Source organism: Strix aluco, chromosome 3, assembly GCF_031877795.1.
Source record: "Strix aluco isolate bStrAlu1 chromosome 3, bStrAlu1.hap1, whole genome shotgun sequence".
NCBI classification, from domain to species: domain Eukaryota; kingdom Metazoa; phylum Chordata; class Aves; order Strigiformes; family Strigidae; genus Strix; species Strix aluco.
Window position 1 is genome coordinate 68,414,158 of NC_133933.1, and position 144,179 is coordinate 68,558,336.

The following is a 144,179-nucleotide window of genomic DNA, read 5'->3' on the forward strand; positions in this document are numbered from 1 at the left end:
ATTCAAATGTTTTCTCAGTTTCTTTCTCTTCCTTTTCTTTTGCCCGCTCAATGCACTCTGTCAGAGCAGCAGATAGCCAAGGTGGTGACCTTTCTTCGGTACTGGTAACCGCCCTTTCCCCTTCCACAAGGGCAACAGTAACTGCATGTACCAGTGCCTCATGTGCTTGCTCAACTCTTAGGGTCTCCTCCAATTTTTCTGCTCTCTTCTTCTCTGAGGTTTGTTCTCTCATCGCCTCAGCATCTTTCGCTTGTTGGCCTTCCATTTTCTCCTGCTCTGCTGCTTCGTATTCAGATAAAGGAACAACAGCTGGAATATCCAAATCTTCTTCAGTTGTTTCTGCCATGTCTTCTCTTGCTTGTTTAAGATGACTTGGTGCTGGCTTTCCATCTGACTTTTTCTTCCTACGCCCAGGCATCAGTTTTCTAAATGGAACGAATGATCCATCTTTTCCAGGCTCACCATCCGACATTGAATGCTCAAGGCTAGATCCCACAACAGAGTCTTCCGTTCTCTCTTCCATTCTGGTTTTGGATCTCCTTCTTGGAGCGACTAACCTTTTAAATGGTGCCCGTGTTGAAATAGCTTCCCCTTCGGATGGGCTTCCAGCTTGTTCCGGGGAAGAATTCCCTTGTCCTTGATCGCTCTCCTGAGAACTAGTAAGAACTGCACCTGTTGCCATTTCTTTGTTCTGTCCAGACTCGTCCATTTTTTGGCTTTCTCGACCAAGCTTATGTTCAGTTTCTTCATCATCATCAGATGATGATGATGATTTCCTGGCTCTTTTCTTTGAAGAACCTCCACATAAAAAAGCTTCCCAGAACACAGAGGTGCCAACCTTTTTTTTGGGCTTTTCTGTGCTCTTCTCTGGTTTCTGGTCCATCCCATCTTCTTTTAATTCTCCCTGATATTCATCAATAGTATTTTCGGTTGCAGACACTGCAACACTCTTTGTCTTATCAATTTCTTCTTCTTTATCACTTGCAGAAGGTCTTCTGACACGCTTCTTGGGAGTCACCATCTTTTTAAATGATGCCCAGGGCGTAACACTTTCTCTTTTGCGCGCCACATCTGAAATAGCAGCGTCTTCATTTTCAGTGACCTGCATTCCGTCTACAGATTTCTCCAAAGAAGGAATTTCATTCATCTGCTCAGGAGAAGAAGCAGAACTCTCCCCTTTTTGTTCCTCTGGGCTATCTGGGGAAGCTGGTAAGCGCTGAATCGGCTCACCCTGTTCCCCTAACTTAGATTCTTCTCTTTTGCCTTTCCGCTTCTTTCCAGACAGTTTTTTTAATCCAGTACCCATAAAGAGTTTCTTTAAAGGGCTGCCTTGCAGTTTATTTTTTTCTTGAGAAGACAGCAGTTCAGCTTCATTCGTGATACCTTCTGGAGGCCTCTTTCCAGCTGCCTCTTCAGGCGTTATTTCTGTGGTTATTTCACCTGGTTTGATAGTATCAGTCATAACTCTGCTAGTTTTTCCCTGTAATCCTTCACCAGTGGGTTTGATAGACTGTTGGTCGTCCTCTGTGTCAACTGAGCATTCAGAAGTAGAAAAGGACTTCAATCCAGGAGCACCCAGAGTCAGTTTTGACTCATGTTCTTTGCTTTCTTTCTTCTCTGTGGTTGTGTCCAGAGCTTCTCCTTGTGTGATGTCTTCTGCTGTGGGTGATATTTTCAATTCTGCTTCCTCTGTTTTTTCATCAAATGTTTCTTTCTCTAGCGGAGCACGTTTATTTCCTTCTCTTCCTTCAGATTTTTTAAGCTGTTCACTAGAAATTGCAATTGCCAAAGATCCTGCTTCAGGTCTCTCTTCAGAGGATATTTCAGTTCTGTCATCTATTTCACACTTCTCTGTTGACTCCAGTTTGTCTCCCGCAGGTAGGACTTCTGAGGATGTTTTCAGTTCTCCATTCACAATATCAGAAACAACAGCTACCACTGAGCTTGTTTTTAGCTGCTCACTTTCTTTTTCTCCTTCTTCAGTTTTTTCTTCCTTTTTGCCAAGATCATCTGAGACTTCCACCAGTTTTCTTTCTTGATCATCTCCAGCTTTTTTCTCCATCGCACTTTCTTTAACAACTGCTGCTGTTACAGCCTCTTTTTGTTCCTGCTCATCATGCTTGATTAGCTCTTCCTTCCCACTTGCTTCAACTCCTATGTCTGCCACAATCCTTTCTGACGGCTGTTTTTCATCTTCACTTTGCTCCTTCTCATGCTCTTCGGTAGTTACTTCTGTCACGTTCCTCTCCTCATCTTGCTCCTCAAACTCAGATTTCTCCTCCTTTTCACTGGTTTCAGTCATTAACGTTGCCCCCTCTTTTTCTTGCCCATCTTCTTTAGTAGGAGACTGTAGTTCATCTTCTTTAGGCTTCCTAAACCTCTTCTTTTTTCCAAATCGAGTCCATCCCCGAGTAAAAAATTTTCTTAATGGCGATGCAGTATCAGTGGCTAAGGCAGCTGACTGAGAACAAATCTCATCTGCTTCTGGTGTTTTAGGAGATTCATCTTCTGTTTTTTCATTTTTCAGTGTGTCTTTGGTGTTGTCTTCTGCAGAGAGTGCATCCTCAGGCATCGCTGTTTCTTCTGAGCCGACTTCTTTTTGGTCACCAGCTCCTTCAGGGACTTGTGTTTGCTTTTTTACAGTAAGCAGTTGAACAGGCTGAAAATCAGCAGGTTCTGATTTTCGTGTCTTCTTCACTGTGAATCTGAACCCCCAAAATTTAAAAACCTTTTTAAAACCCAGATCGTAAGACTGTGGCTCAGATGCATGGTCTTCTGCGTCTTCTTCCAAAGATGGCAACTGCTCAACTGTATGAGCATCCTCTTTCTCAGCATCTACTACACCGTCCTTGGTGCTTGAGTCAGACGGACTTGCCTCCATAGTTTCCGTGTCTTCTTTCAAAGTTGCACTGGAATGTTCTGTTTGTCCAACTGTGTAAACAACAACAACAACAAAACCCAGTTAGTTTCCTTCTCAATTTAATGCTATAGGATACCATTATATAAATATATATAACTTTTTTAATGTGTTTTTCTTCATTTTTATCGAACCTTCCTAAACATGCTTGTTTAACTATCTGCGTGCCTCTTCTGTGCGCTACTATTAATTTTTTTTAACGACTACTTTTTGTTCTAAGGTTGCTAGAATTCCTCTTCTGCCTCAGGTCATTGTATGGGTCTTTCCGAAGTTTATTTGCAAATGCACCTCTCCAGCTTACAGCCTCTCATTCTCCTTCCTTCTTTTGCAGGTCTTTTTGTGGGGTTTTGTGTTTGTGGTTTTTTGTTGTTTGTTGGGTTTTGGTTTTTCACTTCAAGGCAAACGTATGTGAGAAAATAAAAAATATTTCTATGCTATCATTACTCAAAGAATGTACAGAAATTATGTATTGATTCCTGAAGCAAAGCTCCGTATACTTTCCGGGCGGAGAGAGACCTCCGAGAGAAAAAAAAAGAAACCAAACCGAAAAACTGTGCTGACCTAAAATGATGACAAGAAAAGAAAAGCTCATTTTACAGCTCCTAACGATGAGGCTCCTACGTTGGGGCATTCTTGAGAGCTCCTAACGATGCACAATGAAAACCAGATTAAAAATTTTCTTTAGCAAAACGACTGCATAAGGAGTAACATAGACACCACAGGCAAACTCACCACACAGGAGATGTAGCTCCACCTGCACGAACTAGACACACGATAGCTTAAAACACTCCCGCCTACCAATAAGGAGAGGTACTCCGTCCCTTCAAAGAAACGGTGATTTGTACTACAAGCTAGATGTAGTTCTTGCAAAGTGTCCTGTAGAAGCAGTTGTGTTGCGGTGAAAATCCAAGTTTCCACAAGGATTATTAAATGAGGAAAGCCTCAAACGATCAGACTGTGCAACCCTATACAGAGATTGCTTTTGCAAAGCAGTTTAACCTTTAATTACTAACAATAAAAGGAAATAAAAAAAATAGAGAACCCTTGAGGAAAAAGGCTCAGCATGTGATAAGCTCATTAAACATCGAGTTTAATGAAAACCCTATTGTAAACAGCGGTAGGATGTCTCGTCCCCTACTAACTGATTCAAATCACGTACAGTCCTCCCCAGGGTCAGCTCCAAACAGACCAGGGCTTCTACAGGCTCTGTGGTCAATAGGTGTTGTAAAGCTAAAGTACTTTGCATTAATAAACCTCCACTATTTGTTGAATTCATTCACTAGCTCTAGCAAAAAAAATAGGAGTGAGGAAATCCAACAGCATACAACAGCAAGCCGAGAGAAACTCTGGTGTCAATTAGTTATCATTAGGAACAAAAGTGGGGTCGGTTTATTTAAATTTCATAATGCCATTTTGTTTCCCATAGAACGATAGAAGTTTGTGCAAGATGTCTTTTCCTTTGAACTCTTTGCTCCTCCAAATACTACTACCTTTTCACAAAGCCCAATCAGTTTATGGTGCCAGCTCTCACACTTCAGTGGCTCACGCGCTACTTTCTTAAATGAGATGTACGGAGTTCAACGGACACAGCGTCGAGGTTTTGGTATCACAGGCTGGGACCCTGCCGCCACACGTGCAAGCAGACACCCCCCCCCCCCCGCCACGGCGTTAATCTCCTCTGGGTTTTGCTTCATTGAAATTAAAACAGCTCTAGAGCAAGAGCTTCGTTTCTCTCATGCAAACATTTTTACAACATATCACTGACGCTAACTTCTGCATTTCCTTCAATTTCAGCAAGCTTAGCTCTTAAGGTATTTTACTGCATTATTGCCCGATCAACGTAAAACAGCATCATCGCTGCGGTCACTGCCTTTCCTTTCCGTTCCTCAGCTGCAGACACTGTCAGATTCTGGGACGGCAGAAAACCCCCTGGTTAGCGTCTCCAGATTTAGCACAGCCTTGTGCTGCAAGGACCGCATCAAACGTCTGACTGAGGTGACAGGAAATTTTAAAATCTCCGCAAGCTTGCCTTGGAAAGGGTTCTCGCGGTGACAGAAATGTCGAAGCCGGTCCTTTTCCATGCTCCCGCACCGCCAGGAAATCCCGAGTCGGTCAAACAGCACTTCGGAGAGGCGGAGGCGCGCTCCGGCACCCACACCCCAGCGAGTCGCCCCGCGCTGAGGCACTGGGCCCCCGGTTGCCACACGCGGAAACCCCGGCAACGGGGAGACAAGAGAAACAATGCAAGGGGCTTCCCCGCCGCCGCCGCGCCCCTCGGCCCGGCCCCGCCCCTCGGCCCGGCCCCGCCCCGCCCCTCGGCCCGGCCCCGCCCCGCGCCGGCTGCTGACGCGCGTCTGGTCTCTTCCCGCCCCGCCGCGGCACCGGCACCGCGCGCAGCCAGAGCCGCGCTGCCCCGAAGGAGCCCGCTTGAAATTTTCACCTGGAGTATTCGTGTCGTTTCCCCCGAAGGGAGGAGAGGGCGGGCGGCTCGGCAGGAAGAAACAGCCCCTTTCGAAACGACAGACCGCCTCAGCTCCCGCTTCTGGGACGCTTTCTCGGTGCGGTTTGCCACAAAACATCCAGACCAAACCTCCAGAGGTGCGAGTTAAACGCCCCAAGGAGTTCACCCCTCCTGAACAACAAACACGTGAAACATTGCTGTTTCTCCACACTGAAACTCAGTGTGACGGAGGCTTCTCAGGACATCTGCCTTCCAGGACAGCAGCTGGCTTGGAAATGCCTTGCAATTTTTCACAATTCCCTCTTGTCCAGCTGCTTCGAGGAAAAGGCGTCTTGCTAGTTATTCTTTCTAGTCCGGTGCCTTTGTAGGAGGGATGGAGACATATCTGCAGGCCAGATGATGAGGACAGGGTCAAGCTGCCACAGGACTTTACACAGAGACCGTCCCCAGGAAGCAGCTCCCATGGCATATTGGACTTCTGCTGCCCTCGTTCCATCGGATCATCAGTCCTTGCACTAAGGACTGAGCTCTGTCGGTTTTTCAAGCTCTGGAAATGGGTGTAATTTTCAAGGAGGAATAGGAGACTTCTTAAAACTGTTCTTCCTATTTTGAAGAGTTGATATATTTTTTCAAGAGAACGTTGGAGCCAGACAGACACAGGCCTTTACTACACCCTTATCTTTCATTCTTACTTTTGTAAAGGTTAAATTTAGTGTCCAGCTAGAAGTGACATCAGCCCTAAATTGGATATTAGTATTGTGGTGGCTAAGCTTCCATCTTGTTGGCGGCGCCTTCAAATGTTCACAGAGCTAAGAGTCGCCCTCTTTTACCACATCTCATCCATCTCCCCAAAACCCAGGACTCCAAACCCTGTGCTGCCAATCCCACTGGCCGCCTGATCCACATTGCTCCTCATGCCAAACCACATCCTTTCTTGCAGGGCCATCAACCTCCTCAGGCCTGCTCCCCTCCCGTGTGGCGGTGTGAATGACAAATATCCAGCACTCAGCATCCAGACGGGACCATCTCAGGAATCCTCCGTGCTTCTGGCAAGCTGCCTGCCCATCCCCAGGCACTTGCCGTATCCGAGCTGTGCGGGTTCCTCAAGGAGCACAGCTGCCTCCCGCGTGCTCTGGATCTAAATGGGAAAGCCAGATCTGCTTCCCTAGCTTGAGCTAAGAGGCAGGATGCTTGAGCTATTGCCAATAAAAGAGCCTTACAAAAGAGAAGACAGCACACAAACCTCCCTGGCGTGCCAAGAGGTTTGGTCTCCGAGCTCTACTTTGACGCCTGTTTAGGGGCTTCACGTTAACCAGTAACAGGATAGCGTAAATGCATAAACCTTGCAAAAGGACTGGCAGAGGTTGTGTGCCTTGAGCACAAAGTCTGGTGGGAGATGCTGGTTTGATCTCTACTTCCAAATGCCGGGGTTGAACACTGAGATCAGTCACCTGCAGCAGGAGTCCCCTGACGCAGTATGAAAGCAAGAAGAGGGACAGGCACCCTGTCGCGTTTCAACATCCCTACATCTGCTGTGACCAGTGCAGGTAAGGATTTGCTGATACGGGATTTAGCATCTTAGCTGAGATAAGAAAGTAAACATGTAGCTTGACAAAATGAGTTCAGGCATGAATCTATGCAAGCCTTTTGAGATACAAATGCCGCTAAACATCCTTACCCGTAGCACGTAGACGGCTAGAAAAATTTAATGTCTGAAGTCCAAGGTCTGTGAACATAAATCACCAGCACCTCTGGATTTTCAGTGCCGTCAGGAGTATACCCCAGCAGCAATCTTGAGCGTCTTGCTCAAGAATTTGTGCGTGATCCGGTTCCTGCTGTTTGATAAAGCCACATCTGCCACTGGGCCAGAAGTCTCTCATGTGTTCCCATCAGTCAGCCCTTCTCTTCCCCCTCACACACAAGTCAAGCAGCATCTACAGCCACTCGTAGGTCAAATCGAGGCAGCTACGGAAGATGTGGGGGGTAAGGAAGACTGCGGAGAGAAGGGGGGGGGATTCAGGGATGAGTGAAGGGATTCAAGGAGATGGGACAGACAGGACACACATGAAGTGAGGGGACGACAATAACTGTGGTACAAATTGTAGTGGTCTGTCCATCCATTCGGTTGTGCATCTCCAGTCTAAGCGGTGTATTTGGGGCAGAGGCAAATGACCTTCGAATGGAACAAATGTGTGGATATAGCCAACGTTGAAGGCATTGGGTTTTTTTAATAGAAATAACAAAACTATCTTAACATCTAAGAATAAAGGGTAGTGAATAAAGCTCCCGGTTCTGTCGCAGGGTTGTCAGTTGTTCTCTAGGACTGGCATCTCTCCAAATGTCACGTGGATGCTTAGCACATCTGAAAGACAGACGACAGTAAAAAAGCTTTATTAGTGACAACTTATTCTCTCAAGAATATCTTATTTTCCCAGGCAGGTCTCAAAGACAGAGATAGAGGTCTCATGACTTAGTGAAGCAAGTGCAGTTAAATATCCTAGGGAGAAACTGTGCCTATCATTTCCGATTCAGATTTCACCGAAGTGCAAAGAGATTTGGTACATAAGGCACTCCAGGTTTACCACGGAAGGCAACGCTCACATCCTTTAGGATTTTAAAAAGAGCTTTGTTAGAGAGGAAGAGCGTTTGCAGATTAAATCCCACACATTAAACACGTGCCGTATGAGTGCGTATCTAGGAGAACTGGAAGCCACATTTTCTACCTCCCAGAAATATCCCCCGAAACTCCAGGCCGAGTCAAAGGCCATTAAAGTGAGGGTGGCTGTACAGAGAAGAAACAAGTTATGGGAAGAGTGTGAGGTGATGACACAGAGACTAGCGGGTCACCATGATTCTAGCTTGTGTTCAGTTTCTCAGGACACACAGCTCATTAAACAAAGGGCAGCCTAAAGCAAGGGACAGCTGACAGCACTTGAAACAAAGACTAAGCCAGGAAGGTGGTGGGGAGGTAGGGAAGAACATCAGCCACAATAATTTCCGCACATTTAAAACTGGCCATAGTGGTGTCATTTCATTTCTGCCCTTTGCAGAGGTACTTCAGCTACAATTGTATCTCTGCCTACAACCGAAGCTACCATCCACTATGTATGGTGCCATACGGCTCACATAGGCATCTCAGGGGTTCATATAATCCGTTAAGTCACACCGTGCTGTGCAGGAGCCCTAATGGCAATTGCTTCAGCAATGCACACCATCTCCTACTCCATTTCTGCAGGAACTGCATCCACCTCACTCTGCACACAAGCCTCAGTGGCTGCTGCTTCTGGACATCTGTGCGTGTGTCTCGCCAGGAATTAACTTCAGTTGCCACAGGCTGCACAAGGAAGGTCCTTGACAGTAGTATGGCCACAACCTGGTTTTGAATTAGGTATAAGATCTAACACGTGCTGGTTTTTAATTTGACAAATCAACCTTTGTGTTATGTGTAAGACTCACTGCAGTCTGTACTTCCGGAATACGTTCGTCGCTCGTCTCCTCTACTGTCAATTCTGTTACGGGCAGCTTCTCTGGTTCTGAAGGCTCCTCCTTTACAGATATCTCTTCCTTGGAAGTGACTGCTTTGACGCTGTGAAACTCTGTCGTGTGATGAAGATTCCTCTACTGTCCCCTCCACTTCAGGTATTTCTTCATGGTCTTCTACAGCTGCTTTTTCACATGCCTGCCACTGGCTTTCGTCTCTCAATACATCTACATTTTCACATCCTTCTGTGCTTTCTTTCACTGCAGCAGGTACTTCATTTCTCTCTGAACCTTCGGGTAGAACACCCTCTTCGACTCCGTTTTGGCCCTGAACGCTCCCTGCGCTTCCCTGGGGCTGGAGGCCATCCTCCTTGTGTTCTCCTTTTTCCAAGGACTGTCCAGGCAAAACAGTTTCCTGGCCTACAGTGTTCCCATCTTTAGCGTCAGCTTTCACTTCTGACTCAATGCCTCGTACTGTTGTAATTATAGCTGCTGACCCGGGTCTTTCACTAACCAGCTGTGCTACACCTGCTAACTTTACTCTTTCCACAACTTCATGAAGAACTTTTTGTGTCTGTTTGTCTAATTCTTTCAAATTTTGTTCAGCGGCCTCTACTTCTTGTACAGGCGTCACTTCCTCTGTAGTATCTGGGGTTTCTAACAACGGTGAAACAGCAGAAACCATCTCAGCTGTCTCCTCAGCAAGGGACACTTCCATTGTTTCTTCAGTGCAGGAAGCTTCTGCCGTCTCCTCCGGAGCTGTCACTGCTTCTGAGGTCAGCTCTAGCTCACTTGCTGTGGTGTCATCACTTACAGCCTTTCTCATCTCTGGCACTGTCTTAGCAGCTACCACTGCTTCTTCCACAGTAACATCTGATTCAAATGTTTTCTCAGTTTCTTTCTCTTCCTTTTCTTTTGCCCGCTCAATGCACTCTGTCAGAGCAGCAGATAGCCAAGGTGGTGACCTTTCTTCGGTACTGGTAACCACCCTTTCCCCTTCCACAAGGGCAACAGTAACTGCATGTACCAGTGCCTCATGTGCTTGCTCAACTCTTAGGGTCTCCTCCAATTTTTCTGCTCTCTCCTTCTCTGAGGTTTGTTCTGTCATCGCCTCAGCATCTTTCGCTTGTTGGCCTTCCATTTTCTCCTGCTCTGCTGCTTCGTATTCAGATAAAGGAACAACAGCTGGAATATCCAAATCTTCTTCAGTTGTTTCTGCCATGTCTTCTCTTGCTTGTTTAAGATGACTTGGTGCTGGCTTTCCATCTGACTTTTTCTTCCTACGCCCAGGCATCAGTTTTCTAAATGGAACGAATGATCCATCTTTTCCAGGCTCACCATCCGACATTGAATGCTCAAGGCTAGATCCCACAACAGAGTCTTCCGTTCTCTCTTCCATTCTGGTTTTGGATCTCCTTCTTGGAGCGACTAACCTTTTAAATGGTGCCCGTGTTGAAATAGCTTCCCCTTCGGATGGGCTTCCAGCTTGTTCCGGGGAAGAATTCCCTTGTCCTTGATCGCTCTCCTGAGAACTAGTAAGAACTGCACCTGTTGCCATTTCTTTGTTCTGTCCAGACTCGTCCATTTTTTGGCTTTCTCGACCAAGCTTATGTTCAGTTTCTTCATCATCAGATGATGATGATGATGATTTCCTGGCTCTTTTCTTTGAAGAACCTCCACATAAAAAAGCTTCCCAGAACACAGAGGTGCCAACCTTTTTTTTGGGCTTTTCTGTGCTCTTCTCTGGTTTCTGGTCCATCCCATCTTCTTTTAATTCTCCCTGATATTCATCAATAGTATTTTCGGTTGCAGACACTGCAACACTCTTTGTCTTATCAATTTCTTCTTCTTTATCACTTGCAGAAGGTCTTCTGACACGCTTCTTGGGAGTCACCATCTTTTTAAATGATGCCCAGGGCGTAACACTTTCTCTTTTGCGCGCCACATCTGAAATAGCAGCGTCTTCATTTTCAGTGACCTGCATTCCGTCTACAGATTTCTCCAAAGAAGGAATTTCATTCATCTGCTCAGGAGAAGAAGCAGAACTCTCCCCTTTTTGTTCCTCTGGGCTATCTGGGGAAGCTGGTAAGCGCTGAATCGGCTCACCCTGTTCCCCTAACTTAGATTCTTCTCTTTTGCCTTTCCGCTTCTTTCCAGACAGTTTTTTTAATCCAGTACCCATAAAGAGTTTCTTTAAAGGGCTGCCTTGCAGTTTATTTTTTTCTTGAGAAGACAGCAGTTCAGCTTCATTTGTGATACCTTCTGGAGGCCTCTTTCCAGCTGCCTCTTCAGGCGTTATTTCTGTGGTTATTTCACCTGGTTTGATAGTATCAGTCATAACTCTGCTAGTTTTTCCCTGTAATCCTTCACCAGTGGGTTTGATAGACTGTTGGTCGTCCTCTGTGTCAACTGAGCATTCAGAAGTAGAAAAGGACTTCAATCCAGGAGCACCCAGAGTCAGTTTTGACTCATGTTCTTTGCTTTCTTTCTTCTCTGTGGTTGTGTCCAGAGCTTCTCCTTGTGTGATGTCTTCTGCTGTGGGTGATATTTTCAATTCTGCTTCCTCTGTTTTTTCATCAAATGTTTCTTTCTCTAGCGGAGCACGTTTATTTCCTTCTCTTCCTTCAGATTTTTTAAGCTGTTCACTAGAAATTGCAATTGCCAAAGATCCTGCTTCAGGTCTCTCTTCAGAGGATATTTCAGTTCTGTCATCTATTTCACACTTCTCTGTTGACTCCAGTTTGTCTCCCGCAGGTAGGACTTCTGAGGATGTTTTCAATTCTCCATTCACAATATCAGAAACAACAGCTACCACTGAGCTTGTTTTTAGCTGCTCACTTTCTTTTTCTCCTTCTTCAGTTTTTTCTTCCTTTTTGCCAAGATCATCTGAGACTTCCACCAGTTTTCTTTCTTGATCATCTCCAGCTTTTTTCTCCATCGCACTTTCTTTAACAACTGCTGCTGTTACAGCCTCTTTTTGTTCCTGCTCATCATGCTTGATTAGCTCTTCCTTCCCACTTGCTTCAACTCCTATGTCTGCCACAATCCTTTCTGACGGCTGTTTTTCATCTTCACTTTGCTCCTTCTCATGCTCTTCGGTAGTTACTTCTGTCACGTTCCTCTCCTCATCTTGCTCCTCAAACTCAGATTTCTCCTCCTTTTCACTGGTTTCAGTCATTAACGTTGCCCCCTCTTTTTCTTGCCCATCTTCTTTAGTAGGAGACTGTAGTTCATCTTCTTTAGGCTTCCTAAACCTCTTCTTTTTTCCAAATCGAGTCCATCCCCGAGTAAAAAATTTTCTTAATGGCGATGCAGTATCAGTGGCTAAGGCAGCTGACTGAGAACAAATCTCATCTGCTTCTGGTGTTTTAGGAGATTCATCTTCTGTTTTTTCATTTTTCAGTGTGTCTTTGGTGTTGTCTTCTGCAGAGAGTGCATCCTCAGGCATCGCTGTTTCTTCTGAGCCGACTTCTTTTTGGTCACCAGCTCCTTCAGGGACTTGTGTTTGCTTTTTTACAGTAAGCAGTTGAACAGGCTGAAAATCAGCAGGTTCTGATTTTCGTGTCTTCTTCACTGTGAATCTGAACCCCCAAAATTTAAAAACCTTTTTAAAACCCAGATCGTAAGACTGTGGCTCAGATGCATGGTCTTCTGCGTCTTCTTCCAAAGATGGCAACTGCTCAACTGTATGAGCATCCTCTTTCTCAGCATCTACTACACCGTCCTTGGTGCTTGAGTCAGACGGACTTGCCTCCATAGTTTCCGTGTCTTCTTTCAAAGTTGCACTGGAATGTTCTGTTTGTCCAACTGTGTAAACAACAACAACAAAACCCAGTTAGTTTCCTTCTCAATTTAATGCTATAGGATACCATTATATAAATACATATAACTTTTTTAATGTGTTTTTCTTCATTTTTATCGAACCTTCCTAAACATGCTTGTTTAACTATCTGCGTGCCTCTTCTGTGCGCTACTATTAATTTTTTTTAACGACTACTTTTTGTTCTAAGATTGCTAGAATTCCTCTTCTGCCTCAGGTCATTGTATGGGTCTTTCCGAAGTTTATTTGCAAATGCACCTCTCCAGCTTACAGCCTCTCATTCTCCTTCCTTCTTTTGCAGGTCTTTTTGTGGGGTTTTGTGTTTGTGGTTTTTTGTTGTTTGTTGGTTTTTGTTTTTTTACTTCAAGGCAAACGTATGTGAGAAAATAAAAAATATTTCTATGCTATCATTACTCAAAGAATATACAGAAATTATGTAATGATTCCTGAAGCAAAGCTCCGTATACTTTCCGGGCGGAGAGAGACCTCCGAGAGAAAAAAAAAGAAACCAAACCGAAAAACTGTGCTGACCTAAAATGATGACAAGAAAAGAAAAGCTCATTTTACAGCTCCTAACGATGAGGCTCCTACGTTGGGGCATTCTTGAGAGCTCCTAACGATGCACAATGAAAACCAGATTAAAAATTTTCTTTAGCAAAACGACTGCATAAGGAGTAACATAGACACCACAGGCAAACTCACCACACAGGAGATGTAGCTCCACCTGCACGAACTAGACACACGATAGCTTAAAACACTCCCGCCTACCAATAAGGAGAGGTACTCCGTCCCTTCAAAGAAACGGTGATTTGTACTACAAGCTAGATGTAGTTCTTGCAAAGTGTCCTGTAGAAGCAGTTGTGTTGCGGTGAAAATCCAAGTTTCCACAAGGATTATTAAATGAGGAAAGCCTCAAACGATCAGACTGTGCAACCCTATACAGAGATTGCTTTTGCAAAGCAGTTTAACCTTTAATTACTAACAATAAAAGGAAATAAAAAAAATAGAGAACCCTTGAGGAAAAAGGCTCAGCATGTGATAAGCTCATTAAACATCGAGTTTAATGAAAACCCTATTGTAAACAGCGGTAGGATGTCTCGTCCCCTACTAACTGATTCAAATCACGTACAGTCCTCCCCAGGGTCAGCTCCAAACAGACCAGGGCTTCTACAGGCTCTGTGGTCAATAGGTGTTGTAAAGCTAAAGTACTTTGCATTAATAAACCTCCACTATTTGTTGAATTCATTCACTAGCTCTAGCAAAAAAAATAGGAGTGAGGAAATCCAACAGCATACAACAGCAAGCCGAGAGAAACTCTGGTGTCAATTAGTTATCATTAGGAACAAAAGTGGGGTCGGTTTATTTAAATTTCATAATGCCATTTTGTTTCCCATAGAACGATAGAAGTTTGTGCAAGATGTCTTTTCCTTTGAACTCTTTGCTCCTCCAAATACTACTACCTTTTCACAAAGCCCAATCAGTTTATGGTGCCAGCTCTCACACTTCAGTGGCTCACGCGCTACTTTCTTAAATGAGATGTACGGAGTTCAACGGACACAGCGTCGAGGTTTTGGTATCACAGGCTGGGACCCTGCCGCCACACGTGCAAGCAGACACCCCCCCCCCCGCCACGGCGTTAATCTCCTCTGGGTTTTGCTTCATTGAAATTAAAACAGCTCTAGAGCAAGAGCTTCGTTTCTCTCATGCAAACATTTTTACAACGTATCACTGACGCTAACTTCTGCATTTCCTTCAATTTCAGCAAGCTTAGCTCTTAAGGTATTTTACTGCATTATTGCCCGATCAACGTAAAACAGCATCATCGCTGCGGTCACTGCCTTTCCTTTCCGTTCCTCAGCTGCAGACACTGTCAGATTCTGGGACGGCAGAAAACCCCCTGGTTAGCGTCTCCAGATTTAGCACAGCCTTGTGCTGCAAGGACCGCATCAAACGTCTGACTGAGGTGACAGGAAATTTTAAAATCTCCGCAAGCTTGCCTTGGAAAGGGTTCTCGCGGTGACAGAAATGTCGAAGCCGGTCCTTTTCCATGCTCCCGCACCGCCAGGAAATCCCGAGTCGGTCAAACAGCACTTCGGAGAGGCGGAGGCGCGCTCCGGCACCCACACCCCAGCGAGTCGCCCCGCGCTGAGGCACTGGGCCCCCGGTTGCCACACGCGGAAACCCCGGCAACGGGGAGACAAGAGAAACAATGCAAGGGGCTTCCCCGCCGCCGCCGCGCCCCTCGGCCCGGCCCCGCCCCTCGGCCCGGCCCCGCCCCGCGCCGGCTGCTGACGCGCGTCTGGTCTCTTCCCGCCCCGCCGCGGCACCGGCACCGCGCGCAGCCAGAGCCGCGCTGCCCCGAAGGAGCCCGCTTGAAATTTTCACCTGGAGTATTCGTGTCGTTTCCCCCGAAGGGAGGAGAGGGCGGGCGGCTCGGCAGGAAGAAACAGCCCCTTTCGAAACGACAGACCGCCTCAGCTCCCGCTTCTGGGACGCTTTCTCGGTGCGGTTTGCCACAAAACATCCAGACCAAACCTCCAGAGGTGCGAGTTAAACGCCCCAAGGAGTTCACCCCTCCTGAACAACAAACACGTGAAACATTGCTGTTTCTCCACACTGAAACTCAGTGTGACGGAGGCTTCTCAGGACATCTGCCTTCCAGGACAGCAGCTGGCTTGGAAATGCCTTGCAATTTTTTACAATTCCCTCTTGTCCAGCTGCTTCGAGGAAAAGGCGTCTTGCTAGTTATTCTTTCTAGTCCGGTGCCTTTGTAGGAGGGATGGAGACATATCTGCAGGCCAGATGATGAGGACAGGGTCAAGCTGCCACAGGACTTTACACAGAGACCGTCCCCAGGAAGCAGCTCCCATGGCATATTGGACTTCTGCTGCCCTCGTTCCATCGGATCATCAGTCCTTGCACTAAGGATTGAGTGTCACGGTCCACTCGGTGGACTCGTGATGGTTTGTTTGCTATGATCTTGAAAGTGCAAAATTAAGGTGAGCAACACCAAAGGGGATAGCAGTAATCAAACAGTAAAACTTTATTTTGGTGCCCGTGATGTGGCACGCGATAGTTAGAGATGGGTGAAAGAAAGGAGAAAAGTAAAGTTAAGTTTATAGAGAGGAGGGAAAGAGTTTATAGCTACCACTGCTGATCTCACGACGTCCTAACGGTCCCCTGTCCAGGTGATGCTGCGTCGTCGATCGTCGTGGTCCTTGGTGGGGAAGCTTCCAATTTTCATTGCGAAGAAGTCATCTTGTATGCTTAGTAACACACCTTGTCCAGCTCTGCCTCAGGGGTCTCCGCCCTTCTCAGAATTCATTTATCATATCTCCGCCCTTTTTGAGCGAGGCCATCGCGCGTGCGCAGGGCGGAGTGTCCGAGGTGTGGTCAGTCTTGGAGGCGGTAACCTTCAACCAGGACGTGTGTTTTGGTAGTATAATGAAGCAAAGTTCATCTAAGTTTCATTATTTCTTCATTGATGTTATGGCAACAGTTGCGGTCCATCTTTTTTGACAGTGGCTATGCGATTATCTCTAACAGCTCCGGCTCGGCCCAGGTACTGAACAATAGCACAGCACTCCTTGTACTGCATGGCTCAGGCACCGAAGAACAGCCCTGCACTGCCTGCACCACACGGGTCAGTACTCAGGAGAACAGCACAGCACTGGCTGTGCCACACAGTTCTGCATTCAGGAGCCTTTGCACCACATTCCATTCCAGGGGTCGGCAGCTGCGCTCCAAACAGGCCGTTGTCGGGTACCTCACTGTCCATGTCCCCGATGACAATGTTGAGACAATGCTGATCTTCTGACTGACTCTTACAAGACTCCACAACAGATTGATTAGAAACAAATAACAGGAGGGGGATGCACAACAGCGTATCTGCAATGGAACTATTCAAGTATTTCCCAAGTTAAAAAATGGCAACTCTTTTATTGACAAAAGTAGTGATTCTTACTCAAGAAGCCAGTGGAAGCATGGAAAGAAATGAACCTTAATAAAGTACTGAAGTATAAAATATCCCAGTGAGATAAACAATGATTAAAAAGATAGGCTTGAAGGCTTTGAAAATAGAGTTATGAGAACCTACCAAAGGACAATGAACTAAAAACTTCAAAGTGACCTGCTAAAAAAATAAAATCTTTTAAAAGAAAGATACCAGATGAAACAAATCAACAATTATATTTTAAAGAGTAAATTGGTTTTATAAAAAAAGATTGTGGCAAGTAGTCTGCAATTAAAAAAATATTAATCATAGGACACAATAGGGAAATTCAGGAGAGCCAAGCTCTCATCATTTTTCTTTATTAAAGCACATTGTATAGCTAATAAACAAGACGAAAGGAAAACAATGTAATTAAAATATATGCAAAGATGCACTAACCATACAAGGGGAACAATGTTATTTTGAAAAGTTAAAAAGCAGTAATGCTGCACTTAGTTGCAGACAAATTCTAGCTTCAATATCCAGTGTTTCCAGAATACTTCTGAAAAACGAGACTTAATGATGTGCTGTTACACTGCCATCCTGTGGCAAGGCACCTGCAGCTTTCTGTGAACATAAATACAGTTTTCCTGACGATAACCTGCTTTCAAAAAGACAAGACACCATTCTTGTTCTGAAGACGTGAAAACATCAGTAGAGATTTACCTATACCTCAGGAGATGTTGCTGAAAATACACTAACCCTACTGAAATCGCAATCAAAATTTCGCTTCAGAGGGCTCATAACCTCATTGTCTGGAAAGACAATTTGATACTATAGCTTCTGAAACCTAGTTTTCTGGTATTTAAACAAAATGAGTTTATCTTATTCTTTTCCTCATGTTATAAAAATATAATGCTATTATAAATAGATAATCTAGTATGTTGAACATATTGGTACATAATTTGAGATATAAGGGAGTGTTGATGTGATCCTCCTATAAACATCAGCCTGTGTAAATTGAAAACTAAAATTACTCATTAGAAATTCAGGAATCTTACATTTCCTATTAACACCAGACCCTAGGATTGTGCTACTTTGTAGTTCTACCCTTGCTCCAAGTCTCTGCATTAATATGACAACCAAGGCTTGAGTTTCTTAAAACATTTCAAAATCCTATGCTAGAAACACCTTCAAACAGAAAAAAAGTAGATTTCTTTAGATGTTTTGCTGATTTTTAATACAAGAATTTTTTGCTCTTGGCCTACAAGTAAAAATTGTAGTAAACTGTGAAATAAGTCTTCTGCATTACAGAATTTTAGCTTTGGGAAAACTGTCACCCACAATCAGGTGATAAAACACAAGAAAAAAATTTCATGGCAATAATTGTTCCTCTACTCAGGAAAACACTTTAAGACAATAACTATGGCTCAACAAAGTTGATGAGGATAAAGGACATTCTTAAACACATGCAAAAGTTCTCTTCTGAGAAAGGACTGACTACATTACATGCTTATGTATCCCTCTGAACTAAAGGCACTACTGGGGTCACCATTAGCTGGGGTCCTTATTTCTCCATGCGGGAACAGAAACGACGCAACACCAATGTGATGATCAGGTCGTCCATCTTTATTATTTTTATTCCTTTTCTGGTTACATTTACATTCTACTAAGTTCCGTACACGCACTCATCTATCTTCTAATAGGCTACAGGTCATCTACACGCGCTGTTCACGCGCCTCTACAAGCATTTGCATTGGTTAATTGCAATTAGCACGTAAAGCCCAAAACTTGCCAAAACTCCCTTATCTCATACCCTGTTTTGCTCAGACTTGTGTGCTTTTGCTGACCACAGGTGTTTCTCACTTATCTGCTATCTTGTGTGTTTTTGCCAGCCTTATTTTGCTGGCCTTGTCTTCGTCCTTGCATTCTTCTGTCTGCACTAACTTTCCCCCAGCGCGGCCCAGACTCCTACAAGGCACTAACTTTAGAAATAGGGGATGAGTCAAGGACTGAACTAACATGGAAATCTTTTAATCTCAAAGAGTTGAAGCTCTCTGAGAAAAGGCCACAGAAATGTACACTGGCAAATAGGCATGTACAGACATTTATACTGCCAATATCTGCACTTGTAGGGAAAACCAGCTTTCCAAAATAGTTAGACCTTATGACTTGCTTGCAAAGCACTAGAAATTTGGAATGCAAGACCCAATGATCTCAGGATGCAGAGCATCTTGCACAGTTGGTGTCTAAGTTTATTAAAGAAGCTGCTGATTGACTTTAATTTTTGTGACATTTTTCTTATTGATGTCAGTAAAATCTTCTGAGTTGCCCCATAAATTGCTCAAGCTTCAATTTATGTCAATCAGAATGTTTGCTCAGAATACCCAATAACATAAACTGAACTATATTTGACTACGAAGAGAAAATAACCCACTCATCAGTTAAAGTATTATCTTCTGCCAAAATATCACTGCATCTTTAGAGCTGAGTTGCCCAACATCAAATGCTGTTTCTATTTTGTACACTCAAGTGACACCTTGAGGTTGTCCCCTGCATGTGATAGATTTTACCCTTTTGTTCAAAGTTAGGCTCTGAGAAGAACCTTGACCCATTCTACGTCATTCTGGAATTCCTGAGAGATTTTCAGAGTACTTCTGATATCTACAAACTTCCTACCTGTATGTTACAATGTTATCATTGTGCATGTCCCTTTCTACTTCCCACACATAGCAAATGCAAGGCCTTCTGTATACAAGCCCTTGCAACTGAAAAATCAGGTGAACACAATGAGCACATGCTTTTCAATCCACAGAAAATCCCTATACATCCATAATAACTGCTTTAGATTTTTCAGAAGTCTTGTTTTTCTACTTTCAGCAGAACAGGATTTGCACAGTTGTCTATGCTTTTGTGCAGGATGTGTTACGGTTGGAATATGCTTTCTTTTCTTTGGTCTGTTCCACAGGCTGTCAAAGTACAGACAAAACTCAAACTCATCCTATTATTGTGGGGGCTGTGAGAGTTCCCAGGCTGGATTTCTTAGATGCTGCTCCTGACTTCCACTGCCTTTGCAATAATGAGCGAAGTCTAAATATTTTTAAAAAAAATTTCTCTGCAAGGAAATGGAACAAAGGGTATTCATGACACTGACATTGGAATACATATTGCAGCATTTTTAGCTGCAGTGAAAGTGTGATTACTAACCTTAAGAACTGCTTAATATCAGCAGATCATGTTATGCACTATGCAAAGTAATAGGAAGAACTGTAAGACATAGGACCTCATAGGAAGAAACATGGGGGAAAATAATCTTCTTTAGATCAGCATGTCAAACGTTGGCTTACGGTAGCTGTGTATCTGGAATACTCTTAACTCCAGAATAGCGATTTTTAACTATCCCAAGCTGAAGGTACCAAATTTAACATAGACATATATGCTTGGTTTTATCAAAGAATCTATTCTTTATGACTAAGAGCTGCAGTGTTTCCTTCTGTCTATTCCCCCCAAAAATCCAACAAAACATGTCAGCTGAAGACATGAGATGGAATTCTCCTCCAACAAGGGAAACAGACCTGACCACTACTTGCTTGTAGAACTCGGACTGCAAAAATGCCTCTGGTCTTTCACAGGTGTAATGGCCACAGAACTCTTTAAGATGTTCTCGTGAAACAAGTATTCCTGGAAACTTGACACAAATTTGTACCAGTAATAGGAAAACTTGTTGATGTCTAGTGCCAGGTTTATTATAGAAGGCCTTGTAGCCTGTTACTGCTGCTGACAGGTCAAATCTTAGACAATATCAAATCTGATTTCTGTGTCAATGATCAAATATGACTGGTCTTGAATTAACCATAACTGAGCCTCCCACCTGCCGTATGCCACTTACTCTGCCAGGCTCAGCTTTCATCCAAGTTCTAGGGGACTTGCATGATCTTCCCTTTCAACAAATTTGAAAAGATCAATCTTTCTTCAGCCGTGCTGTCAGAAAAGCTCTCTAGCAGTAGTCCCAACATTTGTCCTTCTATGAATTACAACCCTACATACCGTGGGATTTTATATGGTGGGCACCAACCCACATCTCAGTCCTGTGAGCCACAGAAGATTCTCATTTAACCCCAATCCTAATCCTCACAGGAAGTATAATTTCAAAACTGACAGCACTCTTTAGAATTTACCATAAAAGACTCATCTCCTTTCATTTCAGACTGCCTCACTTTTCCACAAGCCTGTTGGTTTGCTGTATCCAGCAATATATTCTACAGTTCCTGTTGTCCCAACTATTAGAATAACTTTAATCATAACCTCAAAGCTTCACTACAGTGAACTCCATCTCTCATTTAATTAGCTAGGAGTCTGCCCCTGAAAGCCTTCTTCCTAAATTACCGGCATACAGGGTCCAGCAATACCGTTAGCTTTACAGTCCCTTCCATTTCAACCGCACACTAACCACAACATCAACAAAAACAAGTGACTCTCAGCTTCCAAAAATCCTACCTCAAATTCCCCTTTCTTCAATTGTTATCTGCACTAGCCTCAGAGGACACAGGACTACCTGTTCAGCCCTTACTCTCCAAAAGCCTAAATCTAATTCTAGGCTTTTCCCTCATCTGTAAGCAAGTGATTCTATTGTGTGGTAGATATACTACTATACACCATCAAACCCTGTCACTACAGGCCTCTCCCTAGCAGTGTGGCCATGGGAGGGTCCAGCAGTATAATTCACTTTTTTATTTCCTAATATGGCAATGACTCTCTTAGAGGACTAAACATGCTGAGCCATAAAAAAGTCCCCAGCAGAGAGAAATCTCAAATAACCAGGATGAAGACTTCACTGAGATGGCACTGCAGACTGTGCTAGAATATCTGTGCATGTGCACAATATGTAGGCTTGTGTTTACTGGGGAGGATAGTGCTTATGCAGCGTTATACAAGGTAACTGCAAAACTGTGCAAGGGAGCCCTCAGGTTACTGCGCAAACTGGTACATGGGAAGATCTTGGGAGTCTGTCTTCACCAGTCACTGTCCTATAACGGATTCTCAAGAAAATGTCTAGTTTTCAGGACGATTTGTCAGATCACGGCTGACAAGCTAAGTATGGACCTATTTGTTTCTTGACTGGAGTTGTTTGGATTGGTATTGGAATTTATAAAGGAAGGTACTGAAGAGGCAGCTTTTCTGCTGCAACCTAAACAACTTGTGGAGATAACATAAGGCCAGTCAAACAGAGGTAGCATATCACAATAATCATAAACCAGTATTCTCTTAGGGAACCATTTGTCATTTTCTCTACATTAAAAGTTGGGGCTAGAATTTGGATTAGAGTTACAGTGTACAAAAAAAACTATGGGCTTTTTTCCTGAACCCTGCTAGGCTACAGACAGAGAGTGTGCTATAACCAGGAATGGTGTCCCGGTTAATGATTAGATCAGAATCCATTATAGTTGTCCTACCTATACTGAACATTTGGACAAAGCATCAATCCTTTGCTGCAACTTGCCGGGACCACACCACTAAAATAAAGGTGGCCTTTGACTAGTATGTCTACCTCATGACTAGCACTGAGACCATTTTAAGTGTCTTGGTTACTGTAAAAGCTAGCACTAGAACTGTCATAATTATACAACTTAGTTAGGAAGGGACATCTGGATTTCTGATTATCTGGTCCAATCTCCTGTTCAGTACAAGGCCAATTTCAAAGTGAGATCAGGTTGTTCAAGGCCATGATTTAATTGAGTTTTGGGTACTACCAAGAACAGAGATACATTAAGGATAGAAAGCAACAAAAGAAATGCTGAAGAGCTGTATTTTTTTGTTTAATTGTGTTATGGTAAGGTAATCCAGGTTACCTGCCTTATGAAAAAAAAAAATACCCCTACCTACCAGTTGAGTGTGTGCAAGCATTTGAGAAAGCAGAGGACAGATTAAGTACCAGAAAGAGGCAATAGCATCTGTCACTAGAAATACTTGAGAAACAAGGTTTCAGAACGTATATTCTTCTGGCAGCCAGTGTAACTCAACAGAATTTGAGGGACTACGCTTGGGAACTGAGTGTCATGATCACAGTATCACAAGCATTAGCTCACCTCTACGTTTCACAAATAGCACACAGTCAACTGAAGACTAATTTTACCCAGCTTCACTTCTGAAAAGATATGGCCACATTCATCCAAAACCTGCATTAATTTCTTGAGCCTTCTAGTGTTTGAAGGAACTTTTACACAGAAGAGAACAAACAGTTCTTCCATAACAGTAATTATGTCATTCCTACAGGAAAGAAACCCCACTGCTTAAGTTAGCTACTAAATCAGACAGGAAATAAGTTTCTGCAGTATCTGCAGAGTTTCAGTATGTCCATTTGTGCTGCTATTTACAAAATGCAGATGTCCGCTCCAAACATTTTTATAGACACCATCCTGACTCCAATCGAGGCCACTACCTAGACTTTATTCTTCAGCAAGCAACTTTGTTAATCTGAACTTAAGACAGTTACAGTGTACTTTTGACAATTTTTTAAACATATGATAACATATCCCTGAAAGGCTCCCGTTTCTAAATCTTTTCACAGTATTTTAAATTCCAATTTCATGTTTTCAATAAGCATTTTGTAATCAGCTCATCACCAATGAGGAAAGCAACACTAAACAGACTTGGAACATAGGAGGAGGTACTGCTGAGCCAATTACTGAGATCTTTCTGCTTTGTAAAACACGTTGCCCTAGTCTTAACAGCGACATCTTTGCAAGGCACGCCGCTCTCAGGCCGGCAGGCCTCTCCTGTTTCCGAGGTGCAGCCCCAGGGGCAGCGAGAGAAGGCGAATGCAACGTGCCCCTTTCTGCACCTGCAGGACGGTTACCCCGAGGAGCTGCTTCCCGGGGCCCGTCCCCCGTCCAGCTCCGCCAGACACCGCCGGCCCACACCCTGTGGCGGGCCCAGCGGCGGGAAGCTCTGCCGCGCCCCCAAGCCTCCGCGAGGAGAGGGCAGCACCGTCGGGAAGCGGCGCCACCAGGCCGGCGGACGCGCGGCAGGAGCGCCCGCGCCGGCGGCCTGGGACGCCCGCAGCCGGCTGCCCTCCTCGCACCGCCTCAGCCCAGCCCCGCTCCCGCCGCCTCAGGGCGCCAAGGCCGAACGGAGCAGCGGCCCAGCCCGGCCCGGCCCCGCCAGCACAGAAAATGGGCGTGCGGAGAGCCAGGGCCGCGCCTCCGAGGGGCCCTCCGAGACTGCCCCTACTGCGCAGGCGCCCTCCCGCACGCCGTACCACGCACGCGCGTCACTGCCGCCGCGCCGCTCCGGCGGGAAAGCCGCCGCGGGTGCGCTGCCTAAACCGCCCCGGCGGGCAGCGCGAGCCTGGCGGCTTCTCCTTCCTGCCCTCCTCAACCCGCGCTCCTGCGCGCGTGCGCCGCGCGCGCTGTTTCCTTGGCAGCTGTGGTTGTTTTCGGCAAAACCAACTGCGCGGAGCTGCGGGGGGAGCGCGGGGCGCGGGAGGGCCCACTGGTGGGGGGAGCCGAGGCAGCAGCGGCAGCCGGGCGGCCGCGGCGCTGCCATCGAAGCGGACGGGGCCGACGTGAGTGATGCCCTCGCGCTGCGGCCAGGGGGAGGGAGCGGGACAGCCTCAGGCAGGGCCCGCGCCTCGGGCGGGGAGGCCGCGTACGGCCGGGGTCCCCCCGGGCACTCCCGCCGCCACTCGTCCCAAGTGCGCGGCTCCAGCGGCGGTAGGCTGGGGCACGCCTCCCCGCCGCTGTTCCCTCCCCCCGGCTCCCCTTCCCCCGCCCGGGGCGGGGGGCTCAGCTCGGGGCATCGCAGCCGTGACGGAGGGCCCGCGGCCGTTGGCGCGCGCGGCAGCGGCGGCGGCGCGCGCGGGCGGCGTTAGGCGGCCGGTGGCGGGAGGGAGGGGGGTGGCGGCGGCTGGCGGCCAGCCCTGCCCTGGGCCCGGGAAGGGCCGGGGTGGGCGGGCGGCCTCGGCGCGCTCCCGCAGATAGCGGGAATTGGGCCCCGCACCGCGCCTGGTTGCTCGGAGTGACCCGGGGGCTGGCGGTAGGGGCAAGCGGAACCGGCGGCCTGCAGAGGCCGGCGTGTCCCTCGTCTTCTGGTCTCGGGGCAGCGTGAGGCCGTCATCCCTTGATCAGCGTTCCCCCCCCCTCTGCCCGGTAGAAGCTTTGCGGTTTACCCAGGGGTGCGATTGCGTGGTCAGTTTGCACCCCGCGGCACCCGAAGACCCAGCGCTTCTCCGTGCCCGGCGCGCTAAGCCCCACAGCAGTAATGCCTCCCTCGCCCGGGGAGTGGGCGTCCGCACATTAACCGCGATTAATCCCATCGGTTAGTCCCGTTGTGGCATGCGCTGAGAACGCGCTTTTGTTGTTTACCGTTATTCCTCTGCGCAAAGCAAAATGCCGTTTTGGAAATTAAAATGCTTACGGTGGTCTCTTGATGAGAGCCCATTTTCATAATTATGATCAAAGATGAGCCAGAGACTTAAAATGTAAACAATAAAAGTCAGCTGTATTTCCTTATGTAGAACTGAGGTCCATAGTTTTGCCATCAGGGCAAACACTGTTTTTAACCTCCTGACCAACAGAAGGTGCTAGATGTGGGGGGGGAAAAAAGGCAGTTACCCTGAAGCTAAAGCTTTCTGATATGTTAGTATTAGAAAACTCAGGTAGCGCCAGCTTTTTTAAACATCCTTTTAAAGTAGTGTGAACACAAGGTTTTTACAAGCACATCTAAACTGACAGAAAGTTACCGCACTTTCAGTGGCGTTTGATATGCAAGTACGTAGTATTTACGTGGTAATAATAAAGCTGTCAGTTTTCTGGACTTAAATACTGAATTTTCATGAATAAAACCAGAATTTTTTTTGATGTCACATTAGTGAAGAGGAACAGATTCGACTCAGTGTTATTTTACTGTTCAATTCTGAGTGAAAGTTTTTTCAGATCTTGAAGTAGTGGTACCTACAGGTAGCTGAATTAGCAACCTACTAGTAAAAGCCAAGATTTCCCACTGTGATGACTGATCTCATCTAAAAGATGAGAAGTAGACAAGGCCTGATGTTCTACTTGTTTTCAGCCACTGAAAATTACATTCACTTTTTGTGATGAAAAATGAGCGATTTAGTTCATGAAAATCCTGAAGCATAAAATTATATTTTGTCAACTCATTTTCCTAAATAGTCCTAATTAGGTAGGAAATTTGTCACTTCCCATTATGTTGTACAGATTCTGTATGCTCTGTTCTATTATAGTATAGGTTTGATTTTTTTTTGAACTATTTGTGATTCATAAAAATATCTTTTGTGATTAGTGGGTTTTGTGACATGGTTTGCATAGAAAATTCCTATCCTGAGGATGCAGAATAATACAGCAACTCAGTGATATTGTAAAATGTTGTGAAAAGAGCAAGAATTTAATGTAGAATCACATTTATTAATACAGGTGAATATTAGAGAAGAGCAAATTAGATGATTTTCAGGAAAGTATATAATAATTTGTGGAAGCTTGGGCTTCACGATTTTGTTTTCCTGGTTATTTCTGATGGCTGGAATATGCCACTGCTCCGAGCACGTGTTTTTTTTGTTCCTGGATTGCCTTATATTAACTAATGCAGAAGAGATTAAATCTGATCAGGCAAAAATGCGTTTTACAAGATTTATCTTAATGATAACAGAGTTTATTCAGATTGGGGCACTGTGGTTGCTGAACTTTGATATACAATTAATTGTCTCCTATTTTAAGGTGAGATTATCCTGAGTAAACAGCCTTGTTCTTACCCATGTTGATTAATAATCTGTATTTAGACAGGTCTAATAGTTGCTTTAATGGACTGTGTCAAAGGTCCTGTAATTCTAAATTGGAGATGTGTGTAAAATAATAGCACTGTCTTTAGAGGACTTTTATCTCTTAATTTTACTGCCACAAGAGGATAGTCTGCTACTGAATAAGTAGAGGTAGATAGAAAATTATGCACTCACTGGTGAATTTGGCAAATTATATATTTTGCAAAGAGTGCTGGTAGACGTGAGGTGAGCCTAGCCTTTGGACAGGTGGTTGTTCCATTATAAGCAAAAGTATTTGCAAAATTAATTTGCCTACAGTTCTTTTTTGTGGTGTGATTTATTTAACCTTTGACCATAAAATTAGTTCCGTACTTGGAACAGGTATGCCCTTTACTTATCTTGCTGTTGTGTTCTATATTGTCTCTCATATTTTTTGTTTTAAATTTAAGAGCATGTCAGCATTTCATATGTTGTTTGTAATTAGTTTTTCTGCGGGGTGGTTGAAATCACTCAACTACTCTTAAAAAGTTTTCCGTGTTCCTGCATTCCTCAGTGAATGACTAAAGTGATAGAATCTGCTGTATTTTATAGCTATATTTAGTTTTCTACTCTTTCATATTGTAAGTATTTTCTAGTCAATTGTAAAACGACTACTTGAAAAGCAGCACTTAATAACTGCAGGACTTTTAAAATGGCCATTTGGTATAACAAAGTATAAATTGTAAAAGCAGATTTATTTTTCAGTAATATTTTCTGTTTTCACTTCTTATAAGAAGTGCTGTTTTTAACTGTTACTGTTTTAGTTGTGACAGTAAAGCTTTGATTTAGGAGTCAAAATGTGTTTTAGTTAGTGAAATATTGCTACTTTGTCAGTGACATGATGAAGCATATTACAGAACAAAACATTTTTTTTCTTCCTATGAAAACCCTTCTGGTCATCCTTGCTCCTTTCAAACATCCTTAGATTGTTGGATGCTTACTATAAATGCTTTGCTTAATACATGAAATAAGTTAATGACACCTGGCCACTGACTAGTCAGCACTTCTATAATCCCAGTCCAAACCTGACACTTTGCCTTGTTTTTCTTCATTTGGTTTGGTTTGGTTAGCCAGCAGACCAAACTACTGTAAGTAACAAATGTGAAATGATGTGAAAGTGCATAGCCTGTGGGGAACAGGAAAGAAGCAAATAGCACTGTGCAAGGGAGATAAGAGGGATCTGAGGGTATGGTAGTGCAGATACCTGGGGACGTAAATGTAGCATTGGCTCTTTCCTATAGTGGTAAAATGTGTGTGCCCAGCAGTGCTTTTTAGTGTTGAGGTCAAGTGGTATGTTTGGCCCACTTTAATGCTGTTAAACTCTTAGCCCCAAATCAGTGGCCACTTGCAAACTGCCTATTAATAATAATAATTATAATAATCCACACTAGCTCCTAAACCGTACCCAGGAATTGCTTGGGTGTGTGTTAGGTGGCTTGGACCAAAATGGTGCCAAGGATAATGCAACCATATAGCCTGGTAGTATTTTAAGCTATGTCTTAATTAGGATAGATGTAGTCTGGGTGTCCAGTGAATGTAAGTTAGTGGTATCTAACAGGAGGTGTTACCTAGGGAGAACTTGGAGCTGTTGCCTGTTGGGCCGTAGGGGAGATAGGTACAATAGTTCATTGCTTGGAATGCTAAGGGGAACATAACACATCCAGAGAAAGCCGGGTTTCATTAGTTCCAGTGTTTACAAAACAGCTTTTTGTATTAAAGTTTGTTGTAAAACATTCTGAATTTTCTTGATGAAAAGATAAAGCTGGGTAATGTTTTTATTTGCCCTCAAGCTTTGTTTGGATTGCATTTGTAGGCATTTCTCTGCAACCAGGAGGGCCTAACATTTTTCTTTAGAGAAATGAGTTTCATGTAATTGCTTGTCTGCTTTATGTAAAATACAAATGCTTTATGTAAACATAAATATTTAGAGATTTGTCATAAAGTTAAATTTGCTGGCAGATATTAATCTTTGCATTGAAAGCTATCGGCTGGCTACAATGGGACTTCCTTGATGATGCTGTCACAATAGGAACCCGACTAGAAAGGCTTCAATATAAATGGCTTCATGGGTCATTACTATTTAAATAAACTGTAGGGTTTTTTGGAAGACTGGAGGCCTACAGTACTGAAACATTTGGCTATTGCTCAGAAATATATAGCTAATTAAACTGCTGTAGTGTTGGTTTTTATTTCCTTTCAAAGAAACTGAGATTCGATGTCAGAGAACTCCTAATACGTTAGACAGTCTAGAAATAAATATTTCCCTAAAAGACGTGTACTCATCCTTGATGAGTACAACTAGCATGCATTCAGTTGTTAGCTTCAAGTCTATGGACCAGTTACGTTAATGAAAGTTGTTAATTACTTTAAACAGAATGGTGAATTCTGAGGAAGAAGCAGCTGGTGTGTTGAGCCACTTCTGAGGACTGAAAATGCCAGCAGGTAAGAATACTTTGTCTTTGATTTCCAATATGTATTTTATAGTTAGAACTAGATGCAGATGATAGGAGTTACTCTGTCTATAAATTTTTAATGCTGCATTGGCTCTGTTTTGAGTCCGTGTTTATAACTGATTTTCAAAGTGTTGAGTTTTGGTTTATTTTAAATTTAGGGATTTTTGTAAAAATTGTAATGACAATGGTAAATATCCATAGATGAGGATTCAACAGCCTTTTTCAGTGGTGTGCCAAATTACATTCTTAATTCTTTAGCTACAAATTAAGCATTACCTCAGGGGGGTACAGTAGAAAATCTACTGCTTTGAGGGTTGAAATGCTGCTCTTAGCAGTATCGTGATTCACAGAAAAGCAAGGACTCTCAGCTCCAGCTGGTTTTTGGATCTGTGCATGCTCCTGCCTCTTACAGATCTGTCTCAGTGTGATGCTCCTCTGGGTTCCAGACTCAGTAGGAACCCAGAGCTGGTGCTTCTCCTGGGGACAGTGTGTCACCTCTGTTATCAGTGTGCTACTGTTCATAAACAGCGAGGGCAATAATCTGTCCTCTACTTTGGCTAGCCCAAGTTTTGTGCTGATCCTGAAGTGTGTGCTCTTCAAAACTTGCTTTCTTCAGGAAACGGAGTAGATGGTGCTGATTTCAGCAACAAGTAATAGCGTGGTGTGTTTGTACAATGTTGCTGAGTTATCCTTGTGTGGTTTACATTGTCAGTGGAAATTCTTAACTAAGTGAATTTCTGTTAAACTTTCCCTGATAAAATAGTTCTTGTCTTTTGTGATATTAAAGCATGATTATGCGCTTTTTTAGCAATGTTGATTACTGAGCTAGTGAATCATACTCTGGATTTCTTTTTGTAGTTGAAAGTGAGGCAAAGGCAAAAGCCAAAGTCCGATTTGAAGAAATCTTCAGACGCCATGCTGGTCTAGCAGACACAAAGAAATCAAAGAAAAAGAAGTTTCAGGAGAGTATTGTGGTGAGTTTGAACACATGCAAGCTTTGGTTGCCTTCCTTAATGGAAAAAAGATCAGGAAAATGTATTGTAAAAAGGAGGTATAAGCATTTTTAAAAAGTAAAGTATATTTCTGCACATATCCTTTGTTTTTGATATGGCTTTTATTTGTTGTCTGTGTACCAGCAATGCATCCTTGTAATTTGGAGGTATATAATACTGGTAAAAAGGAAGTGGCACACGCAGGCATGCACTCATTGAAAGTCTGACAGTACTTTTTTCCCATTCACATTTTTCAGAAAAGCTTTAAGATTTGCAAATTCAGTATTGACTTTAGTGAGAGTGTGAGTGATGGGCTAGTGGAATTATGGCTGTAAAAATATTTAATTTAGAGTGTACTATATCTGTGTAATACAGGTCCATCTGTGTAATACATCTGTGAACTGAGAACTGATGAGAATTTATAATAATATGAGATAATCATTAACTTTATTCCATTTCCTAAAAATTACTGGTATAAGAATAAGAATTTACAAACAATATTAAACAACATGTGGAACTTATTTTTTTTCAATTTGATCTCAATAATCAGCATATTTCTGTGTGCGCTGAGCTTTGTGCCTGAGTGGTCCTGTGTTTACATGTCTACTTAGGCAGTACACACACATAAAGGTTTTTTTTAAAGATTTTGGATTTATCTTGTAATTTGCAGGTTAGCAATGATTCTATCACCCTGACTTTATGGCTCAACAACATTATTGTTTGTGGCATATATCTCATTAAAAGAAACTCAGAGATTCCTCTGAGTTATGGTTCATACTGTAGCTTTTCTTCCTGAACAGAAGAATAAATGTTTAACATGAGTCCTTTATATACCAATTATGGATTTACAATGTTTGGAATTTCAAAAGAAAGCAGTTTGCTTAAAAGGCAAATGTTCTGTTGTTTTATTTTCCTCCTGTTAGGTTTTCTATTTTCAGCCTTTTTTCTTACAATTCAATCTATACCAGGTGCTGGAAGTCAATGTTAATTCTTTAATACTCATTTAAGACAAAGGAGTGGTATTTTATGTAATATCAGAATGTTAAAAGTATTTATTCTATATGGACTATATTCAGAATAGTTATATTAAACTTAGTATTGTTATGCTGAAACATAATTTTGTTATGCTGAAACATAATTTTGTCTTTAGATTGACAATTTGAAATCGATATTTGTGTGGATTTTTTTTGTTTTGAATTCTTTGTAGTATATGGTACTTAGCCAGTAATCTATACAAAGAATCAATGTAATGTTTAAAATATATCACAGAAGAGTTAGAGGGTGGGTTTTTTTTCTTTTTTTGCTGGCATGTGTATAAATACAAGACCTTCCTTGGTAAGGTTCACTTTTTTTGACAAAACATGAGTTTTTAAATCTGTACTTTATAAGTATTTTTGAGCACATAATTTATGTTCATATGCAACTACATATTACTCATAAATATTTTAAGCTTACTTTTTCTTTAAAATTGGTTTCCATTCCAGAAGTCTCTGATGTAAGACACTAGTGTTTTGGAGTTACCTAGAAACAGTTAAAAACAGTTAACTGAATCAAGTGTTAGTGGTATATGGACAAATTAAGAAGTGTTTTTAGGATCAGCATGGAAGCCTAACTTTATGGTTTTGTTGAAGCCATAGATTTTTACCAGTCAGTTAACTGAAAAACAAAGAACTTGAGGAGAATGTGTATTGAAACCTAATACTGACCATTTTGAGTATTTCCTTAAAGTGTGGCAAAGTTGCAAGAGCTCAGGTTGGTATTTTCCGTGCTGGTTGCATTCAAGTAGAAATTTCTGTAAAAGGTTCAACAAATAACTAGTCATTTCTTTGTAAGAAATAAATATGTGTGGGAGGGGAAGAGGAGGTAGATAGAGAAGGTTGACTGGTTTTGTTCCAGTTTTCTTCCCTTTATATAATTCAACTCTATACAGTTTCACATATCTTGAAATAATGTGAAATTTATCAAGTGATGGTTGTCTTTGTGTCACGCACTTGCCATAAATGGTCTCCCAGGTTTGATCAGAAACAGATCATGATTGAGAGCATATTTCCACTGGAAATGTTCCAGTCTGCTTCTTTCATTTGTCTTTACTGAACCTAGCCATTCTTAGATTAGTAAAACCTTTCCCATCATAGTCCCCTGTTTCCTTGAAACCTAAGTTCTAGAGCTGCAGGAGGTTGCTGTGATTTTAAATGACAGAAGTGAGGCTGAGAAGGTTGCCTGCCTGTTTGCCTGCTCTGCTTTCTGTGCCCATTGCCTGGAGAGAAGGGAAGCAGCCTGACAGGAAGAGAAAAGGCTGATGTCAGTAGGGCAGGATGAGTTTGAAGTCACAGCTGGTAGGAATGAGGAGCTTATAATGGAGATGGAGATAGACTGTCAGCTGTGGGCAGTGAAAGGTCTGCTTTGTTGTTGAACAGCCCCAGGTGCAGTGGGTGTGAGGCCTGAAGGCATGGCTGAAAAGACAAACAATTGGGACGCAGTCAGAAAGTGAATTTGCTAGTATCCCTTCCAGGGCTAACAGTCACCATATTTCTTTTTTGCCAGTTGTACCTCCTGTTACAAATTGTTAGAATGAGGCAAGCCTCAGACCAGGCAATGCCCAGACCGTTTTGTCCAGATAGATTAATCTGCCTAAAGTCAGTGTGAAACTGATTGAGTTTATTTGGTTCAGTCTAAATTTCGTGGTGGAACAGAGGATGTTTAACTGAGAAGAATGTTAGTGAAGTTTTCTACCAGGTGAAAAGCAAGATCCCTTTATGGAAGCAAGAATTTCTGCCCTAGCATGTAGTCTGACCAGCTTACAACATTGGATGAGCATGCATTGGTAACTAAGGTTTTGTATTCAAGGCAGGACTGCAACAGATTTGTCCATTTGAAGCTTTTTACTTGTTACCTCACTGAGTCTGCTCCTTCCTTGGATGACAGATTGCAGTCTGGAGTTTCGTGAGGGTACAGGTAATAGGGAGTCTATCTGCAGGCTTGAAAATTCTTGTATTCTTTTGGGTAAGATGATGTTTTACAAGTTTCTTCTGACTAATTCAGTACTTTAGCTTCTGTCTTAGATGTAAAACACAACCTGCAGAGCTTTGAGGTTGTAGAATTTTCCCAGGGTCTGTTTCATAGCCCATTTTTTTCCCTGAGCTGACAGGCACTGAACAGTTATTGAGATTTTCACTGTTTTTTAGCCCTTTGTTTCTAATATTTAAAAGAGGAGAACTGCTAATAGTTTACTGTATACTTGACCTACACATTTTCTCAATGTTTTCTGTTAAAATTTGGTGACACTTCTCCAAGCCCATCCTATCTGTAAACTTCTAGTTTTGAGCATCTACATTTTGTAGTCTTATATGAGCAATGGCAGTAAAATTGGTTCCCTAGTGCGTTAAAATTTTCTTAAACATCCCACCCAACTATCTGGCATCACAAGTACATTCATTACCAATTCATTTATAAGTAAATAGTCTTTTACAACCAGTACGTATCAGCCCTTCAGTGGGCTGTCAATGTTCATTCCTGATTTTTCAATTTGTGCCTGTATTATGGGAAGAAGTTCAGGTACCTCTGTAAATCTGGTTATCTGAGTTTCCAGATAGCCTGGGCAAAATCACTTGTTCTGTTTCCAGGTTCCAGTCACACATATTTGAGAAGCCTTTTTAAAAAGGAGTAAGATTATTAGGCATCGTCCCTGCTGTCAGCTCTGGAATGTGAATGGCGAGTGTTTTGACCTGGGGTTGGCTCACTGTGGTACGAGCCTTGTCATTAGCCCACCTGCATGCATCTTGGCTGGTGCCCATCTCTCACTCTTGTCAATCCAGTAGTGCAAGTAGGTCTGTTCTCCAGGAAGAGTGCTTGCTCTGCCCTGGTGTCATAATGTGGCCATGGAGCTGTTTTGAAAAAAAGCCTTCTCCTTTGTTCCATGCTTTAAGCTGAGGAGGTCAGGTTAAGGTCAGCAAGCCTCTGGAGTTACTCCAGAGACAGGCCTATCCTCTGAGCTGCTTTTTCAGCCTGACTGCTCTTTCTAACTCAGTTCAAGTGCATTTATGTAGAGATGTTTGCTCTTGGTTGATCTTTCTGTCCTGCATTTCAGATAGGGAATCTATACCACTATCCCTGCCTCTGCCTGAGACCTAATCTGATGGTTTTTAGGAACCTCTTGGCTTTTACTTTCCCTCCCATCTTTCCTCTCTGTTTAATCACATGATGTGGACAAAGTGGCCTGAGTTAAGATCGTACAGGCCTGTATCTGCGGAATTTGTGTTTGAACTGCTGAAGCAGCTTTGTGCTGCCTGCAGTATATATTAATATTCCAGGAATTTGCTGTAGTTTGAGATTGTGTTTTATTTTGTTAAGAGGATATTCTGTATTTTTTTTTGTACAAGGAAATTTACTATTATTAAGTGACTGTGTGCTGCTACTTACTATTCATGACACATTTGTGGATGTATGTTTTTGTTTGTAGGCATAATAAATAACATTCTAGTAAATATGTCATGCAAGTTTTTACAACAGCTAGGTTTCTTTGAGGAAATGATTCTTGAGTGTCAGTTATTTTAGAAACTCTTGAACAGGTCAAAGACAGTTCTACTTCTTGGGTTTAATGGATTAATCACAGAATCATTCAGGTTGGAAAAGACCCTTGGGATTATCGAGCCCAACCATCAGCCCTACTCTGCAAAGTTCTCCCCTACACCATATCCCCCAGCATCTCATCTAAACGACCCTTAAACACATCCAGGGATGGTGACTCCACCACCTCCCTGGGCAGCGTATTCCACTGTCTGACCACTCTTTCGGTGAAATTTTTTTTCCTAATGTCCAGTCTAAACCTCCCCTGTTGGAGTTCAAAGCCATTCCCTCTTGTTCTATCGTTAATTACCTGTGAGAAGAGACCAGCACCAACCTCTCTACAATGTCCTTTCAGGTAGTTGTAGAGAGTGATGAGGTCTCCTCTTAGCCTTCTCCTCCTCAAACTAAACAGTCCCAGCTCCTTCAATTGCTTCTCATAAGATTTATTCTCCAGGCCCTTCACCAGGTTCGTTCCCCTCCTCTGCACTCACTCCAGCACCTCTATCTCATTCGTATTGAGGTGCCCAAAACTGGACACAATACTCCAGGTGTGGCCTCACCAGTGCAGAGTACAGGGGGACTATCATCTCCCTACTTCTGCTGGTCACACTATTTCTAATATAAGGCAGGATGCCGTTGGCTTTCTTGGCCACCTGGGCACACTGCCGGCTCATGTTCAGCTGTTGGATGTTCTATCAAAGGCAGCATGACCTTAGCTATTGGTCACTGTTGGGTCTTAATTGCCAGTGTGTTTTAACCTTCATTCCTTAGACTCTGCAGTTAAAGCTATCTGTAGAAATGCAGATAAGGAGGTGGACAACCTATTAGAAAGCATTATTTTGTTTTTTTAGTTTATACAAAGCTTGTTGCTTTAATTTTTTTTTAATTTCCCTTACTCTATTCTGTATTTCAAGTTATTTATATGAAATTTTCCACATCCTCTTAAATCATTGACTTATGAATAAAGAGGATGTTACTAGACTATTTAAGCAAGTAAAAGATGAAGGTATAAAGACGTGTCTTTCATGATTTGATATTGAGATAATTTAAACTATTTTTAGACATAGGATGTTAAAAATAAAGATACCAACTGAAAAGATACATGAATAGCTTTAGATAAGCATACTTGCATGAGATTTTAGATGTTTCTTTTTTTAACTCATACTTTATTAGGACAGTGTTGTTTAATATGTAGCATTAGGAAGTCTAGTTAGAGCATTTTTAAGCTTTGTCTCTTACTTCAGACGTCAGCTTTTATTTGTGTTAAATGTTGTCTTGGCATATTTTTCTTGTCACATTGTTTTTATTTGACAGTTTTCCTGTACAAATAATAAACTTCCTTGATTTATTTTCTGTGTCTTTACCCATGTACTTCAAACTTTCTTTTTTCTCCCTTCTCCTTCTTCAGTACTTAGAGTACTTTGCTTGCTCTCCATGTTCTATCTTCAAGTGTCAGATGTGAATAAAACAAGATAGTGATAAAGGTTTGCAGGCTCACATAGTTGAGGGCATACAAAATGGAGGCAGATGACTTGCACATTGAGTGTTCTTTCTAGTCATGGAATATTATTCTCACAGGTGAGCATTTTTAAGTCAGGATCCATCCTCCAAAGCATGGCTGGTGTTGCAACTTCATTCTCAGCTTTTTCTTCTTATAAGCTTGTACATATTGGTGATCACTCATTACACATATTGTCCCTTTGAAAAAATGTTTGAGGCAAACATAATATTGCAACTGGGAGAAGTACCCCAGCTAGAAGGGGAAGATGTCTGCGTTTATTGAGGGAGGAAGATGGTCTTGGCAAAGAAAAGACCATCTTTTTTAATTTGCTTTCTTTGTGTCTTAAAGTCCTTTCTAATGTTTCATGTGGAGACTCCAGAGAGTTTATGTAAGACAACGAACCTCAGTGACTTTATAGAAGCTCCATCAAGGAACACAGATCTGTGTGTTGAGCTCCTTACAGAATTAGGCCTTAGTTACTTGCTGTTCTTTGGAGTTATCATAGAATAGTTTGGGTTGGAAGGGACCTTTAAGGGTCATCTAGTCCAATGCCCTTGCAGTGAGCTGGGACATCTTCCAACTAGGTCATGTTGCTCAGGGCCCCCTCCAACCTGGCCTTAAATGTTTCCAGGGGTGGGGCATTAGAACTTTTAGTAAACACAAATAGAAATCTGAAGGAGGGAGGAAAGTTTACAATGTGTTTTTTAAAAAACATCAAAAATTGGCAGGAGGAGTGCGTAGACAGATGCATTAGCTGAAATTTATCTTAGCTGTTTATACTAGATTGGTCTTTAGATCAACTCTTTGTCATTCTACTAAGAATAATGCAGGTGTTTTTTTCAACTTTGTGTTTTTTAAAAAAAAAAAGTCTTAATGGAAATCTCTTTTTGTCAAGCAACTTTCAGTAAAAGAGACTGCAAACAACTGAGCCTGAAGCCTGTCTCTAACTTGCATTTTAAATGGAAGAAAATACTTGATTTTGTGCTGCATGTGATCTTCAAGTCTTCCATAGTCTAAAGCATTGGCATCTGTTTATGGAGTAGACTTGTTGATGTCGTTTTTTACTGTATATACATAAAAGCAATTTAAAAACAGAGTGAAACAAAGTAGAGGATGAAGTGCCCAAATACAAAATGTTTTTTTTCTGTGTGAATTTTCTGTTGCCTTTCAATCTGTTACTTGTTAATTTTAAACAGGAAAATAACTTGAGCTTTGATTTCATTTTACTTTGTATAATATTGCTAAAGAAATAACAAGAAATACTATGATTATCCTTAGAACATAATTTTTAGTACAAGTATGTTTTATGTTCTTTTCATTTATAGCTTGACACCTTTAGAAGTAATATTGATCTAGCTAAGGAAAGTGTGAATGATGAAGCAATTATAAACAACACATATAATCCTGAAGAAGAGAGTCCTCGATTTACAAAAAATAAACTGAGAGAGAAAGTCTCAATTGCAGAGAAAATAAACAATGATATTGTTAGTGGAGAGGAGAACAAGCAACCAAAGTCTAACAAGAAGAAAAAGAAATCACCATTGCAAGAACAATTTAATGAGGAGGAGAATTTATATGAAGCTAAATTGGAGAGTTTTGAGAAAAAGATTAATGATCTTCCAAAGAAGAAAACAAAAAGTAAATCACAAACAGATGTACCTCATCAAGAAGGTGATAGAAGGATTAAAAATTCCTTGTCTGAAGTGAGAAATATAACTGAATTAGAAGAGGAAGAAGAGCTAATTCGAGCCTATCAGCTGCATGTGGCTGAGGATGAGGCAAAAGCAATTAAAAAGAAAATAAGAATGAAACTTAAAGAACAGATGTCCGAATTCACCTCCACTGTTCAAAGCTATGAAGTTGTATTGAACAATGAAGTGGGCAAAAAGAAGAAAAAGAAGAAAGAAATAGCAGTTTTAAGTGAAGCTGAAACAAGGTACCGTGATAAACTGTATACTGTGTGTCTGTGAATCTTAAGTGAAATGTTTCATTTTGTTTTAAGATAGACAGAAGCTTTCTAATAAACTGTACATATTTTCTAAGTGATAAACTGGATGATTCTGTTATGAAAAAATATAACCAAATACTTTTTTGAAATGCTGTCAAGATTAATATTTAACTCACAGATTCTTTTTAACTTCTTAAAAAAATATCCTCTGTTACTATCTGGTGTTCATTTTCTGTGGAACTCACTCTTAATTAACTTAAGATAATTTTGTGCATGTTTTCTTAGTGATGAGTGGTGGCCCTCATCCAGCAGAAGAGTATTAGTTTAGCTCTATTCACACGAATGGTACTGCAATTATCTGGAAATTAGGGGGAACTGAAGGGGGGAGAGAAATGAAAAAGGCAAGACATTAATGTTGGGGGTGTATGTTGCATTTTCAAGATGCACAGATGATGAGCTGCAGAACTAAAGAGGAAATTTCAAGTGGATTAATAATGGTAATGAACAATTGTATCCGTATATGCAGTAGAATGCAACTGCTGACAGTAATCCATTACATTGCAGTGCAATGTCCCTTTCTGAGCTACAGCATCCTCCAGCAGAAGATGGCAATGCAAATCAGTCCTTGGAAAGACTATTTACATCAGAAGGACAGAAACTGGAGGAAAGCATGGAAAACCAGAAACCTAAAGCGAAGAAGGTTAAAAAGAAAACCAGAAAAGGTCTGCCAACAAAATGTTAGGATGGTGTGCTGCTTTGTTGCTTTATCCAGGTCTTTTTTTTTCCTTTTTTTTTGCACTGCTACAGAAATATTTGTCCGTAGTAACACAGAAGTGATTGAGCTGTTGAAGTTAATTATGTTTCATTAATTACTATTTTTGTTCTTCCAATTCTGAGGCTAATTTGTGAGGAAGTTTATTTGAGTATCAATCTAAAATCTTGAGGATTCATTTACTGTAAATAGTTTTGAAGTGGCTAAATAGTTAAAAAGTTGGGGGTTTTAAAGCATAATATAATAATATTATAAACCACCTTTCAGTGTATTACTTATATGCATATTATAATTTTTTAAATTATTTTATCATTTTTGTTTATACTATAAATGGTGTATCACCACTGTTTTAACCTAATGCTCCATTCAAACATAAGGAATATTTTTTCGTGCAACGCATAGTCAAATTAGGGAATTCGCTTCTCAAGTGTTGTGGAGGCCAAAATAAGAAAGTAGATTAAAAAAATTGAGATTATAGAAATTGATGAGAAGTAGATCTTTTGATATCTATTAAGTCTCGTGGTCTCACTGTAACTTGTAAATGAGGAAGTTCTGAAAACAATAGTATGGTCAAGGAAAATGCACATGGAGAAGGCATCAGTTTCTGCTTGTCTTATTTTTTACGTTTTCCTTAAAAAAGCAAGCAAACAAAAGAACCCCTACTATACGCTGTAGTCCAGAGCAGGGTATTGAACTGTAGGGATTTTAAGACGTTGTGGCACAGAAGAACCTATGTCAATCAAGAGGAAGATCTCTGATTTTACATAAAAATGTTTGTTAATAGGAATAGATTATATTAATATATATTCATGTGTATGTTCATACATGTTTAAAATGCTGCAAATTGGAACATTTTATTTTAACCTATTACATAAAGAACATGTTAAATATTATTACTTTACTATTGATTGCTAAGACAATACAGAGCATTTTTACTCCTTTAAACTGCCATTAGTGGAACATAGTAACCTCTGTTTACTTTGTTCCTATTTCTAGAAGAAAACACAGAAGTTGCTGCAGAAAATGATGAAGCAATGAAGAATTCAGAAATTTCAGCTCAGTCTAAATTTGCTTTTGATGATGATCTTGTGTTGGGAGTTTATATCCATCGATGTGATCGACTTAAAACTGATCTCCTGGTATCTCATCCCATGGTTAAAATCCATGTTGTTGATCAGAGAAGTGGCTTATATGTCAAGAAGGATCATAGGTGACTTTTAATAACTGTTTCTATTATCGGTGATTACTATAAATGCATAGATCCTTCCCTAGAAAATTAAATACGAAAATAATGCTGAATGTTGTTTGTGAGATCATTCATTAGTTTCTACATCTATGATAATATATATATATACCTACAGTAAATTAGGATGGTATTTTTCTGTTCTTTTTGGCACTTTTAAATGCCCTGCACTGCTATATTGCTCTCAAGGTCCCCTGATTTACAGCACAGTTCATTCTGTTTTCTTTCCAGAGAAAAACTTTCCTAAATCTCAAAAATATGTAGAAGCCAGGATTAGAATAAGCAAGCAAAACTCTTGTAGCATAAATAAGTCTGCCTTTTCTTTTTTTATAAAGAACTTTTAAAATCCTGAAATGAAGTTTAGTTCTCCATGTTTCTAATCACTTGTTTGCACTGTCATTATGCATAATTTTCCTGAAAATCAAAATTTTAACAGTGTTTAAGCAGTAGACTGTACCATGATCATTATGCATAAATTTGGTAACAATAACTTGATTGTTACGATTTTGAACTTCAGCCTGTAGCATTTCTACATACATTGTAAATTGTCTTAAATTTTGTGTGGTTTTAGAAATTTTTTTTCTAAAATCAAACAAATGGTATCTTGTAGGTTTTTTTGCTTTCAGTAATTGAAAATACTGTTTCGTTTGAGTTGGTTTTTTTAAGGCCCTATAACAATTGTAACTGTTTGGAAATTTTCAAACAGCAAGAGGAAAGTTTCATCTTCTTCTGAACAAGAACAAATAGAGCACGTTCTTCCTATTTTGACACAACCATATGACTTCAGACAGTCTAAATCAACGGTTCCAGAGTGGGAGGAGCAAGTCATATTTAATGAGTGTTTTAGTTATTTTATTCAAAACACTGAAGAAAGCCCTCGGGTAATCCTGTTTTTTGAGGTAAGGTTAAATGTTTTGTGTCCAATTTATTCATGTTGTGATTTTCTGTTTGTTTCTTCAACAGTATATATTTGACTGATTCAGGTGTTATTTCAGTTATATTGAGTTAATAGCATAACCTTAGGATATGGAATTAAGTGGATATACCAAAAAGTGTTATTGGTGATTGCTAATACCATAAACATTTTTTGTAGCAAAACCACCGTGTTTTGATAGTAGTAAGGAGGACAGAGCTTTCTTATTAAATCAACTGTCACGCTTCTGGGAAGGGCTGTTAAGATCATTCCAGATCAGGAGGGATGGTACTATGTATAAAGGATATCACTTTTTCATTTTGCATATTCTTGAAATCTGAGAAGAAGCTTGAGTACCAGAAACTCAACGATGGAGTTTGCCTGCTTGTAGCAACACCTCTTTTCCCTTGTGCCAGTGAGCAAGCTGTTGCATTGTTTTCCATTAACGTTTTAGACATCTACTTCTCCTCGCCTGTTCTTGGCAAAGTAATTATTAATTCATCCTCCAATACAGTTATGTTTAAAGGAAAAATTACAAGGTGTATATTCAACATGATTTTGAGCTTAAGTATTTCAGTATTTGTAAAGAGAGAGTCTGTAGTATTAACCTGAAAGTGGGAACCTAATACAATAAATGTTTTTTCATTCCTTGTTTCTTATATTTCAAATAGATTGTATATGCAGTATCACAGTATGGCTTTTTTATGTTCTGTGGTACTCATAAATGAACACATTTATCGAATTAAGAGTGCTTAGTTGCTTAACACAAAAGTAATTACATTTGTATTTAAGGATTCTTCATGGAAATCATGTTAATGTTGGGACCAAAAGTATGACTATACTGAAAGCATGCTGTTTGACTTCAGCGTGGTTTATGAAATATCAATTTGAAGAAAGCATGATTCCAAGGGGTTTTTTGTATACCATATAAACCTCTAGGAGTGGTTAAATATGAGAAGATTCTAGTCACTGACCAGAAAAATTAAGAATCACGGACATCACTGGAAGTGTTCAAAGTCAGGTTGGACAAGGCTTTGAGCAACCTGATCTAATGAAAGATGTCCCTGCCCATGGCAGGTGGGTTGGACTAGATGGACTTTGAACGTCCTTTCCAACTCAAACCATTCTTTGGTTGATTCTATGACAGAAGTGATAAAGGTAGGAAAGGAAAACTAACTTTTTGACGGCTGTTTTCCAGCTAGGTTTTAGCTGTCAGATTTGTGAACTATATAGGATTTGTGAGAATTACATATGAACGTTTTCCTCTTTTATTGCGACAGAAGGGAAGGAAGAACAGTTTTTTAAGGCCAGACTTAATGTTCTTTTTTTAAAGTAGGTCATAGTCATCAGGTAAATGCATAAGGATCTGTTATTTCTAATTGTGTACTTGTGTGAAAGAAGTACTGTTTTTGTAATTGTTTAAAATTGAAATCTGCTTATTGAATCTCATCTAGCATATTTTCAGCAGTATTCTTTAATTACTATGAAGTATATCATCATTAGAAATATATTCATATTCGTTCCAATACTTTCAGATCCTTGATTTTCTAAGGATGGATGAAGTGAGAGCCAACTCTGATACACAAATTCAGGAATGTGGCTTCCGAAAAATTTGTTGGGCATTTCTAAAGGTATTGTAAATATTTAAATGAAGAAACAGAATTTGTAAATCTTTTTATTCAATTATTTAAGATGCTAACTGTACTAAGTAGGAAAAGATTTTTTTAATCTTTCCAGGCAACAGATGGAAAAATAAATCCTTGCTTGCTTGACTGTTCTCTCCTTTCCCTCTTCCTTTGCCCCATAAAATTCACAGTAACAATCTTGACAGTAAAGAATATGTATTTTTTCAAGAAAGTACAGAATGTGTAAAACTTTTGTTCATAAAGTACAGAAGGAGGTTTTCTCTGAGTGTTTTCTGCGTGTTCATGAGATTGTGCAAAGAAAATGATAAATCCACTAATTTCTGTATCTCGGCTATTCTGTATTCTAATGGCATTTTCAGTTGGTCAGTCTTTTCAAAGACTCCCTTGCCTAATTATAAAATGTCTGTCATTTTTAGTTGCATAGTTTGAAATGCTGCAGCAATGACATACATGTAATTTAGCCAGCACGTCTTGTACCTTTTTGCCCTTTTAGGAGAGACTTAAATGGGCCAGTTTGGTCTTTTGAGAGCTGACAAGCTTTAATTTGCCTGAGGGTTGTTCCTTTACACCTACCCCAGTGGATGGTAGATCTTGACAGCCATTGAGCAGTCCACAACATGAGAAATACAGGAAAAGATAATGGACTGCAAGTTTATGGGAAGGGAGAGAGACCTCCATATCATTCCATACAGAGTCTCTTCTCAGCTCTGCCCAAGATTAATCTACTGGAATCAGAGGTCTGGTGTTCATGTCTGGGTGTATAGCTGGTGGGAACTGTGCATCCAGGCATTCAGTACAAATAAAATTGTGGCCTGTTCTTCCTTCCTACTGCATCTGCCTGCATTATCCTTTCATCTGTATTAGTCGAAAGTAGAAATGTCCTCAGTGTTAATGGCAGTAGGTACACTTGTTCTTTAGTTCAACATAGAAAACTGTTATTTCCTCTGAAGTTGGAACGGTTACTGCTTTGCAGTATCTTCTGCTCTGAGTCAAAGCCTTACCAATGCCCTTCACTGCATTGTTCAAATGGGACAAATTTGAAAGAGACTCTTTGTGGATTAACAGTTCTTTTGAGATTTGGGTGATTACAAGTAGTAATTAAAAAAAAAAAAAAAAAAAAAGTGGTACTGTGGTACTGCAGAGGTCTTCCCACATACGGGGTGTTACTGTTCTGCATATGAAGCGTGTGTCAAAACCAGGCTGCCATCTAAATTCAATCTCGTGATTTGATCCTGGGGGTGTTTAATACATGTTTACTTCATTAATTCTAGGGGTAGTAGGATAGTATATCTCCCCAGTGGGAAGTGAATTTCAGAGTTTATACTGTAGTTAAGATACTAAAAATAATCACTTTTATTACTTTTATGTAAATTTTTTTTTCCTCTTTTTAATCACCCTTCCAGCTTGTAGGTGCAAATGGAGTTCTAAACATTGATGGAAAACTCCGTCTGCAATTATATTACCCACCTCCAAGGACCAAGTCACATTCGAATGCTGTTGAGGTTTATGACTGGTGGGCAAAATGTCCTAGAAATCGTTATCCATCAACTTTATATGTGACTGTAAGAGGCATAAAACTGCCAGATCACGTAAGTTAAATATATAATATATAAATATATTTACAAATATACAGACTTTTCTGTAGGAAGTAGGAACTAGCTAGAACATGCGAGTGTGTGTGTTTGTATGCATGTATAGAAAAGTTGTACTTATATGCAGTATACAAAATAGCTAGTATATAACTAGCTATAATAAGAACTTCGCATAAGATACATGTTCCAAACTCAGCCCTTCATAACAGGCATGCTTTCCTATCTGCAACATTGCATTTTTTGCCATCGACAGAAAACTTTCAGGGTACTTTCTTGAAGATTGATATTCCTTCTCATTAGGAGAAATGCCATTATAAGTCACTGGACTCATGCAGGTGTGCAAATTGTGTAAGTGAGAGAAGATGTAAGTCACTTAACTCTGATTCCCTGCACCCTCAAGCTATAATGAGTCAGGTTTTTTTCTCAAATGAAAAATCCTTTAAAGACAGGCTTACGTTGGTATGTGCCAAGATGTGCATTCAAGATAAATACAGCATTTGTTGTTCTACAATGCGAGTACAATATTGTTCTATTACATAATTTTCCATATGTATTTACAGTAGTCATAAATCTTTCTTCTGCTCACTGTTCATACAATCAAGGGTGATCTGAAAGCCTGGTGAGATGTCGTCCAAAACCAAGCTAATCTGTGGGATTAGTTCCTATGTTTTTGGGACATTTTTCTAATCTGTGTACTGGAATGACATCTGCAGATCTCTTGCTCAGTCAGCTTGTGTGGTGGTTAGGAATTCTGTGCTCTTGAGCAGCTGTGCGTCATCTTTCTGGAAGCATTCTGAGCCTGTCTTCTCCATGGTCTGAATGTTTTCCGGGTATGTTTAGGTGCTATCACTGGTTTACAGCTGTTCCTACTTTACAGTCCTCTCTGAAGTTCAAGTGATGTCATAAAATTACATAGGCTTTCTGAGCTGTGCTTGACTTGGATATTATTTCATTCTTGTTCTGGTAAGTGGCAGATTTGCCAAGGCTGGGGTTGAACTCCAGATTAAGAGCCATGGCATGATACAGTTTTCTGTGCATAGATTTCTGCTTCCATTTAAGATCTGTTACAGATCCTGCCTAGTCTCCTGCTTCTCTAGAAGGGCCCAGGTCTCCCAAACCTCCTGCATGGGCTGGTAGATATGAACATAGATGTCTTGGATAAAACAAGGCATCTTGCATGGAAGTAGACTCCTTTGTGTGGACAACTGATTTAAGCTCGTAAATTGGTTTCTGCTTGCGTGGTAGGTGTCCAACCTCCCATTTTAGTCACGGGAACCTAGACAGTTATGTGCCCTGAAGTGGATAACTAGCAACTGTCAGCCTGGAAGAAAACAGTAATTTTGCCTGGTATTCAGATGTGTTTCTGAAGAGACTTGTCTTGGTGAAACTGATCAGAACTACAGCTGTTGCTTCGTGGCCTCTGTACCCCTCAGCCATGGGGCTGCTAGGCTGCTTCACAGCATTAAGGCTTCCTGTGTGTTCAAGCTTGGTGTAACTTGTACGTAAGGTTTAGTAAGTGTATTTACAGAAGTTTGGAGAGTATATATGGTTTACCTACAATAAAAATCACAAATGTGGTCAGTCCTCCTTTTATTTAAACATAGTTTGTTCAATACACAATACTGGTAGTATCTTTTGATTTGAAGGTGGTAGATTAATGTCAGTGGAACTATTTACATACTGAAATGCTTTTTTTTAATACAACACATTCACCAGATAGTAGAGTATTACTAATTTTCACTGACCCAGATAGTTAATAAAAATAGACAAATATTGATTATTTGAAAAATCTCTGATACCATCCGATTGACACAACTTTGGAAGCTTGGATTACTTTCTGACTTGCTGGTTACTTTAATTTTTTGCTATGTAGTTTTCATGTATTAAGCTTTTACTAATCTCTATTTTTCAGATGTAAAAATGCAATTCATTTGAAGTTAAAAATACCTTTTAATCTTCTCAGATATTACAGTGTTCATTTTAATAATATTTTTTCCTGATGCTTAGTTTTGTTTGTTTTAAGGTTGCTCCTTCTTTCCACTCTACGATAGCTGTTCAGCAGGAACAAAGTAGTGCAACTCTGTGTGAGCCCCAGAGAGAGGGATCTAAAAAGTCATGTGAACCTTTTCCTCGGGAGAAGAAGGAGCCATTTAAATGGACAAGATTGCCTGGACAGGTGAGGTGTTTTTCTTTGTTTTTTAAAGAGAAACAATTTGAAGATCTGCTATATTTTCATAACTTTATTTTTATGATCTAAGTATTATGAAGCAAGTCAGTCATTAAAGCAAATTAAAAAATACTAACATAAGAAACTCTCAGAAATAGTAGAGGATGCTTATCTTCTTCCACATATGGTTGATTTAACCATTTTTTCCCAGAACAGTCAGGTATTTTTATCTCCTGAATTCTCCAGTAATTTGAAAGAGTAGGGCTATTCAGGTAGTAGAAGTAAGACAGGAAGCCAGTTCTGAGATTTAAGCTTGGCTGGAAATATATTTTCCTGGGTTTTTTTAATTCCATCAGTTAAAGTTATTTTTAGAGTGTAACAGAAGGAATTTTCATTGAAGAACCTTATTAAGAAGGTTCTTGATGACTTCATCCTAACTACGAGATCACTGTAGCTAATGGAATTAGCAATCATAAAGGGAATATTTTTGCAACTATATATAGAATGTCCATGCAATGATTTCATGTTTTTCTGTAGAATGGCATTAGTGTGGGTTCATGGTTCTATAAAAATTTGAATAATACAAAGATGTGTTGATTTTTATTTTGATTCCATACTGTAGTCCTTGTACAGATCCTTTCAAAAAGAACACTTAAATATACGTGGACTTAATTTTATTTCCCGGTAATGTTTGCTGATAATAATAAAATAGTAAAGAATAGGTGAGTCTGTTTTTTACAATGGAAATTTTCTTGCCAAAAATGGCAGGATACCTCAAAGTTGTATTTATGTTAATGTTCATTACTTTTCAGAAAGTTGCCATTCTGAAAGTAAGTGTGTAATCAAAACCAAGAGAAGTGTGATCCTAAGAATATTTGCCTGTCGTCATAAAAATAAAATTTGGCAGCTGATTTATTCTTAGACTAGTCCATGTACATATTAAAGAACTTCAGGAGCAACGGTGATGTATTTTGTGATGTGCTGTCTTATGAAAAAGTTTCAGTAAGGTTAGCCTAATGTGGCATGTCTGTTTGCCAAAGAATATTAAAGCAGATGTGTGCATTTTAAAATGAATAATCGCTCAAAATTATTATTTCCTTTTTATATATTTAAATTATTGTTTTACCTTTAAAGGTAAGTTATCTTTTTAAAGAATCACAATATATCTGTATCTTTCTGCATAGATATAGGTGGATGACCTTATTTTTCCAAAATATTCTATAGAATTAGGAATTAAATATGAGATTAATTTTATATGTGAATTGTAGCTGCATGACCTGTAAATAAAAAAAGTTTGTTCTGAGCTGAATTATTGATCCAATGTAGTAATGTTTTATTTTAGAGAGAGGTTAAAAAGCATAAGAAGGCTTAATTCCATATATAGTTTCTAACAAGATGTGTTTACCTTTATTCTGAAGTAAACAGTGTATATTCAATTTTTTCATAAGTAGATCTATTTGTATACTTTTAAATGCATATGAATCTCTTCATGCTCATTTTTCATTCATAAAGGTCAATCAGGTTTAGGTTAAATAATCACATAACTACTCTAGATATTTTAATTCCCCTTAAACTTTGTATTTTGTTCAAAGAGAAAAAGCCCTTGGGTGAAAAAGAGGCAATACTTTAGGAGAGAGGAGGGGGACTATAATACCTGTGCAATTTTTTGAAATGTTTCATTGCTATTTTAAAAAAATCAGGAATTAAAATACAGATGAGGAATGTTAAGGGTGATTTGGTAGACCAAAGGTTTGAGCGCCTGGACTTAGTCTTCTGAGTTCACACTGCAATCATTTAAGTTACTAATAGTTTTGCTTAGACTCCTTAAACAAGCTTGACTTACTGTCTAACTCTACAGTTTATATTATTGACGATGGTCTTCAATAAGCACTTCTTAAGATTAAGGAAATTACTTCAATTTTAAATTTTCTTAGGTTTTTAAAACTTGTGGTTGTCTGTAAATAATGGGTCAGAAATGAATATACAAACTAGATGTGGTCTAAGTTTTATGCAACAGAACTGTCTCTCTTTAGAAGGTTGAATTTTTCTTTTAAATTCTCTTAAGATGTTAGTAGCTTTTTAAAACATAAGCATGACAGGAACTAAATGTGTTTTAAGCATTGGGTAGTTAATATTTATAACTGTGTAATCCCAATTCTTACCTGAAAAGCTAGGCTTGCCGCATACCGAACAAGCATCTGTTTTCACTGCGAGGTGGAGATACAGGCTGTTTCTGTATTCGTTTCTCTCATGATGGGAAAACACTGGCAGCAGCATGTGCAGGAAGGAATGGCTATCCCATTGTTTGTAAGTTTAAAATATGTTTCAGTTGTGGTTTTTTTTTTTTTCCTTATAACTCATGTAGTTTGAAATTAAAGGGCAAAAGATGTGTGGATTTTTTAGAGGTTTTCTTTTATAATTGTGTTTTGCAAATTGTTCTGTGCATTAAAGACACTGGGGAAAATGTTCTTTCTGTGTTAGTAAGGCTGGAGCTGGCTTTTCATACATGGCAATGTATATACAGTTTAACAGTATGAAATACGCTATTTCTGTGCAGAGGTCTAATGGAAATACTAAATCAGTTTGCATAGGAACATATCTTCTGATAATAAAGTTTTAAGTGAAATAACTTTTCCAGCCCCACTCCACACGCTTTTTGTGTAAGTTTTTCTCCTAACCTGTCATGAAGGTTAGGTACCCAGAACATCGTCATCTCCAGAGAGACTACCGGAGGCTGCTGTCTTCCATGGTTCAGTTCACTTGGAACTACAAATATTCATTATTATTCAAACTTGGGGCTGCTTTTTCACCGTAGCCTCAACTGCATAGTTCTTAAACTCTGCATAGGAACATTGAGATTTAGAGAACGGTATTTTAAGTGTACACAAAGTAGATGTTTTAATGCAAGGAACAGTAAGTCTAGATTCCTTTATTACACAGCCACAGAAAATTATCTCAATGTTAATCTATTTCAAAGATTGGTCAAGTAGCTGCCAAAATTTAAAAAAAAAAATAAATCAGAAGAAATTATAATCCTAATCTGTTTCTAATAATTTAAAGCAAGTAGGCTGTTTCGTAAGGGTTAAGACATTTGTGACATCCATGAACCACTAGATGGAAGTATATGCTTGTGGTCCATGCATATCTAGCAACTATTTGATCTTGTTCTCTGAAAATGAGAAGGTGAAGAAAATGACTTGTGCTAGCAGAAACTCAGCCAAAGATTAGACTAAGTTTTGCACTAGTGATTGCATATAGTTGATTGTAAATACTTACAAAGTTTTTACTTCTCTATTTAAACTTCACTAGTGTACGAAATACCTTCTGGACAGTTCCTGAGAGAATTTTATGGTCATCTTAACATAGTGTATGATCTTTGTTGGTCAAAAGACAATCAATACCTTCTTACTGCATCCTCTGATGGCACTGTCAGGTCAGTATGATGAAGGTATTCTGGCAGATAGCACCAGAAACAGAAAAGAAGGTGGTTCAATTTCATGTCTTGCTACAAACTATGTTATAATGTTAAGATTCGATTACACTGTGACATTCTATAACAGTGTAAAAATTGTGATGGAGTTAATCACTTATGCTGTATTTAATATATTGTTTTCTAATGTATATGTATTTGAAACCAAAGCTTTTCTAAAAACTGTAGTATCTAAATCTACAGTGCAGCAAAAAACCAAAAGGCTTTATATTTCAGGAAGTCACTGAGACAAAATATTCTGTCCTTGGAGAAATTGCTATATTATGAATGCAGTATTAAGTTCATGAATTTGAACATGAGGTAGGAAACTGAAAATTTAAGATTTGAGTTATGTCTATAAATTGGCCACACTGCACATATATATGTTTGGGTTTTTTTAGTTTTTGGACAGTTAGTTAAATAATTCAACTTAAATTGCTGTAAGTGAAATTTGATAGTATTATTTCTGAGACTGAATGTGTACACATTTTCCTCTTCAATTAAAAAATGTACTTCAGTGCAGTGTTAAAGTTGAAATACTAATCTGTTCAAGGGTTAAAAGCAAAACCTTAAAAACTGTAGAAATACATGAAAATATGGCAGTGATACTACACAATTCTATTATGAGCAACTTCATAGGTTTTCATAGGGTGCTTTTTCATTTTTTTAGCTCTTCAGATCCCTATCTGTTGTTTCTGTTATGCAACTCAGTAATGCTACAGGCAGTTGCATAATTGAAATGCCAGAAGAATTGTTAAATGATATATTGTATGTGTGGAACTGGGCTGCTTTTTTTTGCTGCTTGTATGTAGGCATAAAAAAGAGTATTTTAGGAGCTTAGCCCATGTTCTTATTTAATCTGCTTCGAAATAAAAATTTTTTATATTGAAGTAAATATAAATTTCAGTCATTTATGTTACCAATAAGTAGGCCCAGCAGTTCCTCAATTCTTGAATTTGTGGCAGCAAGTTGAAACTGTAGTGGTCTGCCTCCTTTTCTGTGTACCATGCATAGTCACTACATGAGTTACTAGTTCCTGTATTTATTGTCCGTTGCCTTAAGCACCTTACAAAGTCTCAGTTTAGGCAGGGAGTTTCTTCTTTTTCCCTTTTATACTGGGAACACTTTGCCATTGAAATATGGTAGAATTGAAAGATGAGGACTGAAAGGTACCCCGTTGCTTTACAGTTATTACCAGTTTGTTACTTGGACCATCACTCAGACTGAGTTCTAAGGCAACTTCAAGGGAAATTTGGGAACTTATGTGAATTCTTCCTTATATAGTTTTATGTTACCCTTGAGCCTTCCCAAGCTTTAGTCCCATGTTATTAACTTGGAGCAATAAATTAACTTTTATGTTGTTAGAGCAAAACCATTCTAAAAGGTAGGTAGACTCCTTGTGACCTTTGCACATTAAGTTGCAAGTTAATTGCTGTACTCTAAGGGATTGCAGTTTTGTAATGAACTCGCCTCGAAGTTAGAATTCTTCAGTAGCCACCAGAAGTAGTCACCCCACCTGGAAGGGTGGTACTCAAACAATTAAATTCCATATAGTAACTGAGCACTGTCTGAAATGTGCTGCCCACTTGTATTTCATGATCCAGGTACCATTCCATTCTTTATGGATTCAACTTTGGGCAAGGCTCAATAATAAAATGCTTAGCATCAAACAGAAAATACTTCCTAAGAAAAATCTGATCTTACAGCTGTGAGTGGTAAAGGACAGGAAATAGATGAATAGTAAGAACTGAATTTATGTGAAAAAAACACCCTTGAGATCACAATCACTGTGTGGAAGGTAATTGTTCTTTTAAAACTTTCTGGGGTTTTATTTATATTTAGTAGTCCTAAATGTTCCTTTGTGGGTTTTTTGTTCTACCTTCTTTTTTTTCTCTCTTCTTTTTCTAAATGAGTGATATCCCAGAAGGTCTTAATAATTTGTTTATAACTCCTGAAAGATAAGAAACCGATCCATCCCATTAAATTCTTTATATGCACTTTAAAATGTGCAAGATAACTATTAAAAGAGTAAGTAGTCATGAATTCACTTTGAAGACAGAGTACTATGTAAAGTAGCATATATATCTTAATTCTTGTTAGAAAGTACCATATTAAAGGATTAAATATAGGTGGAACAAATTGGTGGGATAAACAGGTGGTGTTCAGTGTTTGCAAGCATTTGCCTCTAGAACCACCAGCACAAACTATGACATCAGTTACCCCTGAGTATGTGATTGCTTTTATACAGTAGATATCCTAACCTCCTTTCCTTTTAGAATGTGGAAAATAGAAACGCAGGCGGCATCTGCAGTGAGAGTTTTCCCCCATCCTTCATTTGTTTACACTGCAAAGTACCACCCAATTGCTGACTCGTTGGTTGTAACAGGATGTTACGACTCAGTGATTAGAATCTGGAATGCAAATGTGAAAGAAATTCATGGGCAACTGCTACAGGAGCTTGATGGTCACAAAAGTTTCATCAACACACTTTGTTTTGATGCAGAAGGTATGTACTTGGTATTACTTTTTTCAAATAGTCTTCAGTTGAAGATCAACTTGAGTGTTACTAGTTTTCTTTATTTTATAGAGGCAATGTGAAACGCTATAATAGAATGGAATAGTTTTAGCTGTGTTTGCAATTAGTATGTTAGTATGATGCCTTATTTGGATGAACACAAAGGGACACGTGGTCCCTGATATAATCTGAGAGTAATCAGAAAAGGTAAGTGTAGAAGGGACAAGCAAACAAATGTGTAGTGATCAGGCAACGATGACTGGGCAAATTTTGGTCATAGTTTAGTTTTTATTGTCCCTATAACTAGCTATTATTAGTTTATTAATAGTTAGCTAATATTTTGTACATACTGCAACAAAAATTAGCAGAACATAAAGCACAGATGCTACTGTCCAGAGGAGTCAAATGCATTGAAATGCAGGTGCAAAGCCTAGCAGTGTAGAGAGGTAAGTTGGAAAAAAGGCAGGTTTGGCTAGAATTCTTCTAGGTGGAAGAATTATGTACTAATTTAAAAGCAGAAGCAGGAAATCTAAAACCGGCTTCTAGAGAACTCTCAGAACAAGAGATGGCATGATCCAACAGTAGCAAAGACAGCTCCACCATATTGTCATTCAGGGTTATCAACTCAATACAAAGATTTAAAAAAATGAGGTAGCAATAGTTAGATTGTGAGAATTATAATGCTAGACTGAAGAAGTGGGAAGGTGATGAACTTCTCAACATTGACAGAGAATGTGAAAAACTGAGAGAAAAGGACAGAGATTTGAGCATTGTGAATAACGTTAAGTGGTAGATTAACAGCTGAATGTGAGTGAGAGAGATGTACTGACATGTGCTAGTGGAGGGTGGGAAGAGTTGAAGATGGGTGAATGAATAAGATACTTGGAAGTGTTTGACTTTTTCTGGTATTAGTGGCATCATTAGTAGTTAGGTGGTTCGTTTTTGGAGGTATTCACTGGAGTAGGTTCTGTGAATAGGAAAGAATTGCATTTTTATAAATTTGTGTTTAATAATTTTATAAAATTGTGCTTAATTTAAGAGCAACTGTTGGAAAACAGTATTTGTTCCTGTTCAAGATGCTCTTGGTGAATGTATAGGTAAGCATTAGGCTATCATTCAAAGCTCATTGAGCTACAAATTCTCATTTTTTTGCTGGTTCTAGAATATGAGTAAAAATGAAAAAACTTAAAAGAATATTCAGCACCCTGGTATCTAACTTATGTCCTGAATCCAAATTTATGGTATCAACTTATGCCATGCGGTATAAGCAAAATGTATTTGCAATGAGTATATCATAGCAAACCAGAGGAAAGAACTCATGTTCGCCTATTCACAAAAATAATAGAAAACAATTGTTTCTTGTTCATACATCCTTTTCTGTACTAGTTCTTTTGTGTGGTATTCTTCTACTTATAAGACATTATTTCACAGGGCTCCACATGTTCTCAGGAGATAGTTCAGGACTGATAATAGTTTGGGATACATCTGTCAAAGGAAGTTCTCAACACCTGTTTCAACACTGGAGGATTAATAAGGTATGCGGGTTTCTTAAATTAGCATTGTAATTTTTATGTGTACTATTCCAGATCTAGTCATTTGGTGTGAATTCAAATTTTTTTATGCATTAACTTTGTTTAACTGAAAAGGTGTATTTTCTTTAAATAACGGTACAAAAGAGCTGATAGAACATGCTGTGATTCACTGGCTTAAAATTTTTGAGTTTTTCAACTTTTTATATATAAAATATGAAAATGCTTGAGGTCTAATAGCATTGTATTAACAGGTAAGTGCTAACGCATTAGGTTTGTTCTCTAGAGACATCAATAAAATAGACCACAGGCTTTACAAATTGCCTTTGTTCATACCTTAGAGGCCTAATGTTCAGTTAGCATTTCTGCTATCAGCTGTGTTTCAGAAGTTCAGAGTCACATCAGAATCTGCCTTGTGGTTGTGTAAAGTTGATTGCCAAGGATGTAATGCCTTAATATAGGAACAAACTTTTTCCTTAACCAAATAGAATAAAGTGGACAGAAGAAGAGTAGTGCAAGATAAAAATGAATAATGATGTGTAAAAATGTGAGCTTTAAAACCCAAAGTTGTATTTTTTACTTTCTTTTCCTTCTTTCTGTAGGAAATAAAAGAAAATGATATTAAAGGAACACCAATAAATCATTTGGAGGTGCATCCAAATGGAAGGCGTTTATTAATCCATGCCAAAGACAGTACCCTGAGAATCATGGATCTCAGAATGTAAGTAGATTTTTGGTGACAAAGGCATATTTCCTTTTTGTTTTAAAATTTACTTGGGGAAATAAAGTACCATAAAACTATTAAATGTATAGTTGTGGAGAAGAAAGATGTCCTAATAATCAAAGATAGCAATATTAGGTTTAGGAAATTGTTTCAAAACACTACTGTATTACAGACCTTTTGTGTGATATTGGGTAAATCTTTTAGAACAGAATATCCAAAAAATTACTAGACTACTTGGGAGCTTAAGGAGGCATGAAGGAGAAGACACTAGTCTCCTAAAGATTCAGTTCACTTTTAAAAATGCAGTCTGGGCATGAAAATAACTGTGAAATGATAACATTTATTTGTGCATTAGTTTGTCATTGTTAAGACTATGGGAAGGGTATTTTGATGATGGAATGAAGATTGTCATTATAAACACTGAAAAATGCAGTGATGTACATATTGTGGTATATTAAGCAGGCCATGAGATATTTTTAACTTTGTTTCTGATGATTTTCTCATTTTTAGTAGTTATGAACATGATTTCTTAATAATAAAGTATGATAAACAAGGGGATAACAGAATCACCTGAGTTGTTGAGATTGGAGACTGTCCAGTTCAACCCCAATAATCAAAGCTTGAGAGCATGTAACTCAGAGCTTTGTCCAGTTGGGTTCTGAATGTCTTGAAGGATGGAGAGTTTACATTTCTGTGAGCAACATGTTCTAGTGTTCATTCACCTTCAAACTAAAAGAATTTTTTTCTTAATTTTAAACAGAATTTCCCATATTTCAATTTGTGTCCATTTTCTCTAGTCCTTTCATTGGGTGAAATTGAGAAGAGTTATGTAAGTTAGTAAGATGCCCCTGATAGTTAATAAGATGCACCTGAACGTTCTCTTCTGGAGAATAACGTTAAAGATATAAACACTCTTTCTAAATTATTTGTCCTTAAGTTCATGGGTTCCCTTCCTCCCCTCATAACGCAGAAAATCAAAGGTCCCTTGTGTTCTGCATGAGATTACCTGGGGACGTTATGTTTACGCTCCCATAGCATGAGAAACTACATTCTTGTAGAACATGCTTTTGTACATATATAAACTCTCTCAGGAAATCTCACTCTTAAATAATATACTGGCTTGGATGCTTGAACTTGCTGAAGACTTTCCAGTCTTATATTGCACTCTTCATCTTTTACCATAAATGGTAACTTCCAATGACCATGCTAGAAGGCTAAACTATCCACTCAATCAAAGCATAAAATCAGTGGTTTAACAGAGGGAACCTGTAGTTTTTAAAGCAGATAGTGTTCTATCACTACCATTCCTAGAAAGAGCAGAATTTTAGTTTGAGAGAGAAAAATGAACATGCATATTAATCTCTAAGAAAGAGTTAATATGGTGTGCAATTTCACAATTATTTTAAGCCAGTTTATCCATAGGACACGGCATCTCCTTCTGTCTCCTACACCTTTGGCCATGTATTCCTAGTATTTCCTTTTTATCAGCTCTAGGGATCTTTTGATGCAGGGTTAAGTTAGATTAGTGAACTGATCTGACTAAAAATCAGCCTACAAATACAAATGATTAATTTTCATTTTAATCAACTATCTGATCTAACTCATCTGATAGCTGCCCAAACACTAGAGAAGAAATGCGGGAGAGCCTGGGAAAATAAGGGTGGAGAGGACAGCAGCAGGACTGCTGCTTTGACTGCAGCCCACAGTTACATTGGCTTAAGTCTATCAATAAACCACAGGGTCAGATACCCAGCAGTGATAATTTTACACGTCAGCATTAACTGTTCATTCCCTGCATGAGAAAAGAGGGGGTGGAGGTCACAGATCAACACAATTCACTTTGATTGACAGCTAGTTGTGCTTAACTTTCCTCTTTCAACTTGCTTTTTTGATCTTTTTTGATAATGCTGTTGTCCTGTCACTCAGGTATGTGATCAGGGATTTGGTTTTGGTTCAGACCTCTCCTTAGGGTTTCATATGCAGGTTAGTTTTACATCTTGCAGAGCTCTTCTGCTGCATGACATCTCAGAGATACTATCTTTCTTATTCACACAGCTAAAACTCTTTATTTGGGCTAGTATGGTTTTTGCACTGGGATCATTAAAGCATCCTTTTCTCTTGCTTGCCAAATAGAATTAATTGTATGTAGGGTATTCAGAATATTGTTAAAAATAGTTTTTCTGTCATATTAACTGCACTGCATTTCTCCCAGCATCTCTCTGTTGTTTCTGCAGTAACACATTTTAAAATTTACTGTCTTCTGTCTTTGAGGGCTGTCATGGCCTATTGCCATTCTTTTGCCTCAAGTTCTGCATTGTAGTATTACTGCTGTATTAGGTTCCATTTTGAACTTTCATATATCTTTCCAAGCTGTACCTCCTGTTTGAGAGAGCCTCTTACAAACTGGCTTATGCTTCTTTAAATCCTTTTGTGTAGATTCTCTCTTACTTGACGCCTACAAACTGTTTGACGGTAGTTCACTAGTAGTTCATTATTACTATGCTGACCAGTAGTGTTGCACTGAAAAAAGATTAGGATACCTAAGTTGCAAATAATACTAAAAATATTAATGTTAGTAGTAAATCAACATTGAAGTCTGAAATTTCTTGAGTCTACTGCTGGTTTTCTAACCAAGGAGACATTAGTCTGAAAACCTAAGGAGAGCTGCAGGATAAATTTAATCACTATTGGGATGTAATCAAGCTCAGGAAAACTTTTTTGTCAGAGCTTGCAGTAATAGTGCAAATTTCCCCTTTTTTTGCAAAGCCCAGGATCAAGAAAATACAAATTATTACTTCTATATCCATTCTCTAGAACTGAGTATTTCCATTTTCTACTGAAAGATGAGGATGTACACTTTCATCTGTAATTTCAGGTGCATTATGAAAGCCAGGGAAAAGAAAGAGTGAACACTGTGCTCTGCAAAAGGTGGGTGCATATCCCATAGTTGGGATGCAAGGTGTATTGATTTTTCTGAAGAATAGACGGAGGGACTGACACGCCAGAAGTTGGATTGTCTGTTCTGAAAGTATCTGCTACATTTGCATATTATTCTTTATCTTTAGCTTGGCTACAAAGAAATACATAGGTGCCACAAATTACAGAGAAAAGATTCACAGCACCATAACACCGTGTGGTACGTTCCTGTTTTCTGGAAGTGAAGATGGAAAGGCTTATGTTTGGAATCCAGAAACAGGTAATTAATTATTTTATGGTCTTAAGTTGGGTTGTCAAGGCTGAGGGGGAAAGGGTTTTGTAAGCTTTATTGAGGCACTTTTGATGGAATAAAACTTCACTAGGATATTCTTAAATCCTGAAGCCTTAGCTCCACCTTTTACGTAGCTATTATTATCTCTAAGATTTAATAAATCTTAGAGATAAAAAGGAAAAAGTAAATTTTAAATATTTTAAAACTGGCAGCTAACTAACAGTTTTGTTTTGAATTTCTTTCCACATTTCCAACTATATTACACCTATGCCACTACATAATTTGTCTAAAAACTTTTTAAAAAAGAAGTAAAAAGAGGGAGGAACTTTGTTACTAGTATGTTTTCACCAGTCTTTGACTCTTGCTTACACACTATACTTGCATTCATAATGCCATCAGCTGAAGAGATCATTTTATTTTTTTTTTCAAATAATTTTGTGCTCAACTTTTACTCCTATAGTCAGTATTATATAATTGAAATTTACAACTAAGATAGCTATCTCTGGCAAAATGCAAGCACAAACAAATGCTGTGGAACGCCACCTTTCCAGAACTTGCTTATCAGAACATGAGAACTCAGCCAACCTGGTGCATTCTCTGGGGTTTCCTGCAGCTGTTGCAACAGTACTAACTTTTCTGACTTACTGAATAACTTAAAAGCATGCAATATTTTTTGTCTTATGCCAAATACTACTTTTCAGTAAGGAAATTGACTGAAGAACATTTATTTACAGTGACAGTCACTGCACTGTAGTAATACAAGCTTTACCCAACTGCTGTATCAAATATGTTTCCATGGTATTAATAAATATATTTCACTTCTGTAGGAGATCAGGTGGCCATATATTCTGAACTCTCCTACACATCTCCAGTTCGTGATGTTGCTTTTCATCCACATGAACACATGGTGTCATTTTGTGCCTTTGGTCAAAACCAGCCAATACTTGTATACATTTATGATTATAAAGGTACAGTACATATTTTCTTGATACACACTGTAAATATTTTATTTTAGAGGTGATTTGCTAGTATTTGTACTTATTTTGAAGGAAAAAGAAAACAGTCATTTGATCATAATACATATCTTTATCCTGGGAGATATCAAAACTGAACAAGACATGACCCTGAGCAATCTGCTCTAGGTGACCCTACTTTGAGCAGGGGTTTTGGCCTAGCCAGTCACCAGAGGTCTCCTGTAACCTCAGGTTTAAATGTGTATTGTATGTCATCCTATGTGATTTTTACAGCACTTTATCATATATAGGCAGCATCATACAAGTATTTAAAAGCCCTTTTTCAGTATCCAGGTAGATTATGGAGCCAGAAAATACTGTCATTCTGAAAATTAATGAGTAGCTTAATAGAAATCTCAGTATTTTGTGCTGGCTATGTTACAAAATAATGTTGAGGAGCTAAATAGAAATGAATGAGAGAGTATAGATTATTTTAATAAACAGGTGTTATGTCTGTGGTGTGATTATGTGAGATATTTATTCCCCATGTTCTATTAAAGAGAAGATAGTGATAAATGCTAACTGAATTTTTGATATACAAAATAAAATTTAGACTTTCCTTTGCAGACTTTTCTGATAGTTGTGTTTTCTGTGGTTAGCTTTAGCAGTTTTATTGTTTCAATTAAGGACATAGTTGCAGATGTCATGTTGCATCTAGACAGTAGATGATACAAACTATGCAATAAATTTTGACTATCTGTAACAGATTTTTGTTTGAATTATATTTGCAATGAACATTGATTTATAAAGCTAATCCTGTCTTTATACATTTGCTTTTGAAATAACATGTAGCAATGAGATTACTCATATCAAATCTTACAATTAGGTTATTTGTCTGTTGAACTGGTTGACTTTTACAGGAAAATAAAGTGGAATGACTTTACCATCAATAGTCAGTGTTAAACTTTAACCCAGTAAGTTATCTGCATTATAGAGAGCAATGGAAAACTTTTTGGGTGAAGGTTTTCTTTAAAATTTTTAGACTGTTCAGCAGACAGTGAGTCTTTAAAAAGCTAATAGGGTAGTTTTATATATATATGTGTGTGTGTGTGTATATTTAGAGATCACACAGATATCACACTGGTAGTTATTTGTATCATCTGACTGCATAACTAAGTCACTGGTGACAGTAAGATTTTGCATAGGTTGTGGTCTTTTCTACATTATCTGTTACTAACTTTTTGTTCCTTTTTTGGTTAAAAGCAGACACTTTTTGCTTTCAGAAGATGGTCTTACTGCCTTAGTGTTGAAAGAGTTAATCATATAGTAATACTAATTTTAGTCACTGACACAGTTTTTAAAGACTCCAGCAGTATGTGTTTTACATACACCAACAGTTCTATGAATATCCTGGACAAAACTTTCATGAAGAATTATTTAAACTTTGTTGGCTTGAGATGGTAGTACAAAAAATGTCAATCAATTTGTTTAAATGACAGTGAGCACAACTTTCATCAAAACTATCCTATTCTAGAGCAGGCTACTTCCTAAGAATACCTCCTGTGCCTGTATATATGTTTAGAAACTTGTGGAATTTTACTCAAGTATAATAAGCTCACTTGAACTGGGCTGGAAAAAATGTGATAAGTACCTAGTAAAATAACTGACTTGAACTCAGTGCAAGCTCTATAGCTTTCTTGCCCTTGAAAAATTCCTGGTTTTTTTCTTCCCCCTTAATATTTCTGAATGGAGAACACCATTGTTTATAAGCAATACAAAAATACCAGTTCTGTGTGAGAGGTTACCGAACACAGATAACCGAAGAGAGACATCGTGATCAGGAAGAGTTAGGGGGAATGGGTTAGTATGGGGAAAATTTCTTGTTGTTTTCAGGTTTTGCCTGTAGCACTATTGGTACAGATTCTGATGGCATTTGACTGAAGACATGGCTGGCAAAATCACAATGATAATTCAATTTTATTTTTTTTTTCTCATGGCAATGTAAGGCTTCACCTGACACATTAATATTGGTTATTTCTACAGTTGCACAACAGGAAGCTGAACTCGTAAGAGATCTCACTTCATCACTTACCACAGCTGCACCAAGAGGGCCACAGTTCTTCAGCAGTTTTTCTGAAATTCCTGTACAAAAAAGTTCAGTGATGTCTCCAGCAGATCAGTTTGTCAGTGTTGCAAGAGTATCAATGAGAATGCAGAAGGTCAAACAAAAACTTGATTCTGTTATGGTAAGTAAAATTTAATTAACTTCCAGAAGTGTATATAGTCTTCTCAGCCAAAGTTCATAATCTGGGACTAGTAGGTGTAACAAAACACATATATGTAGTCTTGAGATCTCTTCTTCAGAAATGAATACACTGATATTAATGCACCACGCTGGACAGGTACAGTCCCTGAGGGGATTTTGGCTGGTGGAGGACCTACACTAAAGCAGTTTAAAGGATCAAGGAGAGGCAAAAAGAGCAAGCCACTAAGCAATAACCCCACTCTCCTGCACCACCCATCGCCCTACCAAAGACACCGAGTGTAACATAATGGCAAAAGCAAGGAGACTGGGGACTAGAAAGGAGGAGAGAGAAGTGTCTGAAGTGAAGTTGAGGCTGACAAAGAGGGAGGAAAAGTGTTTTCTTTGTGTGTGTGTTTGACTATTTGTCTTGTTTCTCAATACCCAAATCAGTAATTAAAGCTTTTGTATTGGCAATAAATTTAATTAGGTGAAATTCCCCAACTTGGGACAATTTTGCATGTGACAAGAATGCAGAATATTCCTAAATAGTGCTGTGCAATTATAATTACTGTTCACAGTAACATGAACTGTATTTGGGTTTGCACTTACTATTTTTCATTTTTAAGTCCTCTTGAGTGCGTGTAGTTCTGGGTTTTTTTAATGCAGTTTTAGGCGTTGTCTGCGTTAATAAGTAGTGAAGCACAAAAGAAGCAGATGAGTAGATGAAAGCAGTTGTTGCAGAGGATGCTGTATCTACTCTCATCTGGTGGGTGCAGTATTCCCTGCCTGCATTATCAGAGACTCTGGATGGCCCCAGAGTATAATATATCAACACTAAAACTTGAAATTTCTACTAATTTGTAATTAGGAATTACAATTTTGGATGTATATGGATTTAAATATGTGCAACTCCCTTTTTCATGTGAAAAATGATGCATGTATGTAAGTGCAGCCTTTGCTGGAAGGCTTGCTGGAATGTGCACTCACATAAATGCTTTGCGAAAGTGTTTGTCAAAGTAGGCCTCATAAAAGTTGCCACTCAGCTGTGTATGTGAGAATGTGCAAATACATCTGGTTAGACAAGTGAAAATGGAGAAGGGAGATTTTATTAAGCTGCGTGTAGGGTGGCAGGCTGCCCTGTGATAGGGTTGGAATATGAAAATCCAAATGAGAATACAGGTGTTACCTTGTACATATTCGCCTGACAGGAAAAATAAAAGGAAACTGGAAACTGTAAACTTTGTACTGGTCTTTGGGTCACGTTTGCATGCCAGTGCTTTGTCACAGACACATTGGGATTACCATGTTGGGACAAACATGTTGGCAGCGTACCTTGTAGACAGTAAACCTGGCCTGAGGTCATGCCTGGGGTATGTTTTATGAGGCAAAGATGCTGGAACCACTGAACAGCAGATCTGCCAACACAGGGGTCTCTGAGTTTGAGGTGTGTGAATTTAACAGCAGTAGCTAATGGATAGAAAATTAAATTGTAAGTGCAAAGTTTGGAGGTCTGTGACTTAGATATATGATTCGAAAATGTAATGTGAATACATTAAAATTTGGTTTAAGCTAGATAGAAATAGAGAACATTCTGAGCCTACATGAGCTTGGTTTTTTTGTGTTGTGACCAGTGCCTCCTTTCCAGGTTCCTTTAAAGCCAATGTTTTTTTCTTTTTTTTGTTTTTCTTCTTCGCTACCTAAACAGGAACCTTAATGAATGAGAGAGGAAGTTTCTTTTCTTCTCCTCTCCACATTAGCATTCTTGTTAGCCCAGAAAATGTGTAATTAGAACCAAGATTTGAATATTGGGCTAAAGCTGTAGTAATTCACAAAAGCTAGGACATTTTGTTACAAAAGGTAAATATGAATTTCTCTATGAAACTGGAATTCAGAATTGGCTTCTTTACCACATAGAGAAATTACAGTACAGTGAATCTTGGCAGCAATTATTATCTATCTCTGATGCTAATGTATGTTTCTATTCACAGAAGTTTTTGATATGAAAACACTTAAGCCATCTCTAGTTATTGAAAGAACTCATAAGTGCTTTTCATTCAGTGTTACTATTTATGTATTTAAAATCTGACTTCCATCTAGCAGTCAAATTACCTATTTATAACTTTGCATAACAAGGGGGTGACGTATGTTATGTAGATATGGGGAGAAGGGCTTCCTTTAGAGGTAGAATATACCAGCTCTGAAATTGTGATTTTTAGATGTCAGAATTTTCATATTATAATTTGAAGGAGAAAAAAACCTTTGTATGCTTAAGGACAGCATCTATATATACTCTGTAGTACTAGTACTAGAATCAGTTATATGTTGGCTGCCTTGTCTCTTATTATGTGAATACTTCTAAATTAATTAAACGTATGTTTGGCTATTCCAGTCTTTAGTTCACAATGTATTTCTGAAAAATGTTATTAAAAGGTTATCAGAGTGGTTACCAGTATTCTGATACTCAGAGGGTTTAAAGTGCAATAATAAGTGCAGTTAAAGTGCAACAAGTAGCATGTAAAAGTATTATTTCCTATATACAGAAATACTTAAAACCGTTTGAATTTTTTTTGTCATTTGAGTATACTTATTACTATGCCAGAATTCATTAAGGGAGTAGGTACTGTGAGAGAATCCAGAAGCTTATATCTCAGATTGCATCTAATGTACTGAACTTCCATCATTAAGCTGTATGACTATGAAGTATGGTCATATATGATGCTTTGGTGTAGTATACATCAAATACTATACTGTGTGGTCCTTCCAGATAGTCTCCTTTTAGAATTTAGTTGAGATGCAATATATATCTTGTTGTGTGAAAACAGAACAGAATTTAAAGCCACTTCTTTTCAGAAAAAACATGCAACCTTTTTAGTGAACACATAAACATGATACTGATACTGTCTAAGCCATCAAATGGAAGAAGCTGTAAACTTGTACTTTGTCTGCACGAAAACCTAGAGGTAGAGATGGATGCTGAAGTGGTGTCTATTTTTTTATGCTACCATTGTCAGTCCTGTAAGAATCTGTCCTCTGGGTCATCTTGGTTTTGGTAGATTCTGAAATACCATGCTTGGCTTCTGAGTTTTAGTGCAGATTGGGGAGAGAAGAGTTCTGTAGTAACTTACTACAACTTCTACCTGAATATGAAAACCGGAGGGTTGTAATACACTACGTACTGAGTGCTCTTAAAATATTGCCAATTCAGTGAATGTTTTTGGCCAAGTACAAGATGATGCTGCAATGTCTCTGCAGGCTGAAATAGTTTTTTCACTTAATCATGCTTGCAATACAAAATTTTTATCTACAAACTGTCAGAGGAGGTACTGATATTCTGTATTCTTATCTGTCATACGTATAAGAAATTTGCAGTGTTTTTAAAACCTGTTTTTCACTAAGTTCATAGAATTGTCTAACTTCTGTTAAGTTTTCCCCAAAGAAAACTTGCAAATTAACAGAAGGCCATTTTTTTAATACTGTGCATACCATAGTTGAAAAATAAAAAGGCAAGAAATCACTTAATTTTGTTTCTTATTAAAAACAAAACTGTAGCTAAATATTTTTTAGGAAACCATAAGTAAGATCCATTCCAAACTGAATATGAGGAAGATGCTTGTGTGCTGCTTCCTAGGAAATCCAGGATAGGCCCATATATTCAACACACTAATTGGTTCTGGACACCCCTTCTGAAAAAGAATACAGTAAAATGAGAAGCTCAAACACGAGTAACACAGATGCCAAGAGCTGTTGAAGAGCTTGCTTGTAATGAGATTAAATTGACTCCTCAGAGAGCTCCTCCTCAGCTTTGCACATCATGCAAGTGGAGATGAGTGAGAGAAAAGTTGTGACAAATATATGAAAACATGAACGATATTGGAAAAAAACCTGTTTCTCACAGCTGAAATGGGGACGTAGACTGAAGTTACATACACAGAGTGCTGTGAAGGCCAGAAGTGTACATGGGTATCCTGGTTTCGGCTGGGATGGGGTTAATTTTCTTCCTGGTAGCTGGTACAGTGCTGTGTTTTGGATTTAGTGTGAGAATAATGTTGATAACACACTGATGTTTTAGTTGTTGCTAAGTGGTGCTTATCCCTAAGTTAAGGACTTTTCAGTTTCCCATGCTCTGCCAGCAAGGAGGTGCACAAGAAGCTGGGAAGGAGCGTGGGCAGGAGAGCTGATCCTAACTAGCCAAAGGGATATTCCATACCGTAGGATGTCATGTTCAGTACATAAACCGGGGGGGGCTGGCTGGGGAGGGGGGATCGCTGATCAGGCATCGGTCAGTGGGTGGTGAGCAATTGCATTGGGCATCACTTGTCTTTTCTTGGGTTTTATTTCTCTCTTTTTTTATTCTATTCCTTTTCATTACTATTATTATCATATTTTTATTATTATTTTAGTTATTAAACCATGCTTAACCTACGAGTTCTACTTTTATTTTCGAATCACTTCCTCATCCCACTGGGAGCGGGGAGGAGTGCGCAAGTGGCTACGTGATGTTTAGGTGCTGGCTGGGGTTAAACCACGACAATGGGTTCACAGAGATTTTGGAAAAATTTGTAAAGGAGAGATTCAGCAAAAACTATTGGCCCAATGAACCAGTGTTGCTGCCAGCTGATGCGCAAGAAGTTCATAAACTGCTGAGTGATGAAAGTGGAAGGGCCCATAGGAGAAAAACCAATCTGCACCTTATCTGCTACAGTTTACTGTTGTAAAACATGAGGATGGATATTTGATTTAATAATTATTCTTATAGTCAAGCATAATTATTCTTATGCTATGGTGTATATAGACAATATATCTAAAAGTTATACGGACAGGTGTGTGGCATTATCATGTTATTTATGAGTTGTTTGTGTGGTAATTCTCCATAAGAGTTACTAATATTCTTTTCATTGCATCAGATTAGTAAATAATTTTTAAAAATCATTAAAGTTCAGTTGAATTTAGTAATGTTTATTAAGGTTACTTTTCTTCCAGTTTTGCTTTTATAGCAATTTCAAGTCAGATCCATATGGCCCACGGCATGATAGGCTTGGGTTTTAATTTATTTTCATGTTAGTGGAGAACATGATCCTGTTAACATAGGCAGTAATTTTTCTGATAACCTGTGCAATACATTCCATGGATTGAGGGCTTTTAAATTAAATAGGTGCTTTTGAATAGTGCTGTATACTTTTTCCTATTCCTTTCCCAGTATTCCTCTTCAAAACGGTAGGAAATGTTTTTCTTACTCAAGGAAATTCTACTGCAATTATTACTTTATACATAACTACTCTCAGCTGCAGACTTACAAGGATGTGTTTTACAAGTCATGGTGGAACCACTTTTGGGTCTGAAATCCTATAACCCTGTGCATTTCATTTCCTGGATAAAAAAATTTTCTTATATATGTTTTTTCCATCTGCTAAGCAGATACTGTTGAATTGTGATTGCATAAATAGATTGTTGATGTGAAATGGCTGAAGTATTACTAGAAGATTTATATAGGTAAAATACTTAACAGCATATGAAAATTTTGCCAGAATTTTATTTTGTATGTCTTTAAGCAATAGTTTGTTATAGAGTAGGATTTTGGAAATTGTAATGAATCTTCCTTGTCAATTCATTAAATTTGCCAGTTTTAATTATGTTGTCGGTGTTAGAAAAAGTTGAACAAATAGCTATTTTTTTCTGTGGTTTGTTGCGTGGTATTTTTTTTTCCCCCTCTGTGAAAATCTTACAAAGCAAGTTAGATCCTTAAAAGCTGTAATATTTTCCTATATTAGAATATTCTTTGCTTAGTAAATTTTTTTGGCATTCTTCATCTTTAGCAAACATCAGATGATTTTTAAAACAACACAGTCAAAATAGATGTAAAAGAAAGGAAACTATTGTCTGTATTTTGTAGATGAAGGAACTTTGACACAGGTATAAAATGAGTAGTTTCACAAACTCTATCCTCATACTGATCTGTATGGATTTACTGCAGTTAGTTACTCTGCAGTAATCACTAGTCTTCGCACACTTACTTAGTAAACAAAAGAACATAGGTAAAATACCTTGCTTTTACTAAGTAAAGGTCATTGTCTAGGTAGTTATCTTAGAAATGGGTAGTGTGTTATAAATACACCTTCTAGCTTGACAGCAATGCAGCCTGAGCCTCCTCCAGAGTACGAGCTGGTACCAGAACTCTGAAAGTCTCCACTAGAGTGGTAGCTAACATGGAGCATAAGGAGGCTGAAATGGCTCTTTATGGTAAGACTGTACTTTCAAATATATGGTCATGGGAATGTTTATTAAATTCCCTGCATATGTAATTCAGTTATATTAAGGACTTTTTCCTCTCTCCAAGCTTCTGTTTAGCATTAGCAATAAATTTAAGGAATTTCTATTTCAAACTATTTCTCTACTCTTTTTTTATACTTTCAATTACAAAAGTTAATGAGGAATTGTGTGCATCTTTTGTTGGATACACAGATTCCTATTATTGTAGGGAGTTATTACAAATTTTACTGTGAATATGGAATTGAAATCTGCATGCTCTCAGCCTTTTTACTCAAGTGACGTAAGTGATCTGTATGAATCTAGTTAGAGTATCAGGCAGTCATACTTGCACAGCAGTTGTCTTGCATCTGTGCTGTAAGCACAGGATATCTATCTTTAATTCTTTCTTAATGTTTGCTGACATTACTATTTGAATAGAGGTCTAAAGTAGCAATAATAAGCTGCAGTCAGCTGTGACAGAAGATTTTGTTCCTCTACTGACCTTTTTCAGTATTAGCTTTCTCTCAGTAATTTATGTTTTATATAAAAGATATGTCAGACATGAGAAGTGAATTGCATTCATTTTTTAGCATAAAACTATATCCATCATAACAATTTTATCAGAGGGTAAGATAAATTTATCAGAGGATGTTAAGCATTTTAATATGTGTGGATTTTACTGATTGGTCTTTTAGTTTTATTTCCAGTTTTACCATCTTAGTTTTCTCACCATAAACGTTTGTACAGTGTTAAGGAAAAGTTACTCACTGTTTTCTCCCTGTTGAACAAAGCAGACAGGTACATCTGAGTAATACTATGTTTGTTCAAATCATATTTTATAGCAGAGGACGCTAGAATCACTCATGGTGGTAAAAACCAGCAAATTGCATCTCCTTCTGCCAGCTGGCTTATTGTCACCAAGGTGTGGAGAAAGCAGCTTTTATTAAGAACTTTTTATGACAGAAAACACCATAAACATGCACTGAGTTAATAACATTGTTGACAACTTTTTTTATTAATGGTTATTGGGTCTGCGGTAGAATTTCTTGCAACACGTCAGGTGCAGAAAGGAACATTGATCATGGCTCAAATACTGAGATACTGTAAATTGAGAGTTAAAGAAGGATATACAAAACATCTAAGAATTTTTAAATAAAGTTTCACAGATTCCTTTTGTATGTTAGCTGAGGAAAGCATTTGTTTTTCATTCAAATAAAAGATAGAGAAAATAACTTTTTATCTTTGCATCCAAAAGTGCTACTTATTCTGGGGAAATCTGGTCACTTGTTTTTACCTTTCTCTCTTTATGGTTACATTACAGTTAATCTCTGGAATAAGCAAATGAGGGTTTGTCAACATAAGAAATTAGATTATACTTTTTGTTTAGGTGCATAATTTTAGAAACAATTTAGTGAAATGCAAGCCTGTTTATACTTCTTTTAGAATAATAGGAATGATAATGAAATTTTCACAGAAATACATATTTTTTAACATCTCTTCGAACAAAACCAAAAAATCCAAAAAAAGCTTTAAAAAATCTACTAAAAAAAGATTTTATATATGGTAGGGAAAGCCTGGAGTCTAACCAGATACTTGGAGGGATGACGGGGGTGGGTGGTTACAAATGTCTAAGTGCTTACATGATTACCTGAAACTGTATACTGCATTTAGTCATGTCCTAATGTTTTTTACCAGCAGGTACAGAGGAATAGGTATGTATTTGACAAGAGGTGAGGCAGAAAAATTTCTGGTGTCTGCTTTCCTTAACAGGAAGAGAAATAAAATCATAGGACAAGTATCTTCGGGTGTGTTTTGTATGTGACACAGGTTGCATCCATTTTTCATTTGCACAAATAAAGACATTTTTAAGTCATGGATTTTTTTTTTTTTCCCAGTAATAATGTTCTTTGATAACAAGAATCATAACCAGCCACAGAAGAGGTCACAGTTTACATAGTAATCTACTTGGCTCTTACTAAGCAAGACAAATCTACTTGGTGATGACATTGGTCAGTTATCCTAAAATGTGTATATCCAGGCATGTTCTTAAGCTGAAATGCCAGTTTTATACAATCCAAGACAGCTCATACTATCTGTACTTAATGGCTGAGTGAGTCTACACAGCCTGTTCATAACTGAGCCTGTATTTAACTGTTTTGTGTCTTGTGAAAAGAATTTGGTTTTCCTTGTGGCTGAAGGAAGCTTACTGTTCCAAATGTTTATAGTAATCTTAATTTCTTCTTAACATTTTTTTTAAAGGGGAAAAAAAAAAAAAAAGCTTTTGTGGTAAGCCTGTAATTGAAATGCCAGAACTCTCTGGCAGAACTAAGGAATTGAATATATATAATTATTGTGTGATGAGACATATCATCTGTAGACAGTGGCTATATCTAAACTGTAGCATCAACACCTAGCTTCAATTTTCATATGTATGTCCTGGTCACTTCTGGGCTTCTATGGGAAAAAACAGTGGAGTACCCAAGTTACAAGGGAACTATATTGCCATCTAGATGAGTTCCTGATCTGGACAATCAGAGTAAGAGGACTGTAGGGAGCATCAGTGGAACACACTTGCTTCAGACAAGCAAAGTAAATATGTTTCAGTTTTGCCTATGTGTAATGAAATCATATTTTAGCTGTCTTTCCCATTTAGTCTAGAAGTTACTTAAGAGCAGAACAGATTAATCTCTAAGTGACTGCAGGACACCTACCACAATAGAATCCCAGCTCTTGTTGGAGTCCTCCTAATGCTACTTACTGTCCTAGAAATGATTGCATTTTTACATAGATGTAAACTTGATTCAAAGTTACATTGCAAATTTAAAAGCTGTAGTACTGTACTCCTACTTTAAGCATTACTGTTTATGTATTTTCTTCTAGCATTGAGAAAAATAGCAGAATTTGTGTTTTGTTTTTATTTCACATTCAATTGTCAACTTTTAAATTCTGCAGAATCATGGTTTAATAATGTCTTTAAAACCGTCTTTAAAATGTCTTAAACTGTCTTTAAAAGCAGCGTTATAGAGGCCTAAAGTTTCAAAAGGGAAGACTAAAACTAAAAGAGTAAGAGGTAGTATAGAGCTGGCCAGCTTGATTTGACTTGCAAGTGTATATGGAAATGTCAATTATATTGGTTGCAAAGGTCATAAAATTGCATTCTCAGGAAAAAAGAAAAATTGTTATTGTCAGCTTGTCAAGTCTTGCTTGCAGTGTTCTGGTTTTTGTCTCATGCAATTCACTTCTAATGTGAAAACTAGTTCCACTGAAAATGTATATTTGCATAATTTGCATAGAGCTGCCCTAACACAAAAAAGAAAATGCAAATCAGCTTTGTTTAAACTTGGCAAAAATTATGTAGGTATCCTTTTTCACTACAAAGACTACATGAATGTTATAACTCTTAGTTTTGCTTAATTCAGGATAGTAGTAAACTGTGTCTTTGATAAAGCTGTGGTTTGTGCATGAAGCAAGCAGAGCCTGTTGTGAAAAATAAGTAGATTGATGGTTGGCTATCTTAGCCAACTTTACTCGTTGTTGTGAAGGTATTTAGCAATGCCTTCCCACAGCATGCATTTCAAAAAAAAAAAAAAGGATTGCTTCACTCTGTTCTGTAGGTAGACTCAGTACTGTAGGAGAATTAATTATCCTTCATAGAACAGTGTGGTTCACGTGGAAAAAGTTCTGCTGAATCATTAGTCCTCATTTAATAGCTGAGTGGTTCCTCCTTCTGTTATAATGTTGTGGGCTTTTTTCCTCTTTGGGACTTCTAGAGATTTAAATAATACTTAAGAGCCAGTGGCAGCAAGGTCATTAACACTGATTCTGTGTTTACTTTGGATGGACAGTCTTTTATAGCTCACCTGCGCTGAGCTTCACTGCAATTAAGGGGAGAAATGAATCACTCCTGTAAGACAGCTTAGATTTAAAACTTTCTTTTTAATAGCTCTTTTATAAAAATAGTTTTTATCTTGTCTTTAAGGACTTGGAGAGGAAGGAAGAGTTATAAGATAGAACTTACATTTTAAAAAGGCCGATTTCCTTAAATCTTCAGGCATGTACATTCAGTCTTCTAATGTACATGTCTATTGCATTTGATTTCAAACCATGTATAATGAGCATGTGTAATGAGAGTATTTGGGTAATTCAGCAGGAAAATAAAGAGAAGTGAATTAAATGCTGTACGGCAATAATTTACATAGAACTCCATATCTCTTACATAATTCATTCAGGCACTACAATCAGGACAAGTTTCTTCCTGATACTTTTTCCCTCAGGATGAACCAGGGAAGTGTCTGTTTAAGTACTAGTTTTGAACAGTTAGCTGTGCTGTGTTTAGTTTGATTTCCAAAAGCTGATATATTCAACCTGTCTTCATTCCCTGACAGTATCTGAAACCAACTTTTGATAGCGAGTTTGAAAGAGTATTCTATGAGAATACTTGACTGGAAAACATGCGTTTGTATCATTGATGGTGTAGTGTTCACTCAGAAATTCATGCAGGGGGGAGATCATCTCATTTGTCTTGCTGCAGAAAGGCTCTCCCTAGAGCTAACAGTGGATAAAAGAAGATGAAACACTAGAAAGCTGAGCTCAACATGTTTGTGGAACAGATTATTTTTCAGTGTTTGAGTAAACACATAAGACAATGGCTTTACATCATATTTGTGTGTAGCAGAGAAAACTTTATATTTATGAAACTTAGTCACTTGCATATGTAAATATAAGAAAAGCAGATTGATTTTGTTGTTCAGAAGAACAGGCCTCTCCATTCTGTTTACATTTCACAACTACTGTTCACTAACATTCTCTTAATTTTGTACACTGCAGTAAAATCTTGCTGGTTTAATGCTTTTTTTATCTATTCACTAGTTGATCTGATTTTATGTCCTGCTTTTATTTCTCATTAGTTTTGGAGTATAGTCATTACAATTGCATGCAGTTGCTGAGAGAGTACTTGACTAGTAAAAGACAGTGTTTATTATAAACTACTTTCAGTAGAATTAAATCCATATTGCTACACAAAAACCAGATCCAATAAGATGAAGGTCTAGTGTAGTAATGCAGATACGATAGCAGATACCCTCTATGCCCCAGTTCAGTTACTCAACACGTTTTTAGTGCTATATTACCTGAATCCCAGTACACCTGCAAATGCCCAAATATTCTGCATTACTGAAACCTGTTGAATTGTTTAATATTTGTTAAATGACAGAAATAGTAGCTTTATAAATTATATCACTTCTGGAAATAAATCACTGATTAATTTTGTTTTAACTGTCTCATTTCTTTAAACAGAATTTACAAGCCAGTAAGTAGATTGAAAATTTGCAAAATGTCATTGTTCTGTTTTGGCCCACAACTAAAGTTTAAGGGTCTGATCTGGAGTTTACTGAGGCCAAAGGAAGTGCTCCACTGACTCTGGGCTTTTAGTTGGATTAAGTAACCATATGCATTTATTCAACGTTGTGAAATAGGCTCGACTCTTGAAAGTGTCAAGAATTATGTTGTTTTACGTAAATAACTCTCAAATTTTAGCATATGAATCTATTTTGTGTGAAAAAAGTTACAAATATTTTATTTAAGGTGTATTTTTTCTTCCCCTTGTCTGTATTATCAGGGCAGCCAGTGAAAATATGTTTACCAAGCAGTAAAATTCTCATCTGGATCATGTAAAAAACCTAAAGTTGTCATATTTTTTACATAGGCTGTATCGGATAATATGTCAAAGAGTAAAGTTTGGGAAAGTTTTTTGCTTTGAGATAGCTGCATGTATATCAAGAAACTCCATAGTAAACCACATTCTAACTACATCATCTTTATTGCTGTGGAAGTTAGGACTGCAGATATTTTTTTTGATAGCTTACATAAAGGAAGTATCTGGTATTCTGGTCTGAGTATGCTTTATTGATTTCTGTTGGGACTGGTTTAAGATTTTTTTTCCTCATTCTAATATTGAGTAATCTCTTCATAGATGCAATGTAGTTTGAGTACTCAAAAATGAGAAGTTGTTTTACATATATACATTTATAACCATATATAAATGTCATTTTTATACACAAAGATGCAACAAGATACCAGTTCAAATGGTTCTGTTCCATTGTTTGCACTGCTTGAGAGTTTGTATCCATATGTAAACATGCAATTCAATTTATAGCTGCGTTAATAATTTTTCAAAGTCTGTGTCTCCAAATACTCTAAAAAAAAAAAAAGTCACTGAAGTTGTTATTTATCATCAACTCGAGTCTTAATTTTTTTCCTGGATTTTAATAGTTATTTATGGTAAGCAGATATTTCTCTTTTAGCTGTTGCATCAGTAAGTAACCCAGGAAATTACACTTTCTGATTTGTCTTTCCTATTACAGGAGAGCTCAAATCTCTTGCTTCCTGCACCATCATCGCTGTCACCACACTCCAAGCTAAGACTGCCAGGCACTCTCAGCACTCCACTGAATCCTCTGTATTCTTTCACTACTAAAAGTGGTAAGTTTGTTTCTTTATTTCTTCACTCTCTGTAGGGAATGGGTAATACCTTCCATGAGGATTTTTTCTGCCTTTATAAATTCTACTGTGCAGATCTTTCAGGGAGTGTCCTGGTTGTTATATGTGATATAGTTTATAAAGTGCAGTGTGATACAGTCCAATACTGATATATGTTCCCTTGTAATGCTTTTTTTTTTAAGCTGTACGCTTATTAGTGCTGTAAGTTTCTTAATTTAATATTTTAATAATTAATAATTAAAGACAGACACTGAAAAACAATAAAATCATATTTTTAAAAGCATATGAACTAATATAAGCAAACAGTAACAAGAAAAATAGTTTACTTTAGACTACTGAGCCATATGGTTCTTTTTGCAGTTGTGTTTGATCTATTTTTAGGGGTTTGTTTCTAAAGACATTTTGTATTCAGAGATTTTGAGAAAAAGGTAAGCAATGAAATGATGCATTTTTGTGATACTTTGCTAATAGTAGCTGTTGCATTGCTAATCACAATATTTAGTAATAAAATCGATAATTTCATGCCTTTTTCTTTTTTTCACACCTGTAAAATAAGACAAAATCGGAACCTTAGTTTTGAAGTGGTTTTGTTTTGTATACTTCAGAATAGTAAAAAGAAGTCCAGGGGGAGGGTGGAATATATAATGAACTAAAAACAGGTAATAGAGATTTAAAATGTAGATAGTAAAGATACGAATAGTCTCTACAATTATACAGAATTATCTCCTGAAGGCAGACAATTTTCTTCGCAATGCAAGTTATGATTGCTTTTTCAGAGTGGCGGGGGAAAGGATCCTTAGTATAGACTAAAAGATTGACCACTAGTCTCTGAATCGCTCTTAGTCACTAATTCATAATGCAAATACCCGTACACCAAGTAACTTCTGTATTTCCATGCTCTACCTTAACAAAAGAGTTTAGAGCCATTATATTCATCTCACAACCGATGCTTATTGTTTCCAGAGTGTGTAACTCTTACAGAAACAGTAGAATGTATATGCTGTCTTACATATTGTAAATATTTAAAATAAGTGGACTAACCCTTTAAAGGACATTAACATATGTTTTAAATGGCTATGCCTAATATTGCTCAAACCAGTGCATTGCATTGTCTTGAATTTTACTTTATGCAGAAGCAGACATAAATGTGTTGATGGAGACTTCTTAAATAGCATGAACAAACATAGATATATGTTACAGATATTCATTTGCACTCCCAGTGTGGATTTTTCCAAAACTGACTAAAACTTCAAGACAATCTGCAGGTGCAGGATATTATTTATGCAAGGGAAGTATAGTAAGAAAGAGGTACATTTTAATGGTCTTTCAACAGTCAATGAAAGCAATGAGAAAATAAAGATTTTTAGGGGAAAAAGACCATAAAATGCTAGTGGACCACAATTGAAATAGATTTTCCTGTAAGAAAATTTTTTAAAACCCTAAATTACTTCTCTGACATTTTGGGTCTCCAGTTTGTTCTGCTGTGATGGAGTTGTTTTCAGTGAAACATATGAGGAAGATGTACTCATCTATTTCATCTTTCCCCATTGGTTATAAAGTGTGAAGATAGGTGCTCATGTTCATAGCTCCTAGCTGCCAGTTTAATTTTACTTTAGAATAATAGAAAATCTATACTTAAATGGATCTATTCATTTATGGATTGTGCTGGAAGTACAAAACCTTTTTCTTTCTGTGTTGGTTTCATATACACAATATACATGCTTTTCTGTACTTATGTTGGACTGTTAACAACTGCCTGTAATACAGAGATCCTTCATTTTTGTCCAGCAGATGGTTACATATTCCTGAGGGTTATGTCGGCAGTTACTCCATTTTCTCATTCTCACACTTTCCTGTCACCTTTTGCTGTGTATTCAGTGCTTCTTAAAGCAAAACGCACAATTCCCATTACAGTGAAGTCCCTACAGGCAGTATGTGTAAAGCTCTGTTAGCAGTCTTTTAACCATGTAACACATGTATGTGCATGCTGTATTAGTTTGATTGGGTTGTAGCTGATGTCTTGTGATATGGACAGTGTAGTAGCCTGGATACATGCAGCACTTCTTTCTTTTTACAAGACAATTTAATTATCTAGGTCTTGCACTAGGTAGGAAACAGTGGAAAAAGGGGGTATCCACCTTTGTGTTTTATGGACAATAGCAGTAGTACTGCAGATGTTTCCTGACTTTGAAATCTTTTTGTATCCAGATATATTTGCAAAAATAGCTGTGATTTCGTAATACTTTCGTAATAAAAGTAATACTCACTACTGTGCCTTTTAAACATGCCTATTAATTTTAACAGATGTCTTCTGTACGCTCTCAAATGTATAGTATGTTTTGGCTTTTCTTCAGGTGCATACTTTCACATGTATACAGGCTTTCATGAAGCCCCAGTCCTTGTTCTGCTATTTACCTTCCTCACTTCCCTCAAGATCAGTTATCTCGTGGTCACTGAGGCAGGACTGCCTTTGTCTCCAACCAGTTGTGCTTTATTCATTATTAGCATGCTCAGGGGTGCAGCCTCCTTAGTCAGCCTGTCCAGCATCGGCATCAAAAAGTTGTCCCGCGTGCATTCCAGAAGTTTGAATAGCTTGTAGCCTGTGTTTTTGTCTCTCGAGCAGATATTGAGGTGGTTAAATACCTCCATGAGAGTCAGAACCTGTGACTGTGAGACTTCCTGCTCTGTTTAAAGAAGGCTTTATCCACTGCCTCTTCTTGATCAGGCAGTTTGTAGCAGGTGATCACCCCACAATGTCCATATTTTGGCCTCTCTTCCAATTCTGACCCATATGCTCTGGAAAAACCTGTCTACTGCTCTGTAGCTCTGCACATTTGAGCCTCTCCTTCATTCTGTACAGCACTTGTCTTCCCTATCAGTCCTTCCTAAAGAGCCTGTGTCCACAGGCTCTCACGGCACTGCAGTCAAACAGTAAGAAACATAAATACCTAAATATTTGATGTGAAGGAAAAATTCATGAAACACTGAAAATATGGTTCAGTGCTATTTATCATTCTAATATAGCCCCTTCCCTCAGCAACAATATTTTGTGAAAGCAAACTTGAATTACTTGGAAACCACTTGGGTTCATACGTCCTTGAATATTTCATACTGTGATAGCAAAGATGCCTCCTCTTACTTCAGTTTTCCCTCTGTTCTGTAATGTTTTAGAGATGATGAGCACCCATTTCTGGTTATTTAAGTTTTAAAAAAGATAAACTTATCTTTATGAAGTGACGCCATATAGGGTGAAACAATCTGCTAGGGATTGTTTTTCTGCATGCTCAGCTGCTGTAACTTCTAACTGTAAACTAATATCAGATCCTTCCTGATCTCCTTAAAGAGTTTGTTCAGTTATGGTTTTTTCATCCCTGATCTTGACTTTTACATGTGATGCTTAGATACCCTAACTTAATTTGTTCTAAATTAAATAATTTGCTGTTTAATCATCAAATAGAGAGCTTCAGCACCTTACTCACGCATAGAATATTCTTTATGTAAGATGAGTAAAGACGAGATCATGGTAACGTAGAGGTGAGAAGGCGCACCTCTGGAGACCATGTAGCCCAACCCTTCTGCTCAAAGCAGGTTGATCTAGAGCGGGATGCCCAGGACGATGTCCAGTTGGGTTTTGAATATCTCTAAGGATGGGGACTCCACAACATTTCTGGACAACCTATTACAATGTTTGACCATTCTCACAGTAAAGGGATTTTTCTTATATTTAAACAGTATTTTGTGTATTTCAGTTTGCACTGGTGCATGGGATTATTACTCCCCGAATGCAGGACTTTGCATTTCCCTTTGTTGAACTTCATGAGGTTCTTCTTGGCCCATTTCTGCAGCCTATCAAGGTCCCTCTGAATGGCAGAGCATCACTCTGGTGTATCAGCCACTCCTTCCAGTTTTTTAACATCTGCAAACTTGCTGAGGATGCGCTCAGTCCCATCATCCAGGTCATTAAAGGAGATGTTTAACAGTGTGGGCCCCAGTATCGACCCCTGGAGTGCACCAGTAGTGACTGGTTTCCAGTTAGATTTCATGCAAGTGGTTACAAACCTCTGATACCTGTAGCTCAGCCAGTTTTCAGTCCATTGCACTGTCCATTTACACAGTCCATACTTTATCAGTTTGTCTATGAGAATGTTACGGGAGATGGTGTTGAAAGTCATACTAAATTCAAGGTTGACATCTACTGCTTTCCCATCAATGTTATAGAGTGCTGTGCAAGAGATACATTTAAATGTTTTGTCAGGAGTATGCTTAGAATTACTAGAAAAAAAGTAATGATTTTTGACAAATAGTAATTAATGAAGTAGGTACTGCAAAGCAGATACAAGACATGGGTGAACTTGTTTCTTATGTGTTATGTATAAAGCACTTCATTAGAGAGATTTCTTAAAATTTAGAAAAATTAATTTAAATCTAATAAAACATATTGTGTGCCGCATTTTCACAAAGATCGTGTTGAATTTGAGAAGAAGGCATGGAACTTAGGTTTTCTTACTGTCCATCCTGATAGCCTGTCAGTTGGAATTTTTCATCAAGAGTGTAACTCATTTTGCCATATTAGGGGGTTTTTTGTGTCTGCCTCAGTAAAACTGCAGTTGTGCTGATAGCTATTTCAATTGTTTAAAAAGTTTGCTAGATGTGTGTCTTTGGAGAAGGTCATCGCTTTCAGTTTTACCTTTGTAATTTGGATTCATAAAATCTTATGGCTGGTCCTATTTTTCACTCTACTCAAATTTCTCCATGTTGTATATATAGCAGATTACTTTATTCCTTCTTGATTATTGTGTAGTGTACTTGAGGGCATCTTGTCCCTAAAAGTATGTAATGTTTCAACTTGCTGAACTCTTATTCTTTCTTTTCTTTTTTTTTTGTAATAAGAAAATCTGTCCAAGACCTGTCTTTGATAGTCAGAATTGAGTTTTTACATTCCTTGTACTGTATAGCTCTGCTTATGTTCATGCTTCAGTGCTAATTTTATCATACCCATCCTGTAGTAATACCCTGCAGCACTGCATTGTAGCATTATCCAGGACATTCTTAGACATTTCTATCTTTTCCTTGTCATGTTCTCACCTGTGTACCTTCCCATTCCTAGTTGTTATTTTTTAAACAAATAAGGAAGTAACAAAAGCTCCAGCTTTCAATTACCCATTCTCTGAGAGGCATTAAAATCCCCTCTGGTTTTGTTTGCCTTCCCTCCTTAAGATTGAGGGCATCTTTGGACAGTGAAATCACCTTCCTATACTCTCAGACACTGTTTTGCAGATCCATGGCATGCCATGAAAGAAATGGCTGGCATTTTTAGGCTTTATTCAACAGTGACTCTTCAGTAACTCCCACTGTGTTCAGGGCATGTTTTCTAAAAGAAGTTTTAGGTTTCAAGTAATTGTAATTAGCAGTGACCCTAATTGTTAACTATGTGGGAGATTGAAGCTCTACTATAAATACTGCGCATATCTTTTCACTAAAATTTTGACTTCAATAAAACCAGTTAATTAAACTTGCTCTTAAAAATTAATTACGTATGTGCTAGAAACGTGATGGTTCTTGTATCTTTAAAAAAATCTCAAAAACAAAAAACACAACGCTTTGGCAGGGTTGAGAACAATTAGAAATTTTCTCTCCATTAACACAACTGACAATCAAAGGTGTTTTCCACCTATATAAAGTGAAAGCTTCAAAGCAATCTTTCTTGCTCTCTGAAGATATTAACAAAACTGACTTTGTATTTAAGTCCTCCGTTATATTTGATAGAATATTTTAAACTTTTTTCAGTCTCAAGCAAACAGTGAAATAGGTTTCTACATCAAAGATATCAAAAATATTTATGCATCGACTAAATGCTCTTAAAATACTATTTTGATTCTTGGTTTTTTAGAGGCAGAAAAAGGACGTACATCAAATAGCAGAATTCACATTTTTGCAGAGATACTGCAGAAGCACTGTCAAAAGTTACATCTTCATATGTATGTTGGTATCATTGATTACTTTTTTTCAGTATTTCATACTTTCTTCCCAACTCTGTAACATCTATCTTCAGTACTGCCACAGTCCTGGAGGACTTTAATGTTTTTGTTTCTTTGTTTTGAGGGTATTTATCTTATTTCTGACATTATTTTGTGCTGCTCAAGGAAGAATGTGTGTAGAAAGCTAGTTCAGTGTGACCTTATTCTTTTCATCTCTTAAGAAATTGTTAGGGGAAAAAAGCCTCATGCAAACTATCATTGAAAATGTATCAAATGAACAATTTAATTCAGTCCTACTATTAGAATCGCTTAGTTTTCTAATTTGAGTAATAAAATATCCTCAAGAGACTGAAGAGCTATTTATAAAGATGAGAGTATATATTAATTGAAGGTTGCATGTATATGTACTATATAGTCCAAGTATAACATGAAATACAATGTTTGTCGTATATCTCTGGCTGTGTTTGGATACAGGTTGGTGGCATTTTCAAAGATGACTGAAAGAACTGATTTACAGACAGAAGATGACTAAGAGAAAGCAGTCAGTACAGCCAGCAGTGTTGTTGGCTTTCCCTCACTACTGTGCTGAAGTTAGATAATGCTGACCTTGGGGGGCCATTTTTGTTTAGTGGAAGTGCCACTAGGAGCGCCAGTTGGAGAAACCTGTTTACTGGAGTCCAATCCATGCAAGAAAATTGAACGGCACACAGGTCACTGAATATGTACATGTCACTTGCTTTTGATCCTAATATATTAACTGTAAATACTGTATTTTACCAATTTTTAAAGTAGGAGTGAAATCTCTTCCTATTTATTTTTTTAAGAGAAATAGCTTGAGTGTAAAAGACTTCTTGTGGAGAATATAAACATAAGAAAAGAACTCTCAATTTTGTCTTGAAAGAATCTGAGTATATCCGTTCCCTGTTAAACTGTAATGTGTGTTGCCTCATTAGCTCACCCAACAGCTTCATTTAGATTTGCTGTGATGGGGAAAGCAATTAAGCCTGCAGGGCTGCACAGATCAGATCTATGGAAATGGTATAGCAATTTGCCATAATGTCCAAGTCACTCTGAGATACAGCTTACGAAAATTGGGGCAGGAGCATATTGTGGTGAAGAGTACCAAATACACACCTAGAAGTGGTTCAGTACCCACGCTATTAGTTGAAAGTGGTTTGAGTAGAATACAAGCTGTTAGGAGGAATAGGTGGTGATGGAAACCAACTTCCCTTACTTTTATATATGAGAGTGCTTACAAAAGTAGGTAGGTAAGGTTTAATAATCTCACGGTCTCTCGATTTCATTAGTATCAGTGAATCTGCTGGGCTTTTTTTGTGATACTGATTAAGAAAATAGTGAAGTGACATTGAGGCCTGTGCAAAAGGGTTTTAGTAGTTTTCTCCCTGGTGGCCTGATATGTTTATCTTTTCCTATTTATCCTTACTACTACAGAGGGAGAAATGCAAGTTTCCTGTTCACTATGAGATAGTCATAATGGCCTCAATGTGATCAGGCAGTCCGGTGGGGGAAATACCTTTGATTTCGTAGTCTACTACCAGTTGTCTTTTAGTCTTAAAGTATATGGAAATACAGAACACTATTAGTATGTCCTGTAGGGGTGTTGCCAAAATAGAAAGTGGTCTAAGAATACATGAGAAGAAAAGCTTGCAGTATGGTTAGCTTCCTGCAAGCTACAGTCTGCTTATAGTAGCTTATGTCATGTTTTTGAAAAGGGTGAATGTGCATTCAGATGAAAGAAATATGTACCCAATACTTATCTCTCACTTCTCAGTTATGCTTCTATGTTTTTATGCAATTTGCTTTTTTCCTGCTCTGTCATGTATTTGAAGAACTGATGCATTTCAGAAACTTAACTTTTAAAAAATTTTCAAGAGAATTTGTCTAACATTTTTAAAGGGATGGAATTTTATTGAAATGTGGCCTTTTCATTTAATTATTCTAATAGGACAGTGGTTCTAAAAAATTGAAAACTTTGCCTATAATTTTCTTCTGCATTCCTAAAAGTAGAAATCTGAATTGTTTTTTGTTATTTAAACAAGTATCTAATTGCAACCTTGCAGAATTTTCATGTTTTACTGTAATTTGTAGAACTCAATTACTTCTAACTCTTTTATTGGATCAAGTATGTATGTTTTCCTTCTTTGGAAACCAGATTACTTAAACACCCCCACCACCCGCCAGTTTGGATAACAATAATGTTTGAAAACTGATGAGAAAGTGCAGAAAATGAGCAATTTTTAGGTCTACAAACTTGGCCTTAGTTGCTAGTTTTTTGAGTATATTATTCTGGTTTTTTATTTTCTCCTATTAACCAAACCTTTACGTTCATTATCACATAGACATACACAAGTCTATGGGACCGGATGGGTTACACCCAAGGGTACTGAAGGAGCTGGCTGGGGTGCTCGCCAAGCCGCTTTCCATCATTTACCAGCAGTCCTGGCTGACCGGGGAGGTCCCGACAGATTGGAAACTGGCCAATGTGACGCCCATCTATAAGAAGGGTCGGAAGGATGATCTGGGAAATTACAGGCCTGTCAGCTTGACATCGGTGCCCGGGAAGCTGATGGAGCAGCTCATCCTGAGTAGCATCATACAACATGTGCAGGACAAACAGATGATCAGGCCCCATCAGCATGGGTTTATGAAAGGCAGGTCCTGCTTGACAAACTTGATCTCCTTCTATGACAGGGTGACCCACTTATTGGATGAGGGAAAGGCTGTGGATGTTGTCTACCTTGACTTCAGTAAGGCCTTTGACACCATTTCCCACAGCATTCTCCTGGCAAAACTGGCTCCTCGTGGCTTGGATGGGCAAACGCTTTGCTGGGTAAAAAACTGGCCGGATGGTCGGGCCCAAAGAGTTGTGGTGAATGGAGTTAAATCCAGTTGGCGGCCGGTCACGAGTGGTGTCCCCCAGGGCTCGGTTTTGGGGCCACTCCTGTTTAACATCTTTATTGATGACCTAGACAAGGGGATCGAGTGCACCCTCAGTAAGTTTGCAGATGACACCAAGTTGGGTGGGAGTGTTGATCTGCTCGAGGGTAGGGAGGCTCTGCAGAGAGATCTGGACAGGCTGGAGCGATGGGCTAAGGCCAACTGTAGGAGTTTCAATAAGGCCAAATGCCGGGTGCTGCACTTGGGCCACAACAACCCCCATCAGCGCTACAGGCTTGGGGAGGAGTGGCTGGAGAGCTGCCAGTCAGAGAGGGACCTGGGGGTGTTGATTGACAGCCGGCTGAACATGAGCCAGCAGTGTGCCCAGGTGGCCAAGAAGGCCAATGGCATCCTGGCTTGCATCAGAAATAGCATGGCCAGCAGGGACAGGGAAGTGATCTTGCCCCTGTACTCGGCACTGGTGAGGCTGCACCTTGATTACTGTGTTCAGTTTTGGGCCCCTCACTACAAAAAGGACATTGAATTACTGGAGCGTGTCCAGAGAAGGGCAACGAACCTGGTGAAAGGTCTGGAGCACATGTCGTACGAGGAGCGGCTGAGGGAACTGGGGTTGTTTAGTCTGGAGAAGAGGAGGCTGAGGGGAGACCTCATCGCCCTCTACAACTACCTGAAAGGAGGTTGCAGAGAACTGGGGATGAGCCTCTTGAACCAAGTAACAAGTGATAGGACAAGAGGTAATGGCCTCAAGTTGCACCAGGGAAGGTTTAGACTGGATATTAGGAAGCATTTCTTTACAGAACGGGTTGTTAGGCGTTGGAATGGGCTGCCCAGGGAGGTGGTGGAGTCCCCATCCCTGGAGGTGTTTAAGAGTAGGGTCGACATAGCACTGAGGGATATGGTGTAGTTGGGAACTGTCAGTGTTAGGTTAATGGTTGGACTGGATGATCTTCAAGGTCTTTTCCAACCTAGATGATTCTGTGGTTAGAAGGTTTTATTTTAACTCTAAAGCACTGCATAGTCACAGAGAAATATTGATAATGGATTAAGTTTTAGATCCAATTACCAGATTTTCTCTTTATTTTTCAAAAGAGAATAAGAGAACTGAGTAGAGACAAAGTACCAGCTAAACACCACGGATCAGCTTTTCAGCAAGTGAGAACTGACTTAACTACACTGAAGTTAGGTAAAAATATTTTTACCAAAAGCAGAAGAACATCAGGTCTAAAATGTTCTTTATATATGTCTGTGTGCTAATTTGAATGGGAACTCCCCTGGGGAAAATGATCATTCATTTTAAGATATTTGTATCTCTCGCTTTTACTTAGGGGAAAAGCGTAAGAGAGTAGGGAGAAAGGAAATAAAACTTTTTATTATTATTATTGGCTCATAGAAGAATTGAAGAACTGAAAAATCCAACTTAAAAATCTTTTTCTCAAAGTTATTTTTCATTTAAAACAATAGAAACATCCGCCACAAGATTTTTATTTTTTTTAATGCCTTTCTGTTTCTTTTCTAAGCTATTTTTCTATACCATTTACATTTTGAAGAAACTGTGTCTCAGTTTCTTCAGTGCAAATAGACTATGAAGGCTCTGTTGTCACCTTCAGCCAACCTTTGCATGTACTTCCCTGATCTTATTCCTTCTGCTCAGTCACTAGAGCCATCTCTGGGATGTTCCACCTTGCACCTGCATTGGCAGTAAATAAAAATTAAGAGTACCAGGACACAGCTGTGCCCTCACCATGGCTTGCAGGTAGCTCAGGCAATTCTGTGGGGGAAGGAACTTCCTCGGAGCTCTGTGGCCCTACTGTGCCACCAACATCAGTTGCCAATGTCAGAGTTTTGACTCAAGGCACAAATACAGGACCTTAGTTTAAGGTAGAAGAGCTGAGTGTTTACATTTGTAAAATGAATAGTAAAAATGATTTTTTAATTTGAAAACAAAAGATGTATAAATAGATTCATCTAACCACAAAAATGTTCCAACAGAATAGTAAAGACATAGAGACAAAACCATTAACATTAATGACAATCTAGTTCTTCTGTTTTAAAGGGTTGGTTATCCAGTTTCCTCTATCTGATTGATAAGATGTTATAAATGACAGAAGAGTTTGTATTTTCTGGTTAAACTTGCTAGAATTGTTTATACTGAGATCAAAGATACCCATGTTCCCTTATTATATGTTCTTTTTCATGTCTCTTCTAGGCACGTTAATTAAAATATTTCACTAAAAATTACACTAAATACATAGCACAATAACAGCAATCTTTGAAGATTCCAAAAACTTTATCAGAAGAACACCATTTATATTTACTTGAAATTGGTGTATGTTGGGGTAATTACTGCTGTGCCTTCAGGCTAAAGGAAGTACTCTGAGCCAAATTATACAAGGGTGTGGATTAAATGAAGCATTACTCTCTGCTTGGCAGCAGTGGATACAGATTGCAAAATCAGAGTGTGACGTAGTACTGTGGAAAGACTCTGCCAACAGTGATTTGGCCTGAGTGTGCCCTTACTTTCTCAATTATGTGGATCCTAAAACGACCAAATCTAATTAATTCCTAAGTAGAGAGGTCCTGTTAACTGTTTTCAGTCTGAGCTTGTCTGTACTTTCAAATAGAGCTTGTCTGTAATTTTTGAGCTATTTAGCCACAAGACAGTGTTGACAAAGTGCATGCTTAAATGCAATTCTAGCTGGTTTCAGAGGTGGAAACAGTTCTTTTTGCCCAAGTGCTGTGCAATATAGTATCAGTTCCCTGTCCAGGAGAAAGTTCAGGTCAGTGAGGGTGCTGTCTGTACAGCAGTAAGCTTGAGTGAGTAAGATGAGGAGATCAATCCCTCCTTGCATTGCTTCAATCCTTCTGTTCCTATCATTTCCAGAGGAGCTGGGACAACTGTGCAAAAGACCCAGTAGCAGCCATGGTGCACAGTAGGGAAGCACCTCCCTCTCCAAAGAAGAGACCTAGGTCCTTTGACTTCATTCCTGGTTTTGACAATTGAGCAAAACCCAAGTACGTTTAAAAAAAAAAAAAAAAAAAAAAAAAACAACCCAAACCCAAACATATTTTTGAGATATATTGATATATTATCTGTTCTTTTTTGGTATACATACATACTTTTTCAACTATTTTAAAAACCCTTTGCTAATTTTGTAGATAGATTTTTATCTGTGTGAAACAACTAAACTTTCATGGATTCATATGCAGCTGTTGTTACCCTTGTTACTGAAGCACCAAGTTCAGTGAGAGCATGATTCATTCTACTAATCTATTGCCTTTTAAATTAACTTTGGGTGTCTGTGGTCCATATTATGCTCTGCAATAGACTGTGTTACCAGTGTAGTTTGATACTGATTGTGTTGGTCCTATAGAAACTAATGATAGATGATGGTGGCTTAGGAAAGCATTAAGAAAGCAGAAGGCACATACAGAGAACTGAAGGCCTCTATGGGTGCGTGACTTACATGTTGCTATTGTCAGACAATCTAGTGACTCGGTATTATTTACAGTGCTGGCCTCAGTGTGCTGCTTTGATCCAGATGAAATGAGAACTTCATTGGAGCCTGCTGCCTCACTGTTAGCTTGCTTTCTTGCTCACTGGACGCTGTAAGGAACAGTGATTCATTGCTTGTTGGCTTCAAATGGGGTGATGGAATTGCCTTAAAACTCTACTCCTGAAAAACTTGTGTTTAGGTGTTTTCTGCAACCTTATGTCACGCTCCAGAGGAAGGAACCTGTGCAATCTGTTCCTTTGCGTCTTTTTCCCTCACAATAAGGGCTCAGTTTCTTCAGTTTTTACTTCCTTGGCAGAGAAAAAAGATCTGAATGACGCTTAGGCAAATTCAGTAAAACTCTTCAGAGTCTCTTCTGTTCACTTGACCCCAGGCTTTGCTGTGCTGGGCAGTCCTTCTGCAGAAGACTCTTACTCAGACTGTATAACAGATAGTATTTGAAACTGTATCTCTCACCCGAAGATTGATTCCAGCATATCACATCCCCTTTTCCTATCCTGTCAATATCTTCTATTTTGAATAGAGGGCCACTGTCTCTACTTCAGCTGTCTATGCGAGCTTCTGGAGCCTCTGATTATTTTTTTTCTCCAGATTAGCTAAAGGGTGTTGCAGTGACATATGTTGATACAGGTCTTTCTGGAATTCATTCAGAGCCTGACTGTCAAAGGAAGCAGACTGGTGCAGCTAATATGACAAAGAATAAAATGCAGAAAATTGGAGCTTACTTAATAATATAAGTTGAGCATCTTTTGGTGTGATAAATTGCCTAGTAGGAGAAAATGTTTTGAGAATTCTTGCGCCAAACTTCTGGTTGTCACTATTCACCAGTAGAGCATAAGAAATGATTCCCCTGGCCTTTCTTTTTTTTTCCAGCAAGGACTGTAACTGCTAAGATCCACTTGGTAAGATGTCATATTTTGTACTGTTTTCGGGTGAAGATCATAAATAGGCTCTGTTTTCCTACTGCTTGCATCTTTGAATTTTCATTTATGGATGGTCATATCTAAGCAGAGTTCACTTCTGTAATAAAAAAGGATGGTCTTGTCCTTGAAGGTTTTTTTTTTAGGCTGTCTCAATTCAGAGGAGTATCAGTGAGGTCTGTCACCTCCTCTACTTGTTCAGGAGAATCTCTTTTAACAGAGCTCTTTAACTTCTGTATGGTGCATGTTGCTAGTTGAAAAACTTCTCTTGTGAGCCAGGTACAAGCTAAAACTGAGTTGGTATTTATCTCCTTTAAGGACTCAAAGTCACACTCTTGAAATTTTTCATTTTAGAAATGTTTTCAGAACTGGTGTGTTAAACTATATATTGATTAATTAGTGGTAACTTTTCACCTTTGGTGTCCAGCAGTTCAGTCTGACAATATGTTCAGCCCAGTTAAATTTGCTTCAGATTTGGCTGCTTCTGTATAAAAAGCAGAACCAACAGAAGAAGAAAGGTGATGGTGCTACTGTGAATGCAGTGCCCACTTAATACACATCTGTAATATACCACATCGTGTACCTTGATAACAGTACTTTATTGTAAAGATGTTTTCCTTGTCCTAAAGAGTATAAAGGGCACTTCCATGTTTTTTTGTCTACTCATACATGGAAAGGATCTTAAGCAATTGAAATTGTAGTTTGAATTAAGAATCTTCCTGCAAATCAGATTTTCATACCAAAACAAATAATATTCAGGGTAAGTTCCAGGAATCCTGCAAAGAGAACAAGGTGTGTCCAGGGTTGTCTGTATCACCAGTTCTTGAGTTAGTAATTTGGCACATGCGAATGTGAAAAAACCATCAAGGAAGATTTAGCAACTGTGTGCTTTTATGTGAACAAGGCTATTAAAGCATATGTTTTGAGAGTTTCAGACTTAGTGTTACTAGACAGCTTTCTGTGTTTTGTACAGTTGTTTGGTCCTTCTGAAGAAACAGATGTGTAGCAGTTAGCAATTAAGTCGGTTTTAAAGAAACCTAGATACCTTTCACAATGCATAATGTATAGAAATGGGTTACCTTCATAATAAACTATGGAGAAGAGTTTCCTGTCCTAACCTCAATAATCCCCTTTCTTACTGATGAGTGGGAAAACTTAACAGTTGCTGCTTTTGTGTGGGTTTTGAATTATTGGAGATGCGGTGACTTTAGCTGCTGCTGTTAGTCAAACCAGAGAGGATGGGCGATGTAATTAAGCTTATATGTTAAAATACTGCAGTTTTTATCAGTTTGGCACTACCCATGTAATGATGTGAAGAAAGCTCTGATGTTATTACATTAAGTACTTAATCAAATTGTATTTCATGATACTGTAGAAAATACTGAGTCAAATTATATTTCTGTATTCATTTAAATTTAATTTTCATTAATACTCTGTTTACATCTTTAGACTTGCTGTCCAAAATAGTCTTGTTTGTAAAATTCCTATACAAATAAGATACAAATTCACTGGATAGGACTGTAACTTCTACTTGCTGGCTTGATGCTGAGATAGTGTAAAGTCTTACTTTCTTCTAATACCAGTTGCGGTGATTTGGATTGCTGACTGAACCTTGGAGAGAAGTCTGTTCTCTCCAGGATAGCCAGAGTTCTGGAAACATGGTCTTAGCTTCATAAAGCTGGGCACATTTCCTCTTTATGAACCTGTCTGTCTTGGTTTTCTGTCTTTTTACCTCTCCTCAGATCAGGTACCTCTTTGTAAATGAAAGGGAGTATTGGCTCTTAGTGATGTTCTTTGCAAACAGTTTCCTCTCCATGCTTATGTTTTGCATATCCTTCGCCTAAGACCCAAGGAAAAATCTGTCTATAACAGACTGCTTTTCAGCTCTTTGTCAAGTGATAATTTGATCTTTCTACCAGGGTCTCCTGTACTAGAAGGCAGCCCTTAAAGGCTAGGTCATCTCTTTTACTTTTTTCCAAAGTAGCATAACATTTGGTATCCACGTATTTGTATAACCAGTGTAACTTCTGCTAGAGTACTTGCGTGATGGCTGAAGGCCGAGAGCATAGCAGTAGTGATACTTTCTAAAAAGCATTCTAAAAGGCCCCTGCTGTAAAAGTAGTAGCAGGTTGCTGTTACATTCTAGAAAACTTTGTGGGCCTTGTAGGTGAAGGAGACTGAAAAATCAGCATCATTGAAATCTGTGCCCAAGTGGATCTGCAACGTGTTGCTTTAATGTTGGACTTAATTTTTGAGTTTGTTTTCCTCTGTACTCAATGATACCAATATTAGTCTCAAGCACTTTGTCATATATTATTTACAAGGAAGTGTATTCAGATTTTATTACCAAAGTTGCTACAGGCCATTATTTTATTTCCACATACAGTTGGAAATGAACTAGAAAAGACTTACTTATACATGTTCTAATCACTGATATGTAGAACGACTTTTCTTAGTTTGTCCATAAATTGTTTGAAGACTCAAAAGTGTGCATGCACAAAAACTCACAATGTGGTAGGTCAGTTTCACCACACATATTCTCATGAAATATCTGACCAATCTAATTTCTGAACTACAAAATGGAAAGCAAACTTGGGAATGTATTTTAAAGACATCGCCTTCTATTTTTGAAAATGCAGTGAGAATTGGATCTGCTATGAATTTTTCTTTCTTACTTCTGATTTTAGACCATATTAAAATTCTTATATATTGGTTTCCTGGTTTAGTGTCTGCCAGTGGTCCTGCATTTTTCAAGTTTAATAATTTATGAATTGTTTGGTAATGTCATGGAATTTTCTGGTAATATTTTCTCAAAATTAATATTCAGTACTGGCTGAAAGTGCTAATTTAATGGATAAAGTAGGCTAGGTACAAACTAGCTATTCCGGTCATGATAAAGGCCTGAAATACCAAGCTGACTTATTTTTTCCAGTATATTGCATATGATGTGCTGATACTATCTTTCCTTGAATGCAAATGTTAGAAAAAAATGCTACACATGTTCTTCAAGCAGGTTTTTTTTGGTTTTTTTTTTTTTTTCAGTCAAGACTCCATTTGACATTGTGAGGCTACTCGGTAATATAGAAACTCAGTAGTTCATACAGTAACTGGCTATTTTTTCTTGGCTGAGAAGACTTTGCATTGCAAAAATGTTAATGGCTTATTTTGAAAAGTATTTGTGGTATTCTAAGCAAATTTTCTTACAGCTCTCCATTTGTAGAGCAACGGGCTAATTTGGTTTAAGTAACTGTGGGTAACTAGCCATTGCTGAATTTCAGTTGTGGGGAGGAGCCATGCAAAGTAAATTACTTTGTTTTCCTTCCTTGCATAATTTTCATTCTTTGTATTTTATCCCTAGTCAAGTATGTTTTTTAAAGACATGAGTAGACCTCCTGAGGTCAGTAGATACTTGACTTTGAGAGTTACAGATAGAGTTAAATTTTATTTAACTGTATTACTAAACAGAATTTAACTGTACTACATATTTTTAGGAAACAGATAAGCGTAAGTCCTACTTAAGAGCTCCATTTCCTCTGATTCAGGGAGGGTTAGTTAATGCAGAAGCAAAAATATTACCAAACCCAAAAGTGAAGGTTGCTACTTCAGTATTGGACATTCACAACTCTAAGGGACTGCAGTTTCTATATTTCATGAAGTATTTTTCAATAGGGAAACACCACAAGCTTTATTTAATGTAATACAAAATAAGTTTCTTTTCAAATTTAATTTAGTTTGTTTGCTTTTAAATAGTCCTGGAGAGCTTAGCAAAACTAATAATGACTTTCTCAAGATATCTATAACACTAGAAGAAAAATAATTCTTATTAATACAAGGTATGCGTCATAGTCTGCATTTTCCTTACATCTTTTTTATCTGCTATCCAGAACTTGTAAATAATATTGCCAATCTGATTTCAGAATGCTGATGATATCTGTGCAAGCTTATTGATGTTTGCTGTAGAGTCACTTTCTGTTCTCTACACTGTAGAAAGAAAGAACGGATACTACAAACCCTGCTCATTTTCAGTTGTATCTGCTGCCATTATGATGTAACGTTAGAGATTGTCATAAATTAGCACGTTCCTGATTAGCATGAATTCAATAAATGTTCTTTACTTCAAAAGAATGCTTGAGACACGTGCTACTACTTGCATTGTTTATATATGGTACTGTAGAAACTTAACATTTGCAAGAAAAATGTAAGATGATGATTAGATAAGATTACTCAGAAATAATTAGGTGGGTGTGTAGGCTACTAAATGTATTTGATTTTAATCTCTAATTAAAAAGTTGGATTTTTTAATTGTTTTTGTGATGCAATAGTTTTTACTTCATTATACCTTTTGTAAATAGGGGCCAAATTCTGCCTGTTCATTGTGCCTTAGTACAGCATAAATATATTACTATGAAACAGTATTCTCCTCAAAGCTGCTGACAGGCTGTCTCCGTAGTTGCTTCTGAAGTATTATTCTAAGATTCAGAGCAAATACATGTTTGTGACCTTGTACACCTTGAACCAGGAATGAAAATGATGGCTAACCTTGAATGAATATCTCTATACATTCTTTTGGCTGATGATAGATATAATTATATTGTAGGATATGGCACTGCCAGAAGCATAGGGGGTTTTTTTGTGTTAGTGCTGTCTGATTCTGAGGTCTCTTATATGAGGATTGAAAGTAGTTGATGTTACAGTGAAGGTATTTTTCTGTGGATCTACAGCTGTCAATTCAAGCCTTGCTCCATTCCACTGTTCCAGTTTTCACTTACGTCTGCCACAAGGTTGTACTGCTCATTTGGGCTGGGGAATCAGAGACAAAGAGATGCAGTAGCTAGAGGTAGCTGTACTAGCCCTTGGATAAGAAAGTTACTGTGTTTAAGCATGCTAGACCAGTTGTCTTCCTCTGTTTAGGAAGACTGTGACTGACTCATGGTTTGAGAAACCAGAGGTCTCCTAATACCTAGAATTGGGGCATCTACTGAAAAATCATGTGCTGGTGTGAAAGAAGCGGCAGCAATGTGTGAGGAACTGCATGGTACTGAATTGTGTAACTCCCTAGAGTTACTTTTCTAGATGACTGTTTTTAACCAACATTTAGTAAACAATTGGTTAAAAAGGTAAATATTGTATACTTTTTTACTGAAAGCTTATTCTTCTGTGCAGACTCTTCTGTATCATATAGTATGTTGAATGGCAACCACAGCCTGATCTATTGACATAAGTTCCCAAGTTTCTGTTATTTTATTAGTTTACGAGTTTTCATTGTATTAATGGGATGGGAAAGGGAAACAAAAGAAGTTATGCTTTTCCACTTATCAGCACAGGTCTGTTTTGGCTTAATGGGGCTGGGGAAGGGGATTGTTTTGTTTGTTTGTTTGTTCTGGGGTTTTTTGTCATTGCTATCTAGATCAATCCCTGCACTAACCGGAGGACTGACATCTGGCAGTAGCAGAGCTAAGGCTTCTCTCTCTCTCTCCTTTTTTTTTAAGTATATATACCATGAAAATATCCCTCATATCTGACTGGTAAAATAAACTAACAGAAGTTTCTCTATAGAAATTATAAAAAGTAAGACAATAAACAGAGAGAGATTTTATTTGTCCTGTAGATTTCATGGTTTGGTTTTAGGTGGATAGATTAGGCTAACAAATTGGAATCCCACTTAGAAAATGAGAACGACATTGTGGCGATAGTTCAGTCTTTTCCAGATGCTCTAAAAGAAGAAAAAAGTGGGGGGAAAAAGCAAGGAGAGGGCCAGTAAGCATGGACTCACCTGGCGTTGAGTAGACTTCTGTCAGTGAAGAATACGTTGCAAGAATCTTACAGGTGTTTGTAGAAGTAGCGATGCCATCGCAGCATTCTTGTATATATACTTAAACATAGCATGTGAGGACCGTCTATTTTGAGAATACACATTTTAAGTGGCTTGCAAGATACAGGCTCTGAAGAGAACCATTTCCTTTGACACTGTATAATGAGAACACTAATTTAGAAAGAATAATAAAATACTCTGTTCCTTATCTCACTTTGAACTGCTTTTGAGTGTAGTTGTCTTACTTTACCTTCAGCCAAGTGTGTTCCAAAGTACTTCTAAAAGCTGTGATACAGATTAAATTCCATTGAAACAGTTTTCAGTACACTTTGGTCCTATCCGTTCTCCTGTTCCATTTGGAGTATGTTCAAAATCATAGGTGCCAGACTAAGTTATGTAGAGCAGAACTTGTAGGTTTTCACCTACAGCATTGGATATTAGTAAAGCATCTGTTTTGCTGGTGAAACAAAAAGGTACACTTGTGTTAGTGGATGCATCCATTCCTTTAATTTTATGTGAACTGCATCTGAAAATGTTTGTGGTGGGTTTTGAAAGTATTTGTGATCCTGTGTTTAAGTAAAGGAAAACAAGTTCTTATCCAATATATAAACAATCTTTTTTTATTTAATGAATTCTCTTTGATCTATTAAAGCATAATTGTTGTGAGGATAAAGCCTTTGAGGGAAGATTAATATATATTTAGATCATTACAAAATGATCTTCTTTCTCTTATATTATACCTAGCTTGAAAAATAAAATTACAGAAAGAACTGAATAATACTGCTCTGAAAGCTTTTACTTTTTAAAACACTCAAAACTTTCCTTTGAAGCCTAAAGTAGAGATTATACTGCATACTAAAAGATCTTTTGGTCACAAAGGTCATACTTTTGAATAGGTGACTGTGCTGAGAACATAATTCTGTTTACTGGGAATGGTTTTAAAGCCACAGAAGGGTAGGAAGAGGACTGAGCTGATATACACATATTCATCTCATATCTGAGTTGACTTTTTTCCCGGTGTTTGTTGTTTATTTTAACTGTGCCATGTTGCAAGAGGCCACAATATAAATTATAAGAAGAATGTTTGTAATAAGAAATATCATTCCCTAGAGGCATAGTTTATTTTCATGTCTTTCAGGATTTGTTTGTGGGTTTTTTAGACATTGATAATTAGTATAATCTTAAAGTAAAACTCAATTAAAAATAGAATAATGTGGAACGGGAATTGGTAAGATTTTTTTTCTCTCTGCATGCTTTAGAGGGATTTATCACAGCAATGTCTGAATATTAACTTTTTTCAGTTTTCTTAGTTATGTATTTGTTTGTTGGTATTCTGTGATTTTTCTGAGAATTTTTCCAGGATGAACTTCTGATGATATCATTAATGGTAGATTCCATGAGACTGGAATCCTTAGACATTTATGATGCTTATTTAATAAATACCTTTATTAATTAACAAAATTATCAGGAGCATTTCACGGAGGGAGAAAAAGCCTTCTTTTGAAAAGTTAATTAAAACATAAATTCTGTAATGAATGTTCTCTCAGCCTCTATTAAGAGGAATTTTTCACATAAACATTTAATACTAGGTGATTGTAGACACTCCAGTAGGATAACAGTGGAATTCTGTGACTCCCTAGAAGGGCTTTTTTTCCTGTTCTGGCTCTTTTGCTATTAATATAAAACAAATATAATAGCTAAAGACTCTATTATTTAAAAGGAGGTGTTCTTAATTATCACTAGTGCTATTTTGGGGCGTTGTTGCTGTTATCATATAAATTTCTGTATAAGTCTAATCTGTCTGGAAGTGAACTCATCTACCTCCTGTGTATTTCAGCCCAACTATTTAGAATTTGATCATATTAACATGCTTATCTAGAGCAAAGGGTAGTTTTTCAGTGAAAGCATGCAATAAAACTGGGAACTTGGTAGTACAGACAATGTGTTTTGGACAGGAGGACAGTTACTTGGTTTCTGTTGTCTTCAGTTGCAATTATACTGCCAGAAAATATATTGCCAGAAGTGATCCAGGGGAACTAAGGATAGACTTTCAGTTCACTGTTCAAATTGTACAGGAAACTAATACAGTTTCAGACTCCCTCTCAAGGCAGACAGCTGCATGGTTTTCGAAAGATACCAACTCTTTGGTAGGTGTTTACCTAAAGTCAGCACATGCTTGGACTCACAAGGTAATTGTAGCAAGAGAATTACCAGGACCATAAAGATCTGTCCTGCTGTTAAATTGTGTCAGTGTGAAAATTCTGATTGTTTGAGAAAAAGCAATAGCATCTGTTATTTTGAGACATTTAACATTGCATTTAGACATTAGCAGTAGGTTCTTATAGAAATAATTTGTTCTTCTCATGTAAAATTCCATATAAAGGAGACTACTGAAGAATCAATGCAGAGTAGTAGGAAATACAGTAATTCAGATTTCATAGGGAAGATTAGCTTCTCAAGACATACAGGCTTTTGAAGGTGAAGACATCAAATGCTGTTAAGAAAGATGACTGTTGGAGAGTTCCAGTAAACCCTTGGAATCAACAAAAATGTTTCTCCATTAGTGATTCTGAAGCATCCTTGTGATTAGACAGACTATATTAACCTGGGTGGGGGTTTTTTTTTTCAGGTTTGACCTTACAAGGGATTTAATGACCTTTATATAAGCTCAGGCTAATTGAAAGTTCCAACAGGTCACAGTGTCCTGTAAACTTCATTTTTGGATGAAGTGGAAATACCCTTCTGCAATCCTGACCTCAATTTCAATACCTCACTATAGTAGTTGGAAAGTTTGCACAGCCTGGATCAGAGATAACCAAAGCAAGCACTGCTGAGGCTGTTAGTCACACCTGCTCGGTGTGATTTACATGCTTCATCAAGCGTGGAACCACGTCAAGCCAATAGCTGTGTAAAATTGCTTTGAAAATCTACTGCATTATTTGAGAAAGAAGGGATGGATATTCCCTTGCTTGCTGAATGGACCGTGTTTTGTGAACAAGGAAGATTTGAACCGTTTGGGTTTTTTTATATGACTGTTCTGAATGTAGGAGCTACTGAAGAGAATGCTTGATAACTGAAAACAACGGATAACTCTAAAGACTGGTTTGGGCATGATCAATATGAACAAATAGCATTGGCTCTGTGGAGTGTAGACTATTTGGACCCAAATGTGGTCTAATTAGTGTTTACACCTCAAGTGAAATAATAAGACTTTTCTGCTTGTTTTGGAAGAAGGCTCTAGTCATGGAAAACGCTAAGTGAAAACCAGTGCCAGCTGCTAGAATTCAGTACAGCATGCCTTACATCTTAGAGTTACACATCTCTCTCTTTCCTATGCTTGCAGCAGAACCGGTCTGCACTGCCCTTTGTTGAGGCTTAGTTGGGGATATCTGTCTAATCATAAAGTTTTCACCTGACAAGCAGCTAAACACAGACACTGCACAGGAGTATTCAGACACATAAACATACAGTCCAGAAGTACTTAGAGCTAACAAATCTTTTCCTTAGGAGAACAAGAAAGTCAGTGATATTACTGATAAAAACACAGATTTTTTGTTTGTTTTTAAATTAAAGTTTGAAGATTTTTCCAAACCAGCAATTGTTTTCATCACATATTTTATATAGCTTTTACCTTAGAATGGGTTTGTGTGAACTGGTACAGTGCTACAATGCTCAAATTCAAAATCCTGTGGTAGAATACTTAAACGTCTAAAGAAGAAAATACTTTTTTTATCACGCAGACATTTTATTGGTCTTGAGTTTGTTGGGTTTTTTAACTCAACAGAATTGATATGACACTTATATGTAATAGTATATCCGTATGTAGTATCATCTCTGTAGCAGCTTTTGTAACTGTGTGAGTATGTAGATAACAATATTCACAGTAGTAATATCCCCACTGACTTTTGGTGTTAGTGCTGAGCTTTTCAAATAAGCAAATAGCTTGTTTGAAAAAGGGTGTAAGCTTCAGGTCTACTGTCTTTGAGTATGGGTTGAATTGAGAAAACTGTTTCTATTTTTATCTCTTTCCTCTTCTGAAAAGAGATGGGGAAAAAAAGTAATAAAAATCAAAGTAAGCCTTTCAAAATGAAGTATTTCAGAATGTATACAAGCTTTTTTGGAATTAAAATCACAAAATTTTAATAAAATTGAAAAATCGATTGTTGCACTTATTCAGGATTTCTCATAAGTACAAAATTATTCACATGCAGAACAACTGCAGGAGCATGGTTTAACTATGACTATTTGAGCTTGCAGCTTTTATTATATTTAGAAATATCTAAATATCTTAATAATTAAACATTTATGACTAAATCTCCTGTGAAAGTCAAAACCACTAGGCTTTAGAATGTATACTGTAGGTGGAGTTGTGCAAGCTTCCTTGTGGAGCTGTGCCAGTATATGGGATTCTGAATCTCAAAAGTTCTCTTGAGGAGCCCAGTATCTGAATAAAGAGTAGGCTTTTGGAGTGGCAAATGAAAATGAGTTTTCAGAACTTATTCCTCTTTGAAAACAAAACTTGTTTCAAATCTAGTGTCTCACAGAGAAAATCTAGTGAGCTTAACTCTGTGTTGTCTGGCATCTCTATACTTGAGAAACCGTTCTCCAGTGAAGTGGTAGCATTTTTCACTGTCGTGTTCAACAGTTTTCAGATTTTTGTATCTTTTCTTTTTATGATGTTTTCTTAAGTATACAGCTGAGGAGACCAATAACAAAAAGATAAACCCATAGATGATGAAAGGATTTTCCTGAGCTTAGTAGTTAACATAATAGTTTGAAAAGAAAAGAATTTACAAGTACTTGTTCAAATGCACTATGTAGAGAGTGAATAAAATAAACAGCAAGATGTGTTGTGATAGGAACTCAGATGATCAAAGGGAACTACTGAATAGGCATAGTTATTCTTTCAGATAAAATAAGGAAGTAATTCCTTTGAGAGTTTTTGTGATCATTTCTGTTGGAAAACTTTGTATGCATTACTCAGAAATTCAATGAAGAGAAAAGCAATACAGCCTAGATAATAGTGTCAGCTTTGAGCACGAGGTGGCATGTGGACATAGCTTGAGCTATTTCTCCAAATCATTTGAATGGAAATATTGGATTAGTTAACCTTGTGTCAGGTCTGTTAGTTAAATAAACCCTCCAACTGTTCCTGACTGAAGGATGCATAGTTGTGACTGAAAGATGCTGCTGCTTTTCATTAGAATTTTGTCAAATATATCCTGCTAACATAATGATTTTAAAATAAAATGGTTTATTCGATGGAAAAGGATAACAAGCAGAAAATTCACAGTCTTTTCTTTTCACAGGGTGTTTCAGCCCAGTAGGAAATCCTCTTAGCCGAACACTATTGGGTAGACTACAGACGGTAAGGAATTCTATCTTTGCATTTTTTTAAATTGATGTTTAACTATAAAATGTCATTATTCACAAGTTCTCATTGTGGAGAGGGTTTTTTTTTATCCTCCTTTATTCACAAAAGAGGTATCTGCAAGCAAATTGTCTACATGGACAAATAAGCTTTTGCTGCAGCCAGCTGGTAGCAAGATCAGATATCTGCAAATTAAAACTTTATGTTTTTCCATTATTTACTTTCTCTTGTTTAGAAATAAATAAGCTAAAATCACAGTCCTGTGTTTCTGATTATTACTAAGAATACGGGCATTGATAAGTAGGGAGAGAAAGCTGGGACAATAACTTGAAATCGAATCCTATTTGCAGCACCATGTTTTCATTGTTTACTCACACTTCACCTTTTTGTAACAAGTGAAATCACAGCTATCCTCTGTTTATTTAATTGCTGATCTGTTAAATAGTGATTAGAAACTTCTAATAATTATATTTCTGGTTTCCTGATCACCATAATAAAAATCCAACAGAATCTGTAAATTAATTCCAACCATATGCTTGATAAACCTGGATTAAATATGGAGAGACTAGTGATGGAAGAGCAAGTGGTGCTTCTGGATACTGAACATATGTGTGGCTCTCGAAGGTTGGGCCTGTTGTACTGGAGATGTTAATCCTCCTGCACCCGTAGACAAAATACCATGATTTAATAGTCTGTCTTAATTGCACGCTAACTGTAAGTTTTCAGAGAAGTGTTAGAAATGGACATAAATTAACTCCGATCATTTATAGGTGTTTTACAGTTTGAATTTGGGATTTTGGTTTGGGCTTGTTTAGGGTTTTCTTGGACCTACCTTATTTAATAGAATCTGTTAATAGAGTTGTGGAAGGCTCATAAGGTACATAGGATTCATCAAGAAATTTTGAAAGTACAGTTTTACATTGCTGTTTTTTAGTGACTAAATGGTTCTTGTCTTCACATTTTCAATTTTTTAGCCATCGGTATAGAAAAAGTGTAAATTTTTCAATCAATATTTTAATGTTCGCCATCACAGCAAGCTCTAGAAACATTTACAGGATCAACTGTTTTGGAATCTACTAAACAGCAACTAATTTAAAATATTTTTTTCTGAGAGGGTTAAATTAAGGTTTTGAGTATTTTTGTTACTTTTTCTGCTATAAATTCAGTAATGTATAAGTGCAGGTAAACTGAGTAATTTATATTGGGGAAAGTAGCATATTTACAAATGATGAAATAGTTGAAGAGGTTTTGAATAATTTCAGGAGCTGGAGTATTTCACATGCTTCTGAATTGATCTTTTTTCCCTTTTTTCTTTTCTTTCCTTTTTCATCCCTCAAGGCTTTACTGCAGCAGCTGTGTTTGCATTTCTGATTTCTGTTTGTACATTGCAGGTTTCAATAAAGTGCAGCCTGGCACAGTTTTGGTTCTTTTCCTCTAGGCAGATTATAGATTCCCATGCTCATTAAATATTGAAGGGCTGTAATCAAATAAGGATTGTAGTCATATGAAGCCTAAGGAAGTATCTTCACAGTGTCTACAGACAGATTAATTAAGACCAAAGAAGAGTACATTATTCTTATCAATTAATACTTCTAGAATAATTTTAATTTAGCTATTAATACTGTCCTTGTACTTCTGTTTCCCTTAGACTAAATTTGTACAGTTAGGTGTCCTGAGCTAGGAGTCACAATTAGTTGGACCAGAGAACAAGAACAGGAATACGACAGTGCTAACATTATTCGAATATTTTATGTTAAGTCTCAGCTTATTTAATGTTTCATTTAAAATTTCAGTTACTGGAGTAAAGTGATTGCGTGCCATTCTTAGGGAAGGAGAGGATTAAATAAATTTATAGCCCTCAGGTTCACAAGGAAAAATTAAAACAATGGAGCAACTGGGAAAGCTCAGGTTGATTCTGTAAAATTTTTAAATGTTTTAAATACTATCTCACTTTCAAGCCAGTGGTGGGGGTTTTTTTGAGCACTGTAAATTCATTTATTTTGTCTGCTTTAAAAAAAAACCCAACAAACCGCCACAAAACAAAAACAACAAAACCCCCAAAAAGTAACAGTCTCGGAACATAGGCTATTACACACTGAGGCACAGATTTACTGAACAGACAAGAGAAGCTTTAACATTCATTCCCTGTGTCTTCACGGGAGTGTTTGCACAAGTAACACTCCCGGTTTCTCTTCCATTCTGGCAGATGCAGGCGTAGGGAGATGAAGTGGAGAGAAGCAGTGGCACTGCGCAGCATCTGAGAAATGTTTGTCCTTCTTCATGTCACTGAGTCTGTCACTCAACAGGGAAAGGAGGAAGGGTGACTTTGGCCCTGTATGCACATACATTGGGGTTCACTCCAGTATTTGTAGTGTCTGCCTAAGATTAATCTTAGAAAAACTTATTTTCCAAGTGTAGTTATTAAGAGTTAATAACTAATTAGAAGTGGGACTTAATCTGTATGTTTATTCTGTTACAATGAATATATTTACATATAAGGAAGAAGCATATGAAACCACCAGTAGGCTTTACATTTTCCCATATTTTTTTCTTTAAACTTTGATATTGTGGTATTTGAAATATATTTGTTCAGTGGTAGAAATGAAATGATGAAATTTTCACGGAAAAGGCAGTAAAACATACCACTTGTTCTTACCCAGTGCTGCTTCTGCTAGGGGAATGAATGCTATCTAATGCTCAAATTCTGTTGTCCGCTATATATCTGAATGAAAAAAAGCAAAACCTCCATTACCATAATCACTGAAACTGCACAATTAAAAAGAAGCCATAAACATTTTAATTAGTGCTATTATCAGGAATCGGTGACACTTAATACAGTAACTTATTTATCAGTTTACTCTTACCTGCAATGCTCTCTTTTGTGTTAGTGTCTTCAAATATTTTTTGTTTCTTTTTGTGTGAGAAATATCAAGGCTATCTAAGTGGGTTAGTTGTGGATAACCAGTGTGATATTCCATGGTCTAGAACTCTGAATCTATTCAGATAGAACTCTGGATCTATTTATCTTCTTCTGAGGATGTTCCTTAAGCTGAAAGCTCCTAACAGCTTTGTTCAGCCAAAAGCAGTGTGACACAGCGGGCTTTTTCAGCAAGCATTTTGTTCCTGTTTCTCACAGATGGTTTGCCTCCCCACCAACTCCTCAGCACATAACTATAGCCCCACGTCTGTTCCAATGCAAGAAAAGGATTAACTAGTTTCCATCTTGCATTATAAAGAGGAGACATTAATACTGTGTTAAGAACGATGTGTTCATGTACTTAAGTATGTCTGTTACTTTTTTGGAATCCTGAAAATGTTGCTTAATCTTGTGACACAACATTAAAAAACTGTGTTTCTAAACTGAAAGGCCAGTAGTTTTTGCTGGGAGTTACGTATTTGGCACTATTTGAGAAATGGCATGGCACGCCAGAGGCAATTCTGCTGCCTTGCAGTAGCTGCATCTGTGGTAGGCAGCTGTGGCCATTCCCTTTTCCCGCTGGAGGAAGGTGTGTGCAGCCCATGACATACTTGGAGTATCTCTTTAAGAGGAAACTCTCTGGATTGTTGTTGCCTTAAAAGTTTAACCAGTGTCTGAGAACATTCAACATAGTCTCAGGATGACTCATGGATTTTAGCTTGTTATTTCCAAACAGCTCACTCTCCTCAAGCTGCTCTTATGTTGAGTGTTTGAGAGCACATAAATACTTTATTAAAGAGAGAGACAGATTGAGACACAATAATGGGGCAATATGAGTACCTGAACCAGATACCTAAATAATACTGCTAATAATTCTGATGAATCATTTTTGAGCAACAGGAGGCACTCCCATCCCACAGGCTAAGCACATTGCCTGCACAGTTCCCTTAACCTTGAGAATGGAAAATGAGAATTAGCTGAAACCTGTAAGGCAGTGCTAATTACCAGTAGACCACTGAACAAGCCACGTACTCTGAACTGCAGCTCCACCAGTCTTTGTTCAAAATTTGTTTACTAAATCAGGCAGTTACCCTTCCCCCCCCCCCCCCGTGTATGTACATAATTATTCAGAACTCTTTAGGTGGTAGGCTTAGATGTCACAGTAGATGATAAGAACTGAGTGCAACTGTTCGCTTTTATACTGTGGTCATCTGTATGTACTGAGTGTGTCTGTGACTCCCGTGGCAATACCGAAACAGTCTGGAGACTGGATGGAACCTCTATGTTCAGGATAGTCAGTGATTTCTTTCATATATGGGAGGGCAAGAATCTCTGTTCTAGAGAATGCCATTTAGTCTGCTGAGGATTGCAGTAATGGTGTTCCTTGGATCACCCTAATAAAATAAAAAGCCCCCCAAACCCCAGAAAATAAAAAGAGCAATACATTTTAGATGCATGTTTTTGAAAAACAAGAGAAGAGAAAGAAGTTCACGCAAAAGACAGTTAAAGGAGGGGCTGTAAAATAGGAAAAAGGTGAAGTATGTTGGATAGAAATTCTCAAATTTAAATGTTGTTTATAATGTGGAACAATCTGTTATGGGTGGAAATGTTTACTTCACAAAGCTCACATTTGATTCTTCTCTTTTAAAATATTTTAATTGCTGTGTAGTATTTCTATTCTGTATTGTAGTTTGTATCCTTTGACGCACACAAAATCTAGGGGAAACTGGTTTTCTTTGTAAAAATAGGCCATTGAAAAAAATTAAGCCTCAGCAAAGGACTTCCATCCCTTCCTTTGTTCTAATTTGTTGTGCCTCTGCTAATTTTCATAATTTTTCTGTTCTAAATCTTCTTTCAACTGAAGAATTCTATTATTTGACAGAAATCAAATTTGTAGGTACTGGCACATCTTAATTATTACATTATATACCTGCTATTCCTTTCACTTCATTGAAAGTCAGAAGAGTAAGTGGTAAAGATAGAACAATTAAAATTAAATGGAAAGTACTGGTTACAAAGACCAACCTGAGATTCTCCATTATGTGAAAGTGACATCTTTTGCATACTGTTTCAGAGTTAAAGTTCACTGCAACAACTTCTTAAACATCTACTGTAGTGTTTGCAATGCAAACAAGCTCAGACTGCAGAGCCATCAATCCTGTCTTCCCCCATGTTATCTTTAGTATAGTGTACATACTTGAAAAACTTAATATCTTTTTCCTAAATACCTACATAGCCAATATTGCTCAGTGTTGCTTAACATCACTTCTGCTTTTTCTTTTTCAAAAAAAATGTTTTTTTACAGATAATTCTTAGTTTTATAGTAGACATGAAAATACTCAAAATTATAGTATATCAAAATACTTCATATTAAAGTTTTAAAATATTTCTTCTTCCAGAATGATGACTGCCTGACTGCACGGGGGGTGAGAGGAGGAAGCGGTTGTCCACTCAGGCAAGAGGCAGTAAGTATTATGCAATTTTTTGCAGTATCTTCTATACCTGTTACATTGTATCTATGCTTTTGAAAGCACATTCTCTTTTTTTGGCATGTTCCCAAGGATTTTATTTTTACCCTAGATTTTTTAATTCTTACAAACACGTTCATGACCAGCATAACGACGTTACTGCTGGTTTTCTACCACTCCTGAAAAATAATTTTGTAAAATTTTGATGAATACAGATTTTTTTGCTTGAACTTGGACCCAGACAGAACTTAACACATGTCTGAATGTTGCAGTAGAAGAAATTCCATTGCTTTGGGCATAATAGCGAGTGTTTACATTCTTCTTTGGTCCTGAGGTACATTTCCTGTATTCCTTTAGGGTCATTTTCTGATCATATGTCTCCAGAGAATGTGATGGCAATTTCTACATTTTGTTTAAATTGTCAGGCTTGCTAAACCAGTTGTATTACAGGACACGTTATTTTTTTATTTTTGGGAGACAGATAGTAGGACTTGCTTGATTGGTTTGAACTGTTGGAAGTTCCATGTTACTGAATTTTTGTAATTTTTTCCAAAATACAAAACATTTACAGCAGAACTGTCTTACAAAAGATGCTGCAAAAAGAAGTATTTGTTGCTATGCCTTTCATTGGTTTTTGTGCTGCCAAGTAATTAGTTCCATTCTTTTTTTTAACCTTAAGCGACCTCATGATTTTCATAATACCATTGCTAAGGAAACTGTTGCCACTTAACTGAAGTGGGCACTGTTAGAGTATCCCTTACTGGCCATGATCATGTGAGCTTCCAATTCTGTACTGTTTCTCTATGGTGCTCATTAGTGTGTTTTAGTTTGGTTCTATTCTATAGTTCGTATTTCTGTATTGTCAGCATCACCTGTAATTACTGTATTAACTTTGCTAATGCAGGGAGGAGAGTTATGATAAAGGATATTTCACTGTTTAGCTTCTTTATGTAAGTTCAGGATTACTGAATGCATATTTAGATAAATTTCCTGTCTACTGAGAATTATGCTAATACTAATTCTTTGATGCTGACCAGCTCACACATTACCACATAGAGTTTACAATGGTAGAATCATTTCCATCTTTTTCCATTCATAACTGATTTAATCTGTTTAATTGGTGACATGGAATTATGAAAATACAAGTGACATTGGCTATATTTTTACACACATAACTCACAGGACATCTTACTCAAAATAGAAATACACGTATGAAAAGCACTGCACAGTTCAGCAGTCAGGATTTAAATGCATGCATGAGTAATAAAAAAAGGAAGTTTTTTCTCCAAATCGCCATCTTCATAATAACTTTGCTGTCTCCTTCAATCCCCTATAACCTCCTATCACTTCTAACAATCCCTGTTTCTGACCTTTCTACTTAGAATTTCGTAGAGGAATCTGAGGTGAAGATTATATGTAGGGAAGCAGTGTTCTTTGTGTAAAATAGGCCACAATTTTGTTCTTCACTTATGATGAGGGAAGTGAGCAATTCCCTTATTCTTTCAGTTCAGTTGTTTTCAGTCTTTCCTGCTCTGAATTCATCAGGATGGATTTTTCTTCATAGGGCGTAGGAAATACATAAGAAATTATACTTGATTTTTTCATATTCAGGGTAGAAAGCAGGCTTCTGGTAATGTATTCAATGTAGTATGCACGGTGCTGACCACTATTAGTACTTTTTTCCAGAAAAGTACAGATGCACTGTATTTCACTGACAAATGGATTTATTATGTGAAATGGAATATAAGTGTATTTTTGGCAGATATTTATAAAATTGTATATGCAAATCCTTATTTCTAAACAAAAAAAAGAAAAAGTGGAGTGATCAAAGCAAAACTTTGCAATGGTATTTTTGTACTACATTTTTCCTTCGGTAAAACTGCCATACTGTTGAAGTATTTATTCGAACACATATGCTTCATGAGCACACACAGAATGGGATCTGAAGGTGGTGTAACAATTCTGAGAAAGTGAATGTATGAAGTGTGGGGGGTTTTTTTGTTGTTTTTTTTTCCTTTTGCTTCACAAGTAAATTGCTTATAAAACTAACAGCTGCTGTTTTGAAGCTAATCTTAGTGAATTGAATGTTCTTAACCATTTCTACAATCCCACAGTCCTTTATCTTGCCTCTCCTGCTGCTTTCCCACCACCCCTGATCCCATTAGCAAAACTTGAGACAGCCTCAGCTTTTACCAAAGTGCAGCTTTGGTTTCAGCTGCTTTTCTGCAAGAGGAAGTGAATGTTGCGCTTTTTTCTCTGTGGCATGGTTGTGATAAAGCTGTGGTGCTCTTATCTCTCTTTTAGGTAGTGGCTCTTTATGACTACACAGCGCATCGATCAGATGAGCTAACCATCCATCGCAGTGACATTATCCAAGTGTTATACAAAGATAATGATAACTGGTGGTTTGGCAGCCTAGCAAATGGACAGCAAGGCTATTTTCCAGCTAATTATGTGGCTGGTGAAAGTAAGTTTACTGCAGTCTTCCTGGTATACCGGTGTGGGTTTAACTGATGGTCCAAGATTTTAACATGCTGCACTGCTTATTGTTCTGAAGATACAAATTTATGTAGCACATAGATGGCATGATGATGACTTACTGTGGTGCAGAAATTATGTAAAGTTAGCTAATCACTTAGCAAGTTGACATATCTGACGTAGGAAGGTACTGACACTTAGGTAAACATTCCAGCTTTTATAGTACTGGCTTAATTATCAGTCAACTGGATTGATTCCTTGTCTCTTCTTACATATAGCCACCTGGTTCGTGCCCTTCCTTGGCAATGTTTTAGGACACATTGAAGCATTACACAGACATTTTAGGTTTTTCTTAGGTAATCTCTGTTAGATCTAACCAGTTACTTTTGTAAAAACTCTGGATTTTCCCCCTATTCTAATGGAGAATGCTTAGTTCCCAAATAAATGGATTTCAGTATGAAGCTTTAAAAGAACAGTAATGGTTGAATCTCATATCTGGGCATTGAACTTGCTACCAGGTCCTTGTCATTAAAACAGTTTTGATTAAACTAATAGAGACAAACCTAAATGAAGCTAAACAAATAATATAGTAAGCATCCTACTGAGTCAACTGATGTAAAGATACTCAGTGTCCTGACAGTTGTTAGTATTCAGCTTATGGACATAGTGTGTCGTTGCACACTACAATTCATTTGCCTTCCTAAACTATCAAACTATCAGTTATACTGGTGTTTAGAAATCTTTTAACCCAACATTTCTCAAGATGTTTTCTCCCATTTTCTAGTTCCTCCCTCTGTCTTTCAAGTGAAGTCTAGTATTTATGACTCTTTTCTAAAAAAAAAGAAAAAACACCAAACTCGGACATAACACTGTGCTAACTTGATGATGGTAATTAAAGTTAGCTTAACCTACTGCCCTTCCCCTTTGTCCTCCCTTTGCACATCCTGTGCTTTTTCTCCTTCCCTTCTTCCTTGCAAAATAAGCCAGAGAGCAGTCTGTAGGAAGGGTCTTCAATGATGGCCTCCTGTTAAAAACAAAACAAAACAAAACAAGATTTTGAGGCAGTTGTCCAACTGTCCAAAAAACCCTGGTGTATAATTTGTTGTTTCAGTTGCATCTTGTTACTGAATCAAAAGAAATGCATATGATATATTTGTTAAGTATCAGCTGCATTGTGGTCAGTATGAACTTTGTTCTTAGTCATGTAAATTATTGTTTTTATTTTATATAGTTACCTATATATAAATCACATTTAAAATTAAGCGTACTAATATAAATAAAAGTTAATGGGTAAATTTTGATAAATTCTTATACAAAGTTTGGCTTCAAACATTTTTCACTGGTTTCAGTTCACATCCTGTTTTTGGCTATATCTTATTGTCATGATTGTTCACATAAAATAGATACTTTCATAATTCTTTCATGGCTGTTATAATGGTGAATTATCGATCTTGTTTTCAGAAGAATATGAAGAACAAAATTCAGGATTAGGACCAGATTTTGCTCCTCTCCTACCTGAAGGACCAAGAGAAGCAGAGGAAGATTCTCCAACACTACATAAGGTAATAAATTGGAAAGGAAGGATTCTGTAAGTAGTGGAGGAGTATGTCTTTTGTGTGCCAGGTAGACTATTAATTTTCGATCCTTTTTGGAAAAATTTATGTGTAAACCTCATTCCAGGCAAGCAGGTAGATTTTCAGCAGATGTCTAACATTTGTCTTGTGTGGAAACAGCTGTTCCATTTGTGGCAATTAAATATTCTGCCTGCTTTTGCACCATTGTAACAAGTGGCAAATCTCCCATTGACTCCAAGGTTTACAGAAGTATCTCTCACAGCTACCTGATGTAAACAACGGTTGAAATGAATAACGGTTGAAGTAACAACATGGATTTGTCAAAACCTGACATACTTTCAAGCACTTGACTGTCATTCTTGGAATATGCATTGCCCACAGATTCTTCAAATTTTCTGCCATGGAATTTCCTTATCTATCTGGTCTCTTAGGAAAAGAGCTGTGATGTTTTTCTCTCAAGACTTTTTCAGTCCATGTAATAATATCCTAATTAAAGACATACAATGTGATCATAAAGCGTTACTACCAGACCAGGAGATATGCTGCATCTAGACATGATTACTTGTCAATGGATGTTTCTGTTTAAAAGTCGCTGATGGTTCTCTGAAGTGTTTGACTGCACCATTCCTGGAGGTTGCTCAGGAAGGTGGACTATAGAGACTTGGTAGTTTGGAAGAGCAAAGGAAAGAAAGGCTTTTGTCTTGACTATATCTACTGTCTCTCCACTCCCGTTGTATACTTAATGGGTTGCAGTTGCATATGGGATTATGTTGATGTTTACATGTCACATACTATATTGTATGCAGAAGCATTCCCATTTCTGTGATTTTTAGTTAGCAGTTAGAATGCAGTATGTACAGAAGAACAAAGAAACAGCAGCCAGTGTTTAGTCAAGGAAAAAAAATAGGGGTTTGTTGTTTATTTTCTTTTTTTCAGATCTTTAGAAATACTGCTATGTGCAAAGCAGGCCAAATGACTCTCACTTCTCCAGACAAACAGAGATTAGAAACTTTGCATAGCTTATGATCCCCTTCTGTGAACTAAAACTCATTATTGTCTTAAAACATGTAAGCAAAATAAAGTTCAATAACTTTTATTATTTTTTTTTATTCCAAAGTCTTTGTATCCTTAAGTGTGCTTTCCACAGCTATTCATTTAGGCAAATGGTGCTAATGTAACTACTTTAAAAGTGACTTTTGTTCAGATTTCTTTCAGATGACTTGACTTTTCCATGTACTTTCCTAAAATTGAAGCTAATATTTTGCATCTGATTTGCAAGGCTCAAAATGTATGCTGTTGCTTAGTTGCAATTTTTTCTTTCTTTCTTTCCGATGACTTATCTACTTTTTGCTTCATAATATATATTGCAATGTTCAAGGTTAAAACACTCAAAGCTACTTCTATTAACCTTTTTTTGTGTAGCTTTTGGTTTTAGTAGGTGAATAGAGGGAGGTAGCATTTAATAAATTATTGAGTACAGATTACTCACTTGGCAGCCTTGTGGAAGCCAGCTGTCTTGTTGAAGCCAACTTCTATAAATCGAATTACTACGTGTTTTGTTTCTAGCTATACTTGAAAAACAGAATTAATCACTACACCAAGTAGTAATAATAAATCTGAAGTATCTTTTACCTCTTTGTAGCTGAGAAATTCATAGCCAAACCATTGTCCAAGAAAGACAAGGGTGCATTACTTCCAGATACTCCTGTAAAGAGAGACTGCAACAAATACAGGAAAAATTACAACATTACAGGAAAGCAAGAACATTTTTTTCATCTGTTTTCTACATTACTGGAGGCAAGAAAGGTATCCCAGAGGGCGTATGTTGCTATACTCGCCCCCTTTCACTCATACCCAGATTAGAAAAGGGAGAAGTGCTGAGATACTTACTGTCATTAAAGACTTGATAATTTTTATCCACATCTTTTTTCTGTTTTAATCTAGTAGCAATCTAGTTAATTTACTGGATCAAAATACTTTTATGTGCACTAACTACTGTTACTAACATTTACAACCAGTATTTATTATTCAATTTTGTGAGAAGTAATGTTTGATTAGTTTTGATGGCTTATATTTTCTCAAGTGTCTATGGTTGACATATTTTTTGTAACAATAGTTGTTGTATTACTAGTAGCACTTTTTTTAGTAACACTCAGTATTAGTAATAGTTCATCAAAATATTCTTTACTTTGATTCTACTGGAATTTTGAATTAAATAGACGTCATATTTAATAATTAGTTGAAGTCTTTTACTGGTCTGTATGGTACATACAGAAGCTCAGAAGGTATAATGAATAAAGTGTACAGTAACAGTCCAAAACCAAGCAAATATATTGCTTTTTACCTTGCACAACATCTAAGGGCACCACAAAATAATAGAGAGTCCAGAGAAGAGTAATGAAACGTTTACAAGTCCTGGAAAAAAATGGTATAAGAGGATATACTTACAAGATTAAAGTAGCAAAGAATGAGCAGTGAAGACAGTCTATGAAACAGTACATGATGTAGAGAGGTGAATTGGATGCACTCTTTTTTTTCCTTTTGTTTTTTCCCATTCTGCTGTTAAACAAGATCAGGGAACATTAAGCTGGAATGGAACACATCTAATACTGGTAGAAGGAAATTTTTGTTTGTGCCATGCTTTGTTAACCTGGTGAACCTAGCTACTACAAGACATTATTAAATTTACACACTCAGGGATTAATTTTTTTAATAACACATTTTAGGCTGAGGTAATGGTTGATTCCAGAAGCATCTGAATGACTAGGAAACACAAATCTGGCTGGTGTTTTTTTAATTTCAAGTTACATAAGGATTGTATAAATCACCAAGAAGATAGTGAGTTGAATCAAATGATGAATCAAGTCTCTGTGTAAGACTTGCGATGCCTTGAAGCATAATGGTTTTACAAAAGCTGCAGAGTGCTGCATGGAAGAAACAAATTGTCATTCAGCTGTTTGTCATAATGGAGGAAAGTTCTACAGCACTTTGGCTTTAGGCAATACCAGATACTTCTGAGACAAAGCTGCTAAGACGACCACTGAGGGGGCTGATCGGTTATCGCAGTTCCTGTGTTGCAGCAGTGACACAGCAACTTTTCTTCCTATTCCTTTCATTTTTTTCAGTATAAGAGCTGATGAAAGGAAATGCCAATTTGTTTTACATGGAAAATAAGAAAAATCACCATTTTTGTAATACCATATGGTCTTTGATTTTTTTTGCTTTGGCAGAAAATGAAGCTTTTTAAAAAAAAAAATCCAAAAGTATTTATCAAATAATTAAGTTATTGCTTAAGTTGTTACCACAAACAGGAAAATATAACTGAATTTTTTGGTTGTGTTTGGTTTTTGGCCACAAGCATGTTTTCCCAAATATTTGGTTATATCCAGGTCTGCTCTATCTATTACTCTTTCTGATTTTTTTGAGGAATACTTGAATATTTAGCTCTGTTAAGACTGCAAAACACAGTTACTGTGAAAATCATCGTAGCATTTACTCATGAGATTTTGCTACCATATGGGACTAAATAGGGCACTTAAAATGTAGAATACTACTATGGTTTTAATTACTGAGAATACCAGATAGTCTAATTAAAAATAGTTTTCCAACTGCAGATATTATAAATGCATATCTAGCTCATCATCAGAATTTTATGATGAGTGAATAAAATGGAACCATTAACATTAGAAGAGGGTGTAATACTCAAAATCCAATATTAATCTTTGCAAATAATAAAAAAAAGCAGTAGTTCAAAGAACCTGCTTTCAAAATGCTTTCTACCATCAGCTTTGCATTCATAACATAATAAATTTATGCAAACCTTGTTTTCCTGCCTTATGAGTTACTTAACTCCTGAGCCACAAAATTAGGTCATAATCATCTTTAATTACAACATACATCTAAACTGCCAATAGAAATTTCATGGAGTGAAGTTCTCACTGCACTGATGAAGAATCCCAAGAAACAGACACAGACCTGTCATCTGACTGCTCCAGTAAATGTGCTGTTTTCACATTCCTTAAAAGGCAGAAGAGACAGAAATTCAGATAGGGTTCTATTAGAAACCAGAATTTGGGTTTTGCAAGATACTGGCAAATCAGAGATATTTCAAAGTCAATAGAGTGTCTTTTTTTGGCCAGAAATGTTCTGCTCTCTATAAAATCTTGTGAATATGTTTTATAATTTAAGATGACATACCACTCACTACATAAAATGCATCTAATTGGATTCTGAATGTTAAATACTCAATTCTACATTATGCAAGAATAGTGGGAAGTAGTAACAGATTAAAACAAAACCGTAATTTAAAATTTCCATTAAAAGTGCAAGAAAATATTATTTCTAGTATATTTATCTTTGGAAAATTTTGTTAAGGTATAAAATAATGGTCATAAGCATGAAAAGAAAAGAGTTGTCTTCAATAACTACGTTATTATTGCACAGTTTGGATAATCTATCCAGGGATCATCAAAACTTGATGCCATGTATATTTAAACAAAGTTTGGGATTATCACTGTTCACATAAATAATTCATGTTCTCACTCTTCTTCCCCTGCAGTAGGTTGTTGTCAGACTTTCTGAATACTTTGCCTAACATGTCTGAAAAGAACCTGCCAAGCAACTGATGCTTTTCCCCTGGGCTTGAGCTCTTTCGATCTGGGTGTTTTTCTGGGCTCAAAATTTATTAGATCTAAAAATTTTAAAAGCATAGAAAACATGCTCAAGATGTTTCCAAAAATGCTAGCTTAGATATTCTTCTATTAGTTTCATCAAAAACTTCCATTTTATAGTTTGTGCTGCTTCTATTTTCTCCTTTAACGGTGCCTTTCTTCAGGTTACTGGGGAATACTTCAGTGATTATCTTTTAGGAAGAGGAGGGACTAGAAAGATGTGATAATGCTGATGAGGGAAACACTAAAGAATTAATACAGTGGAACTCCTGCAGGGAATAGAGCTGAATCACAGAATCATCTAGGTTGGAAAAGACCCTGAAGATGATCTAGTCCAACCAAAGACTTTCAACACGTCATGAAGGGTGTTCATTTTCAAGGTTCAAAGCGGTTGCAGACCCAAAAATGACATTCAATTGAATTAGGATGTATTATAGTGAAGTTTATAATTCTGAGCTTCATTCATGCCTAGTATGATTACAGCTCTGTCTTTCTAAAGGCATTGACATCTGGGCTGAAAGAAACTATGCTTTTCTAGAATCAGTCTGTAAAGCTACCGTGTGGTCTTCCACATAAACTGTTGAATAGGAATTATGAAATAGATACATCTTTGCAAGTCCTACTTTTGAAATAGTAATTTCTTTGCTTATTCTCAAAGAAATCCTTCTTCTGAAGGAAATGTTACTATGGTACCATCTACAAGGAATAGACTATTTTCCTTAAATGTAACCTGATGTTAATATATTTCAGCTTTTTAGTTATGTAGTTTCCTGGGTTTAGGTGTTCTGTTTTGCACTTTAAAATGCAGTTTGTACTGTTCAAATTTAATTACTCTCTCTTAAGCATGTGTGGTGCTACTTTATTTGTAAGTTGGTAGCTCTTTCTTTTTCAACTTCAAAACCACCTCTGTGCTCTGTCTCAAAAAATGTTTACACCTGTGTCTATAGTATTATTTGAGTCACTGAAAGAAAAGGTATCTGGTCTATAAGCAAATTAATATCTGTTGGGGAAAAAAGAAAAGATGAAATGACATCCATAGTCATTTGCTGTAAATGATTGGTCTGTTTAAAGACAGGAAGAATCAGGCTGAGTCACTGAACTGGTCAAGCAGAACCAAAAATACTATTGAGAGACACTTACACTATTAAGATAGCTGTCAGGAGCAAGCTAACTTCCCTCTTCCCCATGGTTTTCTCCTTGGGTCCTCATAGCCTCTTTCTGAACAGGATTGAACTATTTTTATGCAAATTTTCATGCAAAGCTGTAACCACAGATAAATTCCCAGAGGCCAAGACTTCAAGACTGAAAACAGCTGTTCTAAACCATAGTGCTTCATTCTGAAGTATCTTGCCTCCACTCTTCTTTGCCTTCAGTTTGTTGTCCCTCAAGTAGTCATCTAGTTGACTTCATTTCTGAGACGCAGTATTTGTCAGTGTTGAGCCATGACTACAGTTTTCACCCACTGGATTTCCTGTTTGTCTCTCCTAGCCCTGAACAGGCCTGGGATTTTGCAGTTTCAAAGACTAGATAAGGCAAAGTCCTCTCTGCCTGTGGCTCTAGCATTCATGGATGGAGAAGCTAGTGAGTGTTGGGTTAGTCCAAAACACTTCAGTGGTTTAGCTGGTTTTTATGGAAAAGATAGAAATTCATGCCAATGTCTCTCTTGTATACAGAGCTATGGTTCTGCTAGATACTCACAATTAAGTTAATACCGTTAGACATAAAGGTTACAATATGGTTAACCTGATAGGTTTGTTCTTTAAAAACACTAGAGAGGGAAAAAAGCAAGTATAAGTTAATTGCATTTTAAATAGGAAGGTTATAGCAAAAGAAATATATTTAATAGCTGTTACCACTACCTCCTTAGCCAAATACCTTTTGCCTATTTTCCAAGCCTCTGCTCATTCGTTTGCTGTGCTCCTCCTGCTGCTTCATCCCCTTGTTGCACCAGCTCTTGCACTGCCTTCGTGCATCTGCTGTTGACCCCACCTGCTCCTTCAGTACTGCTACTGCTTACTCACATCACTGGGATGGGAAAAGTAGTTCAAGGAGAGGACCAAGAGGGTCACAGAAGTGTGTGAGATAGGCAAGAGAAGGTAGTGGCAGTGCTACAGAAAGGTCTGCTATCTAGTTCCTGCCTCATCACATGTTTGAAAGTTTGTAGGAATGAGGTAAGAAAGCTATTGTACTCAAACAGTACTCTGGACGTTTAGGAGTCTGTCCCTGCAGACCCTAGGAATTCTCATTAGTTGCCATGTCAGGTGAACACAGCTATTTGAATGTCTCTGATGTCTCTAATTGTGTGCCTTGGTAGTCATACTGAAATGCTGAGCTTGAATATAGTAAAGCCTATGTGATGAGTTGTTCTTAAAACAGATCATAAGAACCTTTAGTTAGGCAGCTTAATTTAGTGGATACTTTAAACTTCTAACTGTAAAACAAGGATAATTTTCTGTGTTTTGGTATCTGAAAGTATTAAAAAACAGTCCATTTTTGATAACAAAAGTCAGTATCATGTAGTGGCGCTTAAGGGAATTCTACTAGACTGTTCTTTGGAAAGGTCCATATTTGATTATAGTATTAGTACAATGTAGAGATTCTGTAATATTTACGCAAAAAGGAGAGTAAAAGACCTGATTCAACATCATTCGCACAGGACTTTCAGAAAAAGATTGTGTTTTGACTGCAAGTGAAGTGAATTCATGATTGTGTATGGCAAGGAACCACAAGGTTATAAATGCTGAAGGAAGTATTAATTACTCAGAGTTATTCCCTTTACAGCACTCACTTGTATTTTCATATCAGTGGCATTATATTTCCTCCTTTTGTGTTTACTTTTACCATTCACTTAGTCTCAAGTTTATTACTGTATTAACAAGGATTTTGTGTGTGAAGTAGAAGATTTTTCTTCCTAGCCCCACCAGTGCTACATTATTATAATAGGCTGACTTTCGTCACCTGGAGTGATTTGAACTGCTTTTGACTGAAACTTCCAGGCTTAAAAAATAGACAAGTTTCTCCTGTTAAAACTATGCAATAAGATGGGTTTTTAGCATTCTTCTTTACTCATGTAGTGGCAGAAATAACTTAATTCTTTACAGACCATGTGTATTTTAAGCTGACTTCAAGCAGATTCATAGCCTTGTTTCTACACGTACCTGAAACCTGTCTTTTATTTTATTTGCAAGTAGCTTGCTTTTTTTTTTTTTTTTTTAAAGCATGGTACTGTTTCCTTGCTTGTAACCACATAGGAGTTAACATTTTATGGCTGATAGACAATCTTTTTCAAACGAGGTATATTCTCTCCTTATTCAGGAAGCTGGTGGGTTTTCTATGTACATGTGTTGGCCCCATTGTCTGTCTTCTTTTTACCTTCCTGCTTTTTTTTTTTTTTTTTTCTTTTACAGATGTCACCAGTCATCAGTAAGTCAGGGGACCTAAAATTTAGCTCAGAGCGTGACACAGATGGAGACTCACCTGCAACACAGTAAGCAAGAAATACTTAAAACAATTTGCAGTGTTTTCTCTACAACTGCTGTTAGAAAACTGTGAGAAATGTGGGAAGGGTTATTTTGTTTTAGCAAGCAAAACAAGAAGTTAGCTTCAGGATAATCATTAAAAAATTGCTTCACAGCTGAAACATGAAGGAAATAACAGTTTGTATGTATGTACACACACATGCATACACACATGGACTATAACGTATATGAGAATCAAAACTCAGGGATATGGGATTGCCCTGTGGCATCCCTTAGCTATGTATTAGGCTTTATTGCTACAAACTGCAAACTGTTTTTGCACCTTCTAAAACTTAATCAATGTAAATTGCAGAAGGTTGTCACATACTGAGAGGATGCAAGCTAGCATCTTTGATTGTGACGCTTGCATTTTTTTAAAGATTGTATGTATTCGTTGTGTGGAAGCTGTAAGCAGATAAGATCTCAACATTTTGAACAAGAGCTTCCACAATATCTTTAGCTATTGCAACCATTTATACTTCAAAAAATACATCTGAAAATACTTCCTGTGTTTGCCATTACAGGTATCTGTCATCTAAGCAAAGTTATTTCACTGATCGTTTTCCAGACTGGTCCCTTCCCCATATAAATAATCTGTGCATATACAGTGTAGATGCAGATACATATCTAATTTTAACTTATCTTTAAATCTTAATTTTCTATCTTCAACTGTATCTAGATTTGAAAATAAATCGTGAGTGGAAAGTTTAACCCTCAGATATAATGAAGAATATAACTACATGTTATACTACACTGTATAACTACACGTGACAGAATTCAACATTGAATTTTGGGTATAACTATTCTGATAGGATGTACATTAAGGAAGGAAATGCCTTAAAAGCACAGTTACTGTAATGGTTGATGCAGTCTGTTAGAAGCCAGTATCAAAAATTCGGTATGACTCAACTCCATTAGTAGAACTCAGGGCATCCATTGAAGAATGTGGGACCAGAGATTTAAAATGTGGAATCACAAATGATTTAATCAAATTAAAGAATGTGAAATACTCATTTTAATGAAAACTAAGGCTGTCCTGTGAAGAGGTCACATTGAAGCGTCATTCTGAAGAAACAGAGCCTCAAAACCGCTTCAGTTACATTTGAGAAAGGTGGGAGAAGACACCTACATGCCTGGGTCACTGGAATGTGCTCCCTCCACCTGAACTACAGGGAGCAGGAGCATCATGGAGATGCCAGTCTGAAGTCATGCCTCATGTCGTTGCTGTCCCATCTGGGCAAAGAGCAGTGTTGCAGAGCCTCACTCACAAGCTTTCAGGGTACTGAGCCGTTTATACCTGATGATTAGTGAGGGAGAGTGAAAGATGCATGAGGTAACATTCGATGCTATACCTTGTCCGGGAGAACTAATTTGAAAGGTAGGAAGATAGACATGTCGGTCCTACACAGTGCTCTGTTTTCCTTCCATGTACAGGACATTCTAGGCTTTATTACGTTTTTGCTGCATTTTTCCCCAGTGCTTGTGTTTTGTCTGATGTGGATGTGTCACTTCATGTTTTAAGATCAGAATACAAATCTGAGTAATGGCTCTTCCTGATCTAAAACTTGAATCTGAAAGTATGTACTTTGCAAGCTCTTCCATAAACTAGAACATAATGAAATGTGATTCGCTTGTTTTTGTAATTACAGCAATGACTGCACATACCAAAGTTTTTTTGGAAAAGACTACAAGTTTTTGCCTTACTTTGAGAGCCGGAAGAGAGGAGGATCTTCTGGCATTTCTGATGACACTAGTTTGAAAGACTGTTCTATATTTCTGTTCATAGGCTATCTTTATAGTACAGATTAGATAAATAAATAAAACATCTCAGAAACATGGCTGCATATTTCTCATGAAAACTCTGACTTCTTTGTACCTAAAACCGTGACCTACAGGGACTGTGACACAACTGTAGTTTTCTTGTTCACTGCAGTTGATGTATCCTGAAATATCCTTAAAAACTGACACGTATGCAAGTGTTGTGATCTTAACTGGAGAAGTTTTCTATTTTAGCATCTAAAAGCAGTATCAACAGGACTTGAGATCCAGTCCAATCTGTATTTAAATAGTTGCTCCACCTAAAACATTGTTATCTTCCTGTTTTCTGTGAAAATACACTTAATATCTGTGTCACATGCTAGTATATGGTAGGAATTACACAGTATTTGTAAGAATCAAGTGAGATGTGATTACCAAGCATGCACTTTCACTATAGAGAAATGAAACTGTTAGCACCTGCATGACTCACTATACCTTTCTTTGAGCCTCCAAATGAATGGTTGCTGTTTTGCCTGCTAGAATAGTATTCATTATGGCCACAATACCAGCTGTAAAAGAAAGTGAATGGCAAGCCCTTATGACATGTCTATCTTTCAGAATTTCTAGATGGAAAATACGGTTTTGCAATTGGAAAACAAATTTTATCCAAGATGTTAGTAGATTTTTATCTTAGCCAAGCAGTTAACCTATCTTCTGCAGACTCTAGAAGAAACAGAGAAATGTCCACATAACAGATGCTCAGTGAACTAAGGTTTTTATCTAAGTACCTCAAAGATTTGATATAGCATCACATCTGATGCTCAAATAATAAAAAGATGAAAACTACTTCTCAAAATTTGAGTAGCTTTATACTGAAAATCTGCATAGCATCCTCACCCTTTGAATATTAATGATTAGATACTATTTGTCAGTACAGACATCTCCTTAGATGTATTCCCATTGTACAGTTTTGTTGAGCTACACTAGGTAGTGCTCTCTGCATAAATTTAAAAGTGATTACGCATGAGACCCGGCTGAACATTCAGTTTGGTAGTTTGGTACTTATATTACTGATGAAATATGATTTTGTACCCCGGTTTCCTCATGCAGCAGTACTTCTCAAATTGTTCCAGGAATTATAATGCAGAGGGTCTTAAACTCCAGAACTTTTTCTTCGGATGTTCCAGTATTAGAGGTGCAGCAGTTCATGTATTCATGAATACACAACTAAGCTTAAAAAAAATTCAAACCATATAGTTATCAGTCCATTAGCAAGGCTGATGTGTAAACATTTTCATCTATAAAATAGGATTACATTAGGACAGTATCACCAACAGTAATGCTCTTGCAGCACCCTTTTTGGGGAAACTGCACATGTCTCATCACATTCTTTAGTCTTGATTCATCCACTTGCTTACGTGTTTCAGCAGCACTCAAGCTAACAGTTCTGATCACAAACCAAGACCTCTTTGTGCTAGTCACAATACATATTTTGAACATATTTATAGTTACATAAAGTTTTACATATTTATAGTTAAATAAAGTTACTTCTGCCAGGAGTGGGAATTTGTGGTAGAAGTGGTGTAACATCTGTGTAACCCCTGGCATCATCTGCAAGACCACTCTAATTCCCTTGTTAAAAGCACTGACTGGGAAAGATACAGGAGCTTGAATGATGCTTTTGGCATTGTATTAAGTCTGATAAGCATAAATGGACATTAAAGTGATTTCTGATTCTGTAAATCTGTCATAGCTCAGGTAAATTAAAATGGAAAAACTAGTCTTCTACACTTTGCATGCCTGTCTTGTTGAATAAATAACCCAGGAATCTCTCTTAAATTGCAAGTATTTTGGTGTTTGAGCTTAGGAAACAAAAAGAGTGCAATAGCTTTTATGAGAGCAGGAGACTGGTAATTTGTATTTTTTTAATTGCATCTGTTGACTATTGATCAATACTGCTGATTTTTAAGATCACAAGGAGTTGTTTTCAAAGCAATGCTATGATATGTTAAAAAGTAGATAGTGGAGTAGTCTCCTCTTTTGTCTTCATAGTTTTTCTGTCTTTGTTCTGCTGCGGAATGGTAGTTTCTGTAGCTGTTTCAGCATTGTATTCAAGGGGGACAGGCACACAATTGCTCTAACACATCAGATGTGCGTGGAAAAAGCTCTAAATTTGGACTAACTTTGTGTTTCTTTTACTCTTTTTATAACCACCTTCCTCTAGAGGTGCAAAGAAAAAGAAGAAAAAGATACAGAGGAATGAGAGAGAAAATCAGCACAACTTCATGGGTCTTGATACTCCTGTATCATCAGTTACAGCTAATGGTGTTGAAAATGAACCTACAGCCCATGGGGTAGAACTGAAGAAGAAGAAAAAGGCAGTGAGAGGCTCAAACTTAAGCACAAATGGAAAGACAAATATTGCCTTTGAGCCTGAATGCTATGAGGTATAGTCATCATTTAATTCCAGATACTGGTGTGATATTCAGTATACGTGTTGAAGGTTGCAACTGCAATTTCACTTCCAGGATTAACAAGAAATAAAGAAATTAAAATACTCAGATGTGCAAAATGACACCAGTTGTGACTTACTAATGGTGTAAACATGTTTTGGCAGGCTTTTGCCCTGGGTTCCTTGAAATCAACAGAACTTGAATGTTCAACTCCTCACTGGACTGGTAGAATTTCCATATTTCATGAGAACCCTACTGAGAAATACAATGTTAATCAATTTAATGTCTGATTGCATCTTAGACATTTCTGTGAAGTGTAGATCAATCCATTGGGAGCAGAGAATCAAAGTGAAAAAATGTGATCTTGAGCAAAACGAGCTCAACCACTACCTAAGTTATTAAATTAGCACTTTAAAATGGGTTGTAAGTAAAATAAAGGACTGTTCAGAACGGTAAAATTCCAAAGGAACACTGACATTACAGTGTACCTGAAAACATAAGCTTTTTAAAAACATTTTCCTGACATCAAATATTCCCTTGGACTGCATTTTGCAGCTCTAAAGTGAACTGTTGAGTAGCTACTTATGCAGCTACACTCTTCAGTGGGGCTACTCCTGCTTACCAATGTAAATAAGTGTTGAAAATTCCAGGCAATTATATTTTTCAAATGAGGTTTTTTGCACATAATAAAGATGCATTGCAGTTCTGTCAGAATTCCTGACTGCTTTGGCAGCAGTCCTGCCAAATACACTTTCTTTCGTCTGAATGAAATATTTCATATCGAACTGTGCTATTTGTTTTACTTGTAGTCCTTATTCACTTGTGTCATTGATCTATTTTTTTACTTGAGTATTATGTTGTGAACTTTTACTAATAACTTCAGTAATTATCTACAGTGCTAAATAATTTATGTTTTATATTAAACGAAACACTTTCTACCAGTTAGTGTTGGTATTTTTTCTGGCTGATGATGTCCAGTTTATTTTTACTCTGCTAGGAAATTCTTCCTCCTCCCCCTCTGAAGCAATAAATAACATAAAATTAGAAAGCCCTTATTTAGTAGACAAGGCACTTGATTCCATTAAAAAAAGAAGTGAGAATAACAATGTTGGGCACTGATGTGTGAAATGCACCCAGATGCAGAACACTAGTTGCTATATATTGTAATATCTTCCCTGCACATGTTTGAAAGCCAGAAAAATCTGTAAACTTGTTTCTTTTGAGTAAAGTATGGCAGCAAGTACTCTTTTTTGGCCCCACTGGTAAACGTTCTTTGCTAACAGTCCTAGCTTTGCTTTGCTCAGAGCATGTGTATGGAGTCCTCTCCTGAATGGGCTTGCATACATGTACTGGAAACTTTTTAATGTCTCTTTCCCCAGTCAGAAGTGGTATAATCTTAATCCTGGGTCTGCCTGATTCTAGCAAGGCTCCTAGCATCTTACCTCTCTGCTTTTGCAGTACATTCCAGCTCATCATTCTGTATGACTTAATCTGTGGGATTTAAAGATGTTGTAAAAGAGAAAAATCTCAACATTTTACATTTCCTAAAATGTCCTGGGTCACATTTTAAATAAGGGCAGAGCATGACATCAGGTTCCACGTCAGGGAGAGCTGAGTGGTAGCCAAGATCTGGGAGCTCATTGGAAAGCATTGTAAAATGTTAATTTGGCATTGTGGACACTGAAGACAGAAATAACACTTCAGATAAACACCACAGAGAGATGGTAGTTCTAATCAAAGGCACAGCACCTCCTTTCATGCTTGCGAACTAGGGCTCCAATTATGTTCACTGCTCTGAAGCTGAATAGAGCTGCTTTGCCACACTTTCCAAATTGAGAGGAGAGGCAGCATTAGTGTCTTCCAAGGCACAGTTCCAAATAACAATTAAGCAGAAGGAATCAGATAAGAGCCAAACATGAAAATGCAGGGAGTTGAAAATAAACTTTTCATAATGTTTTCTTGTAATTGCAATAGCTTTTGTTTTGTTTTTATAATTTTTTTCCTCCCTAGCACATGGTTGGAGACTTCTGTTCCTTTATACCGTGTCACTGTGGTACTACAGTTTTCTGCATTCATTTAACAGAAAATGAACAAAAAGATCTGAAATTAAAAGAAAAAGTCTAAGTGATCCTTCAATCCGAAATCTCTTAAGAAATTATTAACATGATGTAATGGCAAAGACAGTTTTTACCTTTTGTTCAGAAATATAAGTGATACATTCATTTTAAGAAAAACTGCTTTTCTCTTCAGTGTTAGTAGATTCTTTATTCTTGTGACGTTGCTGTTAAAACTTTTAAACAGTTTGGATTAAGGTAGTGGTTTAAAAAATAAGTGTTTATATAATGCTTCTTGTTTCTGTGTTAATGCAACCTACATATTTCTTAAAATCACTTTAAAAATGAGCATTGTGAACATTTGCTGAAAATTCTCCAAGTATTTAAAGGATTTAAATGTCAGTGGAAGAATTCCAGAAGGATTCAGCTTGCCTATTGAAAATTTTCCTTGGTTTTTTTTCGTTGAAGAACTAGATTAAGTATCCAAAAACATGAGTGCCCTGCAAAATTGCTCCCCGAGCCATGAATTAAAATGCAAAAGTCTGTTTGAGGAGTTTTTAGAGGGTGATACAAGTTCATTGCTGGAACAAAGCAGATAAAACCTTGTTTAAAAAAGGGTAAATATTAGATATTTATAACTGCCTGGTGATAACAGCATAATAGGTCTTTCATTGTTCTGGTGTTTTTAGGTTGTGTGTGTGTGGTTACAACATACAGTTCCTATTACATTTTTATGATATGGCAGAGACATTGAGAACAATGCATGAATTGGCAGAATAGAAAAGAATGGATGGCACATTTTTCCTGTGTTTCTCAATAGCCATCAGATTGCATTTAGTTTTTTCCTTAAAATAATTTGAAGAACAGACACCATAAAGCACAAGAAGTTTATTTGTAGCATCACTTAATTCAGAAGGCAGTAGTGGATGGATCACAGTCAAACAAGGGCTAATGAGAACACAGAGGAACATGACAACTGAAAGTCTCTGTTGACTAGTGAACTAAATCTGCCGGCTGGACCTGATTGTCTGATGGAGAATTGAATGTCAGGATCATTTAGGGTTAACAATGGCCCCTTACAAGCAAAAGCAGACAGCTATGAAAAATAGTCGGCATGGTAGCCATTCTGCAGAGACTGTGGATGCAAACTTGATAATGAGGCACTTCATTCACTACATCCTTCTGCTCTAATTACTGAGGTGAATAGGAAATACTTCATTTAAGGCGGGAACAAACTAAAGCAAAAACACTTGTTTGGTAAACACAGAGTGGTGGGGTTTTTTAATGATCCTTTTCTAGCATGTATGAAATTACTATGTATGCAGAGCAGCCTATTTTATGGATGTGGAAATTGGGAGGGGATAGAAGTAGTTTCTGAATAGCGGAGGGAGACTAGAAAGATTCATGTACAGGTTTGTACTGTGGGGTTTTTCCCTTTTCATTCTGTCCAATGGCTATCCAGAATGTTTTGGACAAATTAATTTATGGATGTACACCTGCACTTGTGAAAACATACTGTGTTAGTTCAAGGAGTTTTACTGCTTATAATGTAAAATATGTGCATTAGGAACACAACTGCTGCGCGTAAGGAATAGAAACGAGAGGAGGTCTGAGAGAGGGAAATAAGCAACTTGAGAAGAAAACTGCTGTCTGGGGGAGACTTGCAAGAATGTGGCAATTAGAAATTGGAACTTAAGAAGAAGGAACAGAAGATAGTGATAAGGCGTGTTATAGCAGAGCTTTGGTGGCTTCAGTCATGTTTTTTAGCCTTTAGAAATTAAGGTATTTAACCACTTCACTTTTTAATACATTTAGGTTTTGTGCCATTTACAGGAGCATTTTGGATGAACTCTTACAATGCATGGGGAATATTCTGCTGTGTCTTCCAGTGACTCATAACTCAATACTGTACTAGCTCTGAGCTGCAGCCTGGAAAGGTCCATATCCTCAGTGGCTTGCAGTGCTGTTGGGACAGATGAAGCTTTGGTTCCCTAATTTCTGGCACAGGTTTTCAGAGGGCACCTTTATAGTTGTTCTCTGTTGCAATGCACACCTCTGCCTTGATTCAGTTGGCTCCAGCCTCTTCATCTGGCGCAAAACAGCTAGAGCAGCGATGAAAATTTCTCACCAAGCATCAAGCTGCTCTTATGGAATATCATATGATCCTTTTCTTACGTGTAGATGTGTTCTACTCACAGTGGTTTTGGCAAGAGTTTTGTCCTTTGTTCAGTCTGTTGTATGCCGGTTGCTTGCTGCCTGCCCCTTCAGAAGGGTCTGTTTTCCAGCAGTGACACGTATACGTGGAGTCCTGGTCCTGCCAGCTGCTCGGAGTAGATGGACCCCTGTACTCAAAGCTCCAGCAAAGTCAGCAAGGATTAGGCTTTCAGCAGCAATATCATGGCTGTAGTTTATACGTTAGTACACACTAAAGACTAAAAAAATATTTTCTAGCTTGCACTCATAAATTAAAATGTTAGCTCTGCATTTCATCTAAAACTCCAGCCACCTGATTTTTTGTGAGGACTGTGTCATGCCAAATGAATTTGCACTGTTTGACTGTGGCAAACAAGTTTATAAGTCCTGTTTAATGCTCAAATGCAAACACTCGGCAGAAACTGCAGATGCCACTTTTAGCGGAAAAATGTTTCCACACCGGTAAAGCAATATCAGTAAAATCTATGCTCTGAGCAGACATCAAATTTTTGTTGCACTTATATCGCCTGCACAGGCAGGGAGTATAATAAACTAGTGTGTAGCAGCTGTAAATTTTCTGAGGATTTATCTAACCACAAATACATCGAAATGGGGAAATAGGGCTATATTAAACTGTGCAAGATGCTGCTGGAACTCAGCCATTTCTGCAACATCCTGTAATTAATTTATTATGACAGGTCTGGCAAACTGAAACACCCAATACACTTGCAACAGACTATTATGATATAGCTGTTTGAAAACTCTGTAGTCACATAAAATGCAGGTATAGCTGGAACGGAAAAAAAAAGACAACCCAGTATTATCATCATTTCTCTGAATCTAGAAATCTTTCCCGGACTGGTATTCACCAACATCCTGGAATGTCCATGGCAAAGTCAGTGCAGGCAGAGGTACTAGCTGGAAAGGAAATTGTTGCAGAATATATTGGCTTATATCCTACTCTTCTGGGTGTCAGAAGGAAAGTTAATGATGTTGTGTGGACGTGTTCAACTGAGGAACCTCTTTTCACACATTTTGTGAGTCAGTGCAGGCCCTAGCCATGTGTTTTGGTGATGGAAGTAAAAAGTGAAGCTGAGACACTGAGTGCCAGTTTAACTTTCTTCTTGATCAGTCCATATTTTCGTATCTCTGCCCATGTTAAAGACACTCATTTTTGTTTAATAATAGTGAGAAAGTTCCAATGAAATTGTCTGTGAGTTGAAAAGAGAGTTAGTACAAATTTCACAGAAATCAATTTTTAATGTCTCTTACTCCTTAGCTCTTACGAAGGTAACTAGCCTAGGTCCTCCATGCATTCAACTGCTGATCCTAAATTCATTGCCTCAGCTCTCAGTTAAAATGAAGAAATACTGAATTTCATCTTTTTCTGGGGTTACCTTCAATCCTGAATACCCTGCTATTAATCCACAGCTAAATATAGCTAATTCAGCACTGCACAGCTGTATAATTTGAAGAAAAATCCTCTTTCTCCCCTCCCAAATTTTGATAAGTAGAATAGGTTGGTTTGCTTCCTTGCTTGCACTGCGTGTTTTAATGTGCACAAGTTAAGCCTTTGTGTATCCATTGCTGCAGGTAGGCTGTGCAGAGTGAATGCAAGTAGTTACCAACACCAGGTGTTACTCACTTGGCAGTGGTTTTTTATTATGGCCTGTAATTGTTGCCTTAGTTCCACTTCTAAGTTTTTATTTTGCCATTGCATCATCAGCCATTTTTTTTCAGTGTATGTCATCAGGATTTTGACACCTTTGTATAGACACTGTATAAAGCAACTTAATTTCATGTTCCACGTTAATTTTAGCACTTAATGGGGATATACAGTCATGGGTGTAGCAGTGACATCAGCCCGAGGCTCATTAAAATAAATGCCATCTAAAGCCAAGCTCTAGCAGCCTGCATAAGCCTATAATAAGCTTATACAGGGGTGGTTAATCCCCATTGTGATTTGGTATAATGTTATAATGAGAAAGTGACATCAGGGAAAGGGCAGAACGGGCAGCAAATGCGCTCTGCAGTGTGGCCGAGGGCTCCTTCCATCCCTCCTGCTTAACCAACAGCATGACTGGAGCTGATCGGGTCCAGGTGACAACGGAGGGCGACTAAAGATGGCTTTTCTGTTAACTGAGGCAGAATGCTACAACGCAATAAGTGTCTTGGGGCAGCTTTCCTCAGTGATGCAGCATGGATGTGTGCAGGCAGACAGAAGGTGTGGAGCAACACGTGGCGCTCTGCTGTCTTGCTGCCCAGCAAAGGGTATGGCCTTGCACATCCTATTCACCGAAGGAAACATCCCAGAATCAGGACTCCCAATTTAGTCCCCAAAGCTCCTAATTCGTGGCCTGCATCCAAAAGTTTGGATGAGAGCCAGGTGGGCTGCCACGGGTCAGGCTGGCACCAAGCAGGGCCAGGGTTCGGGCTTCCTGCTCCCTGGGGACACGCTCCAGTCACAGAGCTGGCACAGGGAAGGAGGGCCGAAGCTCTAGACAGTGCTTTTTGCTGCATGCTTGCTTGAGGTTGGTAGCCACAGCTGCTTTTGTCTTGCCGTTCTTTTGGTCAGGGTTTGATTTTCTCTCTGAAAGCAGAAAAAACTCTCGATGGCAGTTCTTTGAGTTCAGCGTCTCTGTCATTTTGCCCTTTATACTCTTCAGCAACAAAATATAGGGTTTTGGATCGTGTTTGGAAACCTGGTCACCTGGCTCTTGCTGAGACTCACTTGAGGCAGTGGTTTTGACATCACATTCCTAGGCCAAGGGGTGCAGGCTTGGCTGCCTCCAGTTAGGTCCCTGAGTAGCCTGAACTCATAGGGAAGAAAGACATCTGATAATTCCCAGGTTCTGGTTGTTGGTCAGGTTCTGTACTGAAGGACAGAGATGCGTGTAGACATGCTCTAAGGTACAGTTTCCTGACTGGTTTGTGCTATCATCTAGCAACAGCTTGATTCCGTTTGCTTCATCAGGACAGCTAATAGTTTTGGCAATGCTTAGCTTCCCTGGTATTTTTTTCATGCCAGTGAAACAGGAGGCACTACAAGACTAATAATGCTGATGGTCGGGCCATACTACTACCAACAAAGATTTCTCCTGAGCCATGAAAAACTAGGAGGAGAAAGCTGTAAGGCTCAAATCCCTTTCAGCCTAAAGGTACTTACTGGGACTGGCTCAGGCTGCTTATTCTAAGAGCAAGTTTTGTACAGAGAGGAAAGAGTGACTAGTTCAGCACACTGGGGTTGACACACTGGTCAAACACTGTCAAGGTTTGATCTTTTTCCAGGCTGAGGTTGCTTCACAGAGTCATTTGAACTCCACCAGTTTCCCACGCTAAGAGCAGCACTGTAACATCTGTGAATATTTTGGGGCATCTTTTTTTTTTTTCTGGTTTTGTTCCTTATTTGAATGTGTGGTAATACATATTGGAAACTTATCTCTGTATCATTGAAGAAATCTGTTCCTAATTCGTTTGAACTGTTGGTATCTTTTTCTGGAACACTGCCGACTTTTCCTAGAGCTAGAATCAGCTAAGTTTAGATACCTGCTTTCTTAGGACCCATCAATGGACCGGCACAGCTTCCAAATTTGAAGATGCATGTATTTGTGCCCTGAAACTGTAGCTGAGCAGTGGTTAACATCACTTGCAGAGTTCCTTTGTGACTTGGAGGTTCTTGGCATGAGTACATCTTGCAGGATCAGGTTGAGTCCTGCAAGTTGAGTAAGAGTTTAGTGAGAAAGAAAAAGAGAATTTGCTTGTCATTTGAACTGTGCAAAAACAGTGGAGAAGTGCTTGAGTGGTACACTGGTAGCCTCTTCACTGCACAGTGCAGCAGTGTGGAAAACAGGCTCTGCTGTATGCAGGATTTGTAAGCAAATGTCACATGGGATTAAGGGAAGGACACGCAATTTGTGGTGCTGCTCCCATTCTCCCTCCCAGCTGCCCTCAGTTCCCCGCTGGCCTCTTGCCTCCTCTGTAAAACTCCAGCTGAAATGGAGAAACGGGATGGGTGGCAGCATGCCAGATGCCCGGGCATCAAACGCCGCTTATCTCTCTGACGGACAGCCTGCCGTCCATCCCTGGGGTGACTCACTTCTTCATGCACTCATGCCTCATGTACCTCAAAGAACTTATTCACTCCTGGACAAATTTGTGCAAATATTGATATAGCTGCCTTGTTTTGTAACGGCCCTTTTGAAGGTTGGCTTTTTTGTTTAGGTTGGTTGGCTGGTTATTTGCCACTATCATTGTAAGTTTCTTTGACTAGAAAGGCGTGAGTAGAACTGGTTTTTGCGTCTTCTGTCCTAAGGTGCTGAAGTATCTGCTCTAGGATGAAAAGCATTTGAAAATGCTTTGGAAAGTTCAAGTTGTGGTCTGGAACCTTAGTGCTGTCTGAAAACCAAGAAAACAATTTTTCAAAAGAAGTTGAAATTATTATTTGTTTCCATTTTGTTCGGTTTAATTTATAGTTGGTTTTGTGACCTTTACATGAAATCAGATTAATTAACTTTAATCTGAAACTGTTGTCGAAATACCCAGTGACCTAATTCATTAGCCTAAGTTATATTTTATCAGTATTACTAAAAAATACCAGCAGTGATTTTACAATAATTTTGAAAAAAATAGTAATTATATCGTCACAGGAAATGTTGACAATGTTGACAGTTTTTCACAGAGAACTTCTGTGCTTATTTAAAGATCATTTTTTTTGAAAAATCTTTGTATGAAAAATGCTGATGTTGAATACTCAAATGAATGTGCTTCTTTGGCAACTGGTGTAGGTGAATAAGACTGTGTAATAAGTGTGACAAATTTTGATTTCAGTACGATTTTTGATACTCTCTCATATGATATTTTTTATAAGCAAAAGGGGGAAATATGGTCTAGATGAAACTATCACAAGGAGTTGATGCATAACTAATTAAAAAAGAAAAGCTGCTTTCAAACAAGAGTTACCCAAGTTTAGTTATCATACCAGGGAGATATTGCAAGGAAGGTCCCTGAGGTCAGTTCTCTGTCACTTCTATTCACTATTTCCATTAATGATCTGGACGATGTAGTAGTATTTATAAAACTTGTGCGTGACACTAGGAGCTTGCAGGCTCTTTGCAGGACGTGATCAGAATTAAAAATTATTTTGGAAAATGGAAGTAATGGTGCAAATCAGTAAAACAGCAGCCAGTAAGATCTGTGCTAAGTAAAGGAAGAAGGAACCAAAGGCAAAAATATAAAATGGTGTTTCAGTTTTATTGCAGAAAAATGTTAAAGGTGATAGTTTCAAACTGTTGATATTAGCAGGGATGAAATGAGTAAGATCTTGAATATGAATATTTCTTTCCAAGTTACGCTGGTGAAGCTTCAGCAGGAATACTTTGCTGTAGTTTTGGGCACCACATACTGAAAGCTATAGACAAACTGAAGAGAGTCCAGGGAACAGCAGTGGGGGTGACAAAAGATTTAGAAACCTGTGAGGAATGTGCAAGGAATTGTATTTGTTAGCATAGAAAAGAGATAAGGAATGAGAGACACAATAGGAGTGCTTAATCACGCATGGGTTTTTACAGAAAGCATGGTATGATCTATGTCCATGTGATTTTGTTACAAAGCATGTCTATTACTTTTTCTCTCTCTTGTGGACAAGCTTAGTTTTATCTGACAGCAGTGTGACAGAGCGAAAAGAAGTATTTGTGGGGCCATTTAAATTAGATGGTCATATTTTTCCTTTCTTTCTGTATTACGCGTACTATTATTAGTTGCCTTTTTCTTCCTCTAAAATAGCATCTGTAAGACCCACTAGATCAGTGTTGGTCCTTAACAACTGTTCTTTGAGAAAAAAACGACAGTGAAAATGTTTTATTCATTATCTCCTCTGTCATAAATCTCTAACTGGAGCAAAAATCTTGACCCTGAATCTTTCTCCAGAACTCATGAGCCCATGGCTATTCAGTTTTTAATCATGCTGTTCTGATGATTTATGGCATGGCCTTGGGTAAATTGAACCTCCACCTCAATTTCCCTGTCTTTAGCTGGAGAAACTAATATTTCTCCTGCAGACAGCCTGAGAGCTAATCTGGGTAAGACTGCCTTGACAATGTACAGTCCTGAAGCCCTTGTCTAGCAGAATCTTAAAAGTTTAGCTGTCATGTACATAGATGACTCAGTAAGTACTTGGAAAATAGTCCATATTTATGGTGGGACTAAGTTTTGAGGAGCTTTTTTAAAGTACTTTTGTAAACTCATGGTTTTCACTCTTATGGCTTGGATAGGCTATTTTGATTGTCTTATTTTTGGGGCTGGCAATACCTGACAGGAGTTGAAAAAGCTCTGGAAAAGGACTTTGTTTGTAAGGGTGAATTATTCAGATATAGTTGAAGACTATAACCGTTACAATACACTCTCCTTTGGCAGCTATAATAGGCTGTAGAGCAAGCCCCACTGGAGCTCCAAAAATCTGGGATGGGAGTCCAGCCAGAAAAGCTCAAAGCCTTGAAGTATGTTCCATGGCAAGGAAAGAGAGGTTACTTTTCCCCTCAGGTTTCTTGCATTCATAAGTGATAATTACCATCAAAACAGGGAGAGAAGATAAATGCTGGATAAGCTGGCAGGTAAAGGACCCAATTTGCTGTCCCCCATGAACAGGAATGCCTGCCTAGCATATAGGATAGTGTGCCGATTCGATAACAAAACAGAACTGCATTAAGAAGTAGTTGAGGAGACTGTGCTTATTTTACAGTATGCGAGATAATAATGCCATAACAAAACAGCAGAGGGTCATGCTGCAATTCCAGTGTTTATCTCAATTGTAAGCATGCCCTCAATAAGGAGTTGAAGTATCTTTACATTGAAATGGGACTAATAAAGGTTGTAACCACTTAGGCTTTTGAAAAATATGCAGCCTGATACTATGATAGGAGAGGAGGGTATTCCTGGTGGGTCCTGACCTTCAGTTCATTAATTCACTGAGCAATATGTTTAAACTAAAATAAATACCACAGTCCAATTGGAAATGTCTCATTGTTGGAGAACTTGGCCTTTTTTCATGTCCATTTTTCTTCTTTTGTGTTCACAGTCAGTGAATGGTTTGTAATCATCTCACATTTTTTCTCAATGGGGGAATCTTTCTCTGCAGCTCAGAATTAACACTGCTTCTGTTCAGGAAATAATGTAGTCAGTGAATGCAACCATTTGGCAGAAAGGAGGGAAATAATAGTCAGGAAATTAACTACACCATGTTTTTGTTGGGTTGTTTTCCCCACCCTTTCCCATTCTCACAAACCCTCTGAAAGCACCAAATCTACTCCAAGTGTTCATCTGAGAAAATCACTTTTTGCTTGCAAGTAAAATGTATTCTCTCCAACTGTATTTTAGTTTTATGCTACACTGAGTATATATAGATTTTATGGCATATACATTGAATAATACCACCAGCCATTAAAATAATTTGGCTTTTGGTGGCAAACAACAGAAGCTGGACATTTCTTCTGAAGCGGCTGCTGATGTACAGCTGAATGCACTCAATCAACATATTTTATTGTCCATAGTGTGCTGCACACTTGGCCCTGAGAAAGCTGCTCTACTGTCTGCTCCAAAGTGCTGGAACAGCTTTAGGGATAACTTCCATCCCACACTCCTCACCCAGGCCAAGCCCCTGTTAACTCTAAAATGTGAAAGTTCTGGAAGCGAAAATATTTACATGCTTCATTGCTGGGCACATCCTTCTGAAATCAGTGAGAGCTGCTGTGCTTAACAGCTCTGGAATATCCTAACAAGAGCTCTGATTCACCTCTGGGAGACTTTTAGCAGTGGCTTTGATGGCAGCTGGATTTTAGAGAGTCTAAATAAGAAAGAGGAGCACAAATAGGCTGGGCCTGAGTGCCACCGTCCCCTTCCCCAGCTTTCAGCATGCACAGCACTTCCTGGGTGCCCCTGAGGCACTGCCCTTACTTGCTGCCCACGGTGGCAGAAAGAAAATGTAACTCTGGCTTCTCAGTTGCTGGTACCTCGTGTAGGTCATGTTGACAGCACCTATTGTTCTGAAGCATTTGAAGGGCATCCAAGTTTTGGCATCATTAGATTATTGCCATGGTGCTCTGGCTGCAGATCCTGTACAATAAAGGAGTTTTACTTTATATTCAATCATTATGAGCCATTATCTGCAGCTTTCATCTAGTCTCCATTAATGAAAGAACAAATCATTCCAGGGTCTAAATAGATGTTTGACCATTCAAATATATGCAAAGTGATATGATTTATGAATGGGAGGAAGTTGTTTTGCAAGCCTAGAATTCCACTTGCCGTGGAATTTCAATTTAACAGTATGAATCCAGTTAAATCTTGAAATATTAGACTTAAGAGCCCTTTACAGCCAGAGAACAGGTTTTGTCATGCTACATTACCAAGGTGTACTGCCTTTCAGCTGAAGGGTCCTAATGACTGGTATTTCCAAATCTCGTTCCATTTCATTAAAGGATGAGTATTTATTAATATTAACTATTAATATTGCTGCAAAGAGGAGAATAACGAAGTATTCTCCATGATTTTGCTGATCAAAAAAGAAGGAATGGTCTTGAGCTGCAGCAAGGGAGATTCAGGTAAGACTGAGAAAGCAGCACGTTGAGAACAGAGAGGCCTGAAGAAACTGGGCATCTCCACCACTGTAGCCATTCAAGAAGAAGATAAACAAATCTATTGTGGGAATGCTTCATAGGCTTGATGCTGCCTGAAAGCATAGTAACCTCTTGAGGTGCTTTCCAACTGTATTTTCTATTTTTATAGCCAACAAAATATCCAAGATTTGCTGTTGAAGTGTCTTGGCAAGGGAAATGTTTTCCCTTTCAGTGAGTCTGCACATGGCATCCTTCAAAGAGAGGGATAGGGAAGGCACAACTGGCACAGCCATGCAAGCTTAACTACAGCACAGCTGATGATTGCCAAAGCATTGCATCAGGGCCCGGCTTTCCAGCAGTTCCAGCCCTGTGGGCAGGCTTCCACCTCTCCGGTCTGGAGGCATTGCTTTCCTTGACGCTTCTCCCAAGAAGCAGAGTGGGCGGTTTTGCTGATGGCCAGGAATGTGACTGCAGCTCAAGAATCCCCAACTCCCGGCTGGCGGGGTGTTTTGAACTGGCTTGTTGGAAGTGAATCAGGTAAGGCTCAGCAGCTCTTGACACCAGCACTGAACTGCCGTACCAGCACAACTGAGCATTTGCCCCTCTTGCAGCCTGCCTTGTCCTTTTCATCACAGAGCTGTGCATTACTCTCTGTTTACCAAAACTGCCTTATTTACAGTTACAGAGGCTTTGGCAGATCTGAGTTTGGGTTTTGTCACAGCTGGAGAGCAGCTGCAGAGTGTCCTTTCAAACTCTTCACCCTGGAAACTGAGGCACAGAAATAATGAAAGTGGAAAGCTTGGCAGAAAAGCAGAGCAAAGCAGCAAGCATCTCCCTTATTTTTAATTCATAGTCCTGTCTCTCCTCCTGACGTGTTCACACCAAGGATTGAGGGTAAGAACGAGCCCAGATATTGCCTGCCTCTTTGACCTTTCTGTCCTGCCATCACTTGGCTTTTGCTGGCGGGTAGGAAGCTGTCAGTGTTTGTGACAAATCAGACATGGTTAGGTCTAATTCAAGTTGCTATGGAAAAACTGATGTTGGGGGGAAAAGTAAGCTGGACCAAATATACTTTCTGCAAGGGAAGAAACTTCTCTGCTAGAGAAGTTAGACATGTGGTCATCATGTGACTGGAGAAGAACAAAAAAGGCCAGTGCATTGTGGGAGGGCCATACTGAGGTATCAGGTGACTGGCAAGACACAAGGACCTTTCCTCCTCTGCGGCTGCGGTGAGCCTGGCCCTGGAGGGCTGGAGGTGCTGGGAACAGCTCTGCTGTCACTGGTGGGTGGCTTCCACAGAGTCTGTCAGAGAACTAAATACACCTCAGTTAATGACAACCATTTAGCTAGAGAGGATGTGAAAATAACATGAATATTTGGAACACACCAATAATAATGATGAACATTTTCTTTTTAATGAGGGAGGTATAAATAGCAGGAATGAGATGAAAATGAGAAGCAAAACTTAGACTACATGTAAATGGAAAAAGCCTAACATTGGGATTGCAGGATCATCTCCTCAGGGTAGTAGTGAAAGCCCGTAGTTTAGGAATGAACAACCAGACAGAGAAGGAGCACAAGTCACCACATCGCAGGGAACAGTCCTGCCTTTTGCACAGATCGTTTGGATTTCCCCTGGCTTCTTTGAGGAAGAAAGTTAAAAGTCATAAGACTCCTTGGCCGACACTTCTCCTTGAGGATCTGAAGGAATGTTTAATGTTGACGGCTCAGCTGAACTGCAGCTTTGGGAATTCTTATCTATCCTCAAATTCTTATCTTTAGTTTCAGTTGTTTATATTTCCTGACTTCCTGTCTACAGTGCTTATCCAAGTTTATTGTTCAGTTTTACTATGCCTTGTTTAACAACTGCTCCTTTACGCTCAGGAGTTGGCGGTGCTCCAGCAGTGGGTGATTTTTCTGTTTATCTTTACCACCTCATTCAGGTGTTAGAAGTAACATGCTAACCTTGGAACTGTCTCAACAATCCCAAGATGCAAAGTTTCCCCATATTTTTGCTGTTTCTTTTTAAATTTTGTAGCAACCTTTTTATTTGTGGCACAGTTCTGGGCTAGGCATGAATATTGCATTTCTCTACTCATGTAATTTTAAGCTTGGGTGGCTGGTTGGTGGATTTTTTGGTGTTTTTTTCTCTGATCCATCCTAGGCAAAAAAAGGGTTAATTAGTCTCAGTAAAACATTGGCAGTCACTAGGGACTGCTGCAACTGAGATGAAAAACAAGGCTGCACCTGTATGCTGGCAATTTCAGATAGATTCTGGTCAACTATTTTTCTCTAGTGCTTTGTTCTGCCAGCTGCCTCAGTGCTTTGGATGCAGGTGGAAGGATGGACTTTGCTATCTATAAAAAAATTTAATGGTGAAGACCAACTTCCGCCTCACCTCCCTGGGGATCAAAGTTATTGCATTGCCACATAACGTGGCAGAGTACAAACACGCAACAGGCTGCGTGTGCCTAGCCACTGCCTGGAGGTCTCACCTCAAATAGCTTGAGATTTTTCCCACCCCCCCTTCTTTCTTTCCTTTTTTTCTTTTGAAAGAGACAATGAATGCATGGAAGGAATCCCAAACTGAGTGACTGTACACAGAAGGGACAAGCTGCCACTGTATAACACATACCATGTAATATCATTAGTGTAGTTCCTCGACAGAGGAGCTGTTGTGGCTCTTCCAGTAATCCAATGCAAGGCAAAGGATTGCTCGGGAGCTCTGACTGTATGGCTTGATGTATGCTCACAAAAGAAGTTCTCACAGAGAACTATAGATTTATGTCATAATGTGCTAGTGTATGATGAAAATAAATAGTCCCACCTGCCCATGAAGGTACCTTCATTGCCCGTTGCAGAGAAGCAGATAACATACAGACTCTTTGAAGGGGCAAGATCTATTCTCAGAATACAATATTTTTAAATAAATCTCATAAGAGCAAATTCTGCTTGAACAGTGGGAACTTTCTGGGGTTGTGTTACACTGTCTCATACAATAAGGCTCTCCTTGACATTTTTTACTGCTGTTGTGATAGAAATAAACAATCATTTAATAGCAGTATTAAGAGCTGAGATATTTAAGTGTGACTGGAACATAAGACCTGTAGGATAACAGTCTCTATGAAAGGACTTTTAGCAGGGGGAAAAACCCAAACTATCCAATGGAAAAGTTAAAGACCTATGCGCTGTTTGTGTGGGCTTTGAAAATACTATCAGAAGCAGAAGACATCTTATTTTTTCCCTCTTTTTTTCAATGATATGAACAGATGCTTAATTTAGTTTGTTTTCTAAGGTTGTTTTACATTACTGCTCTACAAACCCACGCCTTCAAAGTGCCATAAAAAGAGGAAAAAATACAGAAGTCGCTAAATGGAGATCAGCGAGTTACAGCAGCTGAAAATAACCCGCATACATATTGCAATGAAGAATGTGGGGGCTTTGGAGGAGGTAGCTGGGTTTTTAAAAAAAATTTTATTTTGAGCTGCCTGTGACCTAATGCTAATCTGTCTTTAAGAAGTGTATTTTTATGTACATAACATGGGTAGCTGGCTACGAAATAACATTTGGTATTAAGAAAGATTAATAAAATCTCACATGTCAAGAGATGCAGTACCCCAAAAAGAACAGCTTTCCCTCTTCTCCACTCGTGCAGAAAATACTTAGCTGGTTTGCAGATAGATCTCACCTGTCTCTACAGCAACAGGTACTACCATCTGCTGTGTAAGGCAAAATAAGATAATAGTTGGACCGAGGATCTTACCTGGTTTAGTACTTACACAGGGTGCTCCTACACATCTGTGCTGTTTAGACTTTTTAACGTGTGGTGTTAATGCCACATTTAACTTTGTGTAGGAGAGTCTTGCCAATACTCATCTTGCACCACCAGTTTCATATGTAGTCATGGGACATCACTTTGTCCCATGTGTGTCATGTAATTAGTGGATGCTCTTGTAGCTGTGATTGCCTAAATGTGCAAGTGAGATTCTGTTTTCTGCTACGGAGAAAATCAAAGTCTGTAATATCTTTACAGTAGTTCAACCATTGGTCTAAGAAGCTGTATCAGGTAGTCTAATAAAAATATTGCTCTCCCTATAAACCTTGTCTTACTGTGTTGTAAATGAGTCACTTTTTGTGATAGCTGATGAGAACTTGCATGTTGCATGGTGCTTGAATGGCTTTCTGAACTTTCTATACACACTCTGCAGTTTTATCTTTTGTTTGGCAGAATATTGGCATCATTAAGATAAATGGCTCACTGTTTCTCTTTGGTTTGGAGAGTTACAAGCAGTTACAATGCTATTCATATGCCTCATTTTACATTCAGATGTATTAGTAATAGCTAATTATTGTCTTACAGACAGGTTGAATTGAATGTAACGTTTACAGTCTGTACTATTTGCCATAGATGCTATTTGTAAATAGGCAATTTTATGTTGTTGTGAGTTCATATTAGACATGATTTCAAATTTCTCTAGTGCAGACATGCATTTAGTGTAAGTGGTGTTGTCTGTGTAAAACAGTAGAGCTGAAACCTGAAATACTCTAATCTGTCAGCAAATAGTGGTAACTGAGCAAAGTGAATGCTGATTGCTTATAGAAATGAGCAAGCTTTTACCTCAAATGGACTCACCCTGAAAGGCAAGTGTGATTTTCTGAAGAGAACTTCCTTTTTAGATGGACCAAGTTAGTGGAGAAGGCCTGAGTTAAATGCTATGCTGTTTTGCTGTTAGCCTTTCACTTGGTAAAGCTTTGTATTTAGCCCATATTATATGTGAGGGTGTGCTGGGAATGGCATCTAGTGGCATGTGTTTTGTAGTGTGAATGCAGAAATGTTCTGGATAGACAGGTGGTACCAGACATGTCTGATGAGGAGGAGGGCTTTGGTACCCTGCTTACTGAGAATGTTAATGGATTCCCTAGTTCATCTCTTTGTGCTCTACACATTTTGGTCTCTCCTATAAAATATGAAGATTTTTTTTCTAGACAGAAATCACAGCGCTACTGATGTCATCCTTGCCATACTGAAAAATGAAAAATGTCCATTCAGTCCTGGATCCCTGCACAAACCTATGCAAGACTTTTTGTATAATGAAATATCTAATTAATTCACACATTCAGTAATAACCAAATTCATGGAGTGTATGAGTAGCACAATGCTGATTTCCAAAAGTAAAAATTGCATAATGAATCCTGACATTGACTTAAGATAAAGGAACTGCCATAGTTCTTGGAATACCTAAAATAAGTTTAAATGAAGGTGTTATATCATTTTCCCTGCCAAAGGTTGATTTTGACTGTCAGAAGATAGTACTGCACAACCATTGCGTTTTTTTTCTTTCAACAGTAGTCACCTCTGAGGCTTTCCTTGGTATGGGAAATGTATGTAAGTCTAAGTGATATGAAGCTGTATTTTCTTTCACTCCAAAGTATAAGGGTTTCTGAAGTACTGAAACAGTATAGAAGTGCTGAAATGGCATAGGTGTTTCTGAAGAAGTTTCACAGATCTCATCCCTATCTTTGCTCTATCTACAGTTCTCTTGTAATGCTATTGAACTATTCCAGTAGCCTTAATATGTTCAGATATGAGTATGAGGAAAGAATGCTGATCCTTATGATGAACTAAGTGCCTAAAATATAAATCAGTGTGGTTAGTGATGCTTTGCCTATATTAATATGCTTGTTCACTTTACCTGTGCTTAGCTCAGAAGGGCATTCTGCTTATCTGTTCAGTAAAGGCATTTGCATCTTTTCAATTACTTTGCTTGAATGTAAAGTGTTGGTGTAAAATGTTGCCCATCGTTTGAATAATCAAAAGGTAAATTATCATTTAAAGTATAAATTAAAAGACCATTAAGGCTTGGGAGTGTAGTACTTCAAAGTTAGGGGAGTCAGAATTGAGGTTCTCCATACAATTAATTCCCCCTCCCCTCACTCCCCTCTTTTCTATATATGCGTTATAATACTAAGCTTAATTACACAGTCACATTTATGTGTGTGCACACTCATACACACATTTACATCTGGCTCCTAGCCAGTAGTTCCCATTGCTTCCAACTTGCCTTTACACCCACCTTGCTCCGTATCCCTCCGCGTTTGGGTTGGGTAACCTCCTTCTCCCCATGTAGGCTCAGCAAGGGGCCACAGCTGACCCCCTTAGAGACCGAGGCAGCTCAGCCGAGCCACTGTGTGACACCGCACTGGCCCCCAACGTAGAGGAGCAGGGTCACAGGTGGCTGGCTGCAGCTCCCCAGCCTCAAACGGGTGCTGTGTGCTGCCCAGGAGTCTGCAAGGAGTGGAACTGCCAAACTGGACTGAGCCTCTGGTGCTCCTGTGCCAAATGAAATGCTCAGAGGGCATCACTTGGTCAACTTTATACGGATCTTCATAGGAGAAAGTCACAAATGACACTCCTGTGTAAAATTTCAAGTCCCTGATCCACAGCGTGGAGGCAGGAGTTTCTTAATTGAACACAATGTAAAAATATTTTAACTGGGTATGATGGTTTAAGACCAAATGATAGTGGGGAGCCTAAATGGATTTTTAATCACAGTATATGCAATGCAAAACAAAAAGTCAGTTAAAGTTCACGGACTCATGCTAGCAGCTATGCTAACTAGGCCTACCAGGGCACGGAGAAACTAGTTTTCCTCAACCTCATTCTCAGAAAGGGCTGAACCGTTTTTGCTACAACTTTTTTTTTTTTTTCTTCGATATTTCTCTTTATTTGTTTTCCAGTCTAGAGTGTGTGCTCTAGTCATTCTCCTACCTGTGGTTAGTGTTATTCAAAGAAGACACACTCTAACTGAAACTTTGAGTTCCCTGCAGCTAATCCACTATCACCTTGCTTGTCTGAGAATCCTGAAAATACTTAAAATAAACATGTTTTTCAAGGTGGACAAGGCTGCCTTTCTAAAACAAATGAGAACAAGAGAAAGAAATCTTAGCTAAGAAGAGTCTGGTTTTTCATCAGAACTTTGCATATGGCCAACTACCCTGAAATGTGTTAATAATTTAAGCAAATATTTTTCTACTGAAGAACATTCACCAGGTACATTTTTGGCTGAATATCAGCAATTTTGTGGCAGGGGATGATTGTGCAAGGCACATATGCAGATGAAAATGGTCCACTCTTCCCTGTGTGTAGAGGGAACATGTGGACGAAGTGTCATGTCTGGAGTACGAGGTCTGAGTTTTTTCAAATCTTAGCAGCAACTTGCACAAGCCTAAAATAGCCAGGACTCAGACTGTCTGTATTTTGTAATATTCTTAGCAGCTAATAAGTAACTTCTGTGTGCTTTTTCACACAACCTTGATGAACAATTCTGAAAAATAAAGCTGTGTAATAAATTACATCAGTCCCAACGAAAATGCAACAGTTGTGCAGTTCTGAAAGCCGTGGATTCCCAGATACCCGAACCACGATGGGAGGCCAAACATTCACAGAATGTCCTGGAGCCCATGATTTTTTCAGGCAAACTTTCTAAATCCTCCTGAAGAAGATGGCTGCGACACAAGTTGACCAAGCATGTTGTCCGATCAGCATGGACAGCTGTGGCTTTAAACAATGACAGCCATTGTTAAGTCAATTTTAAAGTAGGTCCTTAAAGTTAATGTGATTATGCAAATGTTGCCCTAACTACCATGGCTGTCTTATATCCTTCACAAATGACTGCATTGTCACTTTTCATTATGTGCATACAGTCCTGGTGGTTTGGTGGTATCATTGTATCTCTCGGAAATGGACCATGTAAAGGCCATTCACTGTTGGCACTGCATTGTGCTTTTCCCCAAGCAGACCAACCTTGACCCACAAATGAGGGTGGTAGGGATTTTCAGGCCGAAACCTGCGTGAGTTATTCACATGATTACTCTCATTGACTTGGCTGGAAACTCTTGCATCAGGCATGGAGGAATTAGGTTAAAATATGGTTGTGAAATTAAGTCCAGTTGACTCTAGACTGCAGTGTATCTGGACAAAGCTCTGACAACCTAACTTCTAAGATAAATGGCTTTGTGTGAAATCATTTGCAACTTGAATTCAAAAATTAATTTGGCATTCACTGGGGAAAAGTAAATGTCTTGCACAACTTCAGTGTATGTTTTTCTCCATGGTATCTTTAGTACTATTATTATTATTAATCTGATTTTAATTGTGAAATACCCTTTTACAGAAATCTGTGATCACAAATGAGGAAGCTGAGAGATCTCAGGATCCATGTATTCTGGAAGGTGGCAAATTTCAGACGACTCATCAGTTGGGGGACATGACTGATTTCAGACTCTTGGTTGCATTGCTTTCAATGAAAACCAGTGACTTGCAGTTTCAGTTCTCATCACAGAAGATGTTCTCACAGCAATCTCTTGTTTGGATCGTTTTCTCTTTTTCTGAGTGCAGAGTCTGATGTTTGTCTGAGTTCTGTACTTTATGATTTATGTTCTGGTGGCCAAGAGTCTCCATGACCCAAGCACACGATATACAGCCTGTGATAGAATCAGACTACTGGTTGGGATTTGGGCCTCCTCAGTAAAACATCCTTCCTTTCGTTTTAATAGAATAAGTAAGCGTATAGAGAGAGAGATACATGGATGTATTTGCATGCATTTACTTAACATAAGTAAATGTAAATGAAAATCATCACCTCCCAGGGAAGTCAATGCTTCTCCTTTGCTGACTTGCAGCAGCTCTCTAATGAATTAAACCTTCCTCAGGAGATTCGAGTACTTGGAAACTGCAAGGGCAACACACTGTGTTGCTCAGTTGTGTTATTCTATATGCAGCTTCTCATAACATCCTCATCACTGTAACACCTGAACGTTGCTCTAGAACTAGGGTGACCTTTGCCATCCTGTGTGCACAGTCAACAGAAATCTGGTAAGTTCAAACCTACCCATGTAGCAGTTGGGCTCTCCTTCCACAAAGCCTGTTTCTACTGGGAACTTTGAATTAGGGTATGAAAACCTGCTTTGGCATAGCAAGACTGAAGCTGTAGCACCCTCAGCATCAGCTTCAAGAGAGTACAGGAGCACGTTTGGGACATCAAGCTTTCTGGAATACTTCCTGTGCTCTAGACAAAAGCAGATTTCTGTTACTGGAAATCCTTTGAAAAAAAGTCAGTTATGGGTGTTAAAGAAGAAGGAAGAAGAGCTTGTACCACTCTGACAGTTAGGAAGGCAAAACAAGGTATCGTTTAACGTTTCACATTCAATCCATACAAGCTATCATATAGAAACCTAGTTGCTCCATTGATCAGTTACAGAAAGAATGGTAACAGGTATTTTTGGATGTCAGACAGTGTTGCAAACCTCAGAAGTGACAACTGAACAATGTGTGTGTGTGGGGGCAAATCCAGCATCTTATTTTAATCATCATGTAAGTGAGTTTGCTGCTTTGCAATGCCTGTGGTAAAATCGCGGGGCAGGTGTGTGTCAGGTTCACTCTTCTCTTGTGGCAGTGGGGCTTTCTTTGAGATTCGAACAGCAGCTATGCCAACTAGATGCAATGAAAGTCTGTGCTAGGAAGCGATGGTTTTTAGAGTGGTGATGGAGGGGGTGACTATCACATCGGTTCTGTAGCTTATCACCGTATGAACTACATTTGTATTTGTTATGGGTTTTCTGTTAGAGGATGTGGCCACAAATCAGAGGTTGGCGAGGAAAGGATTACTCTAACCTCTGATTAGAGAAAGTTAAGGGTGCGCCTGCATCGGTGCTAGTTCCAAGAGGTCTCTCTGTGAGTTGCTGCTCCTGAGGTGCCACTGTGGGACCTTCATGGGGCATCAGGAGAACTGTTCATCCCCACCCTGGGCAGGCGGGCAGCTGCTGAGAGGGTGCTGAAGCTGAGCATAATATGGCCCATCCTGCCCATTCCTGGTGGGCCTCCCAGCCGGGGGCAAATGACCTCCAGTGAAAGGCTTTTGTGCATGGATGGGGCTCAGCTGGAGGATGTTACTCAAGACACAACTAGAGGTCACTTTTCAGAGAAGGTGTTCCTCAACCTGGGGGCAACAGGAGCACTGCTGTGAGTGCGTGGGGGCCTCTCCTGAGTGGGAGTGGCAGGGGCCCATCAGCTGTGGGCAGCAAATTGATCCACGTTCCTTAGCCCAGACAAAGCATGAGCTTGGGCTTACTGATGTCGTGGAGTGACTTTTTTCAATCAATTTTCAGCAGGCTTTGGACCAGACCCCATCAAGCATGTGTGCCTTGGTGAAACGGAGGTGAAGGCACCAGAAGCAGTTACAAGGGGAGAAGGGATGGCCAGGAGGATGAGCAGAGCAGAAGAGAAAAGCAAAGTATCATCTCTATTATTTCACTGAATGATATTTTAGGCCTTTAACTGTGGCAAACCATGGCTATTTCTCTATTTAATTCTTAGGTGCAGTGAGGCGCGGCTGGGCAGGTAGGAGCTATAACCCTGTGCAGATTTCCATTTCCCTGCCGGCAGCACAGCCTAGCAGTGCCTTTATCTGCACAGGAAGGCTGAGCCGGCGCCTCTGAGATCTCCGCCTTGAGCTCGTAGGAACACAGATACTGAAAACCCGTCTCTTAAATAGTCACGGCCTCCCTTCGCCTTCAGATAACTCCTATGGTGATGTACGCTGATGAGAGAGTTAATGAAACATTAGAGGCAGCGGGGAGAGATAGGCGCAGGCAGGAAAGCACACCTGCAGGCAGCCTTTTAAGACTCTCTTGGGGCTGACTTTATCGGGAGGGCCACGTCAGGCTCGCAGCTGGGCTGGCAGGAACCGGGAGATGCAGAGGTGGTCTCTATGGTTAGTGTAGAAACCTGTTTGTGGAGAGCTTCCTGAAACTTTCTTCTTCGCCGTTTGCAAGGGCTTCTCTGACAGATGTGCATGCAGAGCGCATCTTAGAGCTGTAGCGATGAGTACTAATTTAACCAAGTAGTAAAAGTTGTTTCCCCATGAAATGAAATTTCCTTGGGTGTGAGTCAAGGTAGTCTGTAAATGCGGATCTGTGCAGTCTGAGAAGTGGAGGCTCTTGTAAAAGAAAATTAAAAAATCAGCAATTGTTCTGATACTCAGATGGATTGGAGAAATGCCTTGTAGAAATGCCATGTATCAAGAGGGATTGTAAAAAACCCAACAACCTGATCACAAATAATTTATGGAAAAATAATAGCAGAGCGAATACATTTTACATCCCTTAACAATGAGCTGTATAATCACTGCCAGCTTGCAGACATGGCTGAAGGCAGAATTTGGACCTCTCTGGTCTATCCTCATTATCTTACCCGTATCAGTTACTGAGAGCAAAAAAGTCACAAACAAGTTTATGCTAGTATCAGGGTCTTCAGTGAAAACTGCTGAGACATTGAAGTCAAGTTCAAAGAAAAGAGGCAAACAAAGGGAGCAAGT

The 144,179-nt window shown here is 38.4% G+C and overlaps 1 protein-coding gene across 13 annotated transcripts; it reads left to right on the plus strand.

The window, feature by feature from the left end:
• Positions 1 to 23,873: 23,873 nt before the first annotated feature.
• On the plus strand, positions 23,874 to 120,889 carry AHI1 (Abelson helper integration site 1). 13 transcript variants are annotated; one of them, XR_012622541.1, is made up of 27 exons: positions 23,874 to 24,173; positions 28,795 to 28,862; positions 29,732 to 29,847; positions 37,258 to 37,868; positions 38,445 to 38,602; positions 39,649 to 39,862; positions 40,602 to 40,794; positions 42,344 to 42,439; positions 43,858 to 44,043; positions 46,070 to 46,222; positions 47,026 to 47,043; positions 48,388 to 48,520; positions 49,523 to 49,646; positions 51,959 to 52,188; positions 53,629 to 53,732; positions 54,329 to 54,447; positions 57,516 to 57,646; positions 58,486 to 58,626; positions 60,655 to 60,857; positions 73,465 to 73,582; positions 98,051 to 98,109; positions 103,429 to 103,494; positions 105,802 to 105,964; positions 107,437 to 107,537; positions 115,627 to 115,706; positions 116,262 to 117,115; positions 119,720 to 119,835. XR_012622541.1 is itself a non-coding variant. In XM_074819022.1 (26 exons), exons 2-26 carry the CDS (start codon positions 28,853 to 28,855, stop codon positions 119,946 to 119,948), a joined length of 3,753 nt encoding a protein of 1,250 aa, XP_074675123.1. In that variant the 5' UTR covers positions 23,874 to 24,173; positions 28,795 to 28,852; the 3' UTR covers positions 119,949 to 120,889. The 13 variants fall into 13 exon arrangements, 11 of the variants coding, with proteins under 11 accessions (XP_074675123.1, XP_074675125.1, XP_074675127.1 ...); XM_074819022.1 differs by lacking the exon at positions 116,262 to 117,115 and having other exon boundaries at positions 107,440 to 107,537; positions 119,720 to 120,889; XM_074819024.1 differs by having other exon boundaries at positions 116,262 to 119,871.
• Positions 120,890 to 144,179: the final 23,290 nt, after the last annotated feature.

Bases quoted from the DNA above. Each gene is read 5' to 3' on its own strand.
- AHI1 (XM_074819019.1), top strand. The intron at 29,848-37,257 runs GTGAGTTTGAAC...TTTCATTTATAG, and splicing joins AGTTTCAGGAGAGTATTGTG to CTTGACACCTTTAGAAGTAA. The intron at 38,603-39,648 runs GTCTGCCAACAA...TCCTATTTCTAG, and splicing joins TAAAAAGAAAACCAGAAAAG to AAGAAAACACAGAAGTTGCT.